This window comes from Sorex fumeus, unplaced genomic scaffold (genome assembly GCF_029834395.1).
Source record: "Sorex fumeus unplaced genomic scaffold, SorFum_2.1 ptg000078l, whole genome shotgun sequence".
Lineage (NCBI taxonomy): Eukaryota > Metazoa > Chordata > Mammalia > Eulipotyphla > Soricidae > Sorex > Sorex fumeus.
This window is the reverse complement of record NW_026606135.1, coordinates 4,712,341-4,856,519: the sequence shown is the minus strand read 5'-3', so window position 1 is coordinate 4,856,519 and position 144,179 is coordinate 4,712,341. Positions and strand designations below refer to the sequence as shown.

The window sequence follows — 144,179 nt, the reverse complement described above, 5'->3', positions numbered from 1 at the left end:
TTAAGCTCTTTCTAGATGTCTAGTGGTCAGTGCTCCATTCTCTGATCATGTTTATGATTACTCCTGCTCTCACACAACGCTCCCTGCTCCGTGCTCCCATCTCACAGATCTGCTTCCCCGGGACAGAGCACTCCCTTTCCAGGGGCACGTTTTTGTTCTTCTGTTCACCTTCTGGGGTTTGGTTTTCTGGTTTTCTAGATGAGTTTTACCATCAACTTCAGAATCTGTGTCAGGAAATAAACATTTTGAAATCGTGTGTGTGTGTGTGTGTGTATATGCATGTATGCGTGTGTGTATGTGTGTGTGCGTGTGTGCATGGTGGTGTGTGTGTGTGTGTGATTATATCCAAGGATTATATTGCACCATATCGACTTCTTTATGATTTTGAGCAGTCTTTTGTGCTTAAGAGATTTTTTTTTTTAAACTTGTCTGTTTCTGTAAGTCTCGGGAGGGTTTTCAAATTTTACTCTTAAGGATTTTTTGCATTTCTTGTTAAGTTTATTCCTAAATATTTCATGTTTTTGTTGCTTTTGCAAATGAAGTTTCCCATTATGTCTCCTGCTTGGTCATTGATTGCATATGGATTTCTTTGGGTATGTTAACATTGTAGCAGCTGCCTTATTGAATGTTTATATTAGTTTTCTTCTTGATTTTCATAACTTTTTTTGATTTTATGTCATCTGCCAAATTGCAGATCTTCTTTTCCAATTCTGATGCTACTAATTGTTTTCTCCTCTCTGATTGCAGTGGCTCATACCATTCATGTTAAGTAGTAACAGAACTTGAATTTCTTCTGATTGCGGTGGGAAATCTATTTGTGGTTTGTATTATGTAAGATGCTGCCTTCATGACTAAAGTACACAATATTTTATCATGTTAAGAAAGTATCTATCAATTCTAATTTTATTGAGTTTCAAAAATTAGAAATAAGTTATAGCTTGCTTAAAAGATTTTTCAGCATGAACAGTTATTGCCTGGGACTATCCTCTCAATTAACCAGAACATACAGGCAACATGATTTTTAATTTAATTTAGTTCGTTTTCCTCCTTTTCTCCTTCTAAAGCCATATGATTTTGTGGGGAGGATTTTTGGGCTTGAATAATCATTTAAAACTTGCAGTTTCAAATTCTCTCTCTCTCTCTCTCTCTCTCTCCCCTCTCTCACCCTCTCTCTCTGATTATTATTCACATTTTATTTTCTTTTCCATCCTCCTTTTTCTCTGTTAGTATTGTTACAACATCAGGGGATTGCACACACTTAGTTGTGGTATTCGCACATCGAGTAGTGGTGCTCACTAGGGGTCACACATCAGGTGCAAGCAGACTTGACCTCGGTGCTCCCCAGGGCCACAGCCTTTTGTTGTGGTCTCACACACACCTGCAGTGCAACCAGAAATCATTTGCACTCTATGGCTCTCAGAGAGCAATGCTGCCAGGATTGAGCTCTGCATATGCAGAGATGCCCACGGAGGATAGGACTCATGGCCTCATGTTTATAAGCAGGTGCTTTAGCCTCTGAGCCGTATTCTAGCACCCACTTTCTCGTTTTCTTGATATTCAATTAGATATTCAACCTGGTTTATCTACTGGCCCAGGCAGTAGATTCTATCAGCCTCTGTCCAGCTGATCTTTGCCTGCAGATTATAGCTGCGTCTACAGGGGCTGGTGACACTGTTCTGTGAAGGGATTGTGCCTGTCAGAGAACAATCTTCTCTAGGAGGTAGCTCACAGATGCTACTTCCCATCTCAGAAATATCATATTACATATATCATATATTACATATATCTACACATATATAATATTGTAGATAAATTACATATATTTTTTAATTTATATAATATTAATGAGAATGTATATATATATGCGCATATATACTAATACTACATACAACTCCACACATGCATATCTGCACAATAGGCTCTTGTGCCATATCCAGCAGTGCTCAGGGGTGACTCTCAGGTTAGCAGGTCAGTGTTCAGGGAATCATGCAGTGCTAGGGATAAAACCCAGGTTTCTGGCATGTAAATTGGGTTCTCCAGTCAGTTCAGATATCTCCCCACCATTCAAAATTGACCCTTTAAACTCATGACTTAAGACAATAGTAAGAATGAATTTTCAGTTGAGCTCTGGACCTCCAGACCAATTTCAACTCTCTGTTATGCTGAAAGCACCATTTTCTTAAAGGCAAACTGAGTATGTTCATTTATTGTGGAGTACAATGTTTTATTTTTACATATCTTTTTTTATTAATTGGGGTTCCACGATTTGCAATGCTATTGATGATAGTTTATCATTCCCATTAATTCTAACCTCACATCCACCACTAGTGTACCCACGTCCCTCCCCCAAGTACCCCAACATTCCTCCCTGTTACCAACCCACCAAATCAGTTGTGTGAATTAGTTGTCCCATTGTGTTGCAACTGACCTTTGTTGCTGTGTATCTTTAAACCTCAGATAAGAGTGAGACTAATTGTATCTATTTCTTTCTAGCCTACTTCACTAAGAATTATATCCTATAATTCCATCAATGTTGCTACACCATCCTTTAAAGGAGAAACAAGCATCAGAGAGCATCATTTTCGTGAGTGCAATCCCTTCTCTGTTTCTGTCACACCATCCTTGACTGCTGCGAACTCACTTGTCTTTTGTGTCAGTTCTGCTACTCTTCATCGCAATGACATCAGATTTGACCTTTGCCCAAGGTCCTTTACACCTGTAGTAGGTAGTTTTGCACAGTCCCTTCGATTTAGCTGATCTTGTGAATACTTCACTCCATCCTGTGTTTCCGCTTTTGCTGACACGTCTCTCAGATTGGGCATCCTTGTATTAGTACTGAATATGCACAATAAACTGGTATAAGCAAAGGTGCAATGCAAGCATGGAGTCATTCTGTTATAGCTGTAGATAAAGGAGAAGTGTAGATTGAGTTCACTCTAAGCTGGAGGCATTTTTGAAGTCTTTAACCTAGAGTTCCCATACCAAAGTATCTGCGATGTTTTCAGTTAAAAATTCTATGGTACTGGGGTTTAGTTTGGTGACTTCATCTTTTCTTTTACATTCCTTGTACACAATAATATGTTATATATTAAAAATGTTATATATTAGTTTTACATATATGTAAAGAGATGCTCCCATTATGTCTTATCTGATACATCCAGTACTGAATTCTCATGCTTTATAATAGCATTTATTTCAGAAGTTATGTGTCCACAGTTATTCATCTCTCAGTGTCAATAGTATCCATCTCTCAGTTCTACAGATTTATGCAAACTGTTAAATACAGCAAGTGACACTCCCTTCCTCTCTTGATATACCTACTAACTTTGGGAAATGACTCCCTGGCTCCAAAATGAATACGGTTGTGTGACCTTGTGTTTGGCAGGCAGAAATCTACCTCTAGGTTGAGTTCTCTCTAAAAAACTCTCCTCTCTATACAGAAGCTGATGGCCTCTGGGTCTTTTCCTAGGCTGCACAACGAAAGGCCCCACCCTGCAAAATTTTTTTTCTGTTAAACTCTTTCCCACCTGATTAGTTATATGTGTTAGAGAAGGTTAGGTCATGATCAGCTGGATCAGAGACACTCTATTAATGCACCCTCTGAGTTTTTCTCTTCCTTTCAGACCTGCAGATGTGATTGAACTCTAAGTGAATGGACTTTTCAGGAAGAGTTCTGCTGTCTGGACAAGTACTCAGGATTGAAGAATCATGAATATCTTAAATTTGAGTGACCAGACTGGTGATGGACCTTGACATGAAACTCAGTATCTGGAGCAACTAATAACAGAAAAGATAGGATCTAAAGGGTCTTCAAGGAAAGCATTGTCTTACTTCTGCAAGAAGTGCATTGCATAAAGGGAGCCATGAGCAGTTTGTGTGGCCAAAAATAAAGGTGGATAATTATAATTTGTCTGAGCTCTCCTTCCTGATTACCAGTCATAGTTGTTCATGCATCTGTGAAGACATTGTGCCCACATCAGTGAAACCTACTTATGGAAAATTGATTCTGGAAATGGTAACTAAACTCAAGCCACAGGTTTCTTGACATCACCACCTTATCAGTCAGCAAGTAGCATTTTCTAGAACTATCGGCCTCATCTTCTTAGCTGCCAGAAGAATCCCACTTTAAGGACAGGCCCTATAAACATTCTGAGCCATAAAACATGAAGAAATCAGGAGTCTATCCTCTAAATGAAAATCTGAGCTTCCAGAGGAAGAATGACAAGTTGAGCCTAGGAGGCTTATTGAGGACCATGGAAAAGGCCTAAAACTATACAGAACTTTCAGTAAAGAAGGTAACCAAGGGTAAAGAGAAGGAGAATGCTGTGCCTTATGGAGTATTATACAGTTGTGCTTACAAAATTATTTTGTGGCTGTTATTACAATGTGCATGACTTTTGTGTGGAAAACTCAACTGTTGGGGATTTAGGAATCTCCCAATCTTTTATTATTGCCATCAGCCTCGTGGCACAAGCCCTGTGAACATTTCTCTACCCTGCACTATTTACACTCTATTTCTGGGACTGCCTTTGAGACTTATCTTGGCCTTTCCATTCAGCAGAAATCTGGGTGATGGTGGGCACTGATTCTCCATGAACTGGGACACTATCCTTGTATATGATGAAAGATGAGCTCTATTTGCAAATCAAGTGTTGTGTTATAATAATTTGCCTGCATTCCCAAGGTGTCTGTTATCTGACTTGATAACAATGTAGTTCATTAGCAGTGTTAGTTAACTGATAACCTAAAGAGGTAATGTGATACTCATAAGCAATTTTCTGTGTGTAAGATAGAATAAGCCATCTTATAAGGTATCTGTTAATTGATTTGCTTCTTTTAGCAGCATTTTAATTAAGACATCTGCTTTGTGAAATATCAGGGACACTAGTGAACTGAAGGTAACTGCTTCTGGATTTTTAGGAATCATTTGATTTTCTCGTGACCTGATAGAAACTTAGGGTGATACCTGCACGATAGTTTATTTCCCCTTAACACTTATGGATTCTGGTTGCAAGTTCTCCATGTGAAGACTTCTAAAACTCATTGCTATTTTTTGGGTTTGTAAGGGTAGATGCATTCTGATGGGTTGTATGGGCTGGTGTATAGATGCGGGGTGGAGAGGTCGGTTGTCTCCTGGTCCATATATTCAATTCAAGCTCAGTGGCTTCCTTCCAATGAAGTTTTAGTAGAAACTCTCTGAACCACTCTCTTTCTTGACAGTCCCTCTCCAAAAGTGCAGTTCCTGAGGATGAAAGTTCTCAGGGAAAGAATGATTGGAAGTGTTTAGAAATAGCCAATGAAGAGTCATTGTGTCTATGGGTTCAATGTCTTGAATGATGTCCACTGCAACACCTGTGGCTTGGGAATAAGTTGGTAGAGGTCAGAGGCTCAGATGATGGTATGCTCCAAGATAAACATATGCTCTGGAGTTCCAGAAACATACACTGTCCCAGACAACCCATCTTTGTGGTCACAACACTATTCCCAAAACACTTGTGACACTCAGGTGCCAGAGGGCCTAGCACTCATCATGAGGGTAGAGAAAGCTGCCGGTGGAAACAGCCTGCCAGAATGTTGGAACAGAGATATACTTTGTTATTTCTAGGGCCCAGGACCTATGAAAGTGAAAGTGAGATGGGAGAAAGTTACTGGAAACCAATAAATGAGAAGCACATTTCAATCTCTAGATCTATTAAGATACATACACCTTGAATCTATACATTAAAGATAATACTTGATCACACTATATCATTTGACATCCCGTTACTCATAGATTTGCTCGAGAGGGCGCTAGTAATGTCTTCATTTGTCCCTGTCGCATGCTAATGTAGCCCAATGGCATCTGTTCGTTTTAGGAACAAGAAGAGCCTCAAACCAATCATTCAGGGTCTTGACGAAGAAGTCTGACCATCTTGTAGGTGAAAGACCATGCAATCTTTTGACATCCCATGGAATCCAGTCCATAATGACTCTAGTCCAACAGTCATCTCCAAATCTCATTACGTGTCCAGCCCACCTGATTTGCCTTGGCAAGTGAGACAGTGGCCCTGATTCTTGATCGTAAACGGAGGTTGGAACTCCAGATTCTTTCTCTCACTTGAGTGAAGCGTAATACTCCAAGCAAAGCTCTTTCGATTCCTCTTTGGGAGACATGAATAGCTTTCTCATCCTGTTTTCATAGGGCCCAGGTCTCTGAGGCGTATGCTAATGGAGACAGAACAATGGAATCGAAGAGATGTGCCCAGAATCAGAGGTTTTTCGTCCTGTTAACTATTTCTTTGATGCTCTTGAAGGGGTTCCAAGCCACTCTCTTCCTCCTGCACAACTCAGGTGCCAAGTCATTCGTCATCTTGACTTCTCGACCTAGGTATACATTATTGTTGCATTTGGATGTGTTTCTTCCATTGAGAGCGAATGGAATGTCAGGAATGAGACCATTTCTCATAAACATTGCCTTGGTGAAATTCAGCTGTAATACAATGTTTCCACACTCACAGTCGAAGTTGGCCAGCATTTGTGCCACGTGGCTAATGTTTGGTGTTCTTAGAACAATGTCATCAGTGAAGCGGAGGTGGTGTAGTTGCCAACCATCTATCTTCAGTCCCATTCCTTCCCAATCCAGTCATCACATGACATTCTCAAGAGTGGCACTGAAGAGTTTTGGTGAAATGATATCACCCTGCCGAACACCTCTCTTGACATGGATGATCACTTCCTTGTAGAATGGTGAGATCCTGGTAGTGAATCCTGGTAGTGAATCTTTGGCACGATTGTGGCAACATGGGAAGATGCTGTCGTTGACAACATTGATGAGTAATATGATTGACTGGTTCAGCACCTTCATGATTGTGAGAGGAACGCTGAGAGAGAGAGAGAGAGAGAGAGAGAGAGAGAGAGAGAGAGAGAGAGATCCACAAAGAGACACCTGTCTTCGAAAACTCTTGAGCTCATTTGCTTACGTAGTTTGGCACAAGCCTCAGGCAACCACAAGCAAAAGTCTGAGCTTGCAAAGCAGTGCAGAGAAGCGATAAAGGAAGACCTCAAAGACAGAAGAGCAGTAGTGCTGGCAGATACGGCAGAAGCTGGGAAAAGCATTCGCAAAGCCAACCTGTTCTTCATCAACTACAAGACCAAAATGACTGCCCTCCAGTGTCCTGATGCATCTATCACATCTTCCAGAAGGGCAATGGAGAAGATTATCCATGACTTCTACTCAGATCTCCTTGATAGCCACATCCACCTGCCCACATACCAAATTCCGCAGGATGGATATGTCGTTCTCAACATTCTCCCTTCTGAAACCGACAGGCCATTTCTTTGGTAAAGAAGTGAACAGCACCCGACCCAGACAAGGTCAGACTAGAAAACCTGAAGAACCTGCCGTCAGTACTCATCTATGTGCTGGCATGGGTCTTCACACGCTATCTGTCTGAATGCAAGGTTCCTTCCCAATGGAAAACCAGCAGGACTGTACTACTGTACAAGAAGGGAGACATCCACGACATTGGCAGCTATTGCCCGATCTGCCTTTTGTCTGTCGTCTACAAGTTGTTCACTAAAGAAAATACACAAAAATCAAAGATTGTGAATACTTATTTGTACATTCAAAGATATAGAATTCTAATATGCCATATCAGAAAATATAGAGTTGAATAAAATGTAAAATACATAGAGTTAATAAATGATATCTTTTGGTATCCAAAAATTCGCTGATAGTAGAAAAACTAGTTTAAAAGATGGGGATGAAAATATTAGTGTTATTATGATTTCCTTCTTCTTTTTTCATTTTTTATAATTTTATTTATTGAATCACCTTGAGAGCAGTTACAAAGCTTTCGGGTTTAAGTCTCGGTCATACAATGAAACACCTGTACCTTCAGTGCTCATTCTCACCATCAAAAACCCCAGTATATCCCCATCCCACACCCTCCCCCTACCTGTGGGGCAGATAATTTTTATATTACTCTCTTTCTACTTTGATTACATTCAATATTTTGACACCGGACTCACCATTATTATTTGGGATTTTACCCCAACACTCAGATCTGCTGAAAAGGCAACAGTAGACAATTTGTTTTCTATTGCTAGTTATGAATAACATATGATGTTGTGTGGCTGCAGTAGTGGCAGCACGATTTTGAAATTCCGAAATTTTAAAAATTAAATCTTGTGAGATTTCTGCCAAAAGCCATTGGGTTCCGAGATTTGTTCCTGAGTCTCTGGGATCATGGCTGTTAAGTAGCTTGATCAGGAGCCAGAAAGGCCGTTTGTGAGCCGTGACTCAGGGTCTCGTTGGGACGAGGAGGAAAGGGCAGGATCCACTCCCATCCCATGAGGTCCTGCATGTCTCGTAACTGTGGGACAAACCTGACTGTCCAATGGCCTCTGGAGGATGGCAGCCACCAAGCTGCCTAGGGGGAGCAGGCTGAGGGACAGCACCCTTTCCCCCCTGGGGTGGCCTGGTGACAGTAATCTACTGTGTGGTCTGTAGGCATTTCTGCCAAAAGCTGCTGGATTTCAATATTTGTTTCTGAGTCTCTGGGATCATGGCCATTAAGCAGCTTGATCAGGAGCCAGAGAGGCCATTTATGGGCAGCGACTCGAGGTGTCTTTGGGATGGGGAGGAAAGGGCCGGCTCCACCCCCATCCCGTGAGGTCCCACTTGTCTCGTCACTGTGGGCTCAAACCTGACTGTCCAGAGGCCTCTGGAGGATGACGGCCACCTGGCTGCCAGGGGGAACAGGCCAAGGCACAAAATCTATTCCCACCTGGGGTGGCCTGGCGCTGGTAACCTACTGCAGGGACTGGACGCATTTCTGCCAAAAGCCGTTGGGTTTCGAGATTTGTTTCTGAGTCTCTGGGATCATGGCCATTAAGCAGTTCTATCAGGAACCAGAGAGACCATGCCTCCAGTTATATAGCTGAGCTACAGGTGGTTTGTGGGTGTGTCTCCCACATACCTATCTTTTGGCCATTTACTTTTTTGGTAAACTTTGCCCCAAGTTTTTGAGGTCTGGCCAAAAGCACAGCAGCAATTTGGGGGTATCTGGAAGTCTATAGGTGCCATTAGGCTGCTGATGCACTCGCCTCACAGGTACAGATTGACCTGCTGGCAGCACCATACCCCAAGAGTTACTATGATTTTCACGTGAATTTTGTCATGTAAATAATAGCTCATACACCAAATAAAGGATGTTTGGAGGATCCTCCCAGGAGGGGAGATGCATGTCGAAAGTAGACTATGGACTGAACATGTTTGCCACTCAATGCCTCTTTTGCAGACCACAACACCCAAAAGGAGAGAGAGAACACAGGGGATTGCCCTGCCACAGAGACAGGGGGGATGGGGGGATAGGGGTGGGGGGGATATTATCCATGGTGGTGGAAAATGGACACTGGTGGAGGGATGGGTATCTGATCATTGTATAATTGAAACCGAAGCACAAAAAATTGTAAATCTACAACTGTAAAAAAATAAAATAAAATAAAGGGAAAAAAAATAATAGCTCATAGAGCTTGGCTTGGAATCCTTGCCCCAGTGCAAGTTTAGAAGCAAGGATATCTTGGATTGGACACAAGGTTGCAGAGTACAGATGGATTTGGGATCAGAGTTAGAGGGAGAGATGCTGGGACTTGCTAAGTGCATTTGGGGTGATGTTTGGTGTCATTGACAAGATGTGGATGACCTTTTGAATGATATTCTTGGTCTAAAGGTAGGGGACCTGCTATCAACTCCTCAGGAACAAAAGGATAAGGCCACATATTGAGAAACTACAAGTCCCACATTCCTGCATGTGTCAAACTCTTGCAATTGCTCCAGAATGTGCCCTGGAATCCATGAGAGAAAGCAGGAGATGGTCCTCAGAGAGACGAGTTCAGGCTCTTCTCCTAGGGAGATGTATTATAAGATAAGGTTGTCTGGAGGAAGTCTGAGCTGAGCAGAAGCTGAGGATGCAGGCTTGAGGAGGCGAAGTCTGTGGTGCCGAGTTTCTATAGGGTCAGGTCAGGCTGTGCTCAGGGCCCATCCTGCTGACTGATTCTTTCTCTTCGCAGTCATTTGTCATCATTTCAGACTTGTCAGAAAAATTAATCATCCTTCAAAAAATATGATTTTTTACGAGTCTCTTATCAATGGGTGACAAACGAGTGGTGGTTTCTTAGGCTGCCTGTGCACAGCACAAGGAAGTGCTAGGCCCCTAACATTTCAGCTATACTTATTTGTATCCAAATGCATTTCCAGTTCTGGAAATCCAACTCAATTGTGATTTTATCTTTATTTGTGTTTTCCTCTTTATGCAGTCTAGGATGGTAATCAAAAAGAAAGTTCTATGACAAACATACTGCTTTGTGAGCTGAACAAATTATTTAACTTTGTTCTGCCTCAGTTTTCTCATTTTAATTTATTCTTTTGGTTTTCTGGTCACACTTGGAGATGCACAGGGGTTACTCCTGGCTCTGTACTCAAGAGTTACCCCTGGCGGTACTCAGGAGACCATATGGGATGCTGGGAATTGAACCCAGGTTGGCCGCGTGCAAGGCAAACACCCTACTAGCTGTGCTATTGCTCTAGCCCCAGTTTTCTCATTTTAAACATGGACTAATAACCATTGTGCCTTCCCTATGGGTTCTTCGTGAGTATTCATGGGTTGATCCCTATAAAACACTGGCCTGTAATCAGCACTCAGCAAATGTGACCAGCTACTTAGAACTACTTTTGATTTAATTTTTACCCAATTTTAAAAAAGTCAAGGAAGCTGAGATTAAGAACATTTTTGTTCTTAGTGATTACTTAACACATGTTTTAAATAAAATTTTTATTAAGTCAGAGTTTTACGGGGCTGGGAGGTGACCACAGGATTGAAGTACCTACTTTGCCAGCATAAGGCCATGAGTGAGCTTTGGGATACTGTCTTTGCTGAGTGAGATCCAGCAGCTGCACTGTCTCAGATCCCCAACTCTTCAAGAAAAATTTCTTCAAGTTGTGTAGTCACCCAAACTAAAGGATAAGACTCCAGTGAGAACTCCAATGAAAGAGGTGTGCAAACACTGCTGTCAGGTGTGAACGCTAGACAGATCTCTCAGAAGAGCACTGCAGAGACTGTGAGCGAGCATGTTAGCTAGAGGCATGGACCCCCAACCAGCCTGTGGCTGGGATCTGAGCACAACAGCCCTAGTGTGCAGCTCCTGGCTAATGGCACCAAGCAGCTGTGTGATCCCTAGTCAGGGCAGAAACAACATTATCAGCAGAGAGAATGGAAGGAGGAAAATCAATTTAAAAAGAAAAGTTTGAGATTTTCATAAAAGTTCAGAGAGATTTTTCTGTATCCTCAACTCAGGCTTTGCTATTAATTAATTTGGTGCTTTGGTCACAATGTCGGAGCCATTGCACTGTAGCACTGTCCTCCCCTTGTTCATCGATATTTGCTCGAGCGGGCCCAGTAATGTCTCTGTCGTGAGACTTGTTGTTACTGTGTTTGGCATATTGAATACGTCACGGGTAGCTTGCCAGGCTTTGCCGTTTGGGTGAGATACTCTCAGTAACTTGCCGGGCTCTCAGAGAGGGACGGAGGAATCGAACTCGGGTTAGCCATATTGACTGCTTGCAAGGCAATCACCCTACCTACTGTGCTATGGCCCCATTGCATTTTTTAAAAAATTTAACTTGTTTTATTATTATTTTTTTTTATTAGTGAATCACCATGAGGTAAAGTTACATACTTACAAACTTTCATGCTTGCATTTCAGTCATACAATGATCGAGTACCCATCCCTCCACCAGTGCCTATTCTCCACCACTAATGATCCCGGTATCCCTCCCACCACTCCCATCCATCCCCCCCACCCCACCCTGCCTCTGTGGCAGGGCATTCCCTTTTGGTCTCTCTTTCCTTTTGGGTGTTGTAGTTTGTAATACAAACTACCTTGAGTGGCCATTGTGTTCTATCTATAGTCTACATTCGGCATGCATCTCCCAACCCAAGCACCCTTTACTTGGTGTTTCCTTCTCTATATTGTGATTGCGCTCTTATTAACTGAAGCTCATACTATTTTTGGTTTCCGTTAGTTTTCATTGAATTTGCTTTTTTGGAATGTCAGCACTACTGAGGACTTTATGTTAACCCCCCTGGCTTATTAGAATTGTTTTGGCCCTGCTCTTTGATAATCTTGATATTTTAAGGAGCATGAATTAGTGGGGCTGGAGAGTGAGCTCAATGAATTGAGTGCAAGCTTTGCATACCATCCTTAGCTCTGTATGGGCCCCTGAGCAATGCTGAGGACACCTCCTGAACAAAGAGCTCACAGGCTTGGCCAGGTGTGGCCCCAAGCCAAATATGAGCAAATGAAATGAAGAAAACAAGCCACAGATCAGACATTTTGTAGACTGTCCCTCAACTGATGGGATAATTGGATGTTTTTCTCATGGAGATTAAAACATGAAACTGATTATAGTTACAGAAGTGTGTGCTAATCTTTATATAGATCATATAAATAAGATTAATCAAGTAGCTGGAAAAAATCTCAAGGTAGAATGGGATAGACCTAGTAAAAAAGAATACTGCTTTTTCATAAATGAAACAAGTCATGTGTTTTTATTTGGTGAGAGGCTATACGTGCCGATTACATGATGCCCAGGTGCGTGAGATTCACAGCAGACCGTGAACCTGTGCAGACCACATCCAGGACTGGCATAGATGGGTCACCTCTGTCTTCCACACACAGAATAAGACAAATGCATCTCACTATGTGGGACAGGCAGGAGCCTTTGGTAGTTTGCCCTGAGATATTCAGGAAGGTGGCTTACAGTTGCTCTGTTATTTTCTTTGCCAAGAGGATCTCAAAAGAAGTTTTGTAATTTGGTTCTGATTTTTTGTTCTTCCCTGAGTTTCAACCAGGAAATGGTTCTTAGAGTCTGTGTTTTAAGCACAAAATGTGACTGATCAAGAAGGAGTTAAAAGCATGTCCAAGAATTATTTTTGAGCAGCTGGTGCATCAAAAACCAGCAGTAAGTGCCCCGCGCCGGTCCACTGGACTTACTCAAGAGATATGTTTTGTGGATTCTGCCAATATCGCTTAGAAGGCCTGATCTGCTGCTATTGTGGACATCATTCCTCTCATCTCCAATCTCCTTCTGAAGTCAGGTTACACAGATGTCACCTCCTCCCCCATTAAGCCTGGATCTGGATTCATTCAGACTGGGCATAATGGCATTAATATCCATGAGGAAATGACTGGTCTTTGAGAGAACATCAGACACAGCAGAACACAGGAGAAAACTTAACCAGGGGGTTCCCACTGCCTTCATTTAGAAATGATATGGACAACTTTATTAAATTTATTTATTTATTTATTTATTTTGCCTCCCCACTCCTAATGTCTTTAAACAGAGCTGCACTCCTAACAACCAATCTGCTCCTTCATTGTTAGACTCACTCAGAGCTAAGTGTGTGGGCTCTAACCCAGAGAGTGAAGATACAATTGCTCCTGTGTGCCACTACTCCTCTGAGCGTGACCTCTGATAAGTCTTTTGACTTTATCTTAGAGTCTTCGTATGATAAACTGTTTTCCTTAGTGAAATGGTGATGGTGATCATAAAAGTGTGCCTGCAATTTTCCAATGAGTTATTACATGCAAAACATTGGGTAATGTCTGAACCATGTAAATTCTCTCCAGATCTTACTTATTGTGTGCAGAACTAGGCATTGGAAAAAGCACAGAAGACAAAGATATGATCCTTAAGTAGAAGAAATTGGGGACCTGTGGAACAAGCAGGCAACTTATTTGTGAACAGAGTGTTTCTGAATTTTGAAACAAAAGAAAAAATGGTTAACTGTTGGCAGCGTGCAAGTGGAATATCTGTATAGAAATAAGAAAGTTTATGATTCAGGGAAGAGGGTAGAGCATTCTGGAAGCTGGTGAGCCATTATCAGGAGTATACAAAACCAAGCTGTATCTCTAAGGAAGGCTCATCACAGTGACAGGCTCGGGCTGTGTGGGAGCGGGTTTAGGAAGTGGTAATGCACACCATGGCATGTTCAGCCACTTGGTTGTGTGGATTTTATGAAATCTGTTTTCTCTTTCTTTCTTTTTCCTTTTTTTTTTTTTTTTTTTGCTTTTTGGGTCACATCCAGTGATGCACAGGGGTTGCTCCTGGCTCTGTACTCAGGAATCACTCCTGGTGGTGCTCAGGGGACCATATGGGATGCTGGGAATCGAACCCAGGTTGGCTGCATGCAAGGCAAACACCCTACCCACTGTGCTATTGCTCCAGCCCGTTTTCTCTTTCATCAGTAGTTGTAGCATGATAGATGAATATACCATATAGAAGTTCAATGATATGGAGGAAGTAACAGATGTTTGCATGGTCAGTTCATAGACAATCCAAAAAGAAAGAACATATAGAACACAGAAATAACCTATTACAAAAGAGAGAATAAAATTTAGGAAGGCTATAGGTCCAAAGATAGATATTTCCAAATATTTCCTTTGCTTCCTAGGAAATATTTAGTGAGATTAACAAAGGCAACTATACCCAGAAAAATCAAAGTAAAATTTTAGAGTATCAAAATCACAGCATCAAAATATCTAAAAGATAAAAGGAAGTGATCAAATTGGACTTTGTTTTGTTTTTGTTTTTGAGGCACATCTGGTGGTATGCAGGGTTTACTCCAGTTTGTGCTCAGGGGTCACTCCTGATGGACTCGGAGAACCATATGTGGTGCCTGGGACCCAACTCAGGTCAACCACATACAAAGCAAGTGCTCTCATTCTGACACATGGACTTATTTTTAACCAAACTAAATGAAAGAAGACAAAGGAGTGTTTTCAAAGGGATACACTATAGTACTGTAAATAAAAGAATTATCATTAAAATGATGATTAAAAACTTTTGATATGCAAAAATTCAGAAAAGTAAGCATATATTTTTTCCAAATAAACTAGTAAGCAGGAGATAAACTTTAGTAAAATGAGAATAAATTGAAAAGGAATATGTGAGATTTTTAAAAAGTGATAACAAACAGGGCTGGAGTGATAGCACAGCAGAAGGGCGTTTGCCTTGCATGCAGCCAACCCAGCCGCGTGGGGTTTGATTCCCCTGCCCCTCTTGGAGAGCCCGGAAAGCTACTGAGCATATCTCGCCCACACGGCAAAGCCTGGCAAGCTACCTGTGACATATTCTGTATACCAAACACAGTAACAACAAGTTTCACAATAGAGATGTTACTGGGTCACTGGGCTGGAGAGATAGCACAGAGGGTAGGGTGTTTGCCTTGCATGCAGCCAACATGGCTGACCTGAGTTTGATTCCTCCACCCCTCTCGGAGAGCCCGGCAAGCTACCGAGAGTATCTCGCCCGCCCGGGAAAGCCTGGCAAGCTACCTGTGATGTATTCGATATGCCAAACACAGTAACAAGTCTCATAATGTTACTGGACTGGCTTGAGCAAATCGATAAACAACGGGAGGACAGTGTGGCAGTGATTAACAAACAAAGGAAAAAGTAGAATTTATAATGAAATCTAAGTGAGTACTAGCTGTTAAAAAGTTTTCTGCACTGCTACTCTATAAGCTAAAATTGCACATGATCTCAACATGTGAACTCATGAGAGAAAAAGGAGGAAAAGAAACAGAATACATGTACTTTTTAGAAATACAATATAAATTGGATCGATTCTAAATATTTATAAAATATTTACAGATTGATATAATGAATTTATATAACATATATTCAGGAGAAGCCTCTAGAATAGAAAACAGAGGCCAGATAGAAACTTTTTAATTTATTATAGGCCGCCAAATAAAATGATAAAAAGAAGTATGGGGGAGAAAACAGATGAGGAGGAGGAAGGAACAAAGAAGGAGGAGTAGGAAGGAGCAAAAAACAAGAAACTAGCATAAATAGATAATATATCAGGGGTTGGAGAGATAGCACAGTGGATAGGGCGCTCGCCGTGCGTGAGGCTGATCAGGGTTCTATTCCCTGGATCCGTATGGACCCTTGAGGAGTAATTTCTTAGTGTAGATCCAGGAGTAACCTTTAAACATTACTGGGTATGGCCCAAAAAACAAAAGAAAAAAAGACAACAAATCAGAAATAAACAAAAATATATAAAGTGTGAATTGTCTATGTTTTACTAAATTTCCTAAATGAAAGCAGCTTTCTGCTTTGATTTAAAATTCAGCCACATGCTACTTCAGAGAGACACAACGAACATTAGAAATATAATAAGATTAGAAATAGATTTAAAAGTTATACCAGGAAAATGCTAAGTGATATATGTAAAAATAACAGTCTTAGAGAAAAAAAAAGACATTCAAATACAAAGCTTGACAAGGAATAGAAAAGACTATCCATTATCTACTAGGATGACAAAAGCATCTTGAATTTTTATGTACCTGATGTCAAAGCTCTGAAATAAGGTAAAGTATATTAAACACACAAGGAGAAACAGGAGGAGTATTTGAATTAGCCCTCCAAACATCAAACACACTCGGTTTGGAACTTCTATCAAGATGACCACAAAGAAGAGAAAATAATTTTTACAAGTTACAAAGGTTTGGAAGTATGCCCTCTCTATTTACAGATCCTAAAGAAAGAAACTTTTTTTTTAAAAATCATGTAGAAAAAAAGTATTTCTTAGCATGGAAATTGTAAAATATTTTTGAGAAATAGTGCAATTGATTCTGAAGCTGAAAATGAGAGAGTAATATGTCATCTAAATCTCCTATCAATACTAATGACAAACTCAGCACAAAATACAATTTTTAAAAAAGTAAGAAAAATAAACAGTTGAAGGCACTTACAAGTCACATAAGCAGGTATAAATTTGGAGGAAATGAACCCTTGAAAGCAGAGAAATAGTGTGCTCCATATGTGTCTTGCTCTGTTCCTGAAGACACACCCCAAATTACACTGCACACATGATCAAGATTTTACATAGAGAATGGCTATCTTCTGGGGCTCTGGAAACTGGTTGGGGCTTGAGGCAGTCACTGTGGCCAGAAGTTTAGAGAAACAGTCCCAGAAGGGAAGCAACCTTAGAGTAACTGCTTTAATTCTGCTTTAAAATTCTCTTTAAATCATTGACTGAACTTCTAAGTGGGCGGGCCTCGGGTGAAATTGCCATGGAGACTCATTGGCAAATAACAGCTGGAAGCAAAAACGGGCGGAGAAGAGATTTCAGCCGCTGCCCTGCACTTGAGGGTCTGTTTGAAGTTCAAATTCTGCCAAATTAGTGGTTCAGGGTGCGATGGTTAATTTTATGTGTTAACTTGGCTGGGCCACAGAGGCTGGAAATGTGGACAGGCATAAATCTGGATGTTTCTGGAGGGTGTTTTTAAGATGAGATTAACATTTGAAGGATTGGACTTTGAGTAAACCAGATTGCTCTTCATGGTATGGGTGGGCCTCATCTAATCACTTGGAGGCTTGATGAAAGTAAATATCTAATCTCTCCTGACCAAGAATGGGATTTTGCCAGCAAACAGTCTTTAGACATGAACTACAACACTGGCTCTTCCTTGGTTCTTCAGCCTGTGAGCCCCAGCCAACATAATCATGTAAGCAAAATCCTTAAAATAAATCTTTTTCACACACACACAGACACACACATCCTACTGATTCTGTCTCTCTGGAGAGTTCTGACTAATACCTTTGGTAAACTCATGTGGGTTTCTATTAAAACTAGAACTAGGGGGTTGATCTAGAAAGAGATGGCAAAACTGAGAAAGATCTACTCAACACCCCACAGAACAATGATGCTATAAAATATTATTATTTGCCAGTAATTTAACTTGCCAGACTAATGATTTGGTCAGTGGCTTTAATTTATACAGGTGAGTGACCAATGGAACAGAGAGATGGATAACACTGAGAAAAAAATATGTTACTACATTTCTCAAGAAGAAGGACATCCTATGTCAAACAAGTTCAGATGGGGAAGTATTACTTTGTTCATGAGACAGAAGGAGCAAGGAGCAAGGCTTTGTTCCAGAAGCCTTTAGTGTGTTCCACAGCAGATAGAAAAGACAGAAAAACCATCTTAGAATTGACTACTTTGAGGGGTTGGAGTGATATAGTGGGTAGGGCACTTGCCTTGCACAGGGTCAACCCAGATAGGTTCCCTGGCATCCCATGTGGTCCCTGGAGCACACTAGGAGTGATTCCTGAATGGAGAGCTAGGAGTAAGCCTGACCACTACACCACCCACCCCCCTAGTTGACTACTTTCAGTAATATCAATATGCTCTGGGCTGTAGGAATGCGTCTCTAGTTGTCTGGTATCTGGCATGAGTAATTTAAGTTGAAAAATATTTATGTGTAATTGGATAAAGAAGGTAGTTGAAACTGTGAACTCAGAATTATTTGAAGTGTTTATAATATAATTTTGCCATGTTTGTGAGAGATTTATTGCAGGGAAGTTTAAGTAACTTTGGTTGTTAGTTTTGCCCTGTGATTAATAGATCCAGGGAGATGAACATAGAATCTAATGAAACAAGTTTGACCAGCAAAAATCAACACTTTGGTAACACAATTTAAGTCTCCACAATATGTCATCAATAGTGTCCCTTACTAAATGGAACAATGACAGATATTCAAAGAAGTCTGAAAAGAAAGAGAAGTTTTCCCACTTGAGTTAGATTTTGGAGAGGATATAGTAGCATTGTAGCATTGTCCTCCTGTTGTTCATCAATTTGTTCGAGCGGGCCCAGTAACATCTCCATTGTTAGACTTGTTGTTACTGTTTTTTGGCATATCGAATACCTCATGGGTAGCTTGCCAGGCTTTGCAGTGCAGGCTGGGATACTCTCAATAGCTTGCAAGGCTCTCCAAGGGGGGGCGGAGGAATCGAACGCGGGTCAGTTGCATGCAAGGCAAGTGCCCTACCTTCTGTGCTATCTCTCCAGCATGTCCTATAGCACTGTAGCACTGTCCTCCCATTGTTCCTCAATTTGCTCGAGCGGGCCCAGTAACGTGTCCATTTTGAGACTTGTTACTGTGTTTGGCGTATTGAATACGTCATGGGTATCTTGCCATGCTTTGCTGTGCGGGCAAGATACTCTCAGTAGCTTGCCGGGCTCTCTGAGAGGGGCAGAGGAATCGAACACGGCTCTGCCAGGCTAGCTGCACTCAAGGCAAACACCCTACTGCTGTGCTATCACTTCAGCCCAGCATATCCCAGAGGCACCCATAAAATGATCTTCACAGAAGAGAAGTTGGATGCCAGCTAGGATAGACCTGACGATGCTTCTGGAAGGCTTCCATTATCTCATGAATTTCAAAATGAGGATGGTATTAACTCACTCATAAGACAGAAAAGACTACGAGAAGCAGAAGGAAGAACAGCACTATCTCGGGCTATGACGAAGGCAACTGACACCTGGGACTGTAGGGAGAGGAGAGGAGATAACACCCTCAGATATCATCTGAGTCCTGCAAAGAAGCACTTCATTTCTGTGTGTGACACTTGTGTCTGGAACTTAAAAAGTAATGAAGGAAAGCAACAGAAGGTTGGAATTAAGCCAAGGCCAAAAGTAAAGGCTTAAGTGTATTTGTAAGTTCTAAGTTTCAGCTATTGTTTGTGAAATTAGTGAGGCATCTAGTCTCTCAACAGGAAATATCTCTTCAAATTAATGATATTTTTACAACATGGGTTTAGCATTTGCCTGGCACCACTTTAAAGAAACGGTATAAAGCTGCTCCCGCCCTTTCACAAAGGGGGGAAATAATGCCAAGCACAGCGTTCACACTAGCTATGTAAGAGACTTAGTACCTCAAAGAGTTGTGGATGTGGTGGGTGGAGCTGTTGGGAGCTGGCACAGTTGTCTGGAGTGGGGTAGAAGGGATATGGGGAGGGCACCAGGAGGGTCAGCTGGCATAGACAGCGGATCCGGCTTGCTGTGATGAGGAGAGCTCATGCTCTGGATGTGGACATGAGCCCTTTTTCAGATGTCGGCTCTACAACTCAGCAGCTATCTGACCGTGGACTGGTGAGCTAGACTAGAGGAATGAAGTGAGGGTGGAAGGGAGGGCTTCTGCCAGGACCATGACAGGGATGAAATAAATGTAACGAGTTGTCCTGCTCTGTGCCTGACACAGGCTGGTGGTAGATAAACTAGTTATTCTTTTCTGTTCTATAACCCTGAGAAGATAGAATCTGGGTGGGCCTTGCTCCCAAGGGGACAACAGGAAGAGCTGATACGGTTTTCCAAGCATTTGGAGTGCAATAATACCCAACTCCCCAGGCTGTGTGTGTGTGTGTCCTCGACCACACTCTTCTGGGCAGCTCTGTCCTCCCTTGCCCCAGCCTGCCCTGGTCCAGACCGCCCAGGAGCCTCCATCCACGTGCCTCCCTTCCCCGCAGCCTGGCCTGCTTGCCCAGATGGTTTTGATCAGGCTCTCACTGCGCCACATTTCTCTGTCTTCGTTTGTCCTTGTTTATGTTTCCTTGCAAACAAATGTCATGTCTTTCCCACGAGACTTCTTTGAATCAGTTTCTTTTAACCCCATATGGACAGGAGAGATGCTACTCCTTAATCTAATTCTGTTTACTGTTCCCAATGAGCCCAATGCTGTCTTCTCACCTGGAGGCTAGTGACAGGCTGAAGGTTTAGTCAAGATTCCTCCTAGGGAGCATCTGAGGCCCGAATGAGCAGGACACAACGTGGGGGGGGGGGGGGGACTGCAAAAATGTTGCACATTGGTTCTAATTCTATTTATGCTTTTCCATTAGCATTAAAATAAAGCTAGAAATATGTTCTTATTTTCTGACATGTGTATGGCACAACATTAGAAGATAAATTAAAGGAGGCTCTAAAACAAAAGTGGTGAAAACCTAAAAAACTAGGTTCCCATTGCAAGTCCAGGAATCCCATCCGCCCCTCACTGCTCTAATGATCAGTCTCTTCATGGATTAGTGGAAAACAAAACTCCTTGTTACACAATTCTTTTTAAATAGATTTACTGAGTAATTTATAGGGGGACTTCCAAGCAGTGTCTAGGTGTTCCAGGAACCACTGCTGGTGATATTGCCCTGGCCAGGGCTCATCCACACCACAGGGTGCTGGGAATCAAATGTGAGGCCTTACATGCACAAACTCCAGCCCTTTGAGCTATGCTGGCAGTCCCTCCTTTGAATGCATTTCTAGGTCACTTTGCATGATAACCATGCAATGATGAATAGAAGTGGCCTTTCTAGGTTGTAAAGGATATTTAGGTGGGAGTTCCTGAAGTCCATGTTAATGATGAAAATACAATAATCCACATTTCAGAAAATCCTTAAAAGTGACTGGGATAAAGTTGCCTAAAGGATGTGTCTTCATTGTCACAACTTTAGACTCTGCCCCCATAGTGTGATGGTAAATATTTAATGTCATTGTCTGGAACTGGGGTAGGTGGTTGGGGCTGAGAAGAAAGGACTTATTTTCAGCCATTGCCAATTACAGCAGTGTAAATTCTCCCTCCAAGCCCTTTTACAAGCTGCCAACGAGACTAATATGTGTTAAAGTAATTAGGAATTGATGAGTTTTAAGAATTTATTACTTTAGTGTTTAATATCATTTGTTTAATTTTAAGTTTCTCTGATTTTAATTTTGATAATGATGGTGATTAGCAATTGGCTTCAAGAAAGTCTTTGAAAAATTTAACAATTGGCTCTCACTAGCTGGTATTAGCTGGTCCCAGCACACCAGTGTATGCCCCTTTTGTCCATGAACTCATTACAAAAACACGTCACTCTTATATCCTGTTAGAGGAATACCACAAATTTTCTTGATTTCATTTTTTTACTTTGGACTAAAGTCTACACACAGGCAATCTGAATTATTTTTGCTCTAATTGCTTGGCAATTTTATATTAAAATGGGAAAGTATTAGGCTTTGCAAGGACAGAAATACAGGGTCTTGCTGAGACAGATGTGTGGCTCTCACACAGAGCAGCCAAGCTTTCCCTCACATGTTTTATGCAGAGACAAACCTAGCAATTTGGGCGAAGTTTGCTTTGTTTCCAGTACTTCATCAGTGAAGTCTTGAGAGATCAGTTTTCAATTGCTGTTATTTGAGTCTTTTAATTATCTTAGTTTGGCTTGATCATGATCGGTTTAATTTGTTGTGGGTCAGGTGGTGAATCCTAAGTGTGGCTGCTTCTTATCACATTACTGATGTTTGGACCTGAAATTTTTCAGTGAACTTGCATTTGTGTGGACACTGGAGTTCAAACAGGAACCCTAAAAAGAAGTAGGAATTCCTATTTCTTTGAGTAAGGCAGGTAAATAACATAAAATCTTATTTTTGGTTACTAAGTAATACAACTACTGCCTTTGAATTTGCACCAGGTGATTAATATATCGTGTATTGCATCTAATAGAGTATTAACAAATATACTAGGTCATCATCATCAAGTTGGGCTCGAGTGACAGCACAGCGGGTAGGGCGTTTGCCTTGCAGATGGCTGACCTGGTCGGCCCAGGTTCGATTCCTCTGCCTCTCTCAGAGAGCCCGGCAAGCTACCGAGAGTATCTTGCCCGCATGGCAAAGCCTGGCAAGCCAACCGTGATGTATTTGATATGCCAAACACAGTAACAAGTCTCACAATGGAGACGTTACTGGGCCCGCTTGAGCAAATCATCCAGTTTTAGAGGATCATTTTAAGATTTATTTTATTTTTATACCACAACCTGATGTGCTCATGGCTTACTCCTGATTTTATGCTCAGGGACCATTCTTAGTGGAGCTCAGGGGACAGTATCCAGTGCTATAAATCTAACTGGGGGTTTCTGAATGCAAAGCAAGTGCCTTAACCCCTGTACGATTTCCCCAACTAGGGGATCATTTTAAAACTGTAAGTAAAAACCTTAGCAATATGCTAACGCTTAGAGTCTTCTTTCATAAACAATAAGTGATCTCCTCTGATTTATGGATTTTTGAGAGCCAGGGCAAACTTGGATGATTTGGAAGATAGAGATCTTTCTCTTGTGGAGCAAATTGATGCCAATTCCCTCTTGTCATCACTGAGAGAGCTTGCCTCTTCTAATCAGCATGGGTATCCAAAAAGTGCATGCTGTGGGCACCAATTCTTGTGATAACTGATCAGGCAGATAGAGAACTACTCTGACCACTTTCTTTCCATCACTTACTGTTGTGAGTCAGCTCAGTACTGCATTCTTTAAGCTACCCTCTGACTGAACTCCCATGTCCCCACTTGAATATACCAATTATGGAGCCAGAGGCTCCCTTTAAGTTGGCTCATTCATTCATTCATTCATTCATTCATTCGTTTTTGCTGGGTTACAGAGAGGGACTCCTGTGCTCTGGAGAAACCCCTGTGTTCTAGTCAGAAAGTGCTGAGGGAGGACACCAGAACCTGATCAGTGGTACTAAGGGGCTATCAAGGCTATACCTAGCAGTACTTGGGCACCATGGGGAGCAGGAGTTGAATTCAGGACTTTGAAAATGATAGGCATATGCTCCACCCCCTGCCATATATCCCTGACACACACACAAGTGGCCCTCTAAGCTTAGCTCTCCCTAGAACAAAATCAAGTGGAATTTGTCCTGGGAATACAAAGGTAGGCCAACATTAGAATACCAACTAATGTAATATGCTACAGCAGTAGAATGAAGAAAAAGTCAGCCTCACATAATAATCAATTGACGCTGAAAAGTACTCAGCAAATTTCAACATCCTTTTATGATCAAAGCATTGAATCCTATGGATTTTTAAGGAATTTACTCAGTATGAGAAAGGTCATGTAAGTGTGAGTCCACAACCAAGAACATAACCAATAGCAATATGCTGGAAGCTTTCCCTGAAGAAAAGAGCAAGACTGGGATGCTGGCTTTCACCACTTCAATTCAACATTGGACTGAAGTTCTTGCCAAAGCAATTAGGAAAGAGAAAGAAAAGGCATCCAAATTGAAAAAAGAGAAGTAGCAATATATTTGCAGATGACTTGTTCTTATAGAAAACCCTAACAAATTTTCTTTCAAAAACTGTTAGAATGAATAAACAGTCAGCAAAGTTGTACAAAGCTCTTTCTGTACAACAATTTAAAAAAACTATCTGGGAAAGATAGTGTAAGATAACGATTTCATCTACAGCCCACAAAATAGAAAATATTTAGCAATAAAGTTAGCTGGAGGAGTTAGGACGGATGCATTAAACATGACACTCTCTGCAGCTATTCTGTGCACTGTGGGGATATAGCTGGCAGAAGACAGATGTCACTGAAGATTTCTGGCCCCCCAAAACTTGGCCTCAGTTTCCTTCCTTGGAAACTTCTCTGTGGAAGTTTCATGCATCCTGATTCAGTCTTTCCAGAAGTTCCTTTCCTTATGCCTAGTTGATTCTGGAAAGGCCTGAGATCTGCAATGAAGGTGCTGTGGGGGAGGACAGTGGTTCCCTGGGACACTTTTCCTTTCCATTCAGAAGTTTCATCCTCTCACTAAAGAGACATGTTCTCGAAGAGCTGGGTGGGAAGAATTCAGCATGAAAACAAGGGTCTGCAACCACTGTTGTAAATTGGCATAGTGTCAGTTCTGCTCGGGGTCTCATTCCATCTACCGCTTCCCAGTGAGTGTTGCAAAGGCCTTGGATGCGAGCCGGAGGCAGCCTTTGAGCAAACCCAGCTCACTTAGGAATTATGTGCTGTACTTTTGTTGACCTATGAGGTCCTGGGATCTTATCCTCTGAGTTGGAGCCATGCTTCCATAAGGATGAGTTAGCAGCCGGTGTGGCCTAAGCACTGTGTCCAGGGTGGCCTCGCGCCAGCACATTTTGGACACAGAGAAGGGATCCTTTCCCCAGAGGCTGCTCTCTAAGAACGTGCAAAAGGAGAGGCCAACTGCTGGGATCTTGGAGCCCCTGGGTCATGAGCAGGCCTCCAGCTGGACATCTTCCCTCTCAGCTGAGATCACCCATCCAAGGAAGCTGTGGCTGGAAAAAGACACTTTAGCCTCCAGAAATCACGTGGAGCATTAGCAGTCCCAAGGAGCGAGAGCTGGGCAGGAGGAGGCAGGCACTGGGCCAGTTTGGGGCTCTGGGTCCTGGATCCCAGCCATCCACTTACCCAGGACTCTGTCTGTGGGGTGTCCCCCCTCCCTGATCCCTGATGACAGAGAAGGCCTCCGCTATTTGTGTGGGCGCCCTGAGGTTCAGGTCAAAGCCCAGAGACAGCTCCAAACAAACCACGGGGTAGCAGCAGCCTGTTATTAAGTCCGGAGGAAAACAAAAGCAAAAGCTCCCTTCCCCATTTGCAAGGGGAGCCCGAGGAAGAACTCCCATATTGCGTTTCTCTGCGGGTGAGTTTTCCCTTGTGTGCTATGTGGACTCACTTACTTTTAAATAGTAACTGAGTAGGGATGTCCAATCTTTTGAGCTCATTTTCTGTTGCTTCTTGTTACTATTTTAAAATGAACTCAAACGATTGGACATCCCTACTCAAACCCTCAACTTGTCACATGTCTTCTGGTACTTTCTCCGCAGATTTTGCACAAGCCAAGGTCATTCATGATTCTTGGGAATTGATCTCTTTTGGGAAAACGCCGGTACTAAAACCAGGCTGGCAGTAGGGCCACACCTCGCTACTCTCTGGGATATCTCCTCTGATAATAGGTCTTTATTGCAGAAGGGGTTGGGGGTGGATACATCCCCCTGTCGTCCACTTGAGGGGCCTCTTTTCCTAGTGAAGCAAAGGAGCATCGCCTCTACAAACCCATGACAGCAATTCCACAGCAGAGCAGCTGATCCCCCACTCCCACCCCACCCCTGGGGACATCAGGCTTCCCCCCACTCCCACCCCACCCTGGGGGACATTAGGCAGAGTGGCAAGGCTATAACTGGACTCTCATGGGCTCCAGGATAAATGATGTGATTCTGCATGGAGCCTAGACTATGGCACAAGTCAATCTCTGGAGATAGAAGGGAAAGGAAGCACGAGGTGGCGACGCCACTTCCTGCCTTGCCTGTGGCTGCTCGGTTTCCTGTTAGCCTCTTCCCAGCTGAGAAAAACAGGGGCTGTGAAGTGTAGATTTTGGATGAAAGGTTAAGCCTGGAAAACACTCCAGACCTTCTTGATGAGGTTTCGGGCTCACATGCAATGTGTGAAATGAGCTGGCCAGGAATCAGCACTTCCAGAAAGTGCTGTGTTGGTCCTTTGGGGTTTTGCACACCAACCCTGCTGGCTGTGGCCAGGGAGCAGGGAAGTTCTTGGCAAGTCTGGAGAACCAGCTGGAAAATTGTTGGGGCTGAGCTCAGAGGCACAAGGGGCTGGACCCCTTCTTCCTCCGCTTCCCCCAGGGAAGGGGCAGAACCCTATGTGGGTGACCTCAGCTAAATATGTACACAGAGCCAGAGGATGGGTGGGGACTGAGGCCTTCCCGAAGGCAAAACCAGCTGAGGCCACATGAGCTAAAGGACAGTCAGAGCTCTTGGTGGGCCTTTGCTCCCAAGCCCCTGGGAAGCCGTCCAATGGATTTTCCTTACAATGTGAAACTGAACCTCTTTGGTGAGAGGGTAGATTGTGATACACCCTGTGTGTATACAAATGTTGCCATTTTTGCAAATTACAATCTCCCCACAGCCCCATTAATCCCCCTTCCCTTCCAGAAGGCTGTCACTTGCCACTTGTCCCCAGGGACAGTGATCATCTTTGGATCTTCTCATGCCTCTACTTTCATAGATAATGGAGAACTTGGTGGAGGTCTTTTAGGGAGGGGAGCATGTTTAATTTTTATGTAATAAAGTTTCTTGCATCTTCTTTTTTCACTTGCTATGAATTAATTTGTTACACATAGATCACTTTACTTCTCAAGTATTTCATAGTTTGGTTGCATTGTAATTTATTTAACCATTTCTTTATTTTGATGGATCATTTGAAATGTTTGAAATGTTTCCTGTTTTTTTTCTATTAGTAACTATAAATAAATATTTGTGGTCAATATTTTTATGAATGCTATTTTGTTCGCATGCATCGAAGGTGAATGTTCCTCTGGAAAGAGACAAGTAAATTGCTGAGTGAAACAGCATCTGCACTTTAAATTTAAATGGGTACTACTAAATTGCTTTTCTTAAAGAAATTTATACTGTTATCAATAAAGTATAAGGAGCTCATTTTCCCATGTCATCATCAGCATTTGAAGTTAATCTTTTTTCTCTTCCTTACCGTTTGAATGAAAATATCACATATAATTTTTGTTTGTAGTTTCTTTTTCAGATTACATTAAACATCTTGAATTTCATCAACCATCTACATTTATATTCTTCTGAGATTTTCTTTACGTTTCAGACTCACATAAAAAATAGAGAAATGCTAGTTAAAATAGTGTGCTCTTGAAAAAAATTAAGACTCAGCTGACAGGTAAAATTGTTAACTTGTATTTCAAAGTATTTTAAATGAATACATAACCTTGAGTCACATGAAAATAGTCTTAATTTTTCGTATAAGGTGAGACAAAATTTGTTATTTTAAAATATAATAAAATTTTTCGCTATCATTTTTGGACTCTTCTGTTATTTACTTTATTCCTTAAAATTCTGATATATTATCTTTTTTTCACTGTCTATTACTTATTTGATGCATTACTTTTGTGTGCTATTCCCCTCTTGTTATTAAATGTTGGTTTGGGGGCCACACCAAGCATTGCTAAGGGGCATTCTTGGTTCTATGCCTTAGGAGTGCTGTGTTAGGAGTGACTCCTGGCAATTCTCAAGAAACCATCTTGTGGTGTCAGGGGTTCAAAACCAATGTTGGCCATATGTAAAGCAAGTGCCCTAACCCCTATATCATCTCTCCTGCCCAGCTCCCCCCCTCCTTTTTTATAAGACGAGTCTCCAGACTTAGTTGGTAAGAACACATTTACAGTATTTTGTCCTGTCTCTGGTGACAGTTGTGAGACATTCCATCACTCTGCAAGGCTCTGGCGTGTCCTCTTTTATGCATAGCCTTGATGTTTAGAGGATTATATTCTGAAAAACTAACTCTGGAAATGATAATGGAGCCACTTTTGGAATACTGAGACTCATTTTGTTCTACCTCTTCTTTGAACTATTTAGAATTTGAGAACCCAAGAGATAAATGGATGAGATTGAGCTAGAGTTGGAGGTCACTGGTGTCAAGAATTATGTTCTGGAGCAGGAGAGAGGGCAGGCTGGAAGGCCTGCTCTGGAGGGCACGTCTGTGGTTGAGCAGGTGGGGAAGAAGGAAAGGACTCAAGTGTGGGCCACAAATAAGACCCCTCAGGCAACAGAAAACCAGAGAGAAGGCAGCTGGACTAGGCAAGCATACTCCAAAGTCCATTAAACCACTGGCAGTTCCAAAAGCTCTCACCATGTAATTTTTCCCATTGATCTGACAATGATTTTGTGTTAATATGCCAAACTTTATTTAAGTTGCTAAGAGCATAACCAAGAAGGCAAGAATGAAGTTTCTTTTCTCATGGAGGAGGTAAAGCATCCATCTTACATGTAAGATGGAGATTGGGGCTGAAGAGATAGTACAGGGGTTAAGGTATTTGCCTTGCATGGCCCTGACTCCAGTTCAAATCCCCAGCACTGCATATGGTCCCCAAGAATGATCCATGAGTGCAGAGCCAGGAGTAAGTTTTGAGCACAGTCAGGTGTGGCCCCCCCAAAACAAGCCAAAATAAAAGATGAAGATAGGTAAACCCAATATATGATTACACTCATCTAAATGTTATAATGAAAAACAAAGAGGATTCAATGACAGAGACCAGGAGATAAAAGCATGTCATTTTTATTCATATGTCAAGGCAGACTGTGGACAAGGTGCTGCTTCAGCAGAGACTGGAGAGAGATGAGGAGATGTTCGGGGGACCTAGATGAGAATAGTCGCAGCAGTAGGAAAAGCATGTGCAAGGGTGAAGAAGAAGCAAGGTTTCTGGTCACATGCTGTTTCCGCAATGTCAAGCACCATCCTGATGTGTTGACAGTTGATATGCAAGCGTACATGTGGCTAAGTGAACTGGGAGTGATTGTACATGTTTGTGAACATGTGTGTGGTTGTGAATTCTATGTGTGAATCTGTGTGTATGTTCATGAATGTGTAAATATGCATATACATATAATATTTAAGTGTTTATCTTTGAGTGTCTGTGATTATATATGTTTGTGTCTGAATATATGTGTTTCTAAGTGTTTTTGATGGCTGTATGCTATGCTTAGGTATGTGTGTGTGTATATCTATAAACATGTTTTGAATTTGTATGTATCCCTGATAACACACAAAGCAGATAAAATCCATGAGGTAAAGAGACTGGGTGGGTATCCTCTCTTGCTTTCTTGGTTGGGTTGCTGTCTTTGCCATGGAGACAGAATAATGTCATCGATGATGTCATAGAAGAAAGCCAGGATCCTAGTGAGCAAAGAAGCCCAGTGACCACTCAGACTGGGACTAGTGAAGGGCTTCAGCATAGCCCAAGCCAACTCTCACCAAACAGCTGGAGCACTGAGCCCCCTTGGGAACTGGAATCAAACCATGCAACACCACTTAATGGAGCAAGATAGGGAAAAGTCACCAGAGGAGTCTAACCTCAGCATGGCCAGCCCTGAGTCCACAGAGGAGAGCCTGAAAATATACTGGCCAGGTTGTTCAAAAGAAAGGGCAAAGGGTGGGACCCTGGGGAGGAAAGTCCTGGAGGGTGCTGGAAGGGAATGGGTTGCTCCTCGGTGCTATTAGGAAAGTGTGTTAGCCACTGAAATGGGTGCTAAGCATGACTGCAGCTGGTGTTGCAATATGAGATGATTTCAGGGGGCAATAAGATGAAAATGTAGCATGTTAATCATATATTTTAACATGCACTGGAAAAATCAGAATTAGCATGTTAATCCTGTGATATAACCAGTGATATAAATATACACCTCCACAATACATAAATTAAGTTTAAACCAGAATGCTTATTTGAAGCACTGTGACTTAGCTAGCAGCAAAGAATAACACTGCTGTGAGGGCTGAGTACCTGACACCATTCCTGACATTCTTGTCAGTCACTGAAATGGTCTCTGCCTTGGTTTCCTAATCTGTTAAATAAAAATCTCCACAGTTTACCTTCTAGATTATTTTTAAGATTAAAAGAGCCAAAACATGGCAAATGCTTACACTTACATATAAAAGATGGTGATTTCCAGGAGCAGGTGAGATGTCAGTCAGAGTAAAATGGAGACCCTTTACAAATGGTCAAAGGAAAGATGGGGCTAGAGAGCTTAGCCAAAGCCCTGTCCATCCATATGTAGCCTTTATTGAGGCATAATTTACATACACAAGCTTCACTGATATTCCAGTAGACAACTTGAATGATTTTTAGTAGGTGTATATATTTGCCTTAGCACCACCACATTCATGCTGCAAAATATTTCATCACTCCCAAAGTTCACTCCAATTCCTCTGGGGAACCATTAATCTATCCTCTCTGCATTGAGTTTTAGCTCTTCTAGAACATCACCTAAAGGCAACCTGTCTTCTTTTACTCTGCATCATGTATTAAAGATTCATCCAGGATCATCCTTTACGGGCGGCTCATTCCTTCATATCAATGAATAGGATCACACTGTATGGACAGGCTGCAGATGTTTGGACAGAGCACAGACCTTATACCAACTAACAGCACCCATCTGTCTATTCACCAGCTGTCCACTTTTTTTGGATTCGGTCAAGCCTTTGGCACTTCCATCCATACATTATTTGATCCTTCTCATCATATCCATAATTTATAAGTACATCTGTCTACTTAGAACCGGTTTGATCTTTATCACAGTCACAATTTATAGCTACATCTATTTATACATTATTTGTATAATTAATGTATAGTATAATATAAGTATTTCGATTGCCCCGCGAAACGGGCGTCATAGCTCCCGTTGATGATCACCCTGGGCCCCGGGAGGAGACGGGTACCTGCCGGAGGGCAACCCGAGCGGGAGGGTCCTGAAGGCGGGTGGTGGAGCTGACAAACGTGTCCTTCCACCGCAGAGCCCCGAAAAGCCAAGAAGTCACCTCTGCAGCCAGGGCCGGCCATTCCCTACAAGGAGGACCTGATCTTCGCCGCCGGGGCGGGCAGCAAGCTGAGCTTCAGCAGCTCCCTCACGTCCGACACGTCCTCTGAGTACCAGTCCTACTCCCAGTACCAGTCCTGCTTCTCCTCCAGCTACAGCGACGAGGACTGCCCGCAGCAGAGCGTGTTCGCCTTCTACACCCACGTGCGGACCGTGAGGGGCGTGGCCGTGGCCTGGGAGACCGAGGACGGCTTCCAGCCGGTGGGCGAGAAGCCCCGCATCCGGGAGGCCGAGTTCATTAGGAGGCAGCGGAGGAAAGGCTCCTCCTTCGAGATGGCATCCAACACCGACCTGCACTGGGATTTGGAGGACAGCAAGAACAACAGCTGCACCGACACGGACTCGGACGACGCGGATCTGCTGGATTCCTTAGAGTTCTGCCTGCAGGAGGTGCGGGAGCCCCCGGACTGGCTGGTCACCACCGACTACGGGCTTCGCTGCGTGGCCTGCTGCCGCGTCTTCCCCAGCCTCGAGGCGCTGCTGCAGCACGCCCAGTACGGAATCCAGGAGGGCTTCAGCTGCCAGATCTTCTTTGAGGAGATGCTGGAGAGACGGCTGGCCCAGAGTGAAGAGCAGGAGCAAGAGCCAGAGGAAGAGGAAGGGGAAGAGGAAGAGGAAGAGGAAGAGGAAGAGGAGGAGCAGATCCCTTCGGAGGAGGACAGTGAATGCCCCAGGCCCAGCCCCGAGTTGCAGCAGCAGCAGGAGTGAGCTGGCGGTGGTGTGCCCGGCCCTGCTCTCGCCTGGAGAACTGTGGTTGCTCCTTCCCCTAGCGGCAGGAGCGGAAGCCACCTGGTCAGGGAGAGAGAGAGGAGGGGCGGGGTGGGGGAGGGCCGTGAGAAAGGAAGGAGAGGAGGACCCCTTCCAAGGAACACAGAATTTCATCCAGAATCGGCCTCGAAACCTGATTTCAAAACGGTGGCCTTCAAGTATTTCCGACTCGAATGCATGATCTGAAGCTCTCGAGCATGTGACCACGGGATTTCTGTTTCTGCAGGTGAATCAAGCAGGCTGTGACTTCACATAAGGGCCGACTGCAAATGAAGCTTCAGCCTTATTCCCCGCCCCACTCCCCCACCCCCATTCTTAGCAACCCATCCATATCATATGCCCTAGTTCTATGTCTTATTTTCGTGGGATTAAACTTGAATGATCCACATTGTAAGGCAGATTCATTGGGTGAATAATTTGTGCTCCTGGAAAGCCATCGCCTCTGTAACGTTTCAAAGTAGCGGAGTGCATCCATGCCATGTGTGGGGAGTAGATTCAGAAGACTTGGAAGACTTGGCAATGGGTAAGTGTTGGAATCCAGGTGTGTGTCTGGTTGGAGGGGGGCGGGGAGGCTCAGCAAAGGAGTTTGCTCAGATGGACTTCTGGACTCCTAACAGGAGAGAATGGTGGACATGGTTGTATAAGAACTTTGTACTGCAAAGGAAGAAGCTCTGGAAGAAGATTGGCAGTGTGCATGCATGTTAGTGTATGTAAACATGTATGTAACACATATAGGTGTATGTATGACATGTGGAAGCCTAGGACATGTACTGTGTGCTAGGGGCAGGGATAACAGGGGTCAGTTAGGACATGGTCAATTCAAGATTCTAATAGCATTTTTAGTAGATCTGTTGGGTGGGAAGTGGTTTATGGTTCAGAACCCAGAAGGCAAGTCTGAATTAGAAGCATACATTAGGAGGTTGACAGCACATAGATCTAACCACAGTTGCAGCCAAAGAGTGGGTGCACAAAGGGGAGAAGGGAACATGAGTCAAGTTCATGTAGCCTATGAAGGAAAGAGACATAGGGTGGGGGTGCACTTCTTAGTTTTCTTCACAGTCAACAAAATTAAGATCATTTTGAAGTGGTATGAGCCAAATGCAGGGAGTGAGCTGAGGAGACGCATTTCACTGGGCACGTGAAGGATGCTGATGGTTCTGATGAGAATAGTCGTGGACCCAGAGGAGAAGAGGCCAGATGGACACCAGTCAGGGGTGTGCCAAGACAAAATAACAAAGACAAATAAAGGACAACTCTGACTGCAAGTTTTCTTAAAAGAGCAACAGGATGACTGAAAATCAGCAGAAATGTGGGGGTGACCAAGTTTATATACTAACGGGAATAATGCAGTTGGGAGAAGAGACTGATTCAGTAATAAGAAAAGATAGGGCATCTAAACAGGCTTCTGTTGACAGGCTGAATCTGAATAGCATATGTGAAGCGTGTTATTTGCATGTTAGATGGTCATTGTGGTGTTTCAAGAAAAGAGCCCTGCTCACGAGTGCAGTTCCTTTCCTTTAAGGACATAGAGCATCTCTGTGCTAAACTCTGATAGTTTCAAGTATGTACATTGTTCTTCACTACATCATGCAATATCATACCATACTCCAGTGAAACAGGGCCTGTGATTTGCTGTTTTAATCAGCGAGTAGGATGAGAAATTTGCAGGTCACACAGCTGGTGTACAGTGGAGTCAGATTTCACCCAGGAAACCTGGCTCCAGAATCTCTTCTCTATCCACCACTCTGAGAAGCAAAATTTTCACATAAGGACAGATGCACAGTATTTAGAAAAGCAAACACATGTCAGCTCTGCAGGCTGTATTTTCTTTGGATTAAGTAGCAGCAGCTGGGGAGATCAGGGAAAGATGATGGGCGTTCAGGACAAATGAAAGATGACAACAGCCTTGAGCAAGCAAAGTTGTGATGCAAAGGGAAAGAAGTTTGGCTGATACGAATGGGGAAAGGAGTGGATTAAATTATTCTTAGTGTAGTAACACCCTAAAAACAGTCACCTGAGTTAATACATGTGAGGTTTAAGTACATGTCTGCAGGGACCTGGGACTTCCACCAAGAGGAGAAGTGGGGTAAGAGGAAACTTTGATAGGATTTGAGAAATCTTAAGCATTTTATATCTAGAATTTTAGATTTTGTTTAGACCTTCAATCTCCCAAAACCATGGAAAAAGAACTCAACTATAAGAAACTTAGAAGAATCTAATGATAAAGTTTGGAAACATAAGATCTAAAAGTAAACATCACTTATAAACCTCTAATAATAGAGTACAAGAAGATAAATTCATGAACAATTTGGGGTTATTTCAAGAAGATATAGTTTAAAATTAAATATTTAACTCATTAAATATTATAACTATATGAAAGATTCAGTATTTCAGAAACACTAAAAGGTTATTTTGGTAGATGGTAAAATTATAATATTTAGAAGTAAACTCAGGTATATCAAGTTGATCCTCTTCAGAAAGGTTGCCAAAAAAATTAAGGGAAATAAAATTCTGTTTTATCAAGAGGTGCTAGGATAACTATGTTTTCATGCAAAAGAGTTGAGCTTGATCTTTACCTCACAACATAAAGATTAACTCAGAATGATAAAGACCAAAATGTAAAAAAAAGTATGAAGTCCTTAGAGAAAAACAGGCCTTAATATTTGTTACTTGATTTGTGATTTTTAAAATATAACAAGATCACAAGCAAACAAATGGTGCATAAGTAGGGTTTTATCAAAGTTAAAAACTTGTGTTCAAATTATACTACCAATAAATAAAATATAATTCACAAGATAAAACTGTTGCATATAACATATTTAATAAAGGTTTACTATCCAGAATGTCCAACTGTCTGCCAATCACAAATAGATAACTCAAAAAAATGGACAAAATATATGAGTGAACATGTTTTAACAAATGACCAAGAAATACATTAATAGATGCATAACATTATTAGTCCACAGGGAAAGAAGAATCAAAACCATTATTAGATGCCATTCCACATCCCCTAAAATTTCTATAATTAAAAAGACACTAAATTTGGGGATGATATGGACAAATTATTTTCATTGGGAGATCGTAGAATTGTACACACAAACACACAGACACACAATGGGATGCTTAAGAACATACTGTCAGTCTCTCAAGTTGAACACTTACGTGACCCTTGGGCCTGAAGCAATAGTGCAGCAGGTAGAATGTTTGCCTTGCACACGCCCTACCAGGGTTCAATCCCCAGCATCTGATATAGTTCCCTGAGCATCACCAGGAGGAATTCCTGAGTGCAGAGCCAGAAGCATTGCCGGGTGTGACCCAAAAGGTAAGCAAACACTTATGTAACCCAGTGATTAAGATCATTCAAAAGTATTTATACAAAAGTACACAAAAATATTGATAAAATTATTCATAAAGGCAAAAATGAGAAAATAACATGTCCATCATCAAATGGATAAAAAATAATGGCATATTTATGCACTAGAACAGTATATAATCAAAAGAATGCAGTACTGGTCCATGCTGTACCCTGAAATCTTACTTTGTGGAAAAATTCACACAAAAGTAATGTAGGGGCTAGAGCCATAGCACAGCGGGTAGGGCATTTGCCTTGCATGCGGCTGACCCAGGTTCAATTCCCAGCATTTCATAGGGTCCCCCGAGCACCACCAGGAGTAATTCCTGAGTGCAGAGCCAGGAGAAACCCCTGAGCATCATTGGGTGTAATCCAAAAAGGAAAAAAAAAAGTAAAATTCTGTATCTATATGGACTATTCAAATAAGCAAAAGCAAGTTAATGATTATTGCAGGGGATTTGGGGTAAAGAGAAATGGAAAATGACTACTAATGCTAATTATTTTTTTTTTTAGATGTAGTATTGCTATTCATTGATTAGGTTGACTGAATTAGGCACGAACACCTTTTTTTTTCTTTTTTATAAATTTATTTATTGAATCACTGTGAGAGCAATTACAAAACTTTTGGGTTTAAGTCTCGGTCATACAATGATGAAACACCCTCCCCTTCTCCAGTGCTCATTTTCCACCACAAAAATGAGTATGCCCTCCATCCCACACCTTCCCCCTACCTGTGGGGCAGATGATTTCCACATTACTCTCTCTCTCCTTTGATTCAATATTTCGACACCAGACCAACATTATTATTTGGGATTTTACCCCAACACTCAGATTTGCCGAAAAGGCAACCATAGACAATTTGTTTTCTATTGCTGGTTATGAATAATATATGATGTCACATGGCAGTAGTGGCCGTGCAATTTTGGAATTCCAAAATTTTAACAATTAAATCTGGAGGGATTTCTGCCAAAACCTGCTGGGTTCTGAGATTTGTTCCTGAGTCTCTGGGATCATGGCCATTAAGCAGCATGATCGGGAGCCAGAGAGGACGTTTGTGGGCAGCGACTAGGGGTCTCATTGGGGCAGGGAGGAAGGGACGGATCCACCCCCATCCCATGAGGCCCCACGTGTCTCATCACTGTGGGTCCAAACCTGACTTTCCAATGGCCTCTGGAGGATGGCTGCCACTGACCCGCCAGGGGGAAAAGGCCAAGGCACAAAACCTCTTCCCACCTGGGGTGGCCCAGTACCGGTAACTTACTGTGGGGACCAGATGTATTTCTGCCAAAATTCACTGGGTTCCGAGATTTGTTTCTGAGTCTCTTGGATCATGGCCGTTAAGCAGCTTGATCAGGAGCCAGAGAGGCTGTTCATGGGTGGCAACTTGGGGTCTTTCTGGGGGCTGGGAGGAAAGGGCCGGCTCCATCCCCATCCCGTGAGTCCCTGCATGTCTCATCACTGTGGGCCCAAATTGACTGTCCAATGGCCTCTGGAGGATGGCAGCCACTAAGCCACCAAAGGGAGCAGGCAGAGGGACAGGACCCTTTCCCCCCTGGTGTGGCCTGGCACTGGTAACTTACTGCAGGGACTGAACAGTTTGATCAGGAACCAGAGAGGCCTTGCCTCCAATTACATAGCTGAGCCAGAGGTGGTTTGTGGGTGTGTCTCCCACATACCTAACTTTTGGCCATTTACTTTCTTGGCAAACTTTGTCCCAAGTTGTTGGGGTCTGGTAAAAGGCACAACAGCAATTTTGGGGTATCTAGAAGTCTGAAGGCACCATCAGGATGCTGATGCACTCTCCTAACAGGTACAGATTGACCTGCTGGCGGCACCATTCCCCATGATTGATTTCTTAAGGTGATGCCTAATCCCACAAAAACTCACAAAAGTAGCCATACTAGTAACAAATCATAGAACCCTAAATTACTACTAGAGTAGTGTCAGTTCAATGACATTGAAACCTTCTTGGAACCCCCACATGAAAGTCTGAACAACTAGTTAGCAGCAGCAAAATTGAGTGTGATAGCTCCAAGAGGAAAGGAAGAAAGCAACAGCCAGCTGGTTTACCCAGAGTTCCTTGGTGGAGGAAATGGGTTGTGCATCAGAAAGACACACTCCAGGAAGCAGTGCAGTACCCCATCAAACTTAGTGAAGATAGTCCAGACAACTTCATCAGTACTAACCAGAACTATAACCTCTCAGATAAGCAATTTAGAGAGAACATGTTTAGGATGTTTATTGAGCTCAAAGAAACAATGGTACAAATACAAGAAAACATAAAGTCATATATAAGAAAACTACCGAGAATATCCTGCCCGCACGCAAAGCCTGGCAAGCTATCTGTGGCATATTCGATATGCCAAAAACAGTAAATACAATGGGTATCATTCCCATGACCCTGAAAGAGCCACCAATATGGCAGCAAAAGAAGGATGAGGAAGGAGAGGCTGATAAAATCTCAAGGCCAAACTAGGCCACCAAAACGAAGGATAAAAATGACTGTACTTTCACTGCACTTACACTGGTATTGGATGCATCCATTGAAGGCCTTATGGTGCAAACGCAAAAGATCAAGTCCAACATCATCGATCTGACTGAGACAAGAAGGCATCAATCATATGCCTTTTTCACTGGAGAAGAACTGTTCCTTTGAACATGCGACAAAAGAGGTGTGGGTGTCCTTGTCAACACGAACTTGGCCATGAGCATTGATTCATTCGAATGCCTAACAACCCAAATTGGATGATTACACTTGAATAGATGTGGCTTACTGCTGGCAGTTTCTATCTACGTTGTCACCACACACCAACATCCAATTATGATGAAGGAGAAATTGAGAAGTTCTACATGGAGCTAGAGAAGTTCTGTAAAGACCACACCTTCTACAAGATCACCGTCGATGATTTTAATGCCAAAATAGGACAGAGAAGATCAGCTGAAGAACTCCACATTGGGACACATGGCCCAGAATGGAACGAACAGGCTGAGAGACTATCTGAGTTCATCACATCGACCAAGACCTTCCATGGTAACTCACAGTTCCAAGGGAATGGATCTAAACATTGGGCATGGGAGTGTCCCAGTGAATGGTTCAACAATGAAATTGACCACATCATATTCAACCGATGGTTTTGCCTGACCAATGTTGCTGTTGTCCCAAAATTCCAAATGGGATAGGACCACTGTCTCCTTCATGCAAAATTCTACTTCATGAAGTAGGGAGAAAGGGCTGCAAAGTCTAAGAAGAGAACTCCCAGAATAACCACAAACTGGGACCTCTTTGGCACTATTGCTGCAACAAGGGAAGATGCTGTTGTTCACAACATTGAAAAGGAATACAATGGACTGGTTCAGCACCTCCATGAATGTGCAAGGAACGCTGAGAGAGAGATAGCCACAAAAAGATGTCTGTCTTCGAAAACTTTTGAGCTAATTCGCCAACGTGACTTGGCGCAAGCCTCAGGCAAATGCAAGCAAATATCCGAGCTTGCAAAGCAATGCAGAGAAGCAATAAAGGAAGACCTCAAAGAGAGAAGAGCATCAGTTCTGGCAGATGTGGCAGAAGCCGGGAAAAGCATCCGCAATGCCCGCCAACTACAAGACCAAGATATCTGCCCTCTGACATCCTTATGGATCTATCACATTTTCCAGAAGGGCAATGGAGAAGATTATCCATGACTTCTACTCGGATCTCTTCGATAACCACATCCACCTGCCCACATACCAAATATTGCAGAATGGATATGTCGTTCCCAGTGTTCTCCCTTCCGAGATCCGACATGCCATTTCTTTGGTAAAGGAGCGAACAGCATCCGGCCCAGACAAGGTCAGACCTGGACACCTGAATAACCTGCCACCAGTACTCATTAATCCACTAGATCGGCTATTCACACGTTACCTGTCTGAATGCAAGGTCCCATTCCAATGGAAAACCAGCAGGACTGTACTACTGTACAAGAAGGGAGACATCGACGACATTAGCAATTATCACCCGATCTGCCTGTTGTCTGTCATCTACAAGCTGTTCACTCAAGTCATCCTGAATAGAATTGGCAGAACACTAGATGAAAGACAACCATACAAGCAAGCCAGCTACCAGAAAGGATTCAGCATGATATACCATATCCACACAGTAACCAAACTCATTGAAGTTTCTCCAGAGTTCAAGATGCCGCTCAGTCTAATGTTCATTGATTAAAAGAAGGCCTTTGATTCTGTTGAGACTGAAGCAGTCATTGAAGCCCTAGCCAAACAGGGCGTTCAAACTCAATACATTAGGATCCTCCATGAGCGGTATTATGGATTCACTACCAGGATCTCACCATTCTACTTGGAAGTGATCATTCATGTCAAGAGAGGGGTTTGGCAGGGTGATACCATTTCAGTGAAACTCTTCAGTGCCACCCTGGAGAACATCATGCGACTACTGGAATGGGAAGGAATGGGAGCGAAGATAGACAGTCGGCAACTACACCACCTCAGCTTCACTGGTGACATCGTTCTAAGGACACCAAACATTAGCCAAGCAACACAAACGCTGGCCGACTTCAACCGTGACTGTGGAAAGGTTGGACTCCGGCTGAATCTCACCAAAACAATATTTATGAGAAACAGTCTCATTCCTGCTTGAGCAAATCGATAAGTAATGGGATGTCAAATGATCAAGAAAACTACAATCAAAACTGATAGAAATAAAAAGTTTAGTAAGTGAAATAACTCAATGGAAGGCAATTGACAATAAAATCAGTGAGCTCCAAGAGGACACACAGGAAATCTCTAGAAAACAAATATGATGAAATTCTCAAAAGCAATTAACAGAAGATGAGAGATCGATGGGATAAGTTCAAGAGGAACAACCTAAGCATCATCAGAGTCTGAAGAACAGGAAGGAAATTCTCATAAAAAATAACTGGTCAAAGAAACTACAGCTAAGAAGTTCCTAGAGTTGAGGAAGTTGAGGAGTATATGCACACAGGTTCATGAGATATGAATGGTACCAGCCATAAAAGATCCAAATAAGAATACTCCAAGACACATCATAATTATAAAAGTCAAAGATAGAGATAGCAAAATCAAAGAAGGAAATTACAAAGGTGCTTGCTTAAGAGTCACAGCAGAGGAACCAGAATGATGGTACAGCGGTCGGCCTTGCATAAGGCCAACCAGCATTTGCGCCACAGCATCCCTTATCATCCCTCAAACTCTGTCAGAAATAACTACTGAGTGCAGAGTCAGGAGTAAACCCTGAACATTTCCTGGTTTGACCCAAACCCCCCTTCCCTCCCAAACAAGGATTCAGAGTAGATTTGTCAATTGAGACCCTGCATATTTGAATATAATGGTGGAATATAGTGAAAAACAAAACCCAATTATATGAACACTTCATTAAGAATACTCTACCCAGACAGGCTGGAGCGATAGCACAGCGGGTAGGGCGTTCGCCTTACAAGCGGCCAACATGGCCGACCCGAGTTCGATTCCTCCGCCGCCCCTCTCGGAGAGCCCGGCAAGCTACCGAGAGTATTCGATATGCCAGACACAGTAACAACAAAGTCTCCAATGGAGACGTTACTGGGCCCGCTCGAGCAAATCGACGATCAACGGGAGGGCCTTTACCTTTACCTTTACCCAGACAGACTGTCATTCAGATTTGAAAGGACAATATAGAGTTGATGGATAAGCAGCTCAAGAACTTCATAGTCTCTTCCCAGGGTGGTGAAAATTTTGGAAATATATACAGTGATTATTACAAAACTTTAAATATATGTTGAAGTAAACTGAATGTGGTAAAAGATTAAATATTATGGAATATGAATTGCTTCTAATGTACAAATACGTGTACTAATTTTATCAATCATTATAAATTTCATAAACAGATTTTTTCAGATGATATGGAAAACTTATCTCAAACTAAATGACAAAAAATCCACAGGTATGTCCATTAAATTAAGATAAAATATGTTCTTTTTTACAATGCTTATTTAACATTGTTATGAAAATTGCACTTAATAAATTATGCCAAAGTGTTACATAGAATGGACAAAAAGCTAGATTTTCAAGAATTCCAATGTGCCTATCTTGCAAGCTTGTAAGTCAATTAAGAAACATAAAATTAGAGGTAAAGCATATAGGAAGGATGTGAAAGTGCTGGAGTGATAATCTGGGAGATAAGGCACTTGCCTTACATGAAGCTATATGCATAGTGACCCTGTTTCAAATCCTTGGCAGTACATACTGTCTTGTGAGCACTGCCAGGGGACAGTCCTGAGCACAGAGTCAGTAATGGCTTCCGAACACTGCCAGGTATGGCCAAACACCTGAAACCATCCAAAGGAAGGATGAAAAAACATTTGTTGTGTATTAAATGTGACTAGTAATAATGAAGTAATATGTAAACTATTTTATTCATTAGATAAACATTTGTGAAAATATTGCAAGTACAATGAAATGGTAAAATGATTTGTCAAATTAAATTTTTCTTGTAATTTATAGTATATTTAGCTCTTCATATCCAGAAAGTATGACTTTTGCCATAAAAATTTAATAAACTATTCAAACATTGTCTCTTTGGAGACCTTCTCCATTCACATTTGTGGCCTTGCAGACCACCCTTGAAAAACCCTATTTCTTAACATTTTAATTCTTGGTTCTTCTGAAATAAAAAGGCTTTGATTTTTAAGAACATTTGATAATGGAAGAGAACTCAGCCAACTCCAGATAGTTAAACTGCAAAACTGTGTGTGTGTGTGTGTGTGTGTGTGTGTGTGTGTGTGTGTGTTTGTGTGGTGTCCTCATTTCTTATAAAGGTTGAAAGCTGTATGTGAGAAAAAAAATTTGGGAGAGAACTTTTATGGGAGTTAGATGAGAAAAAGGATAATGACTATGAACAAGGCTCTGCAGGTCCAAGGAGAAGTATTACAGATGTCTGAAGAAAAGGTGAGAAAGGCAGATAGGAGACAGGAGGGAAAAAATGGCTGTGGTAAGAGTTATGCATTGGCAGGGAAATATTATATCATAAAGAGGTCCTGGTAAAAGGCTACAAGGCAAAAGAGGAGGGTTTCTATCAAATTTTTGTAAGAATATTGAGTGATTGTCCTTTCCACAGGAATCAGCAACCTCTTCACAGAATAGGTGCTTAGGAATGGATTCTGTTATAGATTAAATTGTGACTTCATATTGAAATCCCAAACTCTATCTCGTGGGGACTATATGAAGGCTAAACCTCCATTTCTTACTATATTTTGGATTTATGGCTATATCTGTTGGTATTCAGGCATCACTCCTGGTGATACTCTCAGGGGACCATCTGCAGTGCCAAGGATCAGAATTGGGGTTGGACAAAACCTGCAAGGAAAGAACTTTTGTCTCTGTGTTAGGAGATAGATACTTTTAACAGGTAAATTAATTTGATTTTTAAGAAGTAAAGTCACTAAGGTGTTCCTTAATCCAAAATGACTAGTGTGACTACAACGAGAAGAGGAAGACATGGCATACAGGCAGAGGGCCATGTGAAGGCACATGGATAAGATGGTCCTCTACCTGCCAAGGATAGAGCTAAAATAATTCACCCTGATAACACCTAAATCTCCAGTTGATCTCTGGTTGACCATGGTCTAATGGAACTGTGATACAACAAATGTCTTTAAGTCACTGGTCTACGGTATCATTGTTAGTTGAGCAATTTGATATAGATACTGGAGAAGGTCTTTGGTTTCAAGTGGGGAGCTGCCTGCTCCCAGGTCCTTACTTAGGAGAGCAAGCTCACAGTGAGTAGTCAGTGCTCACTGATGCCAGGGATGGAATAAATACATTTGGGAACCAGTAGCTGACTTTCAGCAAACACACAGCTGCCTACAGGCCCTGAGCGTGCAGAATGCATTGCATACCCTTGAGAAAGGGTTTTGCATAAGGAATTTTCTACATAAGGGTGTGGTAGTACGGGGATAGGTTAAGAGAACATTGTATGCTCTCTTTAATTCTCTCCTAAACATCTAAAAGTTACCCTTCCTTAGTGAGATGATGCTTTGGGTACAGGGATGATGATGATCTGAGTATGTTGAGCTATAAGGAAGTGGAAATAACATTTTTGAACAAATTACAGCTCAAAGCCTGGCGCCAGGAGTCAGACCCCATGAGCAAACCTGTGTGCATGTGTGTTTGTAAATATATGAATACATGTGTAAGTGCATGTGCGTGTATGAATTGATGGTATGATTGAATGCATGTGAGTGTATATGGTGTGCATATTTACTTGTGTGTGCATGTGTGAGAGTTTATGTGTGTGGGGGGGTGTGACTTGTATGTGTGCATGTGACAATCATGCTATCTGGCTTGGGGCAGAACACAAGACCTAGAAAGAAGGCCCTTGTAAACTGCTCAAATGCAGTGTTAATGCCCAAAGACACGGTGCTATACTAATGGATCTTCTGTGTTGCCTGCCCAAACATCATTCAAGAACTGCTCATTCATAATATCACCAGACCTGACACAGTATTTGGAAAACTTGAGTATCAGCCTTTTAAAGGCCACAGCCTTTCTTACAGAGCCTTCACTGAGTTAAGTTTTTCTGCATACCTAATAACTTAAACAACATAAGCCCAAAACAATCAAGTATTTTGCTTTAAACTAGGAAAAAAGTTCTGTTAAATACAACTGTAACAGTGAGGAAACCCTTATAACATTGGTTTTATGTGACTGCTGAACTTGGTGATTACAAAACCAAGTTGCCTCCTAAGTCACTGAATGAAAGTGGCTTCTTTTGGGACAGGTGCATCCTCACTGGAATATGCCAGGATGACACTAGGTCCTGGAAGAATATAGGTAGAATAAACATGCAAAGCTTTACCTTTTAGGTATACTTATGCTTACCAATCTAAATGCAAGCAGGTACCCAGGAATCAGGTAGCACTAGGTGTTTATAAGATGCTGATCTAGATAACCCATGTGTTGTCACTTGTTGCCCCAGGTTTTCCTAAAACTTATGGAAAGCTTTAGGGAGTGTGGAACACCTCAGGGCTGCTAAAAGGATGAGGTTTGAGAAACATAGCCTGTGAGTACTCCTGTGGAACACTCCACATTCATCACACCAACATCCAGTTGCCACTTTGCCCATACCTAGGGCCTAGACTCAGGTAGGTGGATCACAGGAATTAGTGAGATCCAGTGTGAGGACTTGAGAGGCTCACAATTTATGCACGGATGACTTTCTAGGTTCCCAAAATCACACAGGAACTTTCAAGTCCTGTGTCCTGTGCTAAAACCATGCTATTCCCTAGTCTAAAATAAGCCTTCACTGTCTCCTCCAGGTCCTTCCAACACCCTTCAAGGCAGAGGATCCCAAATGTATTTGGGATCTACTGCTCTCTCCTGAGAAACAAAATTACTGTGCCCCAGTAATTACCCAAAATTACCTTTTAAAAGCAAACAAACAGGGAGTGCTGCTTTTCCACCTCCTCCTCAATTTTCCCCAAGGCTATTATTGCCCCCATGGCTCTTCCTAGGGTTGGGAGCAGTACTGGTTCTGTCTAGTTAGGGAAACGGTGTTTTCATGCAGTTTAAAGTTATCTACACTCTCAAGGGTTTCAGCACCATCTGAAAAGAAAGTGGGCCTGCCTCTGTTGTGGTCAATGATAAAATCTACCTACTTCCTTATTCCTTACTCTTCCCAATATCTTCTATCAGGAGCCTTCCAGAATTCTAGGGCCATTTCTTTCAGCATTCAGCCAGCCAGCAAGAGTCCCTGACATCAGCTTAACAGTCACTGCACAGTGTGAAAGTCGCCAATAAGGCTGGGTTGAAAAAGTTAGTTTTCTCTAACAAGACAGGCTGCCAGGCACACAACTTCACATTTCTTGTCTCTAGGGAAAAACCCGTGTGTGCCATGTTTTTCTCCTTGTGCAGAGAAAGATTGGAAAGAGTCACTATTGGTGGCTTCCAGTGTTTCTTTCTGAATGGAAGGATGAGATGCCTGCAGCCTTTGTATGCTGAGCTCAGCTTTCTAATTCCCCACCCCTGCCCCATTCTATCGGCTGAACTAAATCCTCTTTAACCCAGGTTTTCTCTTTGTTCATTCTCTTTTAGTGGCAATTCAAGCATGCAGCAAACTGCTTGCAGCGGTAAATGCTGGTAAGCAGGATGGAGAATGTAGTCTTAAAATTTTCTTGTATGTATCCAGACTGAAAACGCAGCCAAACTCCTGTTGCATACTTTAGTAGGGGATTGTTGACTTTTCCTAGATGACTTTAATTTAAGAATATATTTATTGCCATATTAAGCTGCTTATAAAAACCACACACCACATTTTTATGTCAGACTTAGATTTTAGCAGACAACTGAATAACGAAGAGAAGAAAAGGGATCTGCACTCCCCAGCCTCACATGTGATAACAGAACACAGGTGTTTTGAGGGAATTGGGATTTTTAAGGTTCTTCCCACAGTGTCTGGTAAATGTGGATTTGCTGAACAGTCCCCTCTGTGTATCTAAGACTTCACAGGGGCCTGGGTCAGCTTCAAAACAATCCGAATGTTCATCAGGGAAACTCAGACAAGAAGTTTTTAGAAAAAGTCATTTTTCCCTATAATTGGTTTATATTGTTTTTATAACTCAGAACACAGACCCAATAAATTCAGAGGATGGGTAACTAAGCTGATGTAGAATTCGCATGTTATCCCGAGCTTGTCAGTGAAGGAGTAGGTGGTAGAATGAAGACTTTGTTATTGAAGCCCAGATTATCTGGGTCACTGCCTGTGTCTCCCTGGGGACTGGTTATATTCCCCAGTTCCTGTGACATGTAGCCAAGATCTTACTTTGATGGTAGATTATTTGAAAGCTGAAAAGTACTCAGCAGCACATAGATGAAAACAAAACAATGCAGTGGATTGAAGAACTGTCAGAAAAGCACTTACCAGACCCCAATTTCTGTAGTTCTACTTTCTGACAATGAGAAACTTAAGCAAAGGTGGGAACTTAGGTTGAATTCTGGGTTAAATGTCTGCTTGCTTCTGGAAAGGGAGACTAATGCTTGGAAAGGATGCAATGACCAAAGCAGAAAGTGCTTCTCCCAGAGTGTCCAGCATGTGTGAAGGACTTCTTTGCCTGGCACTGTCCATTGCAAACACAAAGGTTGATCAGTCGCTCCCCATATGTTACCTTCATCTGGAAAAAAAGATGTTCAGAGGAGTTCCTCTGCCAGGGAACTCCAGCTGCTACTGAGTGCGCTTTCAGAATCAGGGCTCCCCTTGGCAGGTGTGAATCCACATTCAGATAGAACACGCAGAGCCCCACATGGGTTTTCTCATCCGAGATCTCCCAGGAACAGGGTTGAGGCTTAGACATTCCTGCCCAGTGGCTTCCATGTACAGGTCTGGAAGTCTCTTGGAAGTCTGAGTCAGTGGGACACTTGTGACCCCTGAACGTCCTGTTAATGCCATCAGATCCAAGAATTTTGCAGTGAGTTTGCTGCCAGTCATTCACCAATCTACCTGGGGATCCAAGCTGTTCATTCTAAACAGCTGTCCGCATGGGACCTTTCAGGGTCCTGCTCCTGGGCAGATCTTCCAGCTAGAAGGGCAGTCTGGGGAGCCTGGGAAATGCCTGAGCTTTGGAGGCATCAAAAAAGGTGGCACCATCGTTTGGGGTGGCAGAGGCCAATGGTTCCTCTGAGACACAGTGGCATTGCTAGGCATTTGCACCTTTCTCTCCACGCCTCTTCTCCTCATCACTATTCTATCCTCCTCCAGGGATCCGCTCGGAGGCAGGACCACTTTTACAGAAGCCACCCACACACCTAGATACAGAGATCCTCCGGGATGCTAAGCCCTCAGGTGTAGAACCTTCAGGAAAAGACACTCTCCGGTGTGCCCTGCCTCCAGTTCATTCAGGGAGCTTTGACAGGTAGTCTCTGCTGTAGCTGGGCGTATCTCACCCGATCTTCCAAACTAGCCCCGGAGGGACAGAGGGACAAGCATCTCCCTTTGTCCTGTCGTTCAACAAGAAACCCAGGCATGTGGAGATGAAGGGTGGTCCTTGGGCCTCTCAGTGCCAAAACCCAGAGACACAGCGCAGAGGAACGTAGGTGACAGGGCCTCAGGAGGAGGACAGCTGAGCATAGATGGGTGTCCCTCCTCCCGAACCCCTGTCCCCTAGACCCACCGCCCCCTCAGGGGGCAGTGTCCTGTATTCCTTCCCTGCCGCGATCTCCTCTCTGAACGTCAGTTTTCTCGTCGGTGAAATGGGGATGGTGGGAACAAGCCACCCACGGGTGGAGGAGCCAAGCGGTGGCCCCCGCCCCAGCGGCTCGGGAACAGCAGAGGGGGCGGGCGGCCGGAGGGGCGGGCCGGGGCCGGGGCCGGGCCGGGGCCAGGGACGCGGCGGGCCCGGGGCGGGGGGCGGGCGCGGGGCGGGCCGGGCGGCGGCGAGACGGGCGCGCGGCGGCCGCTCCCGCGTCACTGCGCCGGTGGCGGCGGCGGGGAGATGCGGCTCGCGGCGCTGGTGGCGGCCGTGCTGCTGGCGCGGGCTCCGGCGCCGGGTAAGCGCGGGGGGCAGGCGGCGGGCAGGCGGGCAGGCGGGTGGGCGAGCTCAGCCTGCGCCGGGGAGGCCGGGGCTCGGCGCTCGGGGCTCGGGCCTGGCCCGGAGGCCCCGCCGTCTGCGGGCCGCCCCCTCCCCGCGCGTCCCCAACTCTGCGCGGCTGCGGGGCGGCCCCGGCGGGACAGGGGCGAGGTCAGCAGGACGGCGCCAGCCCTCGTGGGGGATTGTTTGCTCGAATCTCCCCCACTGTGCTGGCGGGTCAGAGCCGGCAGCAACTTCTCCCGGGCTCCCGCAGAGAGTTCCCTGGCAGCCGGGGCAGCCGCGAGGGGTGCTGCCCTCCTTGGGGTGGCAGGGACGCCGGGCACCTGGCGGGGGGCGTTGGGGGGTGGGGGGCGCGAGGCTGCAGAGATCGGTGCCCCGGGGGCCGGATGCCCCAGGCCAAAGCCCCGCGCCCCCCGTCCCATCCCCGCCCCCGCCCTCCTTGGTCTCAGGGCAGCTTCTCCCCCCCTACGCTTCTGACTTCTCTTGGGAGTTTCTGCAACTCGCCTCTAAGTTGCTGAAACGTTTCTCTTCCAAGGCTGCCGGCCTTGGGACTGGGAGAGTCAGGCCGGCTGAGATCATCATGGTAATAGACACACGGACCCGCGGCGTCCACATTTACTGGGGGTCTGTGGGCGATCCAGGATGGTGCTCCTTTATCTCCGGTAATCACACCCCTCCAAAGCAAGCGGAACTCCTGCGGGAGCTGGGAAGGCTGGTTTCTGTCCACGGCTCCCAGGTCCTTCGATGCTTTAAGGAATGGAAGTATCGCGTAATGAAGATGCTTAGCGTTAGAAGTTAGAAAAGTTTATGGGGAAGTAGAAGAGAAACTTCCCAGCCAGGGAGGAACTCAGTATAGCACCAAGTTAAGTATGGCTCTTCTATTATTTTTTTTTTTTTGGTGGTGGGGGGTTCTTTATAGGAAAACTGAGTCTTTCAAGTGATAAGATTAACATCCAAAGAGACAAGACTGTTACAGAGAATGCTAGGGTTTTATAAAGCTGGTCTGGCTAGTTTAGGGCCTTTTAGGTTGTCTTTCTGATCCTTGGCCTAGATATTGCCCATTATCTTTTCATTTCCTGTGAGCGAAAGTTCCAGGCAGAATCTAAGATCTTGGGAAACTGTTAACTTCCCATTCTCAGAAAGAACCCAGGAATTTGTTAGAATGTTTCAACTACGGGACGGAGATAGGGGAAACTGAGGTTTCCTCTTTCAAAACTAAGGCAACCGTGCATATAGTTAGGTGATTTACAAATGGACTTGATTAAGCTTGCCAGAAACCTCAGGGAGAGATTGAGGATGCTGAGTTCCACGTCCAAGACTTTAAGTCATTGGACTTGTAAGTGGGAGAGTTGGGTTTGAATCCAGGAAACCTGTCTTTGGGCTCTGAGCGTTGATTTTGTTTGTTCATTTTGTTTTGGGCTGCCCTGGATGGTGCTCAGGGCTTACTCCTGGCTCTGCACTGAGGGAATCAGGAATCACTCCTGACATGGGCCCAGGGGGGATCTTATCCCTCATGAGTACTGGGGATCAAACTCAGGTAGACTGCATGAAAGATAAGCACCTTACTCACGCTCCTATCTCTCCAGCTTCCCTGTGTTTATACATGTCCAGGCATGTGGTCTGTGTTCTGTAGCTATAAAGTTCAGTAGTTTCCCTACGGTGGTCTGACTTTAAGTGGTGGCTCTGGCATTTGAGTTGGCTTGGGTGAAAATCTGAGTATCAGGGACCTGGGCCACTTTAGTTCACCCACTATCCCCTGGTTATGGCATATGGGGCTCTCCAGAAAGTGGAGTTGCAGAGAACAACGCCCCCCCCCCCCCTTTTGCTCTGGTCACTGGCTTGTCTAATAATCAAGGAAGGTTTGACTAGGATGGGTAGTTCAGACTGCTCTAGAAACTTGTGGAATAGCTGCAGCCAGAGGAATGCTTGGTGGTACACAAACCTTCCTCCCCCGGGCTCCAGGACCTTCTAAATACTAGATACCCTCAGATAGGGAAGCCTCAGAAAGCAGCTTTGGGGGGCATTCAGACTGTGTTCAAACCAGAAAGAATTGAGAGCGAGAGTTTTAGAACTTTCAGAGTCAGCCCTGGCTGTACCCAAAGCAACACCTGGGATAATGTGGAAAGCTACAGCTTGCATAGTGCTTCCTCATAGCTCCCTCATGATCCATAGTCATGAGGAAGGGTCTCTGAACTGGGGCAATTTTCTGCCAGTTTGGGGTAGAGAAGAATATTTTTAAAAAATTTCTTTTAATGTGGGCTGGAGCGATAGCACAGCGGGTAGGGCATTTGCCTTGCACACGGGTTTGATTCCTCGTCTCTCTCGGAGAGCCCAACAAGCTACTGAGAGTATCCCGCCCACAAGGCAGAGCCTGGAAAAAGCAGTAACAACAATGGAAATGTTACTGGTGCCCGCTCAAGCAAATCAGTGAACAAGGGGAGAACAGTGACAGTGCTACAGTGCTTCTTTTAAGGTAGACAAAAACCACAACTGTTGATCCAATTCTAGAGTTGAAATTGATTAGATTAAAGAACTCCAATTAAAAGGAAATGCGCCTGCCACAGAGGCAGGGGCTGAGGGTTGGGGTGAGGATACTGGGAACATTGGTGGTGGAGAATGGGCACTGGTGGAGGGGTGGGTACTCAATCATTGTATGATTGAAACGTAAGCACGAAAGTTTGAGTCTGTAACTGTACCTCACGGTGATTCACTAAAAAAAAAAGAAGATAAATTCTAGAAAGTCACATTATAACACTGTCCCTAAAGTCAATATTACCATATTGTAGACTGAGAACTTTTAAGTGGTGTAGCACAGATGTGAGTGATCCTATCACAGTTAAAGAAGGGGAAGAAACCCAAAATGTAAATTATAAAATGGATTAATAAATGCTTTTGTTAATAAAATATATCACTATCACTATCATCCCATTGTTCATTGATTTACTCAAGTGGGCGCCAGTAATGTCTCCATTCATCCCTATCACGTGCTAGTGTAGCCCGATGGTATTTTGGGGGCTCTTTCAAGGTCAGGGGAATGAGGACCATCATTGTTACTATTTTTGGCATATCGAATACGCCATGGGTAGCTTGCCAGGCTCCGCTTTGTGGGCGGGATACTCTCCGTAACTTGCCGGGCTCTCCAAGAGGGATGGAGGCTTTTGGGGAAGCCTCTAATCACCTTTACAGGTGTTCCCAGTCAGGCATATATGTGGGCAGGATACTCTCGGTAGCCTGCCGGGTTCTCTGAGAGCAAGAACTAGACAATAAGAGGTCGCGCGACCACGTGTTTCTGGGAGCTTGGTTTTATAGTCTCTGGATCTTGGCTGTTGATGGGGTTACACAGCAATTGGTGTGTGTAACTGTTTAGCTACTGGAAGATGGGGGGTCTTGGTGGAGGAGGCCCAGTCCCGATCGGAGCAGGCTTGGAGATCTCAGCCCCAAGTCCTGCACACCTGGGTTCCTCTGCCAGTTCCTTCATGTGTGAGGCTCGTCCGAGTGTGTAGAGTGTGGTCTCAGCATGGTATGGCTGGGTCCCGGAGGTCTTCATCTGCCTGGGCTCTGCTCATGACAGAGGGAAACTCAACCCGCTCCCTCCAAGGGGCCCCGGTGAGGACAGCTAGGCGCGGGGACAGGAGACTGCATTGTTCTCCTCTAGGAGCTTGGTTTTTAGAATATATAATGCTGAAAAACTGAAAAACAGCTTGTTTTTTTTTTTTTTTTGCTTTTTGGGTCACACTTGGCAATGCACAGGGGTTACTCCTGGCTCTGTGCTCAGGAATTACTCCTGGCGGTGCTCAAGGGACCATATCGGATGCTGGGAATTGAAGCCGGGTTGGCCATGTGCAAGGCAAATGCCCTACCCGTTGTGCTATTGCTCCAGTCCCTGAAAGACAGTTTTAACCCTGAATACTTTGACACACTTTTTTTCCCCAAAAGAGAAAATTAAAAAAAAAATACTCTTTCCACCCATTACTGGGCCTGCTCGAGCAAATGGATGAACAATGGGAGGACTGTGACCGAAATAAATAAATAACTTCGGTTCTGCTTTGGGGCAGGAGTTGGGTTGGGGATGGAAACATCCAAAATATGGTGGTGAGAAGGTGTAATGGTGGGATTGGTTTTCGATTATCAAATGTAATCAAATATTATGAACTACTTCGATCATTGTATAACTGAAACCCAAGCACAAAAAATTGTAAGTCTACAACTGTACCTCATGGTGTTTCACTAATAAAAATTTAAGAAAAAAAATATTGTGAACTACTTTATAAAAATAAAATAAAATTAGAAAAACTCCAATATTAAAATCAATAAGTATTAAAAAATCCATTTTTTTGGTGAAAATTGTTATATCTCATCACAGGATTGTTAAGTCCTTGTCTAAGAATTGACTAAGCTCTTTGTTGCTAGTTGAGCCTTCTGTGTTATTCTTATTTTTTGTTGAGTTCATTTGGCTTCTTTTGTTACTTTTCCATCCAATTTGGTGTGCCCCTATTGGAATTTCAGTGTTGAGGAGTTAGGAGGTGTTGTGTATGCGGCCATGTAGTCCAGAGAATTCAGGATCCTAGGTCAGGGCCAATGAGTTGCTGTGGTGGCAGCTGTGGAATGTGGGTGTGGCTGCTGGGGCATCTAGATGTACTGGGGAGGCTGGTGGGGGCAGACTGCCCATCCTGACTCCCAAGAAGACACAGGTACCAGCGTTCTCAGCCCGTGCACTGGGATACCTGAAATTATCCGCAACTTGGCTTCTCTGCAGAGAATGTTAGTGAAGTGGTGGAGCTGAGCCTTTGGCATGGCTGTAGCTATGGGGTATGGGTGCTTTGGCAGAGTGGGTACTTGGCCCTGAGCTGGGACAGTCCCTGCCAGTTTGGGCTGGAGCAGGATCTTAGTGCTCAACCAGCCTCTCCTCTCTATTTTGCAGAAATGCAAATCAAGGGGCAAAACATTTCCATGCTTTTTGGCGGTTGGGAGTTGTCTTTGAAGAGGCATTGTCCTGGTTTGCATTTCAGCTTTCCCACATTTGATGTGACCTTGAGTCAGGGGCTTAACCTTTCTGGGCCTCTGTCCTTTTGTTGGTAAGATGAGGATAAACACACCTACAGCTAGATTAAGAAAATACATCTGGAGTGCATAGAACAGTATTTGGCATAGAATTCACACCAGACAAATGGTTGCTTTTACCACTGGTCCAAGCTGTGTGTAGGATCTGGGTGAGAGCTGTGTTTTGGGTAGGAGCTTAACTGAGGGTCTGGCCCTGTAGGCAGGTTTGGTAGCCCCTCTGTGTGTTGATCATTGGGTCCCAGGTTTTGAGTCTTAAAAGTAAAGGTAAAGGCCCTCCCGTTGATCGTCTATTTGCTCGAGCGGGCCCAGTAACGTCTCCATTGGAGACTTTGTTGTTACTGTGTCTGGCATATCGAATACTCTTGGTAGCTTGCCGGGCTCTCCGAGAGGGGCAGAGGAATCGAACTCGGGTCGGCCATGTTGGCCGCTTGTAAGGCGAATGCCCTTCCCGCTGTGCTATCTCTCCAGCCAACTTTGTCATGAACCCAAGTTATCCTTTAGCTGGGAGTGAGATACCTGCTGCTCATTGGCACAGACAACTTGTGTGCTGATAAATTCAGGGGCTCTTGACCCTCTGATGTGAGTGGGGCAGTTTCTTCATTAGAGAGGGGTGTGGTGCCCAAAGTCCCTTGGTAAATTAATGGTTCAGCCAGATCATTCTTTTTCCTGGGTCAGGGGAAGGGCACATGACCATGCCCACCTCTGGCCCTCAGCAGGAGAAATCCTGCATTCCTGGAAATTGCCATCCTTCACTTCATAATGAATGAGAGGACAGGAAAGAGGAAGGGAAAGAAAAGAAGGAGAGAGGGAGGGGAAGAGGAAGGAAAGACATATACACTCAGGATAGAGGGGCTGGTCCTGAATGAATAGCTGCTGTCCTGTTTGGCTCCATGGACATCCTTTTGTTCTGTGTTAGTCTTTTTCATGATATTATCCAGACAGGAACAGGAATTTAAACCCCATAAATATGTTACATAGAATTCAAAGTTCACTTCGAAGCAAAAGCAGCTATATAGTTTGTAGGATCCAGTGCAGAATGGAAAGGTTTATTCAAAATTAGTAATAGTTTTAGAGTGCAATAGCAGATATTGAATCAATTTGGGACCCCTCTAGATAATAGAATCCAGTGTGACCGGAATTACGTTTCCTTGAAGTCCTGCCCACCCCCTGTCACTGGTCAGCTTGTGTGCATGTTCAATGACTCCCTCTGCCCAGCTCCCAGACATGCGATACTTAGAGGTGTCTTCTCACCGGAACCTTACACCATCAGCTCAGGCATTATTTTCCCCTTTTTCAGACAGATGAAAACACAGAGTCAGTGAAGGTCTTAGAACTAACAGATTTCCAGTCTGCTTTTTCAGGATGCCAACCCCTTGCTGTTGGCCCAGTTCCACCATGGGTCCCATGTGTCCCATGCCCTGCCGATGTCCGTCCCACAGGAAAGGATGGGGCCTGTGCTTGTTAAAGGGCCCAGTTGTGGGGGGGAGGTTCTCTTCCTACATCCAAGTATGCTGGACCAGCACGGACTGCCTGGACAGGGTGACCTGCACTCCCCCCTCCAAAGACACTGATCTTTCTATTGCCAGTCTATACCTCCTGCCTCAGGGTTTTCTTGGACCCCGAAGAACAGATTAGGACTTGATTTCCTTGTTCTTTCTTTTTTCATTATTTTTTTGTTGATGAGGGGCAGGATGGGTGTATATGTTCAGAGGGTCATTATGAGGCTCTGGAGTTCAAACCAGAGTCAGCTGTGTACAAGGCTAGGACCGGAAGGGCCTTGTTATGTCTTTCAGGCCCAGGTTTTAGTTTTCCTAAGCCCTGGCCACCTCAGTATGGCACGTGGCATTGCATGTACTCACAGACTTCTGGATCTTCCCCCTGTGACTAGCTGCCTTATTCCCAGGACTCTTAGCCCTCACGTTAGAAATGTCTGCTCAGTCACAGTATCCCGCTCTCCCCATTGTTCTGCCAATATCTGTATAAGGACGAAGTGAACAAAACTTTGGTTAAGGCTTAATCTAGTGGGAAGTGGAACTCTGAGTATGGAGATGCCCCAGTGAGTGTGTGGGATGGAGTTTGCCTCCCACATCCATTCTTTGCAATAGTGGAGTGGAAAATAAGCAGTGAACTTCTTCTCTTTCCTAGGCCAGGGAAGAGGCACATCTGCTGTAAGGGGCTGTTCCCTTGCCATGCTCAGTGGATGGAGACGGGCTAGCACCCTATGCCCTCTGCTTGGACTAGGTTTGCTTGGCTTGCCCCCTACCCTAAAGGAGGTGTGTGCTTTCTCCTGAGACTGAGAGCCAGAAGGGGTAAGACCTGGACATGATTGACACCGTGGGCTAGTCAGCTGCATCTGTGTGCTGGTGGTGTCCGGTGTCCTCTCTCTCTCTGCTGATTCTGGGTGTGCTGTGATATGAGGGATGGGTAGCCAAAGTGGGTGACCCTCTCTTTCCATGTCTAACATGAGATTTGCTTCTGGGTGCTGGGCACTGGGTTCTCCCCTGCCTTTTATCCCCTTCTGTTGGTGGTGTCACATTTTCCAGCTGCATGCATAGAGCGGGGGCTTGGCTGGATCTGAGCAGCCCTCTTTAGTGTTGGCAGGTCTTTGTTGAACACCTGAAATTTTGGGAAAGCTCAGCACACGCATAACCCCCATATCCTGAGAGACTCTGTTTTCTAACACTGTTTTCAACCTCTCCCTTGCTGTGGCCCCTTCTGGCCTTGTTTCCTTCTTCTGTACTTACTCCCTACCCTATTCCCGGCTCCTACACCCCCAGCCCACTGTCCTACTCACTGATGCCTTACTCTCATAACATGACCTTCTTATCTCATACCATGACCCTCCATTTACACAGACTTATACAGCTCCCCTACCCACCCATCCATTGTGCCCTAAGGTCCCCTATTGAGATACATTGCTCTAACAAAGCTTTAGGACTCTGAGGTGCCCTGGAGTATCCCAATGTCAATCGTACCCCTGAGCCCCTGTCAATAAGTTCATGTTGAAAGTGGGTGGGTGTAATTTCTGGGCTGGTGACACCGTAGCACTGGAAGAGCTTTCTGGGAGCTGGCATATGTTGTTTTCTTGGTACTGCTATGTGAAGATGCCCCAGAGTGAGATCGTAAACCATAATTTCTCAGTTGAGGGCCATGTGGCCCCTCTGTGGGCTCTCAGGATATTCCAAAGGGGCCACAGGCAAAAATTGCCTAAAATGGGGCCTCCAGCATGAAACCTGTAGGATGGGAGCCACAGGGGGGAAGCCCGGTGGAAAGAGGTTAAGAAACATTACATTGGCTTTCTTCACAGGACTTTTGTTTTTCCTCACACCAGGAAGCCAGTCTGAGAGGTACTGGGTGTTTTCTCCCGAGGCCTGTCTCTGTGGTTTGCAGCGGGCCACCTTCTCTGTGTCTTCTCTTCTCTTGTCTCTGCATGTTTGTGTCCTTGATTTTGGAACACAGCTTGTGGTGCTTAGAACTTACTTCTGGCTCTCAGGGATCACTCCCGGCAGCCTCGGGAGACCATATGGGATGCAAGGGATCAAACCCAGGTGAGCCATGTGCAAGGCAAGCACCTGCCACTGTCCTATTTCTCTGGCCCCTCAACGCTCTTCTAAGGAGAATACCAGCCAGTGCTGGAAGGGCTCCCACCTTGGTGTCTTCACTCTTCCAATCTCACCTTAAAGCATCCATTTCCACATACAGCCACACACAAGAACTGGGGCTTCCATGTAGGGACTGGAGGGAGACACCCACCAGCTCATAACAAGTCTTTGTGGGAGAAACAAATGCTTGGGCCATTGGTGTAAGAGAAGATGGGCTCAGTAGAGGCAGAAGGTCTGCTGGTTGGAAGAAAATGGGGGAGGCCTCTCCTTTGGGAAATGGTTTCATTCCCTTTCTTGAGAGCTGCTGATTCCTATCCTCAGATGCGGAAGTGGAAGGGTTACTAGTTTGCCTCCAGGATGGAATCTGGCCTCACAGGGCGACTGGAGCACTTGGCACGTCTCTGGGTTTCAGTCACTATAAATAATCCCTCCCTCATGCAGTGCTAATAGGAGAGTGGGGTGTGGGGTCCCGGGGCCGCTGAGCTCTCATCCCACCCATATTGTTTCAATTTCCTGCTTTCCCAGGTCTTGTTGACTCTAGTGGGGAGCAATTGGGGGCAGGGTGGAGCTGGACTTCAACTCAGGGAGCCAGCTGCTGCTTCTCTGCTGCTCTTTGGCCAGTGGAACCCTGGGCATCTGTTGGAATGGGGTCACCCTGGTGTTTCTGCTGCATCTCTGTTCCCTGGGGGAACTCTTGTCCCAGGAGCTGGTGAGGTCTGTAGACAGGGCATTAGCAACCTGGAGGAAATGATCTCAGGCTAATTCAGTATGGCGTTAGTATTGGCAAGGTGCCCTCAGGGCAGGCGAGATAATGGGGAGATGAAGGCAGCATTCCTATGCTTTCATTTGCTGTCAGTAACTTGGATGCTGGTGAAATTGTTACTGGAGTATCTGCCTGCTTTGGTTACCTGAATTCCCTGAGTACCACCCTTGGCTATCTTTGTCCTTTGTCACAGTAGCTTGGAGGTTTGTTTGTTGTTGTTTATTTGTTTTTGGGCCACACCCTGTGGTGTTGAGGGCTTACTCCTGGCTCCGTGCTCAGGGGTCACTCCTGATATGGGATACCAGAAATGAAACTAGGGTTGAATAATGCCTTAACCAGCTCTAAGAAACCTCATTTTGGCTCATGAACTGCCTAAAATCCCATCCAACGCTTTCCCCCTATTGTTTTTCAAGGTAATAAAAGATTGTTATGGTGGGATAAGCTAAACACTCCCCCAACCCCCGCCCTCACCCTAAAGATTCTTAGCCCTACAACCATTCTAGCTTACTTTCTAAGGCAGAAGGTACTTTGTGGATGTGATTAAGGGTCCTGGGATTTCTGTGTTTCTTGGTGGACCTGGCTTCTAACAGACTGTGGTGGCGGGGGCAATGGAGAAGTGGGGGGACTGGAAATGAAAGATTGATTCACATGTCCTACCTTTTAGCCTGCTTAGTTTCTGAAGTTATTGGTAGAAACTGGCAAGAAAAATAAGCTTATTGTCTGAACATTTTTGGCAAAGACTGTTTTGTGTGGCAACCCATTTCTACCAGGGCCTGACCTTGTTGGTTCACAGCTTTTGTTCAGATCTTTCTTGATCCCTTTTCCATTTTTCCTTGCTTCCCAGGTCCCAATCAGGGTTCAGATAGTCTCTTTTCTGTCATATTTAGTGAACAGAGGTGGCATTAGAGGACTACAGTGTAGATCAGCAAGATGCTGGGGACCTCGACTTGTGAGATAGGGTGTGTGGGGGTCTGAGTTTTCTGCACTTGGGCTCAGTGTTGTGGGGTGAGGCTATGGGACCTGGCGAGACAGCTCTATGGGATGGAATGAAAGTCTGGGCATCTGTGCAAAGTGTTCACTCTGTAGTCTGCCTGCCTGGGAGTTTCAGGACAATGCTGTTCAAAATGGCAGTGCTTGGCAGCATCAGTTAAAAAACCTAGGGGACAGGAAGTAGCGTACAGAATTTGGGATTCTGGGGTATCTTTTGGGGTGCTGGGAGATTTCCTCACTCCTCTTTGCTGCTGGGCTTAGTCCTTCTTTATTCCTTACTTCAGTGCAGAGAGTATGGATCATGGTCCTCAGGGATGTATGGAGCATGAACTGAGAATGCCCTGTGCCTAAGGGCCCTGGGGCTAGTTTCAGGCCCTTGTGAGCAGCACAGTGATTTCCCTGGGTTATAGTTGTAGTAGCTGCAACAGGAGCCTAGTAAGGCAGGTGCAGGCCTTTCAGTAGACAGGCATCAACTGGGGCAGCCCTTCCTGACCCAGGACCCACACACCCGTAATATAGCTAGGGATGGGATTAACAGCCCCAGGGAAACTGGTGGTAGGCTGGGATGAGAGCAAGGTATTTTTAAGAGGTCCCCTGAATCCTGTGAAATATCCTTCAATTTAAATGTCGACAACTAATAAACACTTAAAAAATAAATAAAAGGTCTAGACCGGGGGTCCCTGTACATCCTGTGTGGTTAGCATAATCTCATTGACGAGGACATAGGAGCCCCCAGCTCTGAGGGCTCCTTCTGGAAGGCAGAGACTGAGCTGGTTGGGGTAGAGCAATGGGGACCATGGGGACCATCCCATCTCTCTGCCCCTATAGAGCATCCCGCTCCTAGGGAAAAGTGCCTTCCTGGGAGAGGAAGTGGCTCTGGAAGGTGGCATCCTCACTTTATTCCTTGTTTCTTCTGCAGAGGTGTGTGGTGCCCTGAATGTCACCGTGTCCCCAGGACCTGTGGTTGACTACCTGGAGGGGGAGAATGCCACGCTCTTGTGCCACGTCTCCCAGAAGAGGCGGAAGGACAGCTTGCTGGCCGTGCGTTGGTTCTTCTCTCGCCCCAACTCCCCGGAGACCCTGATGGTGAAGATGACCAAGCTCCGGCTGGTACAGTACTATGGGAACTACAGCCGCAGTGCCAACCGGCAGAGGTTGCACCTGCTAGAAAAGAGGCGTGGGGCTGTCTACATGCTTTCCATTCTGACCCTCAGGCCTGCTGACCAAGGCCACTATGCCTGCAAAGTTCAGGAAATCAGCAAGCACAGGAATAAGTGGACAGCCTGGTCTAATGGTTCCTCCGGGACAGAAATGAGAGGTAAGGGCATGAAGACTCTAGAGAGGTCGCTGCTGGTGACGGGGATTGTCTGGCCAGTGTGCTTCTCTCCAGGGAGTCAAGCAAGATGCCATGGGTTGCCCTGCAGGGCTCAAACACATCTTCTCAGCCCTAAAGACTAGGGCTGTATTCCATCCCTGTGGAATGGGGGCTTAAGATGTGGGGCCTAAGGATGTCTTGGGGACACGGAAGCGAGAAGAGAAAGGAGCAGATACCTGGCTCTGTGCTGCCGCCCGCCACCCGCCCCATCCCCTGAGCAGCCCCCTTTCAAGATGGAAAGATGGGGCTGGCTATATGCTGGGCTTCTGGCTCAGATCTGTGCAGCTGTGATGAGCACTCAAGGCTTTGATTCAAATGTGAGTTTCCGGTGTCTGAGCAAGGAGGGCTGGTGGCTGCTTCAGGTCCATTGCCCAGAGAGCTGATCTAAGACTCAGGCAAAAGCTCACTGAGAAACTCAGCTGAACATGGGAAAGGAAAGAGAGAGAGAGAGAGAGAGAGAGAGAGAGAGAGAGAGAGAGAGAGAGAGAGAGAGAGAGAGAGAGAGAAGAGAGAAGAGAAGGGGAGGGAAGGAGGGAGGAAGGGAGATACTCCTGGAACACCTTAGCTCCCATGCACTGTATTTAAAGGTTATTTATTTATTTATTTATATACCTCTGAAGTCACAGTTGTTCCTCTCATGAACAACCCTAGTCATTATTTTAATAAGAATTGCTATTGCTTTTGTGGACAAAAAGAGAATCATTTTTGTGCACTAAAATTGTATTTTTACTTGTTTGCTCTAAACTTGAGTTTGGACTGGCACAAGCTGAAGAGGATAACCAAGTCAAGCTGATGATGCCAAGTATGAAAAAGAAGCTGATTTTCTTGTATACATGGAACATAGCATGGAAGTTGTTTTTCCTCCCTTCCTTTCCCTTTGTTATCACTGCAGTGGCCTGGAGTAGTCATGGTTGATTGTAGACTTCACTGCGGAAGACATTCTGAGCCATGGGATTTGCACTCACTCACCTGCTTTAGTTCCTGCTCACTTGGTGATTATGTGCCAGATATTTCAGACATGGTTGAGGCATTTAGGATCTCCCTCAGAATCTGGTATGGTGCTGGGATGCAGTCATGGCTTTCTACCTGCAAGGTGGATGCTCTATCCCAAGTCACCACCATCCCTACCCCAGTCCCAATTAGTGATTTTTGATTACTTTCTTGAAGGGATAAACCTAAGTTATGAAGAGATATTTTCAGAACCTGATATGAATAAGGGAATTCTTAAAGTTAATAATTTATGTAGAGTCTTTAAGCAGCCCCATTTTGTCTGGAGTTGGCTTACAGTAATGTTCTTAAGCACAGAAGGATATATTATCACTGTTATGCGCTTTTTCTCCTTTAGCAAATTAATTCAAGAAAACAAATGACTCTCAGTGTAAGTATGTATTTTGGCTCAGAAAACAGAAAAATAGATTAGATGACCAGAGGCTGGAGAGGGAATCCACTCTACATATCACTTGGCTCTAAAACATTAGATCTTGTATATGTCTTTTTCCTTTTTATGCCCGGTATATTCTGGAGCCATACCAGTACCATCAAGTCTCTGTGCAGGAATGATTCACTACCTGTTAGAATAGATGAAAATACACCCCATTCAAGTAGGGGTGATTCTATTTTTTTAATTTTTAATTTTTTTATTTTTTAATGTTTTTTAATTGAATCACCGTGAGATATAGTTACAAAACTTTCATGTTTGAGTTTTAATCATAAAATGATCAAATACCCATCCCTCCACCAGTGCACATTTTCCACCACCAATGTCCCCAGTATGCCCTCCCCTTTCCAACCCTCCCCCTGCCTCCATGGCAGACAATTTCCCCCATACTCTCTACTTTTGGGCATTACGGTTTGCAATACAGATACTGAGAGGCTATCACGTTTGGTCCTTTATGTACTTTCAGCAACATCTCCCATCCCGAATAATTCCTCCAACCATCATTGTTTTAGTGATACCTTCTCTATTCCAGCTGCCTTCTCCCCCAGCTCATGAAACAGGCTTCGAGGTATGGGGCAATATTCCTGGCCCTTGTGTCTACTCCTTGGGTGTCAGTTTCATGTTATTTTATATTCCAGGTACAGTCCTATGTCTGTCCCTCTCTTTCTGACTCATTTCACTTAGCACGATACTCTCCCAAAGCACTATACAGCGCCTATCAGGATACCCATGACATTTTTCAAGGAAAACTCCTGAAATTCATATGAAACAATCAAACCCCCATGAATAGCTAAAGCAATTCTTGGGAAAAAGAAAGATGGGTGGCATCACCTTCCCCGGCTTCAAACTGTACAAAAAAGCAGCAATAATTAAAACAATATGGCATTGAGCTAGAAACAGGCATGCAGACCAATGGAATAGAGTTGAATATTCTGTTACAGACTCTCAAATATATGATCACTTAATCTTTGACAAAGGAGCAAGACAAAAGCCTCTTCAACAAGCGTTGCTGGAAGAACTGGACAGCTACCTGCAAAAAAAATGAACTCTGACCTCTAATGCCAGGCACAAAAGTCAGATCAAAGGGCAATTTAGCTCATTACTAATGTGGATCCACTTCCAGTGAGTAAAGCTGGTTCCCTCTAGACTGTTTGTTTGGGGCTCTTCATCAAAAACTCAGGTCATTCGTAAGTCTTCACTGGAAATGAATATCCCTTTTCTTCTTTCTTCTCTTTTCCTGTCTCCTCTTCCATTCCCTAACTTCCCACTCTCTCCTCAGAGGCACCCTTCTTATTTTCCTCTTCCACTTCCTGTTCCTTCCCCTTTCCACTGGATCACTCACCTCTACTCTTCTTTTTCTTTTTCCCCTGCACTCCCAGCCTCCAGTTTCTCACCAGTAAGTGAGGTAAGTGATTCTTACATCCTCGAGCCACATCTCTCCCACCATGGCTGCCTCGTCTCAGAGTCTCCTTTTCTTCCTACTTACCTGGCCTTGGTGCAGGGCCACAGTTTTCAGACAGGAAGTTTCAAAGCCTTAGGCAGCCCATAACTATACCTTCTAGGACATTCCACGTAGGCTGCTGAAGGACTCAGCCAAGAGATTAAAGAAAGGTAACTCCAAGCGAAGATCTGAAAGCAAACTAGCTTGTTTGGGTTGGAGTGTGTCTGCTCCAGTCTGGCGGAGAGCATATGGAGGCTTGGCTTGCTGTCCTTCCTGATCAGGGCAGGGGACAGCCTGCCCCCTTTCCCCCAGCCCTGGGCCCCTTTCCCTAAGCCTTTTGCCTTGCTCATCCTCACGTGCCTTGTCGCCCTCAATTTCCACCTCACTGTTAATTATGTGGAAATTAAGAACAGAAGCAAACAGCAAATGAAAAGTTCTGTGCTTGGATATGTTTGGATTAGAATATTAAATAGAAATTTTCAGAGGTGTTTTTTGGAGCGAATTACCTTTTCCCTACTGGCCCTATTGTCCCACTTTAATAACATGCTCACTTTGCTCTGCTCCTTCTTGCAGGCTTCTCAAGCTATCCATGGGAGAGGGGAACTTGGAATTTTTTCTTACCCCACCCCACTCCTGCCCTTGACCACGAACCATTGAGTTTTCCCTCTTGCAGCGTTCTTTAGTGTGAGATGATATTGCTTTTTCCAGAAAGAGAGCCCTATGGTTGGGTGGGTGTCTTCTCATCCCAATACTGCACATGGAGGCTGACTGCATGGACACACTTAGAAGTGATTGCTGGCACAGAGCAAGTGGCCTAGGAATGTTGGCTCTTGGTACTTTCTCTGATTTCCATATGTTGGTTGTTTTCTATTGCAAAAACAGTATGATTCAATGAGAGAAAACATGGAACGTTACTTGAAAGGGTTTACAGAAGAAAATAAAAACCACATACAGATCTCTGCCTAGGCTTAATACTTTGCTATAAATCTTTCCATCACTTTCATGCAAGTAAAATTTGAAAATCTAACTTCCTTCATACCATAGAAAGAAAATGTTGTGCCTTATATAATAACTAAAGATTCATGGTCAGGAAAGAACCAAACAATGTGAAAACTAAATGTGAAAGCCTGTCTTTCACACCCTATATCCCCAATTCTACTGTTCCACACCCCCAGAAATAATCATTATTAACAATTTGGTTCCTTCAGATTCTTATCCTTTTTGACATGCAATGATGATCCATATAACAAAGCACTAACAAATAACAAACAATACCTACTGCTTTTTAATTATTGTTATTATATGCATTTTTTGGGTAATTAATATCACATAGCAAAACAATACCATATTGAATCCTGCCCTTCCCCCAGTGACAAAGATTTAGGACATGTCTGATTTTTCATCAGCACAACCAGTGTTTTACTGAACAGCCATTACACATTTCCAAGTATTTCTGTTGGTAAGATTCCTGGAAAGAGAATGCTGGGCCTTGGGCAATACATATTTAAATTTTTAATAAACAATGCCAAAATTAACTCCCAAAGACTTTACAGATTTATACTCTGGTCAACATTTCATGATAGTGTCTATTTCCCAGAAGCCTCAACAATCAATATTCTTAAACTTTTACATTGTTTATCACAATGTTGGCAAAAATTTCACTTTCAGTTTCAATTGTTCTATCAATGCAATACAATCTTATTTTAGTTGTTATATTCCGTGAGGTCAAACATATCATCATCTATTTAGGTAGTTATCGAATAGCTTTTAAATTTGATTTTTGAGTCATACCTGGTGGTGCTCAAGGCTTACTCCTGGCTCTTTGCTCAGAGATCATTCTTGGTGAGGCTCAGGGAACCAGGAATCAGATACGGTGTCAGGAATCGGATTTGGATTGCCACATGCAAGACAGGTACCTTAACTTGCTGTACTATCTCTCTGGCCCCTATTAACTCCTTAAATTTTTTCTTATGAATTGTCTATCTAAATCTTTACCTATTTTTAAATTGATTGCTTTCATACATATGTATATGCATGTATATGTGAATTTATTTATTATTTATCTTCAGTTGTCTTAAAGGGTGCAAAATTTTCTTCCTATTTGTTACTTTTCTTTCCATGGTTAAATTTTTTTTTACTTTCTTGTTTGAAGTACTGTAATTTATAATACCGCTGATGATGATTTTACACATATACAATTCTAACATCACATCTATCACTAGTGGAACCTGAAAAATTTTCCCCAATGGCCTTTGGGGACAAAGGACAAACTTTTCCCCAATGTCCCCAAGACCCTTCCCTTTCAAACCCCCCCCAAAATTCAGTTCTGTGGATAGATTCTCCCATGGTTTGTCCTGGCCCTTTTTTGCTACCTAGCTATGTACCTTTAAGTATCACATATGAGACAGATCATTCTGTATCTATCCTTGTCCTTGTGACTGACTTCACTCAACATTATATCCTCTAGTTTCATCCATGTCATGACAAACTGCATGCTGTTGTGCTTTCTTAGAATTATATTGCATTCCATTGTGATATGTACCACAACTTCTTTTTCCCCTACTTTATTTAAACACTGTGGTTTACAAAATTGTTTGTGATAATTTGTTACAGGCATTCAATATTCCAACACCAGTCCTATCACTACTGTCACCTTCCCTCATTGTTTTCATTTTCCCAACCACTCCCATAAGCTTGCCCCTGTAGCAGGTCCACAAAAATTTATTTTGTATTGCTTGTTGCCACTAAATGGCTAATGAAGTGGTCAAAAAATATTTTCGTAGAAGAAAATTGATGAAAATTGTTTATCTCACCATGGGTGCATTAAGTCCTTGTCTGAGGATTTGCTAAGATGTTGTTGTAAGTTAAGCCTCTGTGTTAATGTTATTGTTAGTCAAGATTGGTTGGCTTCTGTGTTACATTCCATCCAGTCTGGTGTGCTACTACTGGGATGTCAGTGTTGTAGAGTTTGGAGATGTTGCTCCAGAAAATCCAGAATATTTAGCTGGGTTGTCTGGCCAGAGGCTTGGGGGCAGCTTTGGGGTGTGGGAGCAGCTGCCAGGGCTTTGTTAGGGTGGGAGCTGGCTGGCCCCCTCCCCTCAAATTGTGGTACACCCCTCCCCTTGGGTGTACCATAATTTCTTGCTCTATTCTTCCATACTTGGGGATTTGGGTTGTTTCCATATCTTGGATGTTGTACTGAGTACTACAATAAACTTAGGTGTTCATATTCCTTTAGAAGTAATATTTTTGTGTTTTGGTAGTAGTACTGTAGTACTGTCCTCCCTTTCTTCATCAATTTGCTCAAGCAGACACCAGTAACATCTCCATTGTGAGACTTATTGGTTACTGTGTTTGGTATATCGAATGAGCCATGGGGAGCTTGCCAGCCTTTGCCATGAGGGCAAGATACTCTCAGTAGCTTGTCGGGCTCTCTGAGAGGGACAGAGGAATCGAACCCACGTCGGCCGCGTGCAAGGTAAATGCCCTACCTGCTGTGCTAGATGCCAAAAAGTGGTATTGCCGGGTCAGATAAGAGTTCTATTTTTACTGCTTTTGGACAACTCTCCATATTGCTTTCTATAGAGGTTGAACCAGATGACATGCCCACCAACAGGGATAGGGTTCCTTTTTCACTGTAACCCTGCCAACACTTGTTGTTTCCAGGTCCCTCTTTCTTTGTTTGTTTTTGTTCTGGGGTAACACCTGGTTTACTCAGGGCTTACTCTTGCCTCCGTACTCATGAATCACTCTTGGTGGGTGTTGGGGATAATATGGGGTGCCAAGGATTAAACCTGGGTTAGCTGATATAAGGAGAACACCATGCTCACTGTGCTACCTCTCTAGTCGTTTTTACTGGACTTTTAAATATATGCCATTCTCGCTGAGTGAGATGATATCTTCAATGTTTTGACCTACTTTTTCCTAATCATGACTGACATGAGCACTTTTTCATATGCCTGTTGGCCACCTTTATCTCTTCTTTGGAGATGGGTTCTACAAGGTCGTTCTACAAGGGAATACAAAATGCTAAGTTTTATATGAGTAGGTAACTTATATAAGGTTGGTAAGATGGACCACAATTTTAATTCTCCAGACCTGATAAATAACCCTCAGAGGCTTTTCAGCCCAGTTTTGCAAACCACAGACTAAACTGTTTCTTAAAACAGTTTGATATTCCAAACTAAAATGAATCTGCACACTTTCAGATGGACATGTCTTCATCAACAATGAAGATGCTAATAATAGAAGCAATTTTCAAAGGCTGTCTCCTGCAATATAATCAGTATTTCAATCCAAATTACTTACTTTCACAAGCCAAATTATTATCTGACATATGATTATACAAGGAAGCTTTTAATGTGAAGGGGTGGACAAAGTCAGTGAAAATTGTTCCCCTAAAAGTATTTGGGAACAAAGCTGCAATTATAATTTCTTATCTGATATTTAACCCCAAAATGTTAGGGGGAATTTAATAATTGAATCTGAAAGAACTACCACAGGGAACTGATATTTTAAGTTTCAGTGGAAGAAATTAAATAACTCCCTTTTCTCCAGAGACGTGGAACAGATAATTAGGAATGAGATTTACCAAACATTTAGTGCGACTGCTTAATTAAGCAAGCACACATCATGATGCTTCAAGTGTCAACAGGTTCAGATCCTCAAAGGGGACAAATTGATAACTGGGGTGCAATTTAAAACATCACTTCAAAACAGTTCTTCATTGCACCTAAACTCATTCCAACTGCCATGATTTGGGGAAGAATTTAAAAGATTGAACATTTACCTAAGCAGTTGGATAGATGATATCATCCCTAAGCTTTACCCAAAAAGAGGTCAGGGCAGAGAGACTCTCCAATCTTGAAGGCATTGAAGATATGGATGCAAATCAGTTAGAAGTTATCCAGAGAACTGAGGAAAAGAGAGTGAAAGGGCTGTACAGGGAGTGAAGCTGTGTGGGATTAAGACAAGGACATATTCCTGAGGACAGTGGGTCATGTGGAAGCTGGGGTTTTGTGCCTGGGCCATCCGGTGAAGAGGTGACAGCTGTGGAGATGGACTATAAGCAGAGGTGGAAGAAGAGGCAGGGCAGCCTTGAGGGTGGGTAGTGTCAAGGACAGTGTTTGGCAGAATGTACCAGGTGAACAGCTGGACTCTGGGGACCCTAAAAGACTCTTCAAAGCACCCTTACACCTGACCCAGTGCCTGGTGCACAGAAAAGCAGGATTGTGACTTTTATTTTTTAAGTGAGGGAGTGAAGGAGGGATTCACTCCTTGGTATAATGCACATTTAATTCATGGGAAGAGTGAGTGCAAGAGAGTTAGAGACAAATAGATCTGCCTCTCTGGGAGCCGGGTTTGGAGAGGGTCTGACACCAAGTGCCCACTCTCAGTATTTCCCAGGTATGTTGGGAGACAGACACATGGCTTTCTTGTCTGTGGTGGGCCCCATCTCAGAATGTGAGTTTCTTCCTCACTGCCTTGTCACACTGGGAAGTCTATGAAAATTTTCCTGTTTGCTTGTTCTTTTGCTTGGTTCACTTTCTTTTATGAAATTTGTCTTAGAGTGACTGAAAAGAGAGTGGCTTGGACTCTCCCAAACTTGAGTTTCCGTTTTTCCTGCTCATCCTTTCAGGCCATTCAGAGACCCAGTTCACATAGAAGCTTTGTTCGTGTACCAGGAGACACTACTTTTGGCCTGGGTCTTGGAGGGGTCAGGAGGAAAGGAACCCGCAGGCAAACTTCTGAGAGCAGGAACAGAGGGTTCTGTGTCCCACTCCGATGCACTTGCCTTCCCTCAGGAAGCTCACCCACCTATAAATAGCAGGAACCCAACTCCATGCCTTGTTGTCTTTTGGGGGAGGCCACATTCAGCAGTAGTCTGGGGCCTATGTATTTCCCAAGAGGAAACCTGGGCCTCCAAAATGCCCGTCATGTGCTCCAGTCCTCTGAACTGTGTTCCCGACCTCCAGCTACATTTTTATGTTTCCCCCTTTGAGAAAATTACTCCACTGTTTGAGAAAAGGGGCCCAGAACCCAAGTGTACTAATTTTATAGTTTGGAGTCAAAGCAACCCATCTTTATTTTAATTAAGTTTCAAGTTCAGGCTTTCTGTCATCAGCTTCTTCCAGTTTCCTTATATTTTCCTTTCCCATTGATCTGTGTAAGGTGCTGCCTGAGGAAGTTGGGGTAGTTGCTGTCTGCCCTTCAAATGCCTACATCCCCAGAGTGCAGATTTAGTAAGATTTAGCATGCAAGGGACCATCCCTTTTAATTTCTTTTCCTTTCTTTTCAACAAAGAATGTAAAAGTTTTCTGCCCCATGAATGAACTGGAGGGTATCATGCTGAGTGAAATCAGTCAAAAGACCAGATACAGAATGGTCTCTATTATATGTAGGGTATACATAAGCATAATACTGGAATAACAGGTGCCCAAAGGAATCAGAATCTGAGCACTGGTCAGCAGAACTGAGCTTGCTTGGGGAAGGATTGGGTCTACACAGAAACAATGATGATGAAGAGGAATGGACACTGGTGGGGGATGTGGTGTTGGACTGTTGAACCATGAAACTCAACCAGTAACAATATTGTTAATCATGGTGCTTAAAATGAAAACAAATGAAAACTGTTCTGCTTGAGAACTGGGACTTTGAGCTCCCAGTCTCTGAGAAACTAAGACTTCACAAACTTTAAAGGAAAGCATCACAGATCCAAAGATAGAGGCTTCAACTTGTAGAGATTTCTGTCTCCACAGCCAGGCATACTGTTGCAGGTCTGTGGCATGGAGACTGGCCTTCCATGGAAAGAAAGGATGGATGAGTAGGAGGGGCTCCCTTACCCTGGCCTCTCCTCCTGGCCCTCAGATGCCAGTGATAGTCAGGCACCAGCCCCATGCTCTTTGGGAAGACTTCACCCACCAATCCAGTTTCATATCCATGCCTTTCATCCCTGCATCTATGAAATTATGACTTGTTATGGGCTAAGAAGTGTTCAAGGGAGTGCAGACCACAGGTGTGCTCCAAGCCTTTGCAACGTTCTCTTTGACTGGAGTACTGGTAAAGAATTAGAGAGGGCAATATAGAGTATATTTGAAGACCCATATCCAGCAGCAAGGGTGGGAGGAAATGAAATATTAAAAATCATAAGAAGATGATCTCTGTAGCTCAAATTTTCGCTTGTTTCTGAGTTGGAGTCTTCTACTTCGGAGCTTCATCAGTCCTTTTTCAAAAAGAACTTTCTCCAAAGCCATGTCCTTCATATTTTATGGAGGGTGGTCATACTGTGGTAGAGTTTTCCATAGGTTTTACAGTGATTCATTGGTTGTATGAAAGAGGCACTAGTTTACTTTGATTTGTGTGCTCTGCCCTGGACTGAATAAAAGATTGTGACCCAGAGTCAGACCCCTCATGACTTGAATTCCCTATTTTATGAGCTCATAAACACAGGCCCAATCTCTCTGCATGGAGTGTGGGAGTTGGGACTTCTCTAAACTGTGGGTCCAGGGGACTGATGCTCAGAATTTTCTGAATGGCGACTTCCCTTCTCATGCAGTCCCTGAATCCTCTCCCTCATTTCCCAAATGGAAGTTCAGAGGTGCCACTCAGAATTTTTTAATAGGAATCCACATTTTAATAGGAATCATAATCGATTCTGCACACTGAAGTTTTGGGGCAGTAAATGAAGTCAAGACCCTTGGTGCTCCAGATCTGTGGAGTCTGGGAGAAGACTTAAGTCCAGCTAGGCCAGCAGTGGAGATCAAAAGGCCAAGCTGGATCAGGTTCTGGCCACTATTCTTTGTGTTTTCCTTCTTCTGTCTGTGCCAGAGCCTGTACTATTATATTTCTCTCCATCACTACCTGCAACACCAGGAGGTCTTCTGTGTTATAAGTGTCTGCCTACTTTTTTAAAAAAATTTTTTTATTAGTGAAACACCATGAGGTTCAGTGCCTTACTTTTTGATGTAACTTCAGGTTACAATCCAAGCCCCTTTTGTTGTAGAATTCTTTGTACAAGGCATTGGAGGTCCAGAAGAGCAGGTGAGAAAGGATTTGGGGGTGAAAAATGAACCTTCCCAGGATTTCTAAGCATTGTCGGTCAGTTGTCATTCTTTGGAATGATAGAATCTCATAAAGGTGTCAGCATGGTCTGGTCAGTGAACAGAAGACTGGGAAGGGAATGGGGTGAGGTCCCATGGCCCCAAACGGCATAGTCACAGGGTTTTGGTGTGAATTTACAGGACAGTCTGCACAGCTGGTAGTCAGCTGAACCCTCTGTCCAAGCCAACAATGAAGACTCTCAATTTTCACACCTCTCTGAGGGATAATTTTCCTGATGATCCCATCAAAGGAAGCTTGACTAAGAGTCTTTCTTTCCGACCTGCTTCTTTCAGACACAAGGCTGATATGATCGGCTGGCCTGGGTGCCTCTGGTTGCTTTCTTCCAGATGGTTTGATCCTGTGCCCATTCTCAATCCCTTCTTCCTGGAAGGGCTGTGACACAGTGGCACTCACAACTTGTCCCTTGTTCTATTTCATCTGATTCTGCTCTCTTGGGGCGGGGCCCCCACGATGCCCACAACTTAGTCCTGGGAGCCAGCTCCTCACCAGGAGGTCATCCAGGCTCAACCCCCTGGGCCTAGAATTCTGAGGAAATCATAAAGCATCAATAGATCAGTTAGCCACTTAGTGTTTGAGTGCTTTTTACTTCTCTTTTCCACTGTGTGCCTGGACTGATTGATAAATGGGCAGAGTCAGACAGAACTCTAAATGACCACTTTCTTCTGCTAACGCAATATCGAGAAAGATGGCTTGGCATGAAGGTCCTTCTGCTTCTCTGGCCAGTTGCACCACCTCCTTCTGCCCTGCTCCCAGGCTGAGCACAGTGACTGAGGCTTTGTGCCCCTACAGGAGTTGTTCTTGCACTGACCTCCCCGATGTGGCTCCAGGAAGCAGGAAGGAAACAAGGAGAGGAGAGAACTCTTCAGTTGCCTCCGGCAAGGGTCTCAGGGAATCAGCCCTGGCCAGGTTCCCAGTAGCTGGGGGAATGTTCCAGGGAGCACTTCTGTGCACACATTAGTTCTTTGCTGAACATCCAGTCTGGGAGATGGAGGCCATCTGGAACAGGGCCCTGGTCATGTTTTTCTCACCTGGGAAGGATCAGTGTGTAGCTCACCTGGATCAGGTCTTCCTTCATCCCCAAAGATGGGGCCTGTGGAGATGAGTGGCGAGGGGAATGATGGGAGAGCCAGGATGCAAACCCCTGTGGATAGACAGAAGTCCCATATCTTTCTCCCAACTTGGAAACCCACCTGGAAAGCCACCATGACCTTACCAAGACAGAAGATTAAGTTCTGTCATTTGGAAGTCCCTGTGGGATTAGGGTATGAGCTGCCAGATGCCAGGAGGCTCTCAGGAGCAAGGGCTTCCTGTCGCCCTGGGCTGATGCGTCAGAAGAGACAGGGCTTCAGATATGTCTTCCCATTTGTTTGTTAACTCTAGTGGCTTACAGAATAAGGCAATCACAGGCCAAAGGCATAGATTTGTTGAAGATTGTTTGAAAAGGCTGCAATCTTCAAATGAAAACCATTACACTGTTGGGGTAAGACTTCTGAGTCTTCGATATCTGCTAGTAAAATATTGTTGGAGAAGTTGTCTTTGCCTGAACAAGCAAAATGTTTCCTTGTAGCATCCCATCCTCTTCTGCCTATTCTTATCTTCAGATTAAACTGCACACAGAGGACACAAATTTACCATGGCCATGCTCAGAAGTTCTACCTGGAGCTGGAGAAGTTCTATAAAGAAGACCACACCTTCTACAAGATCATTGTTGGTGATTTTAATACCAAGATAGGACCAAGAAGATCAGCCGAAGAACTCCACATCGGGACCCATGGCCTAGAATGGAATGAACAGGATGAGAGACCTTCTGAGTTCATCATGTCAACCAAGACCATGCATAGTAACTCACAGTTCCAGAAGACCGAATCTAAACGTTGGACATGGGAGTCTCCCAGTGGACAGTTCCACAAAGAAATTGACCACATCATATTCCATCGACAGTTTTGCCTGACTGATGTTGCTGTTGTCCCAAAATTCCAAATGGGATCAGACCACCATCTCATTTGTGCAGAATTCTACTTCATGGATAGGGGAGAAAGGGCTGCAAAGTCTAAGAAGAGAACTCCCAGAATGACCACCAACTGGAAGCTCTTTGGCACTATTGTGGCAACATGGGAAGATGCCGTCGTTGACAACATTGAGGAAGAATATGATTGACTGGTTCAGCACCTCCATGATTGTGCGAGGAATGCCGAGGGAGAGAGAGATAGCCACAAAAAGACACCTGTCTTTGAAAACTCTTGAGCTCATTTGCCAACTTGGCTTGGTGCAAGCCTCAGGCAACCACAAGCGAACATCTGAGTTTGCAAAGCAGTGCAGAGAAGCGATAAAGGAAGACCTCAAAGAGAGAAGAGCAGTAGTGCTGGTAGATGCAGCAGAAACCGGGAAAAGCATTCACAATGCCCACCTGTCCTTTGCCAACTACAAGACCAAGATGACTGCCCTCCGATGTCCTGATGTATCTATCACATCTTCCAGAAGGGCATGGAGAATATTATCCATGACTTCTACTCGGATCTCTTTGATAGCCACGTCCACCTGCCCACATACGAAATTCCGCAGGATGGATATGTAGTTTCCAACGTTCTCCCTTCTGAAATCCGACATGCCATTTCGTTGGTAAAGAAGCTAACAGCACCCGGCCCAGACAAGGTCAGATCCAAACACTCGAAGAACCTGCCATCAGTACTCATCAATACACTGGCTCGGCTCTCCACACACTACCTGTCTGAATGCAAGATTCCATCCCAATGGAAAACCAGAAGGACTGTACTACTGTACAAGAAGGGAGACATCCACGACATTGGCAACTATCACCCAATCTGCCTGTTGTCTGTCATCTACAAGCTGTACACTCGAGTCATCCTGAATAGGATTGGCAGAACACTAGATGAAGGACAACCATGTGAGCAAGCTGGGTTCCGCAAAGCCAAACAGGGTGTTCAAACTCAACACATCAAGATCATCTGTGAGCTGTATTATGGATTCACTACCAGGATCTCACTATTCTACAAGGAAGTGATCATCCATGTCAAGAGAGGGTTTCAGCAGATTGACACCATTTCACAGAAACTCTTCAGTGCCATCCTGGAGAACATCATGCAATGACTGGAATGGGAAGGAATGGGAGTGAAAATAGATGGTCGACAACTGCACCACCTCCACTTCACTGATGACATCATTCTAATAACACCAAACATTAGCCAAGCGGCACAAATGCTGGCCGACTTCAACTGTGAGTGTGGAAAGGTCAGACTACAGCTGAATCTCATGAAGATAATGTTTATGAGAAACGGTCTCATTCCTGACGTTCCATTTGCTCTCAATGGAATTAACATTTCTGAATGCAACAGTTATGTGTGCCTAGGTCGAGAAGTCAAGATGACGAATGACCTGGCACCTGAGTTGCACAGGAGGAAGAGAGCGGCTTGGAACGCCTTCAAGAGCATCAAAGAAATAGCTAAGAGGACGAAGAACCTCCGGCTCCGGGCACATCTCTTCGATTCCACATTCTTCCTGCATTAACATATGCCTCAGAGACCTGGGCCCTACGAAAACAGGGTGAGAACACTATTTGGGTCTCCCAAAGGGGAATCAAAAGAGCTATGCTTGGAGTATCATGTTTCACTCAACTGAGAGAAAGAATCTGGAGTTCCGACCTCCATCGGTCAAGAATCAAGGATGCTGTCTCGTTTGTAGAAAATCAGATGGACTGGACACATAATGTGATTTGGAGACGACTGCTGGACTAGAGCCATTACAGACTGGATTCCACTGGACGTAAAAAGATCATGTGGCCGCCCACCTACGAGATGTTCAGACTTCTTTGTCAAGACTCTGAACGATCGGGTTGAGGCTCTTTGTGTTCCTGGTGCAAACATACGCCATTGGGCTACACTCGCACGCGACAGGGATGAATGGAGACGTTACTGGTGCCCACTTGAGCAAATCAATGAGTCACGGGATATCAAGTGATCAAGTGATCCCCTTTTCACCTCTGAAGGGAAGGGAAGCTGACATCATCCCTGAGTATATCAGCTCCCTAAGAAAAAACATTTTTGCCCATTATTTGCTGCTCAGTTTTCTCCTATGCTTCAGAGTGTGACTCTTAAATTGTCTAACAAGGAAGGATTTCCTGTCATTGTGGCTAAATACCCTGTTTGCATGAGCCATTGCTGTTCTAGCAAAGGCAGTCCATCTCTAGTCATTCATTGCTTTTTTGGGTCCCTGACTGTGTGTAAGGTTTATTTCCAGCTCTGTGCTCAAGAGATCATTCTTGGTGGGGCTCAGGGACCATATGCAGTGCTGCATATGAACTTGGGTCAGCTGTGTACAGGGTAAGCATCTTGCCTATGGTATAGTCTCTGTGGTCCTCAATTTTCATTCATCATTCATTGTTTTTTTCTTTTCACAAATAGGGAACTATTTGTTTGTGTCTGGTTTCCTCCTTTGTCTTGTTTGAGAAAGCAAGTAACAAGGTCTCCCTAAATCATTTATACTGACAGGAGGTATGTCAGGATTGGGAGCTCACAGGGCTCTATGCAAGAAGTTTCTGAGTGTCCTTATTTCCCCCAGACAACTATTTTATGGAAAAGAGCAGCAGCTGGTTTGGCATATAATGATCAACAAAATTGTTACTAATTTTAGCTCTTCCTACATGATCTCTGCCAGAACCTTGGAATCTGTCACACCATTCTGCTGTTAGCTATCCTGTTGCATCATCAACCACCAATATCAGCCCCCAGACCATAGGAGACACATTGAGGACCACGGCCAGGTTCACAGGATGGCTCTGAGCAAGCAGTGTGGCCACTGGCTTTGTTAACACACCTAAATGCTGTTCCTTAATTTAAATTCTTGATTTTTCCTCTGGGAATCAGCAGTTTAGGATGTTGGGTGGGGAAAATGTAAGAAGGATGGTTGACAAAATTGTCTAACATATATAATATCACAGGTGATATCACATATTCACTGAAAGTTCATTTCTAGAAGTTCAGATTGCTTACTTGTGGGGCAGTCATAAAGAAGAAATGATTCCTTCATTTCATAGGCCCCTACCAGCTGCTGGCCAATGTGCCAGAGGATAGAGACACAGAGAGTGAAGATTCATCTCTTGGTCTTAAGGAATTTAGGTTCTGATTGGAGAGAAATTTGTCCTTAGTAACAGCAGGCTATCTTTCAGGGCGCTAAAGACTACTTCTAAGAACAATTAAAAAAACTGCATTTCAGCAATGATGTATATATTGTTGCAGCATTTTACATATACAGTGTATGACATACAGATTGCACTTAGCAATCACAATTATTCTCTGAAGGACTATGTCTAATACAGAGAAGCAGAGGGAAATTGTCACCTTTAAGAAATTCATCCCTGTTTAAGGAGTTGTAGTTGAGAAAAGTGTACATAAAGTGGTAATTTAGCTGCTTAGGAAGAAGTAAAGCTTTTAACAATTTTGACAATGAGATCAAAATTGGAAGGGCCGTGGTAAATTATATAAGGTTTCCATTGGGGAATCCTTGAAGTAGGGGCAAATAAGAGACACAACATACCCTAAGGCAATAAAAACAGCCTCTAAACTTCAATAAAGATCCCCATGGACTTAGGTGCCCATTCTCCTACTCTGGCATCCAATCAAGAAAGTAAATCCTGTCTAGTGCCACTATCATTTTCCATGTCTGTCAGGAACTCAATTTTAAGAATGATCATGCATATCAAGAGACATAATCAAAAACAAAATTAATGACAAAAACCTATAGGTTGAAGCATATATGAAAGTTATAAAGCGTGTAGGTTTAAAAAATTTGATTAACAAGGCAAAGAGGTTAAATAGACTTCCAGAATAACATTAGAGAACTGAGACACATAAAAATGAAAAATCTAGAACTTAAAAATAAAAGTACTGTACTGTCCTCCCATTTTTCATCGATTTGCTTGAGTGGGCCCAATAACATCTCCATTGGAGACTTTGTTGTTACTGTGTTTGGCATATCGAATACATCACGGGTAGCTTGCCAGGCTCTGCCGAGCAGGCGAGATATTCTCAGTAGCTTGCCGGGCTCTCTGAGAGGGGCGGAGGAATCGAACTTGGGTCAGCCATGTTGGCTGCATGCAAGGCAAACGCCCTACCGCTGTGCTATCGCTCCAGCCCAGAATTTAAAAATACGGTAAATTAAATTAAAAATGTTATAGATGATTGAAAGCAGCTTAGACACTGAGGAATGTCAAATTAGTGATCCAAAGCAAGATAGGAAAGATCAATGCAACTTCTATAGAAATAAACAATGGAAAAATGCAGACCTGAAATCCATAACAAAAATACAAAAGTTTTTATGAGGTGCAATTAATGTCTCAGACTATTTTAGACATATTCATATCTCTGCGGGCTGGAGCGATAGCACAGTGGTAGGGCGTTTACCTTTCATGCAGCGAGCCCGGCTGAGCCGGGATCGATTCCTCTGCCCCTCTCAGAGAGCCTGGCAAGCTACCGAGAGTATCTCACCCACACGGCAAAGCCTGGCAAACTACCCGCGACGTATTCGATATGCCAAACACAGTAACAAGAAGTCTCAAAAATTGGAGATGTTACTGGGCCCGCTCGAGCAGAATAGATGAACAATGGGAGGACAATTCATATCTCTCATATTCAATGCTTGTTTGTTGGGCCACACCTGTCAGTTCTTAGGGCTTACTCCTGTTTCAGTGCTCAAGGATTACCCTTGGCAGTACTTGGGGGACCACATATAGTGCAGGGAATCAAACTGAGTTAGTCACGTGCAAGGCAAGCACCTTAACCTCCATACTACCTCTTTGGCCCCATCTTTATCTTTTTATTCAGATCCTAGTTTGTCTTCTCTAGAGACATTCAGTGAGGTAGCCACTAATCATATGTGACTATTGACATTTAAGTTAATTAAAATGAAATAAAATTACAAATTCAGTCCTACCGTCCCCTGAGGAATAGCCTTATGCTCATATTTCTATCTGTGAACAATGACTACTGTATGTACTCTCAACATAAGACATTATCTTCATCTCTAAAAGTTCTGTTAGACAGTGGTGTCATTCTCTGGGAAATTTTGCTGTTGATGAGCTTACCCCCAATGTCTTGGGACTTCTCCTTGTTTACCAGTTCTTTAGTATGCTAAGAGTTTTGTGCAGTCTGATTCAATTCAGTAGCCCTACCTTTTGTTTATTTGGGTTTTTTGTTTGTTTGTTTTGTTTTTATTGAATCACCTGTGTTACAAAGCTTTCGTGATTGAGTTTCAGTCATACAGTGTTCTAACACTCATCTCTCCACCAGTGTACATTTCCCGCCACCAACCAGTATTCCTCATATCCCTTCTGTGTCCCCACCCCCCCACCCCCGTTCCCCACCTTTTGGGCATTATGGTTTGTAATACAGATACCTAGAGGCCAAAAGAAGGTATAGTAGAATTGGTGATTGACCATAAAAGCAGACAAAATAAAATCCAAATCCAGTGCCTATCACCACATGTGACCACCGTGCATGGAGTGTGAAGCTCAGAACACTGATTGTTCTTCAGCAGAGGACCACGTGTTCTGCTGCTTAGGACAACCAGAGCAAGTACCCTGTGTGTCACAAAGATGTACAATGAAAGAGTAAGCTGACTCGAATTTAATTCTTGGAATCCCACCTAAAGAACTCTCTCGTTTGTAAGCATCTGGAGGCATTTGGCACTTCAGTTGAATGGAGTCTCAGCTTTGCCATTTGTTTATTGACTTAAACAGAGACAACTTCATTGCTCTCCCTGGTGCCTCAGGTGTCTTTATTGCTGTGTCTAAGTCACTGTACCTCTCCCTGGCATTTGAGTTATGGCAATTCAATGTAGTTTTGTAAATATGAAGACTATGAATTAAAAAGATGTATATACTATCTGGCAGCAGTTTGGATTGCAGTATGGGTCAGGCCCATTAGCAACTCTATTTCATCTTGTGCCATTGCTTTTTTGTCTTACAGTGACTTCTCTCCAAGTTCCGGAAGATTCATCCTTTGAGAAAAAGAAAAATACATGGGCATTTTTTGAAGGTAACTCTCGAATATTTCTCATTATAAATGCATCTCTCTTGATTTTAGATAATAGGAGAGGAATAGAGAAAGACGAAAGGAACCTAATGTCTCAGTTTTGCCCTATCATCAACTTATTTTCTTACGCTCAAATTAATTCCAGAGTAAGTTGGGAATACATGATGTTATCAGTCCATAGATTTTATATAGCACTGTAGCATTGTAGCACTGTCCTCCCATTGTTCATCAGTTTGCTTGAGCGGGCCCAATAACGTCCCATTTTGAGACTTGTTGTTGCTGTATTTGGCATATCGAATATGTCACAGGTAGCATGGCAGGCTTTGCCATGCAGACAAGATACTCTCAGTAGCTTGCTGGGCTCTCTGAGAGGGTTAGAAGAATCAAACTTGGGTCAGCCAACCAGCTGCGTACAAAGCAAACGCCCTACCCACTGTGCTATCGCTCCAGCCCATGGATTTTATAATAAAAGTGAAAGGGCCAATCTGTGTAATTTGGGTTGTTTGTTTTGTTTTGCTCAAGAATTTAATTTTAATTTTATAAACGGTACTTTTAATTATTACTACACATAGCTATGGAATCTTAGGGTTACTCTCCATGGAACCCTCAAAACAGAATTTGACATATTCCCTCTCCTCAACCCTAAGAATCAGGCCCTTTCTGAAAGGCAAAACTAGAATCCTCACTGGTATAATGCCTCAGAGTAGCTGTTTCCAGAGTGTTTTTTTCCTATTGGCATTAGTGGTGGCTGCAGCAGCATCTGGTGTCTTGCTTTTTTTAAGCTAGCTGCAGCATTGGTGAGGTCAGAGGTGGTTGAAACTCCCTGGTGCCTGATCTCAGGCATTTTCCTGTTAGTTTCTTGACTGCAGTAGTGCTTGCAGATGAATATTCAATCCCTGGCCTCCCCCTGGCCCTATGCCCACCTGCCCTCACACAAATGGCATTGTCAGGCCTCTGCATGAGATGCTGAAGCAAGTGAAAATCCCTTAGGATTACTCCCCAGATAGCTCTTACTGAGCAAGATGGTATTCCATATTGGATTATAAAAGCACAAATATTTGTTAGTGCAAGATTTTGCGACAGAGCTCATATCTCCTAGACATTTGCATTTAGCCTGGCAACATCAAGGATGGCATTGACTTTCCTGATCCTGGGGTCCAGGGAGAGGTAGAATCCTTTATTGTGTTGAGGAATGTTGGGGTCATGGGATTTCAAAGCAGTACTAAATCCCCCAGCCAACATCAGGGTTGCCTGGCAACAGGTACCTTCTGCCTTTTGTTGGGGCCACTCAGTCGGGCCTGGACAGACTCACTGGGAGAATGGGAGCTGGCACTTGGACATTGTTCCCCCTACCCCAGCATCCCTGCTGTGTGAATATCACTGCAGCCTGCTGGCCTCACCATCTGCTTCGGGGAGGCCTGGGCTGGGAGCACTGGAGGGACATTTTCTGCATAGTGGCTGACAATTGATTCTCAAATTCACACTGGTGCCTTTGGAAGAGACAAGTCTCGAATACACTCAGGGTATAGACTGATACTTTTAGAATTATTGTGACTGTGCAAGTGTAGATGGTAATGAAAAGCTCACCCTAGATTTGGTTACAGGCAGATGTTTTGTTAAATTTGGACCCAAAGGCTTCTGTCTCCAGACAAGGAGTTCTAGCTAGGTCTGAGTTTTAAAAAATTTCTGCTAACGTTTAGAATCGAGGGAGGCTTTTGCATGAAAGGTAAAGTCAGACAATAAAGGAACATCAGGCCATTGCTTCCCAAGAACAGCCCTCAGAACACCTGAACTGCTAACCCTGTCACTGTCTGGCAGGACACAACTTTGTTGTCCTGCCTGATGCAAAAGCAGCCTGGAATCCTAGGCAGAGAAAAGCAGGCTAAGTGGTTCTAGTATTTTGAGTGAATTCTGCAGGGTTATTGTATTCCTGCAGCTACAGAAATGCTTGGAATAAAGGACAAAGTCAGAGCTTTGGGTTACTGATTTCTGCCCTGTCCAGGAAAACACAGGTTCCCTTTATGAGTGTTTACTCTTCCGACAAGGTGACCCTTTTCAGGGTTCTTGTAACTTCAAGAACACTGCAGAGAGCAGCCACAGTTCTGTGCCTGCAGAGACACATCCATGGGTGGCCAGTGCCTGCTGGCTGCTGTCCATGGCCCAGAGAGCCTGTGTGCGTGGCTGAGTAGCTGAGCTTTCCGGACTCGCCAGATGTTTTATGATCCTGTCACCCCAACTGCCTGTGGAGAGCCCCCTTTGTGCCATGTTGGGAAGACTGTGATCTGTAACCATCACGTGGCCCTCTTGATGCCCCCCCATCTCTCCCCCCACCTCCTGCTGGGGGTGAAATGGGACACAGATGTGGCCTGTATGCTTTGGGGAGACTTGTGGGAGATTCTCGCCATGACCTTGTTCCTGGTTGGTTCTGCAGAAGGGGCAAGAATCTGATGGAGCAGTGAGCTCTTGGTTTGTGTCGCAGTTGGCACAAATTTATTTCTATTTTATTTTATTACGGCTTTGGGGTCACACATATGGTGCCCAGGATGACTGCTGGCTTTGTACTCAGGGGTCACTCTTGGCAGGACTGGAGGAATGTGTTAAGCCAGGGATCGAACCTGGGTCAGCTATGTGCAATAGTAAGCACTTTACCTGCTGTACTGTTGCTCTGGCCTGGCATAGAAGATTTAGCAAGACCTTTCATTTTGTTTCAAGAATGAGACTGTGCATTCTCATCTTTGAACCCAGGAATCCCTCGGAGATAGAGGCCAGTGCACATGGTCTACTTCCTGCCACGTGACCACCTTGTTCCTCTTCCTCTGGTGTTAGAAATAGCTTGTAATCCTGCTCCTGGAATCATTTGCTCAGTGGTGTGCAAATCTAGGACTGGCCCTGTGTCCTCCATCTCCTGACACAGACCTGGGGGGAAAGGGAGATTGAGAAACCTCTGCCCTCTACCTGAACATGTAAATGGAGGCCCTGGCCTCTCTCCTGCCTCACAGTGTTCTCTACCCCAGTCATGTGCCAGGCCTACACATTCAAGACACAGGAGTCTACACGGAAAGGTAGTTTTGATTTCGGCTAGTAAAGAATTTTCTCTATTTCAGAGAAGGGATCACTAAGGAAAAAGATGACTGGAGGAACCGGTTGGGATGGGAGATGTGTGCAGAAAGTAGATAAAGAACCAAACATGATAACCTCTCAGGGTTATAATGATGCCTAAATCATGCCCAAAAGTAGAGAGAGATTATGGGGAACCATGTCTGCCATGGAGGCAGGGGGAGGGTGGGAAAGGGGGGGTATACCGGGGATATTGGTGGTGGGGAATGTGCACTGGTGAAGGGAAGGGTGTTTGATCATTGTGTGATTGTAACCCAAACATGAAAGCTTGTAACTATGTCATGGTGATTCAATAAAATTTTTAAAAAGAATTTTCTCAATTTCTCTCTTTCCCGCTCCCCCTTCCCATGACCTTCTTGGCTTGGTGATCTGGCTCTCCTCTACTGGACCTCCTGGACTTTCCATGGGGACTTTTCCAGTAGCTTCCTCAGGGGAAAACACCAAAGGGGGTTCCAGCAGCCCTTGATCTCGTTCATTTGTACAATGTTTGCACAATCTCTCCAGTCCTCCTCGGTTTCTATGATGGGCGCCCTGTGCCCTATGATTGAGACTCTTCCCTGTTCGCAGTCCTGCGTTCCCTTGAATATTCCTGCTAGTGCTCCTTCACCTGAAACCTTGTTATACATGCTTTCTACAGTCTTAAATCTTAGTCCTGACTTCTGAGTGACCGGGAACAGGAACCCACTCAGACAAGCTTAGTGGAATTGCTGACTAAGTTTAAGACCTTGGGAGGAGCTCAGGGATCCCAGGGGCAAGACTATTCTGGGCCTCTCCAGAACAGTGGGGGAAGTTGTGGAAGTCGAGAGGCAGTGAGATGAAAGGAACCTGAATTGTTGATTCCCTCTGTCTAATTGACCATGGTCCCACCTGCCCCCACTCCCACTCTGCATGGAGGCCAGCCCCTCCACCATCCCCAACATGCTTGCTCTTTCAGTTTAAGCACTTAACTAACTGCTTCTCCAGCTCCCCAGGGCTTTCCAGGGGTCCGCTCCTCATCTATGCAGCAGTTCTACTCCCAGAAACTTAAGAACGTGAAGGAGAGATGCATTAAGGTATAAGCTTATGAATACTCCTCATTAATCATTGATCATGAGGGACACTTAGAAACACTGTGAGTGCCCAGTAGGAAATTGTTAAGCCACATATTAATAGGGTCAACTTCTATCAAATGTTTGGAAGTAGCTCAGAATACTCTTTTGAAGTCATATTAAGGAGAAAATGAGATTAAATATTATAAGAAACATAAAATTGTAGTTCTTAATTTAAAAAAATTATGTATACTCATGCTGGGAGATGTCGAAAGCACGTGTAAGGTCCTGAGTAGCCTTCTAAGCACCATACAGTGGATCCCTTGAGGGCCTGAGCATAGCTGGGCTGAGCAAGAGATGGGGTCCAAGCATTGCTTGATCATCTCTGTTTCCCAGCTACTGCTGAACATTTGCAGTGGAAAGTGCACTGGACGTTAGCCAAGGTTTATCTGTGTGCCCAGAACTAGGAACACACCAAGTTGTGGGGCCAGAAGGAGCTTCCCAGAGCTCCACATCAAGTGGACTTTAAAAAATCACAGAGAATGCAAAAATGAACAAACAAATAAAGCTTTAGAAAGACCCGTGGTGATGGATGACGGGCACTGGTGGAGGGATGGGCACTTGATCATGGTATAACTGAAACCCAAGCACAAAATTTGTAAGCCTATAACTGTACCTCATGGTGTTTCACTAATAAAAAAAGAAAAAAAAAGAAAGATAAAAATGTAAAGTCCTGACCTTCTGTCACCATGAGACATTTTTTTCTCAATTTTTTTCTTTTGTTTGTTTTCTCTTTCTCTAGGGTTTTTGTTTGCTTGGATTTTTTTGTTTGTTTGTTTTGTTTTGTTACATTTCCTGTGTTGTTTTAAAGACAACTTGGCATGGAATTCTGGACACACAGGCCTACAGATATGTGAACCACATGGTTTTGCCTACCCTTTGTCATGTTTTGTACTTATGAGGCCGCTAAACATGACTGGTGATACATTTCTGTTGGCTGAAGAAATTTAAGTCAGCAGAGTAACCTTTGCTGAAGTCAAACATCTGCAGCTTTTTTTTGCAACCTAGAAGGTTAAAAGAATGCTTTGGCTTCCCTTTCACTTTTGAGCAACTTAAGTATTTAATCAAATCAGACTGGTCATCATTTGAGTTTAAAAAGTGAAAGTATAACTTTCTGGTTTGAATAATGGAGTTCACCCTCCACCCCACCCGCTTCCTATGTTGATATCCCAACCCCAATGTGTTAGGCACACGGGGCCAGGTAGGGGGGGGTGCAGTTAGGACACCAGCAGACAGTTCAGTGAATGACATGATTGTCCTTACAAGGGGTCCTAGAGGAGTGCGTGCTCTTTCTGCCCAAGGGAAGTCATCTTTCCACCAGGAAGAGAAGGCTCACCATGGCAACATGCCATTTACCACAACCTAATCTTGGCCTTCTAGGGGTCCACACCTGAGAAATACAATGTGTGTTAAGCTCCCTGTCACAGCAGCCATGGACATGGCTTGAGCATAAATTCACATTAGTGATGAATGTAAATTAGTGTTTATTTGAAATAAAATAGATCTCCTGTACCTGTTTGAACCCTGTACCTAAGTTTTCCCAGAGGAAACTTCCTGCAACGCTATAATATAGTATCCCAACCAGGATATAGCACTGGTAGACTCGAGACACAGGATGTTTCCACCTCCACAAGGGCTTAGAGCCAAAGCCACTTCCTTTTTTCTTCTCACAACCCTTTTACTTCTGGCCACCACTGATTTAGTTCATTTCTATACTTTTGTCATTTCTAAAATATTGTGTCAGTATATAAATTTGGAAATTCTTTTCCTTTTCTCTTTTTCTCACTCAGCATAAATTCTGATGTGATCTATCCAGATTGTTGCCGTTTCTGTCTGAGTAGTAGTCCCTGGTGTGGATGCAACCCGGTTTATTTAATCACTTACCTACCCGAGGACACCTGTGCAGTTTCCAGTTGTGATAGGCTTTTGTGTAGACAGAAACTGTCACTTGGCTGGGTCCGCTGTCTTGGAGTCTGATTGTGAGTTGAATGTTAGTCCTATCTTTTAGGAAACTGCCAGACTGTTTCCTTCAACCTCTGTCTCATTTAGTATGCTCACAGCCATGCCTGAGTGACCCAGTTTATCCATATCCTTGCCACCATTCGTTATTGGCACTGCTTTTTTGTTTTAGCCATTCTGATAGGGATTTCAGACACCATATTGGGACTGAAATTTATATTGCTCTAATGGTTAAGGAGGGCAAAATTCTTAGGTGCCTATTTATCATATAAAATATTTCTACTTTTGCTCATTTTCTAAAGGGGTTTATCATATTTCCTGCTGAGTTTTGAGAGTTTTTTATATTCTAGAAATGAATATTTTTTTTGCGGTGCTCAGGACTTACTCCTTGCTCTGCTTTTGGGGATCACTTCTGGTGGGACTCTGGGCACCCACCAACAATATGGCGTTCGGGGGGGTTGAACTTAGGTCAGTTGTATGCAAGGCAAGGGCCTTGCTTATTGTACTATTGCTCCAAACCCTAAAAATGGATCTTTAGTGAGACAAGAGTACTAGCTTCCTCTTTGGTACTCTTCTGTGACTTATGTTGGGCATCTAGTGCAGCTTCAGGGAATGTAGTTTTTTACATTAGGCTTGTGCAGATTCTTGTGTTCACCGTTATTTTGGTGAGTTTGGGGAATATTGGAGCTCGACTCCAAGCCTACTCAGATTGGAGTTGAGCATCCTCCACCCAGATCCTCCAAATTCCAGTAGGCGGGGGTCACACCCACCAACTGGCCCCCTGGCGCCGTGTAATCCCATCAGTGGCCAAGACTCAGAGACTATAAAAACCAGCTCCTAGATGAGACCAGTGCAGTCTCCTTTCCCTGCGCCTGGCTGTTCCTCGCCGGGGTCCCTTGGAGGGGAGCGGGTTGAGCCTTCCTCCCCGCCCCGACCAGGGCTCCGGCAGCTGAAGACCTCCAGGACCAGCCACCACCATGCTGAGACCACTCTCCGCACACCTGAAGGTACCGGCAGAGGGACAAAGCCACGTGGGTTCCGGGGCCGAGATCTCCAAGCCTACTCGGATTGGAGTCGAGCATCCTCCACCCAGATCCTCCAAATTCCAGTAGACGGGGGTCACACCCACCACCTGGCCCCCTGGCGCCGTGTAATCCCATCAGCGGCCAAGACTCAGAGACTATAAAAACCAGCTCCTGGAACCTTATTATGACATCTTATTATGACATCTCATTCCTACTTTGACAAACTCGCAGGCTACCGAATGTAGCCTGCCCACATGGCAGAGTCTGGCAAACTCCCCGTGGCGTACCCAAATATGCCAAATACCAGTAACAATGATGGGTCTCATTCTCCTAAAGAGCCTTGAATATAATCTCAGGGCTAGGATGAAGGAGACGTTACTGGGGCCTGCTCGAGGCAATCGACGAATAACAGGATGATCTGTGATCTGTGATCTGTGAGTAAGACATGAACTTTTCTCCCAATATGTAACTTGTTCTTTCAAAATTTTCATAGTATATTTACAGAGACTTATTTTTACTTTCATCAAGGAGACCATATGTGGTGCTGAGAATTTGAGCTAGTTGGCTATATTCAAATACCTTAATCTCTGTACTGTCTCTCCAACCTCTTGATATGTAGTCTGAAAACTCTCTGCCAGATACTTGATCCCATAGATTTTTCTCTTGGCTCTTTTGTTAAGAGCTTTCTCATTCCTTTTTTTTTTTTTTTTAAATTTGTGCTCATGGCTCCTTTTGTGTGGACCTTGTGTCCTGTGTGAATTGTGTGCTGCCATGTGTGTTCCTTCTCATGCAGACCCTCTGCTCTTGTCCTGCAGATCTCTACATGTACGCTGTGCTCGTGTGCTGTGTGGGCATCCTCAGCGTCCTGCTCTTCACGCTAGCCATCATCTGGCAGTCCGTGTTTAACAAGAGGAAATCTAGAGGTAAGGGAACAGTAATGGTCCTGTCTGAGATGCAGCAGAGCCAGACTACACACCGGAAGAAGACACCAGGCAAAATAACACCTTGGCTTATTGTTGTTTACCATTATGGGTGAGCAAAGTGAATGAGAAGATCCTTCTCCCTGGGACTCTTGATAATCACCACTTGGGAGCTTTTCCATCCCCCTTTCCTCAAATTTCTTCCTTCCTTGCCTCCTTACGTCTTTGATTTTCCCACAAGAGATTGTGAATTCGTACCCTGCTGTTCTAGGAGTTTTTAGCGTATGTCCTCAGCCACTCTGATCTTTAGCCTCCTCATCCATGAAGTAAAGTGGCCCCTGCTTTCTTAGATGGACAATCAACGAGGATATAGCTTCTTGGATGGGATATGACTGTGAGTGCTTTAATCTCTAGGCCTGTGCCTGGCAGGCAGGCAGGGCTTAGAAAGTAGCGTCTCTCATTGTCTTCTTCCACATTTGCTCCCTCACTACTTTCTTGTCATGTCCTTGTCCTGGACTCTGCCTCCAGGTCCTTCTCCCTCTGCTATTGTCTTTCCCTGATTACAGTTCTGATTTGTTGCCCTCGGAATGCTGCCCACTTTCTCTCTTACTCCTGCTCACCTCCTCTGTTTCACAAGTCATCCGCTCCTGGGTTTATGCCCTGAGACCCTCACTCTGGGTCCCCTGCAGAGTTTCTCAGGCAGATGAGGACCCCATGGCTTCCAGAGTGGACTTAGGTGGTAGCTGGGCTCAGTGATAATCCTGACTCTGGTGCAGGTGGGGATTCTCCACTTGGCAGCTTGTCACTTATCTGACCTACCTTGCTGTTCTCCTCAAAATAACAGGGGAAAAAAAGAATATCTGAGTCTTTTGGGAATCATTGTGAGGTTTGTGATAAAAGTAACAATATAAACACAGCCTCCACCCCCACGCCATCCCCAGTCCTTAAGTCACTCTGGCTCCTAGTGTATTTGCAATGATTTATGGTGATAATCGCCTGATTATCACTCTTAGCCCAGGGTCATTGCTAGAAAACTTTAGATTTCATAAACAGAGCTTAAAAGAGGACAAGCAAACTAAGAGAGTATAGTGGTTCCAGATGGAACACTCCTCAGAGTGCAGGCAGGGCTAAGGGAATTGAGAGGAAATGGTGGTAACATGCCCAGAAATGAGTGCCTTCAAGAAGCTGGTTCTCTTCTAGACCTGGGGTTGTGGAACAGAGAGGGGAGTTTCCTGGGATTGTGGGAGAGGTCACTGTCTGAGGGACTCAGACAAGGTGAAATAGGAGGTGGCAGGAAGGATGACAAGAATGTAAGTTGCTTGGCCTTTCCCCCAACCTAGGTCCTGGGCTGCCTCCCTTTGGGCTCACCCACCGGAAGCCATAGTGCAGTCCATGGAAGTCAGCCACCAGGATTCCAAGTAGAGTAAAAAGTAGTCAACTGGGAACTCAGAATACCCACCCCAGAGACAGTAGGGGAAGGGGACAGAACCAGTTTTGAAAGCCTTTCCCCATGGCATCTTCTTCTGCAGTGTGTACCCAATAAACCTTTGGCTCCTTTTATGGATTGATAACACATGTTTTTTGGTTGTTTTTTTTTTTTTTTGCACATGTGCAAATGTGCAAATGCAACTGTGTTCCTCCAGGAGGACAGTGTCTCAGGCAGGGGCCAGGCATCTGATTGATTCTCCTTGGAATTTGCCTCATGACAGCTGCTCAACAAATGCTGGACAAATGGGTTGCTTCCCAGCTACGTTGCTTCCAGCTGTTGGGAGTATGGAAGTCACAGAGGCAATTTCCAAACCCACTTTTCTCTAAATGTACTCTGCCCGGCCTCAGGGACTGAGAGAGAAGCCTGTTCTGAGGTTCATGCCCACTTCACCCTACCTAAGTTCAGGCCAACAAAGCAGAGTGGGTAGGCCAGCAGGCTTCCTTCTGCTCTAGTCAATAAGGGCAGATTCTACATATGCTCGAGTCTCTCACAGAGCTCCTGACCACCCAGATTTCAGCTGCCTATGCTCTCCTGAAGTGGGCCCCAGGAAGCCTCAGGTGTACCAACACACAGTGTCCCTGCCTAGCTGTCCGGGCTTTGCCTGCTCTAGAAAGACCCCGTGATCCTTCCGTCATGTTCTCATGTAATCCTGAGCACAGTGCAGGATCACAGCTGGCATCTTTGCCAATTGACGGAAACATAGCTGAGGAGCTTGGGAAAGGCCTGCACGGGGAGGGACAAAGCTCATGCTCCAGCCCCAGCCTCACATGTTTCTGTTCAAGCAAACTTCAGGCAGCTGAGCAATGACCTTGCCAAGGAATTTTCCTTCAGCCTTCCACAGTGACTGTTGCTGGGTTCCTTGTCAAACAACAGTATTGAGCTTCTACCGCTCCTTGGGTGTTTGGTCATTGGCAGGCTGTCAATCTGAAGCCCTGGCAGGGTGGGTCCTGCCTTCTGTGGCCTTGAACTCAGGTTACTCTCTCTACACTACAGGAGTCAGGACAGAGAGCTATGGCAGGTGGGTCTGACGTTGTCCACACTCATCGCCCAAGCAGAGTCCTGCCCAAGTCTTTAGGGGCTGTTAGTTCATCTCGGAATCTGCTCAGATGTAGACTGACTCAGGGTTGTCAGGATAGGCCTAAGATACTGCTCTTTGGATGAAGTCCATGTTAATCCCATTGCAGTGTTTCGGGAACAAGGCTACAGAGTTCTCAGAGGTTCTCTTCTTGCCACCCCTTGTTCACAGTAAATATTTTGAAATATCATTCCTATCTTGACATCGAAGTTCATCGATAAGATCTGCCACCCAAACTTTCTGCTCTATAGCCTATACATGTAGATACCGTATGAGGGCAGCCTGTGTGAGATTGGAAAAGTCAGTGGCAAGTAATTTACAACACAAACAAAACTTGGTATTGTGCTTCTTCTTTCGAGTGAGGTTGAATTTCAAAGAAGACAGCATTCCTTTAACTATTTGAAACACTTTGTAACAAAGTTCATGACTTCCTATCTCCTGACACTTGCATAGTATTCCATTGTGTAGATGTACCAAAGTTTCTTTAAGCAGTCATCTGTTCTAGGGCACTTGGATAGACATGGGGAGTATCATGCTAAGTGAAATGAGTCAGAAAGAGAGGGACAGACATAGAAGGACTGCACTCATTTGTGGAGTATAAAACAACATAACATGAGGCTGACACCTAAGGATACATGAGATAGGTAGATTGCTCCATAGCTGGAAATCTGCCTCATAAGCAAAGGGGAGAAGACAGCTGGAACAGAGAAAGTATCACTAAGAAAATGATGGCCTGAGGAACTGGTCGGGATGGAAGATGTGTGCAGAAAGTAGATAAAGGACCAAACATGATAACCTTTCAATGTCTGTATTGCAAACCATAATGCCCAAAAGTAGAGAGAGATTATTGGGAATCATGTCTGCCATGGAGGCAGGGGGAGGGTGGGAAGGGGGGTATACCAGGGACATTGGTGGTAGGGAATGTGCACTGGTGGAAGGATGGGTGTTTGATCATTGTGTGATTGTAACCCAAACATGAAAGCTTCTAACTATCTTATAATGATTCAATAAAGGAAAGAAAGAAAGAAAGAAAGAAAGAAAGAAAGAAAGAAAGAAAGAGAGAGAAAGAAAGAGAGAGAGAGAAAGAAAGAAAGAAAGAAAGAAAGACTTTGTGATCAATAGGTAGAGAGATAGATTCAAATGTAAATGGATCAAGAGAAGACACAGGGTGCATGTGAGGAGGACAGATATAGACTGTCAAACATGTGTGCCTTAAAATCCAGGAATGGCTTCACTTATAGTAATGAGCTTTCTTCAACCTCAGGATTTGGTTGCAAGAACTCAAATAAAAATGTATGCTCTTTCTGATTATCACACTTTATTTAGACATCTATTATCAGAATTTGCTCGAGCGGGCCCAGTAACGTCTCCATTGGAGACTTTGTTGTTACTGTGTTTGGCATATCAAATACTCTCAGTAGCTTGCCGGGCTCTCCGAGAGGGGCGGAGGAATCGAACTCGGGTCGGCCACGTTGGCTGCTTGTAAGGCGAACGCCCTACCACTGTGTTATCAGAATTGAGTAGAAATGATACCTATTTTTATGTGTCAAATAAGTCACAATGGATTGTATCTATTTTTTTTTCAGTGTGAGTATCAAGAATGTTATTCAGTGTCATAGGAATATTCACTTGTGAATGCCTTGCATATTGTTGTATGGCCAGCATGCTTGGCTTCTGCCTATCAGCAAGCAGTTTTATCCCAATCAGCATGGTTGTTAGCAACATCGCACAGAGTTCTCAGCTGCCTCCAGGGGTTGAAGCCATCCCCACTAGAAACCTTGGCCTTTTAGAAGGATGTTCCCATGTCTTAAGCTCCATCCATATAGTTGGAGAACACAAGGCCTCTAGGAGGCCCTGGGTACAGGACCAGTGGAGAGTGATATGGCGTTAATGGGACACTCTGGGAGTCTGCCTCTGTCCTAATCCTCTCACTCAGGGTCTTTGGTTAGTCCCTGTTTCACAATGTAGAAGTAGGGAATTGCAACCATAGGTGAATTGTTCAAATATTGCACAGGACCCCAAACCCACACTTTCCATTCTAATCTGTATATCTTTCTCCATGGACCTCAATAAAAGCCACCCTTTTCAAGTCCTGTTACCTCTGAAGGAAGTTTGGGGAAGCCTCATTCACCTTTATGGTCCCTGGAAAGCAGCTCCTGGCCCAGAACCAGTGACTTTCCAGGAATAGCTTGGCAGGTTGATTCATAGTAAGGAGACCCAAGTTTCTACTGAGGCTTGAAGTATGGAACTTTTTCCAGTTTGAGGAAAGAGCTAAATCTTAGTGAGATTTAAGGGGATTTTTCTTTTGTTTTTGGCCACACCTGGCAATACTCAGGGGTTAGTCCTGGCTCTGCACTCAGGAAACACTCCTGGCAGTGCTGGAGGGACCAAATGAGATGCCAATAATTGAACCTGGGTCTTTCATGTGCAATACAAGTGCCCTACCTGATGTACTATCAGCTCTAGCCCCAAGTTGTTTTATTTTTTTTTGTCCCGATGGGGTAGATTTAATCAATATAGCTTTATTTCTGATTAGTCAATGATTTTTTTTGTTCTGAAGTTATAATTGAGAGCAGTTGCCTTTCTTGTCATTGAATAGTGTTTTCTTCAGAGAACACACACAGCTCCTTCCAAAGTGTTTCAGGTTTCTGACTGAAAACCAGCCACACTGAACATAGTGGCTACAGAAAACATTGATTTGCTTCAAATTCTGCAGTCTGGGCTAGATTCAGTTGGACAGTTCTGCTGATAATGCCAGTGGGGGCTCCTTGTAAGCCTCCAAAGTCATCTGGAGTTGGCGGGGACTGGAGCTCTAAGTTGGCGCTACTGCTAGTCCTGGGCCCCACCTCTAGAATGAATGAGACAGCAAGGCACTTAGTGTGACTTTCTCTGTATTTGATGACTCTGGGCTCCACTGGCCATGACTAGACTGTCACTACCACTGAGTAAAGCTAGTGATGAAGGTAGCCTTGATGGAAGGAAGGAGAGTTTACCTACTCTACTGCCCCCTCAGATGGATCTCTCTGTGAGGAGGACCCAGAGTAACTACCCCTCTCATGCAGTGCTCTGGAGGGACACCAGGATGAACAATCCCATCCTAGAGTTCAACAGAGCAGAGTTCCAACCCCTTCTCCCAGCCTCCTTGCTGCTCCGTCCTCTCCCGGCTTTGTCTCACTTTGTTTTCCTCAGCCACTCACTGGTCACATGAGCTGGACTTAATTGTACCCTTGTGTTGCTTGCCAAGCCCCCAAATGCTTTCCACTTCTCTCCTGAGCTGAGTCTCTGTCCTACTCTTTGACAGTGCCAGAGCGCCCCGGCTTCCTCTGTGGGCCAGCAGCTCTGAGTCACTCTTGGAATACAACAGTCCTGGTGGCCCAGGGCCAAATCCCCGCTTACTCCTGTGGCTCCTCCTGCCCTGGGTTTCTCAAAGCCTTCACTTCTCCATGAGTTAGTCCAGATTCGCAGACTGTGGGGGTAGTCTCAGCAAGACCCCCACACTTCTCTACATGAGCTTTCAAAAAGATAGTGTTAAAGGCACCCCAGAGCCAGATAGGAAAGGGGCATAGACTCCTCTCTTATCTCAGGGAAGCTTTGGGGCATATGGAGTCCTGGAGCTGGGGCCCCCTTGCAGACTCTTGCACCACTGCTTCCATTATGCTGACTCCAAAGGGGTCTGTGACCTTTTGCTTCCAGAGGTGCACGTCAAGGGATTAAGGGTCTGTGTTCCTTTCTCACACAGACCTGGAGCAATAGCACAGTAGGTAGGGTGTTTTCCTTGCACATGGCCAACCCAGCCAAAGCAAGTTTGATTCCTCCGCCCCTCTCGGAGAGCCCCGCAAGCTACCAAGAGTATCTTGCCCGCACGGCAAAGCCTGGCAAGTTCCCCGTGACGTATTCGATATACCAAACATAGTAGCAACAAGTCTCACAATGGAGACGTTACTGGGCCCACTCGAGCAAATCGATGAACACTCGAGCAATCGATGACAGTGCCACAGTGCTACAGTCCCATTCTCAGCCTTGTGCAGAGGTGGGGAGGCTGCAGAGCATGGACTGGGGCTACTGGCTCAGGAGCAGAGGGTTGAGCTGGATGAAATCTCATAACTTGTCATCAGACACTTGGGCAGTCTGAGCCTTCTACTCTGCAGTCAGTTTCAAGATGCAGACTTGGTTCTGAGTATGTGGGAAGACTCGACAGGCTCTTGTAGACCCTCTGCCACCCATTGTGGGGGACTCAGCAGACTTCCCAGTAGCCTGCTAATGACACGCTAGATTCAAACTCCTTTACTTACACACCTAGTTCTTCCAGCCCTCAGCTTCTTAACCTGTGAGTCACAACAGACTCAGCAACCACAGTAAATTGTTTCTAATCATGCCATGAACAAAACACAAATCAAAATCATACCCACGAATCTGAGGTGTTTCTGGCAATGCTTGTCCCTGTTGACATTTCTCAGATGAAAAGGGGATTGGAGTTGACCAGTTTGAGGGGCCCTGACCCAGATCCCAAGTAAATGTCCTTAGCCTCTATGTCTCCCTGTGAAATGAGGGCGAGATTCCACTCTCCTCACGGGGCTATTAAGGGTTCTCATGAGATTCTCTCTGGTTCGGACCCAGCTTTGCCATGCTTCCCTGGTGCTCTAGCGGGCTCACACTGTGCTGAGAGACTCCATTTCATCTGTAGAAGCTCTATTATGTGCATTCATCCAGGTCAGGAGGCAGCCTGACCCCTTCTGTAACCCCTCATCCCCAAAAGGACTACTTTACTGGGCTGCCAGAGAACAGACTGCAGACAAGCACCTTAGATAGTGCACATTTATTTTCACACAGTTCTGTGTCTGCAAGGCAGACATCACAGTGTCTGCAGAGTGGGTTTCTTCTGAGGCCTCTTCCTGGCTTTGAAGGAGACTGTCTTTTCCCTGTGTCTAGATTGGTCTCCCCCTGAGTGTTCCTCTGTCTTAATCTCTCTCTCTCTCTCTCTCTTTAAAAAATATAGAGAGATAATTTTATTTATGAAGCATCACAAATTAATGCTAGCATAGCCCTCAAAAGAATTCTTTTAAAAATAATGTACTCTTGAGTGTTTTTGGTTGACATCTAAAATTTATCATAAATGTGAGTCATTGCAAAGGATATGAATTCCAGAATATTACAAATCAGATGGCTTACAATGAAATGGCTACAGCCCTCCTTTCCATCTGAATGTTATGAATTTCATAACCAGATCTGTTTACTTTTAAAGGTACTGTGAGGGCAAAAGAAAGGTTCTATGAACAAGTTTTTGTTGCCAGAAATTTTATATTGTCCTTTTTTCAATTGAACTTTTATCTTAAATCCACTTCCAATAAAATATTTTATTCTACTTTATTAGATAGTGTGCTTTGAATATGGTATATTGATTACTCAATTATATTTTATTAAATATATGTATATATAAATTTAGATAAAAAATTTTATATTGCCTTATACCCTAGGTATACTTTAGATATGAAAATACTCTCTTCTGTATTGAGTTATCAATACTGTGCAATTAGTGAGATTTGGAAAATTATATAAAATTAATCAAAACTGCATAAATATATTATAAATTTAGATAAATAATTAATAATCCTAAGAAGTAAGGTTTATTAGAATTGTATCTTTATTGAAATGGATTTTTATATTTACTTCATATACACCCTATATGAATTTTCTCAGTGATAGAATTTAGCATCAATTTCTATTCTTAATTTTAAAATAGGTGTTATCTCTGAGATACATTGTTCAATATAAAATGAAGAGAGAATGCATGGGGTATTCTTAGATCCCTCAGTGCTGTAAACAGCTTTAAGCTCTATATAAAAGTCATAGAATAATCTATCATTGAAAACTATTTTTGGTACTCTACTAGTTGACAGCTGGATTAGGTCACTAGTCAGTCCTTGTTGAAAGCAAATTAACGAAACCTCTCCTCTTTGTAAAAGGCTTAGTTGTTGTTCAATCATTAGGCATGTACTTTCTCCACACAGACACCAATATTTCAAATCATTTTTATTTCTTGCCCCAGGGCTTTTCACCCTCCAGGACAGGTCTCCTTAGAGTGGGTCATAAGTAAACTTTAATTTTATGAATTAGAAAAGGTGATGTGAATGGGAAGGGTGAAAGGAATGTAGGCAGACTTCAGATATGTTTCAGGACAATAAATTCTTAGGAAAGAGTACCCTAAATATGAGTATCCAATTATCGATTTTTTAGAAAGTCTTTATGAGTGGCCAGGGGTATACAAACATTAGTCTAAAGACCCCAAATCCAAATAGTAAGCTTGGAATAGTGCCAGAATCACATGGCATGAACATTATATACTATGGTTATTATTATTATTGTTGTTGTTGTTGCTGCATCTGTAAATTATCTGGTACATGGTACATAATAGGTGCTAAGTAAATGGAATGCAGAAAGACTTTTTGGTACTGCTGGGAACTGGACCACACAAATCTGTAAAAGCCCTTCTAATGGGCTAGAAATACAGTACTGTGGGTGAGGCACTTACCTTGCATGGAGCCCAGGTTTCCATCCCTGGCATCGATTATGATCCACAGAGCAATTCCAGTAGTGATCCCTGAGTACAAAACAAGGAATAAGCCCTCCTGAAAAAGAAAACCAAACAAAAGTTCCTTTAAAAAAAGAACTTCTGGGAGCTGGAGAGATAGCACAGTGGGTAGGGCGTTTGCCTTGCACGCAGCCGACCCGAGTTCGATTCCCAGCAACCCATATGGTCCCCTGAGCACCGCCAGGAGTAATTTCTGAGTGCAAGAGCCAGGAATAACCCCTGTGCATTGCCAGGTGTGACCCGAAAAACAAAAAGAAAAAACAAAAAAGAACTTCTGTCATGTTTTGTTTTGTTTTCCTTGCTCAAGGATCAATCCTGGCTGGCTCAGAGGACCATAGATGGATGGTGCCAAGTCTATCCTAAGTCAGCATGGCAAGGCAAACACCTTACCCTCTGTACTGTCTCTCTAGTCCTGAGAACAGTCTATCTGACCTGGAACCTATATTGCCCACCTGCAGATCAGTCTGACTATAATAGTTTAAAGGTAAAAGGTAAAGGCCCTCCCGTTGTTCATCGATTTGCTCGAGCGGGCCCAGTAACGTCTCCATTGGAGACTTTGTTGTTACTGTGTCTGGCATATCGAATACATCTTGGGGAGCTTGCCAGGCTCTGCCGCACGGGCTAGATACTCTCGGTAGCTTGTCGGGCTCTCCAAGAGGGACGGAGGAATCGAACTCGGGTCGGCCATGTTGGCTATGTGCAAGGCAAATGCCCTACCGCTGTGCTAATAGTTTAGCATAAGTATTTTGTTTACTTGCAATTCTACACATCAGCAGTTTGGACTGGATTCAGCTAAGCCGTTATGGCCTCAGTCATATTTACTCATGCAGCTGCAATCTGCTGGTGAATCAACTGAGGTGACCTGCTCCATGCAGTCATATTTTCTAGTGGGTAGCAGAAGAATTTCATACAAGAGAAATTGCAAATTCAGGACAAAACAATATTCTGTGCCTTTGCATGGAGCATATTGATTAATGTTTCACTGGCCAAAGCAAACCATGTGACTAAACTGGGAGTCAGTATTTTAGAAAGATCAGGGAGATGTGATTCATTAAGGCCATTGGTTCACCACACAACCCAGAACCCAATGACTGTTGCAGTTTTATTTCCATTTGGGATGAATTCAATTGAGAAACTTCGATAGTTATTTAAGGTAAGCGCCTTTGGATCCTTGTTTTCCCACTGTAAATAGAATCATTTGGTTTTCATCAAGGATATCTACTATAGGGAATGTCTTTCTCTAAGACTATTTTCCCAAGGTCCTAGAACAACATTACTCAGAAAATATTTTACACAGAGAAGCGTTTAAGTGGAAGCAAGTGAGCCCAGCTTTCCCTAATAAGATTCTCTCTTAACTAAGGCAGAGTTCAGAAGCTGAGTGACTTGTTCTAGAGCCCAGCACACTAGACTTCAACTCAGTCTGATTTGGCCTAAAGTGAATGTTTCACGTTACATAAAGTCTTGTACCTGTCTGGATCCAGCGCATCACTGTGGTGCCCGGGCTCTGGCCTTGTTGCTTTGATCAAGAGACAAGTAGGAAAGCTCTGGAGATGACATGGACCAACATCTTGGCAACACCAAAGTGCTCACATTTCCTGATAATGCCTGAAATTTATCTAGCTACAGTAGCAGTTACTTACCATTTTTTATTTATTTTTCTTTCACAGTGAGACATTATTTGGTGAAATGCCCTCAGAACAGGTAGGTATACATTTTCCTTTTCCCCTCCTCACTCGAAATGAAACCCTTTTCTATTTGACTTCTTTTTATATATGATCAAGATATCAGTTAAATTAATATTTTTACCTCAATGTCTGTGTATTAGTCCATAAATTGTTCTAAAATGTGTAGATGCATGCACCTGTGCATTTATGGATTTTATTCTCTGCTGTCAACTTCTGGAGGTCTAGAGAAGATGTGGCTCATGCTGGCTTAGCTTGCATGCTGAAGGAGGCTTTGTACCTCTTCCTACATGGATGTATTCCTGGCTTAGGAATGAGCTGGAAGGGCTGGAAACTAGACTGAGTACTTTCCACTCCTAATCCCTCTCTACCAGTGCCTATTTGCACAAGGCTACACTCTTGGAAATGTGATATACGTACATGTATATTCATATATACACAAATATATATACACATATACATATATATGGCTGGAGTGATAGCACAGCGGTAGGGCGTTTGCCTTGCACGCAGCCAACATGGCCGACCCGAGTTCGATTCCTCCACCCCTCTCCGAGAGCCCGGCAAGCTACTGAGAGTATCTCGCCCACACGGCAGAGCCTGGCAAGCTCCCCGTGACGTATTCGATATGCCAAACACAGTAACAACAAAGTCTCCAATGGAGACGTTACTGGGCCCGCTCGAGCAAATCGATGAACAATGGGAGAGCCTTTACTTTACATATATATGTATGTATATTTATATATACACGTACACACATATTTATTTATAACACCTTAGTTTAGCTTGTGGAACACACCATATAAGAGATATTGTAGATAGTCATTATGTCTAAAAGTTTGAGATGTTCAGTTTGAACAAGAAATTTTATTTTTTTCTCTTCTCTACTAAACACAACTGTAAGTCTCGGAAATACTATGGGACACTCAAAGGAAGATTCTGAAAGGCTGTGAAAGAAAATTACAATTAAAGTGAGTAGAGAAAAATAACACATTTCCTACAGGGAAACATAAATTTCAATGACAATGCATTTTTAAAATTTTGAATCCATGAAGGACAGAAAGAAATGGCATATCTTGCAAACATGAAAAGAATAGAGATGACAACCATAATTTTTCTTAAACCTCTGAAATTATAATATCTTAAATTATGAAGAACATTGTGATATTTAAAGACGGTGAAGTTAAAATGACCTAATTGGAAGTGAGGCTTTTACTGTTCACTCAAAGTGGTAGAATGTTGGCACTTGTAGACTATAGCAAGATGGTAAACTTGAATCAATCATTGAAATAATTGAAAGAATGCCTCTAAAAATATTGTTGAAGACCAAGAAGATAACATAAATTGGAGTGTATAGTTTAAGCTTATGCAAGGTTGTGACTTTGATACCATGCACTGCTATGGTATGGTATGGTAGATCGCTTCTATTATAGAGCGGATCAGAAAGTAGGTTCAAACATATGTACTCAAGAAAAAGATGTTTGACTATAGTTTAGGAAATCAGCAAATCCTCTCTTACCACAAACAAGTATAACCAGCACCAACTGGAATGGCTCTAGTGGCCCACAGTACTGCCAATAAACACTATTTAGAAAGTACCCTTTATAAAGTAACAAAATAGGAGACTAACACCTAAGAATAGCCGAGATAAGTACCAGTAGGTTTACTCCATGGCTTGGAGGCCAGCCGCACATGCTAGGGGTAAAGGTAGCTCAGATAGAGAAGGGAACACCAAATAAAGCGTTTTGGGAAGATCCGCCCAGGATGGGAGATGCATGCTGAAAGTAGACTATAGACTGAACATGATTGCCACTCAATTCCTCTTTTGCAAACCAAGCACCCAAAAGGAGAGGGAGAACAAAAGGGAATGCCCTGCCACAGAGGCAGGGTAGGATGAGGGGATGGGGGGGGTGGGAGGGACACTGGGATTAGTGGTGGTGGAGAATGGGCACTGGTGGAGGGATGGGTACTCGATCATTGTATAACTGAAACCCAAGCACAAAAATTTGTAAGTCTACAACTGGACCTCATGGTGTTTCACTAATAAATTTTTTTAAAAAAATCATTATTAAAAAATAAACATTGAATAATAAAGTATTTTGTGGCAACATAAAAAAATCAAAAGAATGAGGAGCACAGAATGCAGACAGAAAACAAATAATAAAATATCAGACTTGTTTATTAGCATACTATTTATTTTAAATGTAAATGGTTTAAATGTATGAATCAAATGATAAAGATAGTGTAGATTATTCTTAAGTGGCTTTCCAAAAGACTCACATTCCTTTCCTTTCCAAAAGACTCACTTTAAACACAATGCCATTGTTGATTTCTTGTACATATCAAGCAACACATGATAACAATAAAGCAAAAACTGAAAAATCTGAAAGAATAAATGGATAAATCTACTTACAGTTATGGATGATGACATAAATGCTCCCCTCTTAACAGTGGATAGAAACACTAGACATAAAATTAGTAAGGATATTGAAAAACTAGGCAACACAATCAACCAAAAAGACTGTATTGCTACATAGAAAATACTGTAGCCAAGAAAACAAACATAAGTTTCCCAGCTCCCTGAAACATCCACAATAAGAGATGGTTCATCTTAGACCATCTTAATCCTAGGCTATTAGACCTCGGCAAGTTTAGAAGAATAGAAATATTAGTGCAATCAATCTAGAAATAAAAAAACAATAGCAATCAAATATCTATTACATGGAAACTTAAAGAAACTACTTTTGAATAGTCCATGGTCAAAGGAAGTTGAAAAGGAAACAATTTTTAATAATTAACTAAAAGATGAAAATAATTAACAAAATATGTGGGGTGCAGATAACGCACTAACAGAGATACTTATACTATTCGATGCTTCTATGGAAATAAAGAAAAACCTAAAACCAACATTCTGAAGTCTCATCTCATGAAAATAAGAAAAAATAACATAATAATCCCCAAACATATAGATTGTCTGAGGTACCAAGTTTGATTCTGAGGAGACCACCCAATAGTTTTAAAAAATTAAAACCTAGAGCTAACAATAGGAAGGAAATAAAGATCAAAAAAGGAAAGAGGTGAAATTGAAAACAGTAAAGCAATCCAGAAAATCACTGAAACAAATAGCAATTGGTTAATCTCTGAGGAAATCCAGGCAAAGTTTACATAGGAACTCTATGTTTTAATACTATCATCTGTGACTTTATAATTATCTTGGTAGAAGTTTCAATTAAAAATAAATTTAGATTTTGCTGGAGAGCCCTGTTAACAGTCCCAATAAATTTGACCATTTTGTGTTAACTGGTGTTGGTTTGGGATTCTTAGAAACCTCCTTACCAGTATCAGGATGCAATTTTATTTCATTAAAAGTTCATTGTCTACCAACTACTCTCTGCCAGGGAATAAGCAGTAAGAAAAAGAGGCAGAAGTCTCTGTTATTGTAGAGCTGACCAGACTATAGTTTCAAACATCTGTCCCCAAGAAAAAGACTATAACTTAGGAAATCAGCAGATCCTCTCTTCCCACAAACAAGGATAAAACTGAACAGAATGGACACACATAACTATTTTAGCACTCTGGAAATAGACCAAAGAGATATACTAAACAGTGGGACTTTTATACTCTAGGAACAGCTGATTTGCTGATAAGAACTGTAGTACTCTGTGGAGTTTTGGCCTTGTGTCAATCTGATACTCAGAGGTTCTTTCAGGGCAGAGAGTTCTATGAGGACATCAGTTTCTCTGCTGTGGTAGAAGGGCTTTTGCTTGACTTGGAGCAATGTGTAGTGTAGAACAGTCAGTGGAAGCTGTAATCTCAGAAGTAGTAGAAGTAATAAGCAAGGATATCCAACAGCTCTACTGTCTTTAGGTTTGGGTTTTGGTTGGCACAAGAATATTGTGGTGACATATGCATATTTGTGGGAGAATAGAGTCCCCAAATAAGGGAAAGGGCATACCTTGCAAATAGTAAGAGAGGTAGCAAAACATCTATTAGAACAGATATAATTTAAAACAAAAAATACTAGGACTGGAGCAGTAGTACAGTGGGTATGGCATTTGCCTTGAATGTGCTAACCCAGGTTTGATCCCTATCATCCCAATTGGTCCCTGAACCACATGGGAGTGATTTCCTGAATGCAGAGCAGGGGTAACCCCTGAGCATCTCCAGAAGTGGCCTCCAAAAACCAAAAATAAATACATAAAATTGTTATTAGAGGCAAAGAAAGAAGTTTTATAATCATAAAAGGTCAATATAGCAGGGAGATTTAACAGTTTATTGTGTTGAGGCTGGAGGCATATAGCTCAGTGAGCTAGAATGCATTCCTGTATGCAGGCAGGAGTCCTGGGTTTGATCCCCTGTACTGCATGACCCCCAAACAACAGTAGCAACGACTTAGCTGGAAGTATCCCCAGAGCACTACCAGATGTGACACCCCCAATAAAACAAAACAAACAGACCAAGCAATAGAGCCTCAATATACATAAAACATATGGAAAACTGAAAGATGAAATAGTCAATTTTAGGTGAATACTTGAGATTTTAATGCTCCGCTCTCAATAATTGCTATAAATACTTAGAAAATATTCAAGGATGGAGGAGATCAAGAAATTTAACCTAACAAATAAAAATATTCAAATAACTGATTGTTAAAAAGTGTAAAATCCCTTACTAAACTAAACTAGAAGTAAATAGACCTTTCTTGGTCTAGTGGAGTGCAACCATACGTGAATGTCATGCTCCATGGCAAAATGTTGAGAAGTTTGTCCACACAAAGAGATCTGTGTAGTGGTTTATTGTTGCTTTATTCAGAGTAATCAGATACCGGAAACAATTTCAGTGTTCCCAGTAACTGGTAAATGAAGAAATAAAATTTTGTTTTCTACAAAATATTTGGTAATAGAAAGGAATAGATTGCTGATACAGGCTCCTGCATGGATGAATCTCAAAGCATGATGTTTCCTGAGAGAAACTCAATGCCAAGAATTACATATTATTGTTTTCTATTTCTTCGAAATATCCAGCAAAAGTAAATATAGAGACATAAAATAGATTAGTAATGACTTGAGGGTGAGAGCGAGGCATAAATAAGAGGGTGGGAATTTTGGAGGGGTGGCAAAAATGGTCTAAAACTATACTGTAGTACTGGATAGGACATAAGTACTCTGGGTTTGATCCCAGGTACCAAATATGGGCCCCTGAGTGTAGAGCCAGGAGTAAATCGTGAGCATCTCCAGGTATGGCTGTAGAACAAAATACAAAGAAAACAATCACAAAAATTAAAACTATACTGTAGTGGTGGTTGTACAGTAATCCTGCCAAAATATTGAATTGCACACTTATAGCTAGTGAATTTTATGGTTTATAAATTATAATTCACTAAAGCTGATTCTTTTTAAAAGCATATTTTTCGAAAGGCCACAGGGGTTGGCATTTCAGCTAGTGGAGTGGAGAGGTCAGGGCTGGGGGGTCTGAGCTACAGAAGGCCGGCCTGTGGGGTTTCTCAGGATCTGCATGCCCTGCTGGTTCTGACCTGCATCAGCAGTGGGGAGTGCCCACTCTAGGGTCCTACTTCCCTCCTTCTTTAACCACCCGGCTAGGAGCTGGTGCGGACTGAGCCTGGAGGGTACCATGAGGATGTCACCCCTGCCTGGTGGGCACTAGCATTTTCATTCCCCCAGGTCTAAGCTATCTGCCCACAAACAGAGAGGATAGGAGTCTACCAGCTGGTGTGGTCAGTGAGGCTGCTTGATCCTCTCATTGGGCCATCCCCAAAACTGCTGCCTTTATTTCATCCTCACGCTCAGACCCTCAGGGGCCAGGCCTACCCCTCGGACACTGGTGTGGATACCCTGTCCACTTGCATTTCCCTCCCTGGTTAGTACCGCCTGCCAGTTTCTCTGGGTCTGCAGCCCAGATTCCCTGCCACAGTGTCTGACTGGTGAACTCACTTTGCCCTCAAAGTCAGACCTTTAGCTGATTTCTCTCTGCAGCCCAAGCAGCTCCTTCAGTCCCTATCAGGCTGGGGACGCTCAGATCCTGTTCTTTCAGCTGTGCATGGCAATGAGTGGCTGGGCTGCTGAAGTCCTGAGCTATCATGGGGATCCATGTCCTTGTCTGTCCTCTGACCACTTCCTGCTAAGGGAGAAGGGTCAGGGAGCACAGGATTTCAGGCAAGAGTCCAGGAATGAAAACTCTCAAGCAGGGGACAGACCCTCAAGCTGGCCCTGGGGCTGGCTGGGACTTGCCACGTGACCCTGAGTGGAATCCCGAGACTTTAGGGAATTTCATTCTTTCTAAGAGAAGTTCAAAGAGAGAGAAACAAGTTTTATTTCAATAAGAGCATCCCTGGAGTTCCAAGTACTTGACTTCCTGACCTTTGGGACTTGCGCTTGGGCGATGTGCCTTTCCTGTGGTCTTCCTGGAACTGGTACCAGGCCCAGGACTCAAGGATGCAGGGGAATGTCTAGGAGAAGAGGCCTGGGAAGTAGAGAGAGGGAGGAGAAAGGTCTGGGGCTGGAGGCAGAATGTGGGAATGTGGAGTCCAGGCAGACACCATGGCTGGGAGGAGAGTCAGGAGCACATGCCTAGAGGGATGGTCATCTGTAGATGACCAGCCCATATCCAAGCTGCACTTCCAATAAAGGCAGTGCTCGGAACAGAGGACTAAGAGTGGACACACGCTGTCATTTTTCATATGACAACCCCATGAGTAGGTCTGTGATGAGAAAGTACACACACATACACACAGAGAGAGAGAGAGAGAGAGACAGAGAGACAGAGAGAGACAGAGAAAGAGAGACAGAGAGAGAGAGACAGAGAGCGTGGAGCAGCAAGGGGCCTACAGCAGCCCAGTCACTCATCTCCAGAGCTGATACTCAGCCCCATTAAGGGACTGTGTTCATATTGGTTGCTGAGTGTCACAGTATCGACCTTCACAGCGCTGAGCTAGGCACAGAGCAAAGAGACAGTCAGAACGGACCAGGTAAAGCTAGAGTTGTTGGGGGTGTAGCTGCCAATGAAGTCCAAAGGCATTGATTAGCACATGTCCCGACCTTTTTTGTGGTAGTTTGCTGGTTTTCTTGTCCACTTACTTGCTCTGGGTCCCTCCCTCTGTCCCTGTTCACCAATGCAAGAGGTTGGCAAGGGCAGGGAAACAAGTATGGTGCATCTCTCCTGACAGCATCCCCCGTGTCAGTTCTCTGTCTAGGTGGTCACCATTGCTTCAGCTTAGCATCTTCCATGCCCACAGTAAGGAAGGCAGCCATGGAGGGGACAGGCCGGTAAGATGGGCCTGGCTGATGATTCTGGATAGAGTCAACAATAGTCTGCTTGCATGTGGTGTTCATATGAGCTCTTCCTTCCCAGAAATGTGGTCACTCATTCAGCTGCTTTGGAGCAATTTTTACCCTCTGGGATATGGTGTGTTCTCTTGTCCCTCAGGCTCAGGTCATTGTGTACATTGGAGACTCATTTACACTGGAGACTAATTTACATTTGGAGACTCTAAACTCTTGAATCAAGATGCTGTCTTGGCACAGCCTTTGAGATGCCGTGTGAAGCTGGTGGAATCCAGGAAGGATGAGCCCTAACAGGACTCTGCAAAACTGCTGGTCTTCATAGTGGGCAGAGAAGAGGAGCACAACTGGGTAGAAAAGAGAAGCACATTCCCATGCCCAGGAATTGTCTGGAATGAGAAATGTCAGCTGCCAAGAGAGAGGCAGGCTTGGGTGGTCTCGTCACATAGAGATTCTGCTCCTCTACTCCAAAGTTCAAAGAGTTTGGGGTAGAAAAAGTGGAAGCAGCTAATCCTCCCAGAATGCATAATGGTAATTGAGAGGGCTAGAAGCAGTCACCCCTTGCTTTCAGACAGAAAGTGAGATCAAAAAGTGAGCCCTGAGCCTGGGACGACCGAGTCTTCACCCTGCACTCCAACAGCTGCTGCTTCCTGCCTCTCTCTGAGCCAGAATGACCCAGGCCTTTCCTGTATCCAAACTGCGCCCACCCGCAGGACACCAGGAATCTCCTTGGGTCAGGGTCTATATTTAGGTCCCCACATGTGCACTCTGAACCTCACAGCTTCCTTGAGGTTGTTTTCATCTCTTCTCCTGATACTGGAGGGTTCAGGATTCAGCCATCTCTTGCGCCCAAGACCCTAACACTTGGATTTACTCCTCTTCCTCCCACCAGGGCAGGAGTTTTAAGCAGCTGCAACAATCCTGGGAAACCCCCACCCCAGAATTTAATACAAGCTTAAAAATGCTACCAAATGCTGATCTCTAGCTTTCTGGCATTTTCTCCTTGGGGAGCTGCTTTAAGTCTAGAGCAGCTATTGTGGATCTGGCTTGATTTGCCCTTTTTCTGTCCTAGTTTCTGGTACTTTGTTATGTAGGCTGAGCCCAGAAGGCTGGCTGACCTGGATCAGCTCCCGTATCTTCGCCGAACCTCCCAGAGGCTTCATGTGCCCAGTAGGAGAGTCAGAGATTGGAGGTACCAAGCACTTACACAGTGCCTTGGTTAGGAGGTACATCAGACTTGTCATTAACTTCAGAGTCTGCAAAACTTGACTGCTTGCAATTTGTTTTTGGTCTGGAAAACTCCAGGTGGCCACTTTTCCTGTTAACCGAGGTAACCACCCATTGCTTGGGGTTACAGCCTCTCCCTCATGCTTGGCAACTTGCAGTGTCCTGATTTGATAGTTGTACCACATAGATCTGTCTGTGGGAATGTGAGGACAAGCCAGGCTCTTTGGGACAAGTAGACTTGACTTGTGACTGTGAATTCAGTAGAAACCCACGGAGCCAAGACATGACACCATTAAATACTTAGGTGGGAACATCATTCTCTTTAGGTTGCCCCGTGAACCATCTCTCCTTGCTCTTACTCCTTGAACATTGTTGTCAGTACAGTTCACCATTTTATGACTCTAATATCAGGCCAAACTTTGATGGACTTCACAATAATACTGCTCCCCATTTAATAGGTTAGACCTGAGGCCCAGGAAAGTGAGTGACTTGTGTCACGTCCCTTCTCTAGGCACAGTAGAATAGCTTTAGTGACACCTCCTCCCTTAACTCATTTGCAAAATGCAGCCACCATGTACCATAAAGAAGAGGTGCCCAGCCCTGGTGGGTGGGTCAAAGACTCTAGCAAAAAGCAAGGAGACCGGAAACTTGTCCTTGTCTCACCAAGAGCCCCACGTGCGCCTTTTGCCCCACCCTCGTTGGAGCCAGAAGCACAACCCTGTTCCCCACAAATGACCCTCTTGCTGGTCACACTACCCTCTAATTGAGATGGGGTTTCCGGCCAGGTTTTTTTCTTTTTCTTCTTTTTTTCAAATCTTGGTTTGACTGGCTCCAGTGACACTCACTCCCTTGTGTCAGAGACAAACACAAACCCGTTCCAACCCAAGATGCAGAATGTCTTTCTTGTGAGTGAATCATAGAGTAGACTTTCTTAGTCAAAAGTTCCCACCAGCCCTTCTGATTCTGAGAGAGAACTTGTCCACCGTATGTCATTGTGGTGACTCAGTGTCTTTGGACTCTTATTGCTGAAGTATGAATTAGGACTAAATTTAGTGGACTTTTAAAGTTTTGAAAGGAAATGTGGTGACAAAGCAGAGCTCTCCAGCTTTCCAAAAGTCTTGGGCAGGCTGGCATAAGTTTATGTGAATGATGTTTCCAAACTTTCATTTTATATTAAAGAGCTATAGAATTCAAGAGAAGAGGGGAGGAAGGGGAAATATTATTTGATTCTTCCATATTACAGCTGAGGAAGACAATCCACACTCAGCAACAATTAACAAAATGAATTTTCCAAAGATTTTAGCAAAAAGAAATTGTTGGGCATTTAACAAAAGTCCACAATTCAAAGGGAGTTGGAAAGAAAATGTTTGCAATGGATATATCAGATTGATGTGGCAATTATATGAAAGTTTATAGCAAAATATTCAAAATGCTAATAAATAGTACTATATATACCAAATATATACCAAAATATTCAAGATGCTAATAAATAGATACATATATCATATATCATTCATGAACAAGGAAACACAATTTCACAAACTTGGGAAATGTTAGTTTTCACCAGCAGGAGAAAATTATGTATGTTAGAGATCACATTTTTCTTCATTAAATGTTTTTTTTAATCAAACCTGATGTTAAAGAGAAAGCATAAATGTGCTTTCCATTGTTTTAGTGATTATATGGAAGTACTATAAATTTATCAGAAATGATTTTGATAGTTGGTATTAAACATACTTTAAAGAGGTACACCATTTGTGAACTAACAGTTCCAGCTCTAAAAATACAACCTAAAACCAAACATCAAAGAAGGAAAAACCATTACGCACAAATATATTTATAACAGTGCTATTTATATGCCAAACTGGGAAGCAAATTAGATGTCTAGTTGTCAGGGAATAGCTAAGTAAACTATGACGTCTTTCACCGGAAGAAACAAGAATAAAACAGAGCAGAAAATGTTCAGTATAGAGTGCAAAACTGAAATTCAGTACAACTGACAAACAGCATAAGATTTAAGAAACGAAGAAGAGTTAAATGTTCACAATTTTTCTACAAATATTTTCATTATAGTTGCCAAGACTTGGAAGCACCACTGTATCTTTCTATTGCTGAAAGGATAAAGAAACTCTAGAACTTCGAGAAAATGGTATCTAATCAATTGTTTTTAAAAAATGAGCTATCAAGCCACTATAAGATAAGGAAACTTCAAAGCATTCTGCAGTGAAGGAAGCCATTCTGAAAAGGCTATGCACTATATGCTTCCAATTTTATGACATTCTGGAAAAGTCAGAACTATAAAGACATTAAAATAGTCAGTGGTTCACAGGGGTTGAGAAGTGGGAGGAATGAATAGGTAAAGTTCAGAGGATTTTCATGACAGGTAACTATTCTATATGCTATTCGAGGATGGATGTGTTACGTTTTGTCCAAACAAACAAAATGTATCACGCCAAGAGTGAGAAATATGTGAAGTATTGTTAGTTGCTTATAACGGTGTGTCAGCATAGTTTTTTTCTGGCAAAACAGTATATCACCTGAATAGAGGATATACTGTTGATCATTGGGGAAGCTGTGTTTTGAGGTGTGTAGGGGGCTTATGAACAATCTCTGTAACTTAAGTTCACTTAAATACTTTCCCCCGACCCCCAGTTTTGGGGTTACACCAAGAGGTGCTCAGGGCTTACTGCTGACTGCAGACTGGGCTAGAGAAAATATATGCGATGCCAAGGATTAAACATGAGGGTTAAAGCAAGGTAGACACCTTACCACTATACTATCTATCTTGCTTCCCTTTTGCTCAATTTTTTCTGTGAGCTTAAAACTTCTTTAAAAATTAAGTCTGTGAAAAAAAAGTTAAAAAGAAGGTGAAAATGACTAGAAATATTTAGAAGATTTTGTTTTGGTTACAATAGAATTGTTTTTCTTTAATTTCCTACCTATTATTACCAATTTGAAACCATGAATAAGTATTAATATAAGGCTGACTATATGATTACATACTTAAGCAATACAGATAGTCTCTGACTTCTTTTCTCCCTTAATGAGCAGAGGGTTTTTTTCAGCGCATTTCTTTTGGCTATTCGTGAATTTATATAGTGAACCCTGTACTCTGAAGCTGTGACAGTTAGAATTTCTGTTCCTAACAAAAATAAACTATCACTGGGGATTCTAAGTGGGAACTGTATTCTTAGAGTTTTTCTCACAATGAGTGATTCAATCTTTATTTACTTTTAAAACTCAAAGACTATATTAGAATGGTCATTTGAAAAACTAAATATAAGGACATACTTGTATTTAGTTTACTCTTTCAAAAATGATATAATCACATGATTTTATAATTACATTTTAATTAAAATAATTAAAAATATAAATATGTATATAGCATATATCCATACATGTGTTATATATAGTACATATATGTGTACATGTGTATAGTGTGTGTTTATATACAGGTGAGGTGCAGGTAGTACACGATATACATATGTGTGTTGTAGTGTGCATCTGTTCATATATGTAGCACTGTAGCACTGTTCTCCCGTTGTTCATCAATTTGCTCGAGCGGGCCCAGTAACGACTCCATTGTGAGACTTGTTGTTACTGTGTTTGGCATATCCAATACGTCACAGGGAGCTTGCCATGCTTTGCTGTGCGGGCAAGATACTCTCGGTAGCTTGCCGGACTCTCCGAGAGGGGTGGAGGAATTGAACCTGGGTCGGCCGGGTCGGTCACGTGCAAGGCAAACACCCTACCACTGTGCTACCACTCCATATATGTATGCTTTCCATATTATACATATGCACATGTATATGTATATACAGTGTATATATTACATGTTGACACACATAATGCAGTGTTGAGTATATATATTACATGTACACACAGTGTTCATGCACACACATGTAGCACTTTACATGTGCACACAGGTTTGTGTACATAGTGCACATGTGCAGAGTAGTGTCTATAGCATACATGTGTTCAGAAAACACCTGAACACACCATCACATGATGTATACACATGACCATTATATATGTTCCCATACATGTATGTGTGCATATTATCTGTAGTAATATACATCATGCATAGATGCATAATATATGTATATGACTTATAGTTCACATGTGTGCATACATATGTCCATGTGTTTTATATAATACACATATATACATTAACATATATAGTGTGTGTATGCATAGTGTGTGTACAATAATAATTAATTCTCTCTGTCCAGTCCCCCATCTGCTTTTTTCATTGTCACCCTCATTTTGAGGATGCGCTGTTTTTAAATGTTTATGAATGCTTCCAGTTTCTTTATGCACGTGTATACAAGTACTAGTATATATTATTATATTCCCATATTTTCATATGAGAAGTGGCATTTTTAACACATGATTCAATGCCCAATCCTTTTGCTTAATGATGTGTATTTCCTTATAAATATATTAATAGCATCTTCATTCCATTCTACAGCTACAGGAGACCCAGGTGCCAATTTGTGGCTTCACCATAATTTCTTTAACCAGTCCCCTGCCAGTGGACACTGGGCTGTTTCCAACATATTGCTATTGCCAACAGTGCTGTAATAACTAAACTTATACAAACATTTCACAAACATGAAAGAATATTTGCAGAGTAAATTCCCAGAAGTGAAATTGCTGGGTCACAAAGCATAAACCTCTGAGTTCTGACAGCCCAGGTTATTCTGATTGCCAAGTAATTCCCCGTCAGGACTAGTTCACACTCTTACTAGCAGTACTTCTGAGCTCCCAATTCCCTATACCCTTGCCAGGAGAGTGTTCTGTCTCACATTCGATTATTATTCTGATATGTGGAGAAAGGAAGTATAGAACATTTTAATTTGGATTCCTTTCATGGGGGACTTTTAGCATATTTTCATAGGGAAGAGCTTTCTCTCTTGTGTGAAAACTGTACTGCTCTCATTCATTTTTATTACTAGGAAGTTGGTCATAGCATATGAATTCCTAGAAGTTCTTTATGAATTAGGGAGATAATTTCTCTTGTCAGTTACTCCTATCTGGCTGAAACATATGCCCAAGGAAAAGAGAATCTAAAAAGCGCTTCTTTCCATTAGGCTGCTGGTACCACTAAGAATCAGTTGAAGTCAGGCAGAAGCTCTTCAAGAAGGTGTATGGACTACATTCCTCATGAATCAAGAGCAGTTTCACATCAGGCCAGACACGCCTGCCACTTGCACCTGGGTTGTTGACTTATAGTCAGTTAGAGTATGTCATTGACTACCATAAAGATTTGTCTTGGTTTTCATATCTGGAATATAAGGCTTAACAGTCTTGTCACTGTGGACCATCATGGATAGCACACGTGATACACTGCCACAGTGATTGTACAGGTCCAGATCATTGACAACACACAGCACTCAGGGTGAAGCCCTTCCAAAAGGGAAAGGTGAAGCAAATGAAAGGGTGAGCAATTATGGGGACAACCAAGACTAACAAGAGCAGCTTCCAGGGGGTCCTTCCTCCTGGATGCAGGATACACTCTGTGCATTATGAGCCATAAGTTAAGTATGGGAAACCTTGATTGTAGAAGATCTCAAAGAGAAGTTCCTAATGATACCCTACAGTACATACCCTACTGGTGATGCAGCTGAACCAGACCGCAGCCAATGAAACCAGGTAAATAGCCATTCGTTTATGCATCCCTAAGTTAGCCTTGTGTCTCTCCAGGGTTTTAAAAAAGAACCTTAAATAGTAATAACTTTCTTACCTCATCGGCTTATATTAGCCAACAATCAGAACCAGGCCATGAAATCCTCCTGGAGTGAGCAGAGCAATCTCCATGCAGCTGTAAGAGTACCCACCTGATAGAGGGAGTGCCTGGACACCACCATTTCTTTCCTTTCCTTGAAACATACCTGAATTGGGCTTTAACAAGACCTTTTTTTCTGCAGCTCAGGGGAGACCGTCACCAGCGTGACCAGCTTGGCCCCACTACAGCCCAAGAAGGGCAAGAGAAGGAAGGAGAAAGCTGACATTCCTCCCGCTGTCCCTGCCAAAGGTAGGGAGCAAGTCTGAAATGCTTAAGTGGAAACAACCATGATGAGGAAGTGGGTCTGGGGTTTGTTGTGGGATTGGGATAGGGAGAGCAGAAAGAGGGAAAGTAGGACCTTGTAACCATGTGGTTTGCAGAACTGACCCCCTCCCCATAGATTTTGTGTCAGCTCGAGGTATGAGGGAAGTACTGGGCTGATTCCATAGTATCTGTCACTTTGAGCTATTAGGATGCCTTATCAATAAAAAAGGGGAAGCAACAGGCTATTGATATTTTCCTGTTTTTTTTCAAGGGAAAGGAGGCTCTCTGATTTTTCTAAAGGAGAAAGCAGAACATTTTAGGACAGTAAGACTGTAAATCATTCCGGTAAATTTTGGAAATCATATAGTTCAATACAGTTTAATCACAATACAAGTTACATCTTGAACCCTCACTTATAAATTCACAGAAAGGCCTTGTAGTGAAAACCAATGGTGCTAAGGCTGGGCATATCTTGGATGGATAAAAGGGGCTACAAGGCAGGGTATTCTGGGAAGCCCCAGGAGTGCTGATCTTTGGGGGAGGGAGAAAGAACCTCTTCACTATCTGGGCATTATATAGTTGCCTCCTTCAATCAGAGTAGAGTACCCTACCTCATGAGAGATGAAACTGAGACTCAGAGCTCAGTGGCCTGACCTTGAAGGGAGGGCTGTTTGACTTCCAAGACTAAGTTCCACATCATTTAATTACTAGTTATATGACAAGGAAGAAGAATATGACAAAGAAGATGATAGATTTGTTGCTCTTTTATATGAAGACAATAAGACTGTCCCTCATGACATCATAGTGTTACTGGCAGGGACAAAAGTCATGTAGTGTTAGTGTACAGTTAGGACAAAGAACCAAGGAAGCATGCAAGCCCGGCCTCTACCTGGCATGCACTCAGACCTCATTGTCATGGAAAGCATTTACTGCAGAGGTTTTCTGTTGACCAGGAGAGAAGATGATACCCCAAGGAACATGCCCTGGTATCTAGAGGAGAACCATAAGTTCTTCCAGGGGGCAGGAGGGAGTCCACATCTCTCCATGGCATATGCCTGGGTTGATGCGTGGGTGTCTGGAGTGCTGGGAGGAATAGCACACTGAAGCCTTGGCCTGTTTCCACAGCTCCCATAGCCACCACGTTCCACAAACCGAAGCTGCTCAAACCACAAAGGAAAGTCACCCTGGTGAGTAACCGTCTTCTTGTCCTTGCAAACCATTACACACCTCAGGGACCAAGTTTAACTTGACTGACTCAAAACATGCTGTGGGGCACTTTGGGTGCCAAACTAAGGCACTCTCTTTTCCCGAGTCAACTTCTGACCCATTCTTTTCCTTGTGCCTTTTCCTTGTGCCTAGAGTGACAATCTTTTTATGGAGCAGCATGGGGAATGTGCCCCCAAGTGGTGCTCAGGAGGTCAATGGGTTCCATTTGGAGATTCTCAGTCAACCATCTGTTAAGGGCAAGGGCCCAAGGATGCTGCTAGGGCCCTGTGGTACCAGGGATACCCAGGCTACCACCATGGTACTAGGGACTTCTTCTGTATTTGGGAGATCCCCAGGCCTGCACCCAACAAGGTTTGATTCCAGGTATTGAACTCTAGAACCATTATACTATCTTTCACCCCTTCCGAAAGTAACCTTTTGAAAGATCCATTGGGAGCTAGAGAGATAATACAGTGGGGAAGGCACTTGCATTACATGCATCCAACCCCAGTTGGATCCCCAGTACCACATACAGTCCCTTGAGCCTCACCAAGAGTTATCCCTAAATGCAGAGCCAGGACAAGCCCTGAGCAGCATAGGGTATGACCACCAAACAAACAGAAAACCCAAGTGGAATTAATCTTCATTATAAACTCTACTTTTCAAGAGGAGAAAGAAAAAGTCACATGTAGAAATACATGAAATAGGATGTGGAGGCAGAGAGATCACTCAGGGGGCTGGATCACGTGCTTTTCACACAGAAGTCCTGAGTTCAATCTCTGAGACTGCATAGTTCCCTGAGCACCACTGGGAGTGATCTCTCGACAGTAAACTGAAAATAGCCCCCTAACACTGATGTTTTATTTTACCGGTAGCACAAACCCCAATAAAATAAAATAATAAAATAGAGTTTCCAGATACCCTTCCTTCCCACCTTTGACCAGCTCGGAATAATCTTTCTTGCTCCAACCCAGGATCTCTCCTTGCATCTAGTGGTCTGGACTTCTCCAATCTCTGAGACTTCCTCTCAGCCTCTCTTTTCTTCTGCATGGCCTGACACTTTAAAAGACTGATAATTCGTTTTTCAAAATGTGTCATTTGTTAAGATTTGTAATAGTGTTAATGCTTATGGCCTTGATAAACAATTTCCACAACTCTGAAGTGCACATTGCCCTCTACCCCCGCCCGATCCGGTGTCCTTATGTTACTTCTAGTCCTCCTCTTCGTTTCCCCCTGCTTGATAATCTCCGTTTGTTATCCAGGGCCAAGGGGTTGTCACCGTTTATTACTGTCTCTCCCCTTGTTTTGTTTTTCTCTAGACCACAGATGAGTGAGATCATCTGGTATTTGTCATTCTGCCTTATTTTGCTTAACATGATACCCTTCCATTCCATTCATGTTGCAGTGTACTGCAAAATTTATTATGACCCTGCAATCCCACTTCTTGTCATCTATCCCAACAACACAAAAACATTAATTTGAAGAGATGCCTAAATGCCTTTATTCTTTACAGTGCATAGTACAATAGCTCGAATATGGGAGCAATTCAAATTTCCAACAAGAGATGAAGAATGGATCAAGACGTAGTGGCATATACACACAATGGAATACTATACAGATTTTTTCAAATGTGACTTTATTTGCATTTCTGTGAACTTTCATTTTCAATGATGGGTCTCATTCTCCTAACCCTGAAAGAGCCTTGAATGTGGCCCTTTTTAGAATCTCAGGGCTAGGATGAAGGAGACGTTACTGGTGCTTGCTTGAGGCAATCGACGGACAACAGGATGATCGTGATTGTGATTGTGAACTTTTATGATAATTAGAAATGAATGTATGAATTTGAGGGAAGTACAACATAGAGATGACTTTCCTTTCTTGTGGCATCTCCAAAACACTAGAGTTCTATTCATAGACAAACTGCTCAAATGTAAAGGCAAATACAGACGTTTTTGGGGAAAGACAATGGATTTATTTATTTATTTTTGGGTCACATCTGGCAATGCACAGGGGTTACTCCTGGCTTATGTACTCAGGAATTACACCTGGTGGTGCTTGGGGGACCATATGGGATGCTGGGAATTGAACCTGGGTCAGCCGCATGCAAAGCGAACGTCCTACCTGCTGTGCTATGGTTCCAGCCCTGAAAAGACACTGGATTTAAGAGAGAGGAAAAAGTTAAATTTATTTATCTTGTAAATAGCACTTCCCACTTCCAGACATAAGATACACAAATACTGAGTTTAAAAAGTGAGTTTCTACAACCAAGAATAGGTAGTGTTTCCTTTTCTGTGAAGACAGCAGCCCTGATGAATAGTCCTTGAATTCATCAGTCTTCAATGACCAACTTTCTTTAGTCCATACCTGATAACCCCCGTATTCCCTTTGTCATTAATACATTGACACCAGCACTATAATTTGTGTTCATTGCTCGAGCGGGCCCAGTAACGTCTCCATTGGAGACTTTGTTGTTACTGTGTCTGGCATATAGAATACGTCACGGGGAGCTTGCCAGTCTCTGCCGTGTGGGTGAGGTACTCTCAGTAGCTTGTCGGGCTCTCCGAGAGGGGCGGAGGAATCGAACTCGGGTCGGCCATGTTGGCTGCGTGCAAGGCAAACGCCCTACCACTGTGCTATTGCTCCAGCCCGTGTTCATTAACCACATTCAAATGTGAGTCACTGGTGGTACGCTCTGGCATCAAAGTCTTCAACAGAAGTCTGTTGTACACTAACTGGACACAAACTTCTTATGAAGTTTGAGACCACTTGTAAAGAGGGTGTATTCAGCAACATTTTCTGCAAGAACCATGGTCTGAATCCTAAAATGCTGTCAATAATTTTCTTTTGTTTGCCTCTGTTTGTTGGATCTGACATGCTCCTTTTCCATACCTAGTGCTGGCTTTGCTCTAGGGCCGTCAGTCCTGTCTCCATGCCTCTTATCGGGGCTGGGCTACACAGCTTCTAGATGTGCTTGCCAGCTCCTCTGGTCACTGGGACCTGTCTGGTAGCACAGTCAGCGGTAGGTGAGTGGTAATTCTGCCCTTGTAGAGGAGACAGTTGTAGAACCGTATTAAGTTTTACAGAAAGTAAATCAAGGCAGTGATGTGCATTTCAGAAGGATTCTTTTTTTTTTTTCATGAAGTATCCAACCCCCCCTTCCACTCCTCTAATCCCCCCCCCCCCCCAGTCCTTGTGCTCTGCTTACTAATTGTCCTTATTAGCCCTCAAATGTAACCTCCCATACATTATGCCACGGCCTTTGCCCCACTCTCCACTTTTCTTGGGTTGTCTTCTTTAAATTCCAAAGCACTCTAAAGACACTTAAATACCAAATGGCCCCTCAATCGTTGGCAATTCAAAAAGACTTCACCATTTTTCATATCAAATTTTCCAGAAACAAGTAAAATTGGAAACCACTTGACACCTCTCACGATACACAATAAGGAAAAGAGCTGATGGCAAATGGGCCTCTGTCTGAGCTGCAGTTTACAGTAAAAAATATCAGGTCTCATGTCTGCAGGTTTGGGTTAATATTAAGATTTATTTTCCCAAGAGGCTGACATTGACCTCAGTCTCAATTTGGTCAATATTTATCTCTCAGATCAATAAGTCTTGATGGTAGCTGAAGCTAAGTCAATAGCTACTTGTTGACGCTCACAGACCTTGGTGGGTAATTGAAAAAAGAGCTTGGACTTGCACCAGTGTAGGTGTTTAATTCTGCAAGTGCTCTCTCTACTCCGCTCTGCCCCAGTCCCCTCTTAACAGTGCTTCCCAGAAAGCAGCCACAATGCCTTGGCCCCCAACCTCTCTTTCAAGAGTGTTGATGGCCCATACTACCCCAGAATAGGCTGCCTGCTGACTCTTTGACAGGAAGAAAGAACCCACATTGAATATCTACTGTGTGCCCCTCTCCTCTGTTAGATGCTCCCCAGACTTCATTCACACACAGAATCTCAGAGGACCCACTGAAGTCTTCCAGGCCAGAGCTCAAACCTCTGTTTCTTTAAAATAACCACCTCTACCCTTTAAATGGGCTGGAGCAATAGCACAGCAGGTAGTGCACGCAGCCAACCCAGGTTTGATTCCTCGGCCCTCTCGGAGAGCCTGGCAAGCTACCGAGAGTATCTCGCCCGCACAGCAAAGCCTGGCAAGCTACCTGTGACATATTCGATATGCCAAACACAGTAACAAGTGTCACAATAGAGACGTTGCTGGGCCTGCTTGATCAAATCAATGAACAACTGGAGGACAGTGACAGTGACAGTGAACCTTTAAATAATCACCAGTGAGAACCATTTCTTTTGTTCCTAGGAAGATGCAGCCCTTTGAGAAACACACATATGCTAAGAATTAGCAGAGATTGGAGGACTTATCAAATATTGTAGGGCTCCATGACTTAAAGGAGGTTACAAAGACATTCTAGATCTTCTATCGTCAGGGTATCAAAAGTGCCCCTCATGGAACCGGAGAGATAGTGTAGTGGGTACGGTGTTTTCATTGCAAGTGACTAACCTAGGTTTAACCCCTGATGCCGCATATGGTCCCCTGAACACTGCCAGAAGTGATCCCTGAGTACAGAGCCAGGAGTAAGCCCTGAGCACTGCTCGGTATGGCCCAGACCTCCCTGATAAAAAAAAAAGTGCTCCTCAGCCTTTTAAATATATTTTATTTTTTATTCTCTCCCTCTTTCCCTCTCCCTTCATTGTGGCTGATGTTGCTGGGGCCAGAGGTTGCACACTCATGACTGTTGTGCCCACAGGAAGTGGGGTGGGGGTGGGGGTTCAAACATTAGATTGAAGTGCTTGTAGCTCTACTGGAGTGCTCACAGAGGGTTGAAATTTTTATTATTATTATTATTATTATTATGGTGCTTGCACACCTGCTCACAGCAGCTCATGCTCTTAGTTGAGGCACTGAGTTCTGGTTATACTCACGCACATGCTTGTACTCCCAAGCGGTGGCACTCACAGAGCATTTTATTTGTGATGCGCACCAGGGTTTTGACCCTTTACAGCACACTGTGGTGCAGCTGGAGCCGACTTTAAAATTTGTTAGCAAGCACATGTGACTCCTAATATCACAGGCAGCAGGGTTGTCATGTGAAACAGCTGAGCATGTGGGACTCTGGGGATTTGGACTCATGACCAGAAGTTTGCAAGGCTGGTACTCTGAGCCCCTGCACTCGGCCCCACTACTTTAAACACACCAGAGAACAAACAAAATGAACATATTCGTCCACTTTCAACAGGAGCTACTGAGGCAGAGAGCTTTCACGTGGGTGTTTTGCAACGACAATGTTGTCAGCCCATTTGATGAGCTTTCACACACATGGCCAGTCATTGTACAGGGCTGCAGAGGTTTTGTGTCTTCTGCAGAGGTTCTGTGTCTTCTGGGGACGGGGTGCATGTTCACAAAACTTTCCCCTTTCACTGAATGTAGAGGGATGGTGGATTCTCACATGAAGGTTCCCCCACCACAGAGACTTTCTGGGATCCCCACTTCCTCCCCTTGGTTGGTCAGGTAACCCGGCCGCAGAGCTCCCAGACGTCTCTGAGCAAATCCATCCCCTTCCAGGAGAAGCCGCCACTGTGGCCTTGTTTCGGAAGAAGCAGAGAAAGCCAGAAGCGTGTTTGATTTATTGCCATTCTCGAGGTCATTTATTGACTTGGAGGCCAAGTGGCGGAAGAGAAAACAAGCCATTTCTGTGGTGTGCAGACCAGGCCGCGATGTTTACAGAGAATAGCAAAGAGGAAGCATGAGTTGGAGAGGACGGGGGTAGGGACTCAGCCTTAACTGAAGGAGAAGAGCAAACCTCCAATTCAAACCCACCTACCCAAGGAGTGCCCCAGCGGCCACCAGTGCTGTGAATTCACTAGTTGGAGCGCTTGGTGGCTGTTGAGAGTCAGGTTGTCCTGGTTCTCTAAAGAGTACTGGCCTCTAATAAGAAGCCTGAAGGCCAGAAACTCACGGGCTAAATCAGCCCTACTTTCCCAGTGGGTGTCTTCTGTTTCTTTTGCTCCCATCAAGCCTCCACTTAATGCTGAAGAATTTTCTAAACACACCCTCAACTGCATCTGCTCCCACTTTAAAGACTCTTGCAGAACTCTTCCAGAACTCCTTGTCCCAAGGATGAGGCTTGGCTTTCAATGGGTGTGCAGGCCACGGGGATGTGTTCTCTACCTGCAGCTTCTGTTCCTTCCTGGAACCTCACGGAAGGTGGGACTTTGCCTAGGACCTCACTGCTGTCCTGCACTAGCTGCCTCTTCTCTGCCTCCCACTAAGCTGCCACCAGAGATCTGAAATGACATAAAAGTGACTTACTTGCCACTCTTATGTGACCTTCAGGCCCCGTCAGCCCTTGTTTCTCTATAAACATAGGTTCATCTGGACATAAGCTGTACCTGTTCTGCACAGGTGACCCCTCCGTTGCTAGGCCTCATGGCACTTCACAGTGAATCTTTTTCTAGCCCTTTGACATGGGCTATCTGATTCCTGGGCTGGAGCAATAGCACAGCGGGTAGGGCATTCGCCTTACAAGCGGCCAACATGGCCGACCCGAGTTCGATTCCTCCGCCCCTCTCGGAGAGCCCGGCAAGCTGCCGAGAGTATTCGATATGCCAGACACAGTAACAACAAAGTCTCCAATGGAGACGTTACTGGGCCCGCTCAAGCAAATCGACGATCAACGGGAGGGCCTTTACCTTTTACCTTTATCTGATTCCTGGGTCACTGGCCAGGGCTCCTGTCCTCACTCCCACCCCAACTGACTTCTCTCTATCCTGACTACTGTCCCTCCCCGTCCTCTGTTTGAAGATGTTTGCTGCCCTGGGGCTCTCTTTGTGAACACATTGCTTGGAAGAGTCAGTTCAATGGTAGGTACAGCAGCTGCCCATCAGAGCCCTGAGCTGTTGCCTCTTGAAGGCAATTCCACACTGGTCCTACCCATTGTTTGTGGGACTTCCCTCAAGTCCCCATGCATATCCCAGATTCACTGAAGCACACACTGAACTTGTTTTCTTTCCCTAGACCTGCCCTGCTTGAGGATTTTCCTGCCTTCAGGGGATGTCTGTCTCATTCAGAATCTTCTTTCCCTTCTTCCCCAAGTCCACAGATGGTCTGTGATGCATATATGCCTCCTCTCCGTGTGCTTGCTTGTCTCATCTCTCTCTCTCTCTCTCTCTCTCTCTCTCTCTCTCTCTCTCTCTCTCTCTCTCTCTCTCCTCTCTTATGGCTTCTTTGCTCTCTCACCACCTTCCTGTCTCACTGCAGGGCCTTATCTGGGCCCCATCCCCCTGCCTCCTGGGCTTATCCATGGATGAGCATTTCCTCCAAGGAGAGGTCATGCTGACCCACATTTCTGGTTCCCTCTTCCAGTAGAATCACGCAGAAATGGCCTCTCCACATCTTAGTCTACAAGAACTCTGTAGCACACTGTCAGCTCCTTAGAGTGGACACATAGATGGACTGTTTTTCCCTTTACTTGTGTTACAGCACACATACAATTTTCTGTCTTAACCTACAGTTCAGTGTGTTCACTTTGTTACCACCCAGAACTCTCCATCTTGTGAAACTAGATCCTCATGAAGCACCAACTCCTCATTTTCTCCTCCTCTGGCTGCTGGAAACCAGTCTTTAACAGCGTCTTCCTAAATTTAACTCCTCTAGGAGCTGCTCTGTACAATATTTATTTATTTATGTTTTTGCAATTGGCTTATTTCATTTATTCCAGTGTCATCAAGATTCATCCACAGTGCAATGTGTCTCAGAACTTCTTTCTTCTCTAAGTCTGAGCAATATTTCTCTGTCTATTTCAGGTATGGGTTGCTTCTCCATTCATTGGGTGATGGGCCAGGGTTATTTTTCTTTTCTTTTAAAATATTAACCTTTCTAATGAGTCTGAGGTGGTAACTCTCTGTGGTTTTGATTTGCCTTTGCCTAATAGCTTAGTGACATTGAATATCGATTTATATTCTTATTGACCTTTCTTATTGATCTTGTTTGGAGAAATTTCTATTCAAGTCTTTCTCTCATTTATGTCGTTGATTTTTCATGTTGCTGTTGAGTTACATGAGATTTTTATATATTCTGAATGTCAACATCTCATCAGAGAGGTCATGCAATACACTGCCAAAGGGTATCATTGACTCCCCACTCATTCTTGAAAAGCTTTCCTGGATAATCTGGTATGCCCTGTCCTGGGGTCTCTAAGGACCTCTCACAGGTAGAAAATTCTGCCATAATGTGGAGAATATGACAGCAGGCTTCTGGCATTCTCTGAGTGAGAGATTCCAATGAAGTCACTTCTCACCAATCAGGATGGTGAGAGCACTGCATAGAGCAGAAGGGGTGGAGTTTGTTCAGCCATGGTTGACAAGACCCCACCCCCACCCTGCACCTTCCTCACAGTGATCCACCAGGCACAGATGTCATGCCTGTTCCATGTTTGCCTGGTGTCAGGAAATAACCCCTGATTTCTCCACCCAGAATATACTGCCAAGACCAAGAGGAATTTTTATCTGATAAGTATCAGAAAAGGACCTCAAGGCACATGAGAGATCAGCCATAGAATTCTGAGAGGATTTTAATAATAACCCAAATCCCAGTAAAATTATTTCCAGAGGATACACATTTCAGGTTTCTTGAAGGATGTTTATAATAAACCGGAGAATTTCTCTTGTTGTCGTTAATGTGCTCAAACGGGTTTCAGTTAAATTTTACATGAAAAGGATATATTAACCTGCGTAAAATATGTTCATAATCTCGATTTAAAATTAAAAAGAAGGAAAAAAACCCACAACCACATGTACAATATATTGCCCCAAGTAAAAGCCTTGGGAAAAAAACAAAAACTTTGCTTGTACCACGCTAGTCCCATTTTTACAGAGATAAAAATTCTATGCTCCCCTCGGTACACATGCACAGCCCATTATTGTCACGGGGAGTTATGTATGTCGGCTGGAGAAAAGGCTCTATGCCGAGATTTTGGAAAGGATGAGGAGGAAATCACAAGTCACCCGGTTTCCTGGGCTGCCTCCAGCCTTGAGGGAGCAGGCGACCTGGGCTTTCCTGATAGGCTGAGCTCCCAGGAGGTAAGGCCAGAGCCTCCCAGCCCACCCTTGGTGCTGTCACAGCCCCATTAGTGCTGAGAACTCTGCTGCCTCCTGCTGTCCATGGCTACCAAGTCCGGTGCCTCTTGGCTGTCTGGCAGGAAAAGGACACAGTGGGAGGAGGCTGTGATTAAGAAAGGTTGGCCAAGGGAAAGCATTATCTTAAGGAGTCTTAAGGAATCGTTTAAGACTGTTGACACCTTTGGTACTTAGCTGGGTCAGTACTTAGCTGGGTCAGCTGCACCTGTGTTCTAGAAAGCCAAGTGGCTTTGTGCTGTGAGGAGGAAGGTGACTTTAGAATTGACCTTCCCAGGTCTTCTCTTCCCTCTGCCGCATCAGTGAATCATTCCGACGCCTTTCCAGTCAGCCATGCACTCACTCCTGAGTGTTTATTGAGCTCTGATGGTCAGTGTGCAAGGTGTCTGGGGATAGGTACCTGAGCCTTAGTGTCTCCTGACAAGGATGACTAGGTGCCAGAGAGGGTCTGGGTATGGCTGAGGCTGGCACCAGAGATCTGGCAGATATCCTCACCAGACGGTCCACAGAGAACCTTCTCTGGCTGAATATGACCAACGACCTTGGTCCCTGGGGCACCAGGGGCCCCTGCTGCTATTAGACTAATCCCTGTGTGCCTGCAGGGAATGTCCCCAGAGCTTGGGAGCTTGTTTTCCCCTCTCAGCTCTCTGATTTATTGCCTTGATAGGGAGCTGTATTGCTGGGATCATTGCACCGCTGGGGAAAAATTTTTTTTTAGCTTTTTCACTTTATTTTAGTTTTGTAACCTCACGAACAGTATCATTTGTGCTCACATTTGATTTTTTTTTAAACCTATTTCATTTAAAAGCCTCAATTTTGAACAAAAAGCACTTCAGAGTTGTTATTAAAAGACTTTTTCAGTCTCATGTAGAGAATACCAGAAATGAAGTGCCACTTTGAAATAAAAAACACTCTCACCATATCTGTAACATCAAGCAAGACAGCCAAAATATCAGGAAGAAAATGCCTATAAAAATGTCTGGGTTCATGACAAATGCACATTACATTTAAGAGATTTGTTTTCTCTAGCCAGATTCCATTCTAGATTATTATTATAACTTCCTATGGCTGACTTTTAAACTTGTCAGTGAGCCCATGTGAGGTCCAGGAGGCAATAAGGAACAGCCTCATGAATTTGTGGTGAGTGTCCATGGAAATAGGAAGAGCACAAATGATAAATTCAGTCTCATTTGCCCTTTGCTCATAGTACATATGGGCTCGGCAAATGAGCTGGCAGTGCCTCACGAGAGTTGACACTCAACCTTGACGTGTAGTCTGTGCTCTGTGCATTGTATCCCTGGCTAATGCTGGTGGTGATGTTGATGCTGATGATGAAGTTGGTCACAACGATGGCAAGGCTGATGTCAGTGGTGGTAGTGTTGGTGATGAGGGAATGCAGCAGTGCCGGTGGTTGTGATGAGGAAAGTGACAACGGTGGGGATATAGACACATTGCAGTTTCCTGTATGACCTGGAGCAGCCTAAACTGAGCACGATTAGATGGATTAGATGCTGGATTAGATGCCGGCACTGCTACATCCCTCATCAACAGCACTACCACCACTGACATCAGCCTTGCCATCGTTGTGACCAACTTCATCATCAGCATCAACATCACCACCAGCATTAATCATGGACACAGTGCACAGAGCACAAACTATGCGTCAAGGTTGAGTATGAACTCTTGTGAGGCACTACCAACTCATATGTCGAGCCCATATGTACTATGAGCAAAGGGCAAATGTGACTGAATTCATCACTTGTGCTCTTCTGCAGAATGGAAGAAGCACCAGCCTGGTCTGCCATCAGAGATGGGCCTTAGCGGTCTTGGGGTGCCTGGTTACACTTTCTCCCCATGGGATCTCGGCTCTTGCTGCCTCTCATCAAAAGCACACCGTGTCTTCTTTGTTCACCAGGTGTCGGGGGCGGGCAGGAGGGCAGGGGTTCTGACCTCCCCACATGGGTCTTTACATGATAAAAGCTGCAGTGGAAATTCTAAGTGAGAAACAAGGATGGTGCTGAGAATTGGGAATCCACACTGGAGACCGGGGTTTTGTACAGCAGTTAGGCAGCATGCTTTGCCTATGCCTGATGTGGGTTTAATTTTTGGCACCATATAGTCCACTGAGCATCACGGGGTGAGGCCTTGAATGCCTCCAGCATTCCCAGGATGATCCAAGTATACTAAACATCGCAAGGTACAAGCAGTTTTAAATCCTTAGCCCCTTTCACGGAGTTGCCAAGTACCGCTGGTGGCCACCCCAGTCCTCCTAAGCACCACTCCCTACCCCCAACTTTTAAAAACTCTTGTTTGTTAAAGTAAAAGTTTTTATTTAGACTCATTCCTTTAAGTGGTCCTGGTTAGGAATTTGCTTTATAGTCTAAATATTTTTTATGTATATGCATCTTATCTTTCTCTCTATATTTGCAAAGTTATACAAGCAACCCACATCACCATGGGTTATGGCTGTGGATAATGATATATCTGTTTCTATTTGCTAAATTCTATAAAAATAAAAATGAGCCCAAATTTTGTGCATTGATTTTTTTCTAACTAACAATACATTAAGCTAATAGTTCCACATCAGCTTATGTATATCCATTCTATTCTTTAATGTCTGTAGAATATTATGATACCATCATTTCTTTAATCAGTTTCCAGCTTTTTACTCATTGGATCAATTCCTTTCATGTATAACTTTGCTTAATGGTGTTTCTGTAGAAGAGACCATTTGAAATAGATTGTGTGAAAATATATCTACGTTTTCTATTTTGATAAATTTACCCAATTACCTTTCAAATTGTTCCTCATTTTATTCTCTCACTAACCGAGTGATTATTTCCTCAATCCCCCCCCCCTTTTTTAGTGTGTACCTTCCCCATTATACAGGGTACATATATAATATCACACATATGCATACATCATCACCATCATCTATTTTTAAACTTTTAAGTTGAGCAATATTACATACATAGATATCATATGAATTTTAGTAGTAGAATCCAAATCTCCTGCTTTTCTTTTTTTTTTTTTAATTTTTATTAGTGAGACACCATGAGGTACAGTTGTAGACTTACAAATTTTTGTGCTTGGGTTTCAATTATACAATGATCAAATACTCATCCCTCCACCAGTGCCCATTTCCCATCACCACGGATCCCAGTAACCTTCCCACCCCCCACCCCCCCCCCTCCATCCCACCCTGCCTCTGTGCAGGGCATTCCCTTTTGTTCTCTCTCCCCTTTTGGGTGTTGTGGTTTGCAAAAGAGGCATTGAGTGGCAACCATGTTTGGTCTATAGTCTACTTTCAAGTCTCCTACTTTTCATTCTATCCTTATGGAAAGTTCAGACTAGAATAGAAAAGCTCAATGTTTCTGCTCATGATTTCCTACATCCTTGATGCTAAGGATTCCTACAAGAGAAAAGACAGTCTTTAATGACAGTCTCAGAATAGGTTTTATTTCCATTTTGTCTTATCATTCATTATCATTCAAAATATTTAAATATATTTATTTTGAATATGCTCTGAGCATCTCCTGTGTGCCAGAGTCCCTGAATTCAGTCTTGAGGGGTAAAATAGCAAATGCTACCAATTAGAGCTTTTTTTCTTGTACAACCACTTGTCCATACTTCCCAGACATATGCGCACCATGGGGTACAAGTTTGACCAAACCACTGCTTTTGAAGAGTATTGTTCAAGGCCTGATTATAGCACCAGCCCTGCTACTGACTAGCTGTTAACCTGGAACTTGCCATTCCTTTGCATTTGTTTCTGCATATGAAAATTAGAATGAGAATAAGAGAATTTTCTGCATAGAATTTTTACTCTGAGTAAAATTAGCTGATACTATGGAATCCAAATGACAGAAGATAACTGTTTAGTACATGATGATGCCAAGGAGTGACAGTGCTCTGCAGAGCAGAAGAGCAGGACAAGGGAGCCAGAGAGAAACCTTCCCTGGAACACAGGCCAAATGCATTAAGGGGGTGACTGATGGTACAGGCAGAGGGCACAGGGACTGAGCCAGGTCCAAGACTATCCAAGAAATGCCAGGAGAACCAGTTCAGTTGGAACACAGGTCAGCAGAGGCTTGCATGCTGGAAGCTGAGGTCAGAGTATTTTAGGTAGAGACCAGTAAAGATCACGGTCCTGATAAGGACTCTGGATATTTTTCACAGGGTAATGGGAGAACATAGGAAATTTTATAGAGAGCAATGAGTTGCTATGGTTTATCTTTAGAAGGATTATCTTTTCCACTATTAAACACACACACCGTACACACACACACACACACACACACACACACACACACACACACACGGGGTTGCTTTGGTCCTGGTCTGAGACCCACTGCCATACTACCTCATCTGGTAAATGATTTTTCCAAATGGTCTCTCTGTGTCTCTTCTTTCTACCTCTATTTCAAAGGGACCATTATTATGATAATCACAATGCTCTAAAAATAATAGTCATAATAACTGAGCACTTGAGTAGAATTCACTGTTTACCTTATAGGTAATTTTCTTTCTTTTTTGAAGAAAAAGGGCGTTTGGGCCACACCTAGATGTGGTCCACCTAGGGCTTACTCCTGGCTCTGTATTCAGAGATCACTTCTGGCCATGCCAAGGGGGACCATATGTGGTGCCAGAGATCAAACCAGGGTTGGTGTGCAAGAAAAACACCTTAACCTTTCAGGCCTCTATGAGGCAATTTTCTAAGTTTTTCCATGTATAAATGCATTTAATGCTCAAAATTAGCCTACATTATAGGTGCAATTATGAGTCCCACTTAAAGAAATAGAGACCCAGAGGGGTTAAGCATTCTGCATGGAACAACATAGCTAGTGAATGACTTCATTTTTGTCTTACAGTCTTTGTGGCCTTTAAAAATACCCACGTACCTTTTTAAATACCCTGTACTGAATGTCAATCCACGAACTGGCAATTATAACTCAGGTGATAGACCAATGGTTTTTAACCTGTCCTGTCTATGGACTGGGAGCTAAAGACCACTGCTTGAAACTACCACAAAATAAACCTTTGCACTATTTGATACATCTTGTTGATTCCTAAAGAGTAAGTCTTTGAGTTTTGTAGAAGACAGAGAGTGTTGAGGATTCAAGATTTTCAGAGTAGAGCTGAGAATAATAACATAATAAAATGTAGAATTGTGTTATCGGTATGTTCTTTTTCTGGGTAAAATATTCTTTGAATAATAGTGCCAGTAAAAGTACTTTCAGAAGGCAGCTGGGAAAACATACATTGACTGTCCATGGGGAGGAGAAAATGAATGGCTATTAGATCATGGAGCTATCATTGTACCACTATGAAAAGTTTCATGTATCAGGACCCTCCCCAAGAGCATTAGTGATAATCATATTATAGCTTCCAAAACATACGTCGGTGAAATCTAGAGACATCCATCTGTCTGATGAGTCATATAGCCCCAGGCCCTTCTGTGCATGGCTTTAGCAGCTTCTTTTGCTAGTCACCTCGGCCTGTCTTCAGAGCATTTAACTGGGGGGTGGAAGGTGGGGTGATTCTTGATACAAAAATGTACTTTGCTAAATAAACTTCTTTGAATTCTCTGGACCCAGGAAGATGCTCTGCTCTTGATTTCTGAGTGTTTTCATCCAACACTTAGTTCAACAAATGTACTTAGGTAGTTACCTTCATCTGAGACTTCTGAGTTCGATATCATCCCTAACCTCTCCAAGGTTATAGAGAACCCTGGGTCATTGATTCTCTGTCGCTGGATAGTCATGTGACTGGTGAGAGTAGAGGTGGGAGTCTGGGCTAAAATGATCAACTCCAGGACTTAAAGAGGGATGAAATAATAGGGGCCTCAAAGAGCACCCATGCATTATGATCAAGGGTCTCAGTCTCCAGGCCTTGAGTCAGACTGGAAAGATGCATTTAAGTCAGCAGTCACATTGGAGGCTGGATTTGTGCAGAGGAACTGAATTCCATCATCCTTCCTAATGAGTGAGGAATCTGAATTCAGTGATGCCACTAAAACTAGAGGTCCTTGTGAATCAGTATCTCTGCTCCAGGGAGAGAATGAGAGTAGACCTGGCATATGACTCCATCTGTTACCTCAGAAAATTCCCTGGACTTGCACCTCATTCATTGATTGTTTCACTGCTATTCCCACTTGTCCTGTGGGTTCCTCTAATCAGGAGTCTTTTGCCCCCTCCCATTCAGTCTGACTAAAGCAGAATCTACACCATTGCTACCTTCATGCGCCTACTTATTTTTGGAAGGTTAGGAATCTTGAGAGAGGTAACAGTGTGGAAAGAGGGGAGGTATCACCTGAGATGTTCCAATCAGATTCTTCCCCTTTGCTATCCACTCCAACCAGAAACAGTATCTACCCTTGGAGGGTCTTGGTTTCTGAAGCCTTCAAGTCCTCTGTCCATCCACAGCAAGCCATACCCGAGGCCTTTGATGAGGATGAGTCAGTCCCTTCACCCCACCTTTCCTTTAGCTGCATCACTCACTGCCCATGAGTGGAAACTTGTTCTGCAGATTCACCCTCACATAGTCTGGACCAACGGTGCTTCCCTCTTTTCTTTGAAAGGTCATGGTTTAGCCTCTTAGGTTTTCAGGGATGACTGGGTGCCTCACTGGCTCACATGGGTGCAGAGCCATTGCACAACATCAGAGCTGTTGTCACTTCCTGTGACTGTGCACTTGTAAGTGCTGGACACTGTTCCTGTGCATGTCTGGGCAGGATGGCCTGGATTCAGTTAAGACTCAACCCAGCAATAGCTTCATGACCTGGAGCAATTTCCCTGCATTTTCTGTTTATTTATAGTTTAGGTGGTGCCAGGGCTTTCACATGCAAGACAAGTCCTTTACACTCCCCTACTGTCCCCACCCAAGTTCCCTAAAGTTTTAAGATGTTTCCACCCAAGTTCCACCTCACCTGTGAAGTGGACATGGTCATTTGATTCTGTTTGGACTGATGTGAGGATTGAAAGTGAGTTCACATTCGCAGAGTTCTGGTCTCAGGGGGCCCATTCCTGGAGCATCATCCTCTTGCCACCTTCTGAGGCTATTCCTCAGTTGTGTCCTTGGTGCCATTGCTTAATATCTTTGTGTTCTAAAGGCCTTTCTTTTGTTTGAAGGCTTTATTTTCACTGAATTTTCACACCAGGAATTCTTATATCTTCTTTTACAATAGGGTTAAATATAAATAAGGTTGACAGACAGCAGAACTGTGAAACTTGGAATTAAGTCATGTTCATTTCCAAAGCATATGGATGACTAATGGGACTGTATCTGACCTTATTTTCTTCCCTGATCTTGAACCTGTGAATTCCTACAATGGGCCATCCATCCACTAGAGCCTCACTGGATATTCTCCTTGGGCCATAGTCTGATGTGCATGGATGTTGTGAAGGGAGAGTTTGTTTTACCAGGTACTCCTCTGTTGAATAAAAAATGAGCACTTATCTTGAATGGGGAAGAGGAAGTCTGCTCTCGATAATAGATAATTCTCTCTTGGGTAAATAGATTCCTGATAGTGCAACTTGGTAGAACTGCAATCGCATTTTTAACTCTAAGGTGACGTTAGCATAAACATCCCATGTCCTAGTTATTGATCTGTTGCTGTGATAATGGTATTACCCAATTGAACTTCTGACATTGGAGAACTTGCAGTGGCTGCAATTGCATTTTTCTTTTATTCCTGCAGCTTAATTCAACTTGCACATCCAACTGTGGACTCTCTGAGAAATGTTGTTTGGCAGAAGTCTGCATTGAATGTTAAATCTTGCTCCTTTTCTATCCCAGTGGAAGTTAACTTTTGGCTTCAATCCTGGAAACACACCTACAAAATATTCTCAGAAACTATCCTTGGGAACTTGAAAGAAGTATGTTCTCCAGAGGAGTCAAGTTTCTGAGTTCTCTGGGCCTGAATTTCCTGGCTATGACCCTTTTACGCAATTCTTCACTGTGTAGACAATTTGTCATAGTCACCACTTTAAAATGTGTGTGTGTGTGTGTGTGTGTGTGTGTGTGTGTGTGTGTGTGTTTTGGGGACAGGAAGGGTGCTTCATTTCCAAGGAGGAGATCCAGCTGTAAGCTGTCATTTGCTCCACCTTGTCTTACATGGGCAGAAGGAGGGTGGATGGAAGACTTGGTATTTTCAGCCCTGAAGTTTACGTGCCCACTTGGTTTCAACACAAGACCGGAAGCATCCCTTCCTGCCTCTAAAAATTGGTCTTCGTGATAATCCTTTCTCATTTCTTCTAAGGGGAAGATGTGCTGTGTGGAGAGTTAATTTAGCTCAGCATATGTCAGAGAGCACATGAGCTTATTTAGGATAGGTGAGTTACTTTCAAAGAGAGACAGGTAGTCACTGGCACACTCACACCTACTAGAATGGCTACAGAAAAACACATTGACAGTCCCAAGTGCTGACAAATGTCCCAAATCATGAAAACCTCAGATATGGCCACTTAGACAAAGTTTTGAGCAAAGTTTTGGCAATTTCCTAGAACATGAATCCTTGACTTTTATATAGCTAGAAGGCAAACCCCCACTGAGAATTTCGAGTAATGAACATGTGCAGAATCCTACACCTAACTCTGTAATGCAGTGCTGCTCATGAGAGCCTCAACATTTAAGGACTCAAACAGCCATCAGCAGGTAGACTGAAAAGCAAACAGTAGCCATGGCATGCCATGCAGTGCAGGTTTGCATTGGAGACTTGCAGCCTTAGGTTGAGATCACTGCAGTCACATGTCTATCAAGCAGGGTGGACCCTTCAAAGGCTTCTTTCTTCAGAGACTAGAAACTATGGCTGCTCACTGTTTTCCTTCTCTGATTCTGAATTGCCTCCTCATCTCAGGACATCTCCTCTTCCAGGGTCAGCATGAATTAGCACCCACTCTGGTGACCACAGTTGACCTTGATTGTCCCTTCAAACAACCTGGCTTATGGTAGTCATATTCTGAGGTAAGGGGAGTTAGAGTAACAACACATGAATTTATTTATTTATTTATTTATTTATTTGATATTTTTGGGTATACCCAGAGATGCAAGTGGTTACTCCTTGCTCTACACTCTTAGCAGTGCTAGGGGGACCATATGGGATGCCAGGGATCAAATTCAGGTCTGTTGTGTGCAAGACACTGTATTATCACTCCAGCCCTAACATGTGAATCCTTCAAGGATGAAACTCAGTCACTGTCACTGTCCTCCTGTTGTTTATTGATTTGCTCGAGTGGGCCCAGTAACGTCTCCATTGTGACAACTGTTACTGTGTTTGGCATATCGAATATATCATGGGTAGCTTGCCAGGCTTTGCAGTGTGAGCAAGATACTCCCAGTAGCTTGCTGGGCTCTCCAAGAGGGGCGGAGGAGTCGAACTTGGGTTGGCCATGTTGGCTGCTTGCAAGGCAAACACCCTACCCACTGTGCTATCGCTAACTCAGCCCATAATAATTAGTTTCCTAAAATCTGTTCCTGTCGAAAAAATGTCCAGTTTTAGTAGTTCACATAGTGTTATTGGTAGCTCATAAAGAATTCAGAATGTATTCACATGGATGACATTTTAGCTGACTCTCCAGAGAGTAAAAGATAACACACAAATAATCTATCCGGCACACACATTTAGCATCTTCTGCAGGGTAGGCATCAAGATGCCAAAATGATTTTATACAGCATTCATTTAAATCCTCATTTGTATCTACAAGGGTGAATCTAAGTATCACTGGTGGAATTGACCGAAGGTCACACAACTGACCTTTGAACTTGTAAAATCTTAGCACGCTGAAGGTTGTGTGTTCATGGACTCTCTGTCTTACTGCCCGCATTTGGTGCTCTTGAGCCACTGTGTGTGGCCTGGATCGGGACGGTTTTGGCCAAGGGCAGACAAAGGAAGAAACAAGGGCCAGGCTGGTCGGTATCAATTGTAGTTTATTCCAGTCCTCTTCACTCCTGTCTCTCCTCTGCCTCCTTCTCTCCTGGGCCCCAATATGGAGCCCCTTCTCCTTCTGGCTCTGGATCTCTCGAGCCTGAGCTCTCTCACTTCTGATGGTTCTCTCTGAGCTTACAGTCTTAGTTTATATAGCAATCACATAAGGCGGTGACACAAAGATGGGTTGAATATTGACAAATCAACAATGAGAGGTAAGACCACTCCTCCAGGAGATTAACTCAAGGATAAAATCTCATCTAAAGAGATTACTCCAGATTACTAGGAGATCCGCTCAAGGGTGGGATCCTAACAAGGGTGTGTTCTTTCCTCAGCTAGTAATCTACTTAAATAGTTGTAGTAAATCTACTTCTAATATTTCTAGCAATGTTATTCTGTGTGAGCAAAGTAAGAGATATAAACATCTCATTATACATTCTGCAGTCCTCAGGCCAGGTTAGTTTTCCTAACCCCAGCAGGGTCCTAGTCTCATCGTTACTTTGGATCATGACAGCATTTTTTCATGATCATGCCCTCAACTTATAGATGAGTATCGTGGTATTTTGGCCTGGCCCATTTCTATGCCAGAGTAGCTCACAGCTTGCCCTGTGTCCATTCAGTCCCTCTTCAGGACCCTGCTTTTGGGGTGCTAGGAACTAAGGGCAACTGAGTCCAGAAAGCAGATGCCCGGGAGTAAATATTATTCGGAGTCAGTCAACTCCCAAGTTGCAAAGCATAATATTAACTGTCTTCCTGTGTCCATACAGAAAGGACATTACTTACAATACAAGTTCATTGTCCTGGGATGGATGTGACCCGATAAAGCTAAGCTACCTGAGGAAGGACAAAACAATATTATCCTACAGCATTGAAGCCAAATTTTTCCCAAAGGGTCTGTGTTCTATAATTAGCCACTCACCAGTAATCCTAGGGCCACTTTCCTTACTTCCTTTCTGAAGACTTTCATTACACCAGAATTGGAAAATTTTTCTTCTGTTCCACCTTTGATGCATGGCAGTTTGTTCATACATGAATCTCCCCCTTTCTTGCTCATTTCCTCTGACCTGAGAAGTATGTTCTCCCAAACAGGCAGAAAATGCATAAAAAGTGGAATCGAAGGCATAGAAAACTCAGGGGTTTAGAATATGTGAGATACCAAACAGTTGGGGCCAAATATCATCTTTCTATATGAGAATCTTACTGGAGAGAGAATCTAACCAGGAGGGAGGAAATAATGTAATTGCTTTTCATGAGTTCATGAGAAGGTTCTGGAGCTTTTTTCTACAAGGCTATTAGAACTTTCCACCAGTCCATCAGTTTGGTACATTTGATTTTCAGGGTGTTTGTGGTGGAGGATGGGCCACATACGACTGTAGCCTTAGTGTACTCCCAATTCTGTGCTTGAGAGTCACTCCCAAAGACACTTGAGAACCATGCAGTGCCGGGCATGGAACCAGAACATCTGCATGCAAAACAAGCACCTTAATTCTTGAGCTGTCTCTGGCTCCAAATTGGTTCATTTCTACTGTTTGGTAATTCCCCATCTGCTCTCTACTGAAAAGCAAGTATTAATGGAAAGTTCTTGTCTAAGTCTATAAATCATATGATCCTACTTTCTTTCTTTTAGGGTTTATGTGGGAATGGAGTGGGGCACACCCAGAGGTTCTCAGGTATTAATTACTCTTGGCTCTATGCTAAGATTTCACTAGTAGTGCTGCTCATGGAAACATATGAAGGCCAGAGATTGAACCGGGGTTGTCTGGTTGGAAGGCTAGTAGATTAGCTCCTGTACTGCCTCTCTTGCTCTGTAGAAATCCTACTTTCTGTCTTTCCCTTTACTTTCAGCTCTGTCCATAAAGCTATGTGAGAGTGCTGGTGAACAGCCAGTTCAATATTATTTCAGTTTGTTCTGTTGAGCACTAATGTCCTGTTCTATTGCTCTGTGCTTCCAATATTCCCAAGAACTGAATGAGAGTGTAAAGAGGACCATCCTAAGGGCCACAGGATACAGGGAACCAACGGAAGGTTTTTACCAGTTATCTTCAGAAATCCACTTCCTGCCCTCAAGTTCTTTAATTGCCACAGATACTAAGGGAAATCTCTTCCTCTTAATCCAGAAAGTCTGGATTGTCAAGATTGCAGGCAGGACTGAAATACAGGTGGGACTTTGTACTAGTCCCCTCACCTGCTCTGTACCCCTGAAATCAGCTGCTTTATGTTATTGACTTCTGGTTTTATGAGCAGTACTATAGTCATACCTAATCTTACTGACAGACTGATAATTTTCTCTATCTACCTTTTGCTCAGTGCACCCAAACCTTCCACTGAAACCTCATGCAAAGAAAGGTAGCTGGACGAAAATTGGTGGGCAGTCTACATTACCCCTGTTTTACTGGCCATTTAGAATTAGAATTTAGAATTTATTTTTAGTTAAACAAGCTAGGAAATGTGATTAAGCACATGGTTGATGGTCATAGCCAAGTGTGCATGCCAATAAAACAATGGGTTCTTTAAAGGTGCCAGGGATTGATATTATGCATCGTCTGTTGGAAACTGTATACACTTCACAATTTGGGGCCTCCTGTGTGCTGCCTCATATCTTCAATCAAATTATTATATTCCAGAAATATGCATAAGGGAAATGATTCTACACATTTTATGGTGGGTTGTTGCTGGTAGCAGTAATTGAAGTACCTTTCCACTTATGAAAGTACTAATTTTATTTGTTTTTATTGCTTTTCTAGATGCAATTATTTATTTAGTGTGCTTTGGCTTTATTAAATTATGTTTACTATAGGAACATCATAAAAATGTATGAAAACAACACATCAGCCAAGCCAGCCTGGTGACCTGTATTGAGAAAGCTAGTGTTATTTTTCATATCCAAACATAATGGAATAACTTAAGAATAAACAGATAATCTACCCTAGAAAACAATGCAATTTCAAGGTAATATAATAAAACACCTGGACAATATGATTTCATAAATCTTGGTTCTAAAATTTACATGAGCTGGGTTTTACTTGTTTATTTGAGGACACATGGCATTTCTAAATGGAATCATTATAATGTGAAATGTAATTAAACCAAAAGGCAAGATGTAATCAGAATTTTTGTTGACTTATAATATATGGATGACTAAGAAGTAATGTATAGACTTTCGTGTTAGAAGGCAAGCAAGAGGCTCTCATTGCTATGTATGATCTTACCTTTGAAATTTAGGAATGGCTAGACAATTTGGGAGGGTCTATTGGGAAGGGAAGGGAAGGGAAGGGAAGGGAAGGGAAGGGAAGGGAAGGGAAGGGAAGGGAAGGGAAGTCCTCCCAGGATCTACCCTAACCTCCAGCTCCAGTTTGTTTTCTCATCACAGAAAAGAGGGGCTTTTGTTCTGGTTATTATTTTTATTTATTTTTTAATCTTTTTCCACTTTTTATGCATTTATGCAGAGTAAAGCACTGTGATTTAAAAGTTGGAGCTGGAGTGATAGCACAGCAGGTAGGGTGTTTGCCTTGCACGTGGCTGACCCGGGTTCAATTCCCAGCATCCCATATGGTCCCCTGAGGACCACCAGGAGTAATTCCTGAGCGCAGAGACAGGAGTAACCCCTGTACATCGCTAGTTGTGACCCAAACGGCAAAAAAAAATAAAAATAAAAAAAAGAAAAAGCTATTCATAACAGCGTTGTTTCAGACATACAAAGTTCCAACACCAGTGCCATTACCACTGTCCCCATTCATCCACCAGAGTCCCCAGGTTCCCTGCAACCCTTCAGCCTCTCCCCTTGGCTGCCATTTACATTGTAGTACATCATTTACTACTGGTGAATATAGTCATACTTTAAAAGAAACTTTAATTAATGTAAATTATTTATTTGTGCTGAATTTTACTGAGATAATCAAGGCTGTAGCATATAGTAGCAAATATCCAAACAAAGGAACAGCAGCATGACCAAATCAAAACACGAAAAGCTGTGCAGCTAAAATGAAAATCATGTTCTTTAATGACTAAAAATCAGTGGCTAGCTTTTATATCTCTAATTATGAGATTTAATTCATGAAAAGATTTTGTTGAATGCATGGGCTTACGCCCAATTTTGGGAGGTACCAACTAATGTAGATAACAAAAAAATGAGTCTCTTCTACTATCCAGTTTACTTCTCTAGAGGGAGCTATAGGTACTAACAAAATTAACTATAGGTCATAGGTACTAACTTCTGATTTTCCATGTGGGTTTCAAGACACCTAAAATATCCACATGAATATTTATTTGCTTACTCAAACATTTACACAAATCACAGTGAACTTCACTCACCCCCAGCGAACAAGTAGTTCCATCATTCTTTATAAAGATTGCAGCGCTTATCCCCATTGTGTAAACCCCCCAGTGTCCTCTGATTATCCATTGAAATGTTTCCTGTTTCCTGCCTATGTTAAGGAATGCTCCTGTTGCGGTACTTAGCACACTAGCTAAAATTGGAAACAACCCAAATGCCCAAATACAAATGAAGTTGGGGTACATATACACAGTGGAGTACTATGCAGCTCTGAGAAAGAAAAGAATCATGAATTTTGCAGCAATGTGGATGCTACGCCAAGGATATCATACTGAGTGAAGTCAGTCAGAACAGTATTCTAAGCCACAGAATCACAATTAAATTTTTTTGTTTTGAAAATTTTTTTATTTAATACAGTAGTTCACAATATTTGATTAACAATAAAAAAATTAAAGAAAACACTTCTTTCAAAAAGAAGTTTTTATGCAAGAGAACATTTCACTTAATCACTTAATCACTTAACTTCCCGTTAGTCATCGATTTGCTCGAGCGGGCGCCAGTAACGTCTCCATTTGTCCCTGTCTCGTGCTAGTGTAGCCCAATGGCATCTGTTCGCTCCGGGAACATGAAGGGCCTCAAACCGATCGTTCATGATCTTGACGAAGAAGTCTGACCATCTGGTAGGTGGGCGGCCACGCGGTCTCTTGACATCCCGTGGAATCCAATCAGTAACAGCTCTAGTCCAACTGTCGTCTTTAAATCTCATTACGTGACCAGCCCATCTGATTTTCGACACCTTGGCAAATGAGACAGCGTCCCTGATCCTTGATCGTCTACGGATGTCAGAACTCTGGATTCGTTCTCTCATTTGAGTGAAACGTGATATTCCAAGCATAGCTCTTTCTATTCTTCTTTGGGAGACCTGAATGGCGTTCTCATCTTGTTTGCGTAGGGCCCAGGTCTCTGAGGCATATGTTAATGCAGGAAGAACAGTGGAATCAAAGAGATGTGCCCGGAGCCGGAGGTTCTTCGTCCTCGCTATTTCTTCGACGTTCTTGAAGGCGTTCCAAGCCGCTCTCTTCCTCCTGCGCAGCTCGGGTGCCAGGTCATTTGTCATGTTGACCTCTCGACCTAGGTACACATAGCTGTTGCATTCGGAGATGGTTGTTCCATTGAGAGCGAATGGGGCGTCAGGAACAAGGCTGTTTCTCATAAACATTGTCTTTGTAAGATTCAGCTGTAGTCCTACCTTTCCACACTCATGGTCAAAGTCGGCCAGCATTTGTGCCGTTTGGCTGATGTTTGGTGTTATTAAAACAATGTCATCAGCAAAGCGGAGGTGGTGTAGTTGCCGACCATCTATCTTCACTCCCATTCCTTCCCATTCCAGTCGTCGCATGATGTTCTCGAGGGTGGCACTGAAGAGTTTCGGTGAAATGGTATCACCCTGCCGCACCCCTCTCTTGACATCAACGATCACTTCTTTGTAGAATGGTGAGATCCTGGTAGTGAATCCGCAATACAGCTCACGGAGGATCCTGATGTATTGGGCATGAATGCCCTGATTGGCTAGGGCTTCAGTGACCGCTTCCGTCTCAACAGAATCAAAGGCCTTCTTTAAATCAATGAACGTTAAGCAGAGCGGCATCTTGAACTCCCGAGAAACCTCAATGAGCTTGGTTATTGTGTGGATATGGTCGATGGTGCTGAATCCTTTGCGGAACCCGGCTTGCTCGCATGGTTGTCCTTCATCTAGTGTTCTGCCAATCCTATTCAGGATGACTCGAGTGAACAGCTTGTAGATGACAGACAATAGGCAGATCGGGCGATAGTTGCCAATGTCATGGATGTCTCCCTTCTTGAACAGTAGTACGGTCCTGCTGGTCTTCCATTGGGACGGAACCTTGCATTCAGACAGGTAGCGAGTGAAGAGCCGAGCCAGTGTATTGATGAGTACTGACGGCAGGTTCTTCAGGTGTTCAGGTCTGACCTTGTCTGGGCCGGGTTCTGTTTGTTTCTTTACCGACGAAATGGCGTGTCGGATTTCGGAAGGGAGAACATTGGAAACGACATACCCATCCTGTGGAATTTGGTATGTCGGCAAGTGGACATGGCTATCGAAGAGATGGCTATGGACATGGCTAACGTCCGAGCTCGCAAAGCAGTGCAGAGATGCGATCAAGGAAGACCTCAAAGAGAGAAGAGCAGAAGTACTGGTAGATGCGGCAGAAGCCGGGAAAAGTATTCGTAACGCCTGCCTGTCCTTCGCCAACTATAAGACCAAGATGACTGCCCTCCGACGTCCTGATGGATCCATCACATCCTCCAGAACGGCAATGGAGAAGATTATCCATGACTTCTACTCAAGAGAACATTTGTATAATAAAAAACAAAAATAAGTTATAAAATATATTTTGTTTTACAGACTAATTCTTTTTCTTTTCTTTCTGAATTTAAGAGAATAAAATTAGTGAGATTTTCTTAATTGTTTATGGTGCGATGCCCAGAATCAAACTCAGATTTCCTGCATGAGAGGCAGTGCTCTGCTGAGCCACACCCACAGCCCCCTAAATAAGGTTTTTAACTTGTGGCCTTGTTATCAGAATGGTCAAGACTCATTTCATACATAAGAGCAAGAGCACCGTTGTATTCCCTGTCCTGTCAACTTTTTTGTTGTGTATCTAATGTTCTCAAGGATTGTTGGTCATTATGACTATTGAATAAATTATAAGCCCTTGAATGAGTTGTAAATAATTTCTCCACATGAAAATCTATATATTTTTAAACTGTTGTTTTTGAATTTTGTATCAAACTTTGAAATACCTCCAATCCACTGAGGGTTTAGTTTGTTTAATTTTCCCACATATTCTTATAGCATTTTTATAAGATTATTTTATGTGTTAAAAAAGTTTTCATTTATCTGGAGTAAAGAATAAAGTAGGAATTTATCTTTCTTTCAATTAGCCATCCAGGTATTCTAATATCATTTATTGAAAATTAAATTATCAAGTTTCATCTTAATTTATTTTTCAGATTTTTTTCAATGTCCTCCAAACACAAGGTTTAGGATATTTTAACTAATTCTACTACTTTTCTGTTAACTGATTCATAGTCTAGTTGTAACTTTATTAGTTCCATCTTTTTAAATTTTGTTTCTTTTTCTGCATGTTGGATCCATTTAATTCATATTGTCTAAATTTTCTAGTATATTATTAGACAATTATAATTTCTAATAATATTAAATGTCTAATATGTCTAATAATTACAATTGTTCATATATTATGTTTAAATTGTCTAATATATTAGAGTTATAATTTTTTGATCATTACAGTCTTTATGTTCTAATTAGAAATATGTCTTTGATTATTTTAAAGATATTCTCAAATTTTATTTTATGTAATCTAAATCTTTTAAGCAATTTTTTAGTTGGTACAATTCTAATTTATTAATTTCTAATATATTTTTTGTTACAATCATCTTTTAAAATTAAATTTATTAATTTAGGTTGTGGGGTTATCCACTCCTGTTAGTGCTCAGGGGACCATATAGGATGCCAGGGATTGAACCCAGGTTGGCTATGTGCAAGGCAAATGCCCTACCTACTGTACTATCACTTTAGCCCTTTAAATTTATTAATTTCCAAGATATTTTTCTGTCACCAGTTTTTGCTCTTTGACCAGAAAGTGGGAGTTAAATTATTCTAACTATTCAGCATTAAACTTTACTTTGTACCTTAATATTTAATCATGTCTTGTTAGTGTTGCATGTCAACTTGAAAATACATCTTTTTGAAGGCACAGTGTTCCAACTAACATTATGCGATTTATCATATTCTGTTCCTTAGGTTTTTATCTTTAGAACAATTTCTGGCCTATCTCTTCCCCCTTTGAATTCCTACAGTGCTCTGAGTGCACACAGCTGATGAGTGAATGGATGGTATGGAGTTCCCCCTTGATGTTGAAACTGTGCTCTCTTTTGTTTTCCAGCCAAAAATTGCCGAGGAGAACTTGACCTACGCCGAGCTGGAACTGATCAAACCCCACCAGGCAGCCAAAGGTGCCCCCACCAACACGGTCTACGCCCAGATCCTCTTTGAGGAGAACAAGCTGTAAACACGCATCTTTGCCCACGGTCCTATTTAATACCTGCCACCCCAGTTATTTATGAAACTCTGGAAACAAAGTCCTTATTTTTGTATTTTCACTGGTGCCTTCTGTGTGGTGGACGGGAACCCCCTTTCCGACGCTATTCAGGTGCCTTCCAGGAGGGACACGGCTGTTTCCCCCCAGCACAGGGCCGACTGCTGTTGGAAAACTTTCTAGGGCCCAACTTCAGGCCTGAGCCATGAGGGCTGAGACTCAATTCTGAGTGTACCCAAAAGAGACTTTATGCTGAGCCAGCCCCTCTTCACATTCTCTTCTTTCTCTGTTTTAGTTTTTTTAGCCTTAAAAAATAATAATCTTTATTTTAATCTTCTACTCTTCCTGTACCAGTGATAGCAAACTCATAGTCTAGGGTAGAGGAAATGCCATTACAGGTCATAGTGTGACAGGGTAGATGGGGGAATATTGGTTTTCAAGAATCAGAAAGCATGGGAGCCCCCGAGCAGAACAGAGCGGGATGGAGCAGAACAGAACCGAACAGAGCAGAGCAGGAAAGAGCAGAACAGAGATGAGCAGAGCAAAACCTCAGAACAGAGCAGAACAAACCGGAACAGGGCAGAACAGATACGGCACAGCACAGCGCTTATTACAAGGAGGCACTCAAGAGAGCATCTCTTGTTATAGATGTGCTGGCCCCAGCACTGTGAAGATAGTCAGGCAAAGAGGGAATCCGAGGTCAAAGCTCATGGTGAGCCCTCACGGGACACCCCAGTTGCCCACTTCCACATCCCCAGCCCTCTATTGCATACCCTTTCAAGGGCTTCAGCCCTTCAGCAGGTGAGGCCTCTCCTGGTGAGAAAAATTCCTGTCCTCTGAGAAGTTTTTCCCTTATCCAAACAGAGCAGGATGGCTGGGGCCCCTTGACACACAGGAGGAAGCAGACCTGCAAACAGGGCTGAATTTCCTGACCCTGACTCAACGTCTGCCCTCAGGGGAGTGTTCTGGCTCCTCAGGGATGGGACAAGTGCAAACCTGACTGGACAAGGGTGGCCTGGAGCCATGAGGGCCACAAAGTGCCTTGCCCAGCTCAACTCTGACAGTGAATTCGGATCTGCTCTTGGCTGGTGAGTGTCCCGCAGGGAGGCTCAGTGGAAGTCGGATCCAGTCTAGGAAAAAACTCTCCTGTAACCTGTGTTGTTATGGACACTTCCGATGCCTAAATGCACTTGTCGTTTTTACCGCACACCACAGAAATTGTTGCGTTTGTAATGGATTATGTATATATGGTAAATTATATATTTTAAAGAGAATTGGGTGTGATTTTTCTCCCTCTGTACAGTCATGTGGACTTAGTTGTGTTTCTTATCCCCTGAGTGTCTCAGGCTCCACGTTGGTGTATAGTTGACTTAACTGCTCCTAGAGTTCTTATAATGGGATCATGAATATTGCAAGAGTCTAGACACCATAAATTGCTACACAAATTCACTGTGTTAACAGTCATGTGAGAGTCAGTCTGTATTTGCAGAAGGAAACTGTCTCACTATTTCAGGCTCTCATTACAATAGCTTTAAAAAGTAAATATTTATCCTTGAGTTGAGTTCTGTAGTAACACTTCCAAAGACTCATGATAGCTTTTGAGTGCTTCTCATGACTTCCTGGAAAGACTCCAAATTGGAAACAGATAATGATTTTTCCAGATGCAAAAAATAGCCTGACTTAACAAAGAGGAGATCATTCTCACTGGCCCACACCTGCCTCTCATTCCGTCCACTGCTCCCGTACGTTAAAGGTAAGGCATAAAGCACACAGCTTTTGAGAAAGCGAGACCTCTTGGGAGAATTCACGACACTTCCAGAGCATCTCTTTAGGAGAGAAACGCCATTTGGATCACCCTATCCTGGTTTACTGTGGCAGTGTTGCATCAGAGCATGGGTGCAGGGTGTTTTGAGGGAAGAGCATGCTTTCTTGATGTACCTGAAGAGCCGTTATGAGTTTGAGGAGCCCTGGAGGTACAGGGTGGTAGTCAGTAGTGGGGCATGTGAAGAGGATGAGACAGAACAACTGAAACAACTGAAAGACCCCCAAGCCCCATCTATGCCAAACCTGGATCCTTAAGTTTAATGGGACTTCAGGGTCATTGCCTGTGGAAATGAACAGACTCCTTCTAGAAGAACTCATTCTCTTAAAAGCTGGCTGCTGTGGTACAGTCTTGCAAGCCATTGTTATAGACTTATCTTAGATCCTTTCTCTATAACTGTGGGTCTCTCTGCATAAGTGCACTTGGTTGTGAGTTGGGACATGCTGACATAGACAATCACCTGCCCAGAACATTTCCCAGGGCAATCGTGGGAACTGTGAGGTACATCGAAGCAGAGCTTGTCCTACAGTGGTCTCCAGAAGCAAAGGATCTGAGCTCTGCGCAGAACTGAAAACTGTGCCAGGGACTTCTTTGGAGATGAGGAGTGATTCATTTGAAGTATTGTCCCAGAAAACTTAAAAATTGTTTCTTCCCATTTGTTCCCTGTCAGCTACACTCTCCATGCACTGACATTTCTGTAGATAAATACAGAGAAATATCCTTCCAATGGAAGTAAATAAACAGTTCTACAATTTATTTTTACTATGAGGCATTTATGAAAACAACTCTATTAGTAGTATTCAAAATGTGCAATTGTTCCAGCTTTTAAATAAAGCTGGAACCAGTAAGACGCCATTGCTTATTGGCACTGTCACGAAGAGTGTAATCAGCCCCAGATTTGCTAATGATGAATTGTGTCTGAAGACTGGTAAGATGTGGAATTATCTCAGCAAATAAGGAGGTGAAGAAGGGATCCCCTCAAACTGCCTTGCCAAGTCAGATCCCCAAGCCTAAATCTTAAACTAAATCCATTGTGAAGGAAGAATGAGTTGCTATGTCTTTAGGATCATCTCCTTACTAAAGCCTGTGGCTCCTTTAGCACTCAGCAAACAAGAAAAGCTAAAGCCTCCCTTTTCTGAGACATATTTGAGAGAAGGTGGCAAGGGGCATCCCACATTTCTAGTGCATGGACATTAGGTCATCCCTCACATCAATAAACCCAAAGATTCTTTTAGGCAAAAATGTTAAATCAGTGGAGATGCTATTAGGGACAGTTCATCACTCAGTACCTGATAGGTAAGATTATAACCCAGGATAAACCATGAGTAGGGCTCATGTCCCAGGCCACAAATATGATCCAGAGCAGACAGAAGGCCAGGTATGGGCTAATCAGACTCCCTGGGAAATATAAAACATCTTTCTCATGGGCAGTTCAGCTGGCATATCAGATCTTCCTGCAGTACCCCCTCCTGCCTGGCAGAGAATGAAGGAGATGCAGCTAAAAGCCAGGAGGGGAATGGCTTGGAAGCAGAGAATTCCAGTTTCCAGATCCTCAAATCCTCTA

General features: G+C 43.5%; 2 protein-coding genes across 2 annotated transcripts; both read left to right on the top strand.

Moving 5' to 3' along the window:
* The first annotated feature begins 29,487 nt into the window (after positions 1-29,487).
* Positions 29,488-47,082, top strand: FAM170B (family with sequence similarity 170 member B). The gene is made up of 4 exons (XM_056130436.1): positions 29,488-29,596; positions 30,979-31,639; positions 45,265-45,299; positions 46,925-47,082. The coding sequence occupies exons 1-4, from the start codon at positions 29,488-29,490 to the stop codon at positions 47,080-47,082; spliced, it is 963 nt and encodes a 320-aa protein (XP_055986411.1).
* Positions 47,083-47,598: 516 nt separating this feature from the next.
* VSTM4 (V-set and transmembrane domain containing 4) lies at positions 47,599-141,730 on the top strand. The gene is made up of 8 exons (XM_056130476.1): positions 47,599-47,712; positions 59,089-59,487; positions 78,524-78,592; positions 86,594-86,701; positions 97,519-97,552; positions 111,986-112,092; positions 113,233-113,294; positions 140,641-141,730. The coding sequence occupies exons 1-8, from the start codon at positions 47,658-47,660 to the stop codon at positions 140,764-140,766; spliced, it is 960 nt and encodes a 319-aa protein (XP_055986451.1). The 5' UTR covers positions 47,599-47,657; the 3' UTR covers positions 140,767-141,730.
* The last annotated feature ends 2,449 nt before the right edge of the window (positions 141,731-144,179 follow it).

Coding starts and splice junctions, on each gene's coding strand:
- FAM170B (XM_056130436.1), top strand. CDS start 29,488: ATGCAACACCACTTAATGGAGCAAGATAGGGAAAAGTCACCAGAGGAG. Junction 29,597..30,978: donor CCTGAAAATATACTGGCCAG/GTTGTTCAAAAG, acceptor CTTCCACCGCAG/AGCCCCGAAAAGCCAAGAAG. Junction 31,640..45,264: donor GCCCAGAGTGAAGAGCAGGA/GCAAGAGCCAGA, acceptor ATTCTCTTTTAG/TGGCAATTCAAGCATGCAGC.
- VSTM4 (XM_056130476.1), top strand. CDS start 47,658: ATGCGGCTCGCGGCGCTGGTGGCGGCCGTGCTGCTGGCGCGGGCTCCG. Junction 59,488..78,523: donor CTCCGGGACAGAAATGAGAG/GTAAGGGCATGA, acceptor TTTGTCTTACAG/TGACTTCTCTCCAAGTTCCG. Junction 97,553..111,985: donor GTGAAATGCCCTCAGAACAG/GTAGGTATACAT, acceptor TTTTTTCTGCAG/CTCAGGGGAGACCGTCACCA.